The sequence below is a fragment of the Lepidochelys kempii genome, chromosome 1 (genome assembly GCF_965140265.1).
Source record: "Lepidochelys kempii isolate rLepKem1 chromosome 1, rLepKem1.hap2, whole genome shotgun sequence".
Lineage (NCBI taxonomy): Eukaryota > Metazoa > Chordata > Testudines > Cheloniidae > Lepidochelys > Lepidochelys kempii.
The window spans coordinates 237,202,282-237,346,460 of NC_133256.1; the positions used below are offsets into that span (position 1 = coordinate 237,202,282).

Sequence of the window (144,179 nt, forward strand, 5' to 3'; positions counted from 1 at the left end):
GTGAGAACAAGGATTCACATGGCACTGTTGCAGCAGGCATTGCAAGATATTTACATGCCAGATGTGCTAAAGAGTCACATGTCCCTTCATGCTTCAACCACCATTCCAGAGGGCATGCGTCCATGCTGATGACGGGTTCTGCTCGATAATGATCCAAACCAGTGCAGACCAACTCATGTTCATTTTCATCATTTGTGTCAGATTCCACCAGCAGAAGGTTGATTTTCTTTTTTGGTGGTTCAGGTTCTGTAGTTTCCGCATCAGAGTGTTGCTCTTTTAAGACTTCTGAAAACATGCTCCACGCCTCGTCCCTCTCAGATTTTGGAAGGCACTTCTGATTCTTAAACCTTGGGTCGAGTGCTGTAGGTAGCTTTAGAAATCTCACAGTGGTACCTTCTTTGCGTTTTGTCAAATCTACTGTGAAAGTGTTCTTAAAATGAACATGTGCTGAGTCATCATCTGAGACTGCTGTAACATGAAATGAATGGGGGTAAAATAGAGCCAGAGACATGCAGTTCTCCCCCCCAGGGAGTTCAGTCACAAATTTAATTAACACATTAATTTTTAACGAGTTTCATCAGCATGGAAGCATGTTCTGTGGAATAGTGGCTGAAGCATGAAGCGACATACAAATGTTTAGCATATATGGCAAGTAAATACCTTCCAACGCTGGCTACAAAAGTCCCATGTGAATGCCTGTTCTCACTTTCTAGGAACATTATAAATAAGAAGTGGGCAGAATTAGCTCACGTAAATGTAAACAAATTTGTTTGTTTTAGCTATTGGCTGAACAAGAAATAGGATTGAGTGGACTTCTAGGCGCTAAAGTTTTGCATTGTTTTGTTTTTGAGTACAGTTATGTAACCAAAAAAAAGCTACATTTGTAAGTTGCACTTTCATGATAAAGAGATTGCACTACAGTACTTGTATGATGTGAATTGAAAAATACTATATCATTTTTACAGTGCAAATATTTGTAATAAAAATAATATAAAGTGAGCACTGTACACTTTGTATTCTGTGTTGTAGTTGAAATCAATAGATTTGAAAATGTAGAAAAACATCCAAAAATATTTAATAAATTTCAATCAACATTCTATTGTTTAACAGTGCGATGAAAACTGTGATTATTCGCAATTCATTTTTTTATCACAATAATTTTTTGAGCTAATCACATGAGTTACCTGCGATTAATTGAGAGCCCTAATAAATATGCACTAGAGAACTTCAGCATGTGGTAGTTGCCTTTGGGCTAAGATTTCTTGGGGGAAAAACAAAATCCAGAGTGTCAGCATAAAAGTTGTGATACAAGACATCTGTGCCGCTGGACAAACCCTGGAAGTATTGGATGAATTCATCTTTCTGAGCAGTAAATTGTCATTAAATGGGCACAGCCCATGAGACATCCAAAGGAGAATCAGTTTAGCAGTCCCATCCGTGAAAGGCCTGCATAGTATCTGGAGCCAAAAGAAGGTGAAATTATATACAAAAGTACAGATTTATCAAACCTGCATACTTCCAGTCCTCTTATATGGATCTGAAACATGGAAGTTGCTTAAACAAGACAGCAGGTGGCTGGAGGCATTGATATGCATTGCCAGCAGTGACTACTGGGCGTAATATGGTTTGATTTTATCAGTAATAGGGATGTATTATTGAGGACTAGCCTGGAGAAGATTGAAGTCAACTGTCACATCTTGGTTATACAGCCACATTGGAGATAAAGTCCCTGCACATCGAGCTCTGACAATCTGACTTGAGATCAGGAAGAGACATTGCCTGGCCACTGACTGGAGGTGGCTATGTGGTCATTCACAGCTAACCTAGTTGGACCAGATCAGTAATAACCCTGTGGAGCTTTTAGACATCTAGAATAAAGCCATGCATCGTGGCCAACATTTGGAGCTATGGACCTCTGCTGTCTACACATGTTGTTTGTTAACAAATGATGATGATGTTGCCCTTTAGGGGCTGACCCAAAGAGCACATGTCCTATTAACAGTGAACAGAGATTTTTTTTCTTTAGCTCAAGGGAAAGGGGTCTTTATTTGTTGAGCAGGAAGTCTAGAGTTTTTTACTATTGAAAACCATGTAGTTCTGGTGCGAACAGATTAATGGGAAGAATGCAGACAAGCCATACTGGAGATGTTAGCATCACAATGGAAGCTCCATTTGTATTGATGGGAAGTGAGTTCTGCAGGGGGCAGTCCACATCAGTGTTTCTTCCTGGTGTCATGGAGAGACAACCTTCTGATAATTACGGATAGAGGTGAGACTTGATCTCACAGTGACCTTTGACACTTCTGTGCCTAAGATGCTGTTGACTCACCCATGAGACCTTGCATGGATAGATGGAGTTGCATTAAGCTAATTCCGATCATTCTTCTCTGGCAAATACCAAAGGGTCATGCTTCTCCTTCCTGTAGGTCTCAAGCCTGTCACTATTCAATGATATATGTGAGAACACAAGGGGTGACTTTTGTGACAATATGGTCCCAGCTGCCCTCACTCTGCCAATGACACCAACTCTGTTTTCCTTTCACTTCCATCACCATCACTGTTTTCTCCCAGCTATCCCACTGTCTGAAGCAAATTCCATCTTGTGTGGAAAGAAAACGGTCTCGAGATACTCCATCCTCTCCTAAATGTGTTGCTGGAATAAAAAATAAAATGCCCAGAGAAGTTTGCAGAAGTGAGTCCACATCCCCTCTCGTGGGGAGAGGATCTGTACCCACACTGGAGAAGAAAGTATGCAGTACCTGGGTGCTGCTGGATTTATCAGGTCTTCTGAACACGTTACAACACTAGGCAGACAGCTTCTGTCATTTTTACCTAGTCAGGAGATTATGCTCTTTCCTTTAGGATGAAGCCCTAGTCACAGTGATTTGTGCTTTTGTCATCTCTGTGCTGGACCGGTGTAATAAATTGTCCAGGATTGAAAGGGGATATCAGGCAAAAAAAATTGCATCTGTTTCATCCCCTGAAAGTGTGCCATCTAAGTGGGACAGATGTAGAGCACACACTAATGCTCTGGGAATTTCAGTGGTTCCCAGAGTCTCTTTAAGGTGTAGGTCTTTAGCTTTAAATGGCCCCAGTCATCTCACAGACCACAAATCACTGTAAGCCATTACCGATGAAGACTACAGCCATCTGACCGAACCCTAAATGAAGCTCTTGTAGGATGGGACAAGGCGTTCTCAGTGGGACTGCCTGCCTCCAAAGGCCAGTATGAGTTTACTATTTGGAGAACATTTTAAGGCTCTTCTCCATGCAGGCCCCCCCACAGCAGCAAACAGGCCTAGCAATGCCTTTCCTCTCATTAAACAAGAGAACAATCCCATTGATGAAGTCATCATAACAAAAAAAGAGTAGGGAGGGGAGTAGCATGCAGTCCTTTGTTCCTAGATCCTACGGTTACAAGTGTGTCACAGCTCGGTCCTAGATACAGTGTGATCCTACCCCTTTGCAGGATTTTGTTTTAAACGTTAGAGAACTCATCAAAACCTGTAATTCAGAATTAAAGGGTGCAGGGAGAAAACCTCCTGGATATAGTGTACTGTGCTTTAAAGCTTCAATTCCTCAACTGTGGCACTCTCGCAGTGCATCTGTTTAACATCCTGCAGGTCCTGGAATTCACTCTGAGAATTATTCTTAAACAGCATTCCACAGAACTGTCCCCCTTGTGCTCACATTACGCTTCTCTTCAAGTTCAGAGGGAAACAACACAAGTTCTCTTTTTCCTACATAGCTCTCTTATCCGCTGCCTAATAAAGGTGGACTATGAAATGTTGGAGAAAAAGTAGCTATTTTTCCCTACAGTAGAATTTCTTTTTTAGTTATTTTTAATCTGACACCTATTTTAACATGCATGCACACTGCATTTATTTAAATTTCTCCCTTCCTTTTGTTTTATTATTTACCTTCTGTTCCAAAGAGATCACAAAAGATTTTATTTCTATGAGCAATTGGTGGTGGTGGTCTTCTTTACCTTACTGCCCACCTTTCTTTATTCCCTTTCCTATCATCATCCAGCCAGGTGCCTGGTTGAAATTGTGATCAGATGAGGTGATTTCACCAATATTTTTGGAATTGGATTAGGTTTCCGCTAACCAGACAACTAAGTGCTACTTGCTCAGAGGCTGGATTGCTATGCTGTGCTTTGATTGTATTCAATTCCTGAAATAAGTCTGAGCATGAAAGAGTGCTTTGGGTTAGACAGGAAGACCAAGACTCAGCCACAGAAAGTGGTAATGCTGATTTTAGTAGGTGATGCTGTTAGTATGCAGCCAGTGCCCCACTACAGTGCTGCTGGATGAATTTTCTTCTGGAGCTGAAGAGACCTTCCACAGTTACATTACGTATGATTTAAAAATATTATTTAAAAAATGTAAATCCTCATGCTTCTAGTCATAAGTCAACAACTAACTCATGGTGGTAAGGCAGAAACGTCCTCTATCGGCAGGTAACTTCAGCATAAGGTTTTAGCACCTTCCACTGAAGCATCTGGTGATGATTGCTGCCAGAAACAACTTACTGGACTAGAAAGACCACATGTTTGATCCAATCTGGCAAGTCCTACACTGGATCAGGCCAGCTGTATTCTTACCTCACAAGTAGCAGGTCAGTATCCCTATGGAGGGAGAAGGAATGTAGCCAGTTAAAAGTACTGCTCTTGAGAGTATGCAAGGAATCCAAGTCCCAACATCACAGATCTCCAGGTATCCATGTGGAGTGTCAGTCCATCCATGCAGTGCTATAGACTCCCTTTCTTGTGGTAGAACACAACCTACTTTGTGATTATGCTACTGTTGGCTACCTGGTCGTCAGCTGTGGGCTTCTACCACTCCTGAGAAGAAAAACTGGTGGGTCTAATGTTGCTTCTGCCAGAAGCAGCATTAATTTTCAAAGAGAAATCTGTATTTCTTCTAGAAGAACATCCAATGCAAACTAACTACTTTGTGGCTCTTCCACCCCTGCAATCTGGCTACATCCTCCCTGAAATGAGAGTCAACCTCAGACATCATTGGGTGTAGGAGCAGCTGGCACTTCATGAGGGTAGGTCCTGCTCGATTTCATATTTATTATACGTCATTCCTCTCCACACTGACTGGTGAAGGGGAGCTCTTGCCCTCCCTTTTTTTTTTTTTTTAAACCAAGGTACCCTTATCAGCATGTGAGAGCTGTTCAAGCTCAAACACATGACGCAAACCCACTGTGGATTGTAAAACTCTGCAAACAAATTTCACACCACTGGCGAAATGGAAAGGTTGTATTTCTATTGGTCTTGCAGAAAAAACATCATGCCTTGTGCCTCCAATTTTTACAACTACATTAAACATTGCTTACTGTGCCTGCAAACTCCCTTTTCCATGATCCCTAAATAAGGAAAGAGAATTGGGCTTTCGTGCACCTAAATCCTGAAAATAGAGCAGTACAAATTATTTCTTTTGAAGCATCTGGTATAGCTACCAATGCCAAGGGCAGCACAGTGTACACAATGGAGCAATATTCTGATCTGCTGAATAGTCATTTTGCTTTGAATTGAGATAAAGGAAAAACTGAAATGCAGGCCAGAGAATGCAGTAGCTGCGATCTCCAAATAAATAAAATAGATGACTATCAGATGATCCGTCCATAAACAATGTGATGAATGCATGCTGAGTCTGAGTCAATGGAACTGATGGAAGATGATGAGAAATCAGTTTGATTTCATGATAATATCTCTGTAAGGTCAAATGAAAGATGATCTGGGAGATAAGAATGGCCGTACTGTGTCAGACCAAAGGTCCATCTAGCCAGTGTCCTGTCTTCTAACAGTGTCCAATGCCAGGTGCCCCAGAGGGAATGAACAGAACAGATAATCATCAAGTGATCCATCCCGTCGCCCATTCCCAGCTTCTGGCAAACAGAGGCTAGGGACACCATCCCTGCCCATCATGGCTAATAGCAGACATCCCCTTTCTTTAATTTTCCTCTAATACACGTGCTAGTTGCATAAGCTGTTATTAGTCAGCCATTGTTTAGCATGAACATGTGATAAAGCTGGGATACCCTCTGTACTCCATCACTTTTGGCATGATCTATAGAGCAGCTGGGACTTAGGTGCTTGTTTGTCATGGTTGGTAAGGAGGGAATCCAAATTATACTATTTGCCAATATTACTTTTGAAAAATTTAGAACAGAGAAGTTGACTGGCGTGTCAATTCCAAAACCAATTCTAATAAACCCTCATAACTGTGTTTGCATGAGTTTGGTTTTCTAGTATTTCTATTTGGTAGTGAAATGCTTTGCTTTTTAGTCCATCTAAGGCAGTAATTCTACAATGTTCCTTTGAGCAGACAAGTCAACATTCTGAAAAGTGACTAGTGATTTTGGGTGCCATACTTGAGACACCTTGAAGAGGCCTGACTTTCAGAGGATGACTGTTCAGCAATTTCTAAGAATTGGCACCCCTAGGCTATCTCAAGTTAGGCACCCAAAATTGAGGCAATTAAAATCACTAGACACTGGAATAACCTGACGAGGACTGGCTCTCCTTGTTTCAGCTGCTAAATGTCAATAAAAGAAGCTCAAACTGGAATAAATTATTTGAAAATGTTTATTTTCCATATAAGCCATTGCTGAGGTTCCCAATGGGATGTGAGGTGTCTGAACAATCTGTCCATTAAGATGTGGTCTCTACTATGTAAAAGTTCTTGATTACCTGATCTAAGGTATTTCTAGGCTACCCATCACATTCTTGCCACAGCTTGAAAGCTGTGCTCTCTCCAACTCCCTGACAGTGTTTCTTTATCACTCGTAACACAGTTTAGACTAGCTAGGATTTCAATTCAAATGGTCAGTTGGCATTTTATATATGATATCTCTGTACCAAGAATAGTCTCATCCTCATCTGCCCTATTAAGAATTGACCAGCTGGAGCTTCTTCTGTCTTTCCCTCCTGGGTAAATTGTATCTAATTGAAAATTATTCCCTCCCTCCCCCGTCTTGCTACCCTCATAAACATTTGATATATCATCTAGAGGTTACCTGTGGTTATTTCAGCAAAGGATCATCAGGTCTTGGTTAAAACTTGGGGATTTTCTTTGGGGAGGCAAGAAGCCAAAGTTCTAACTGAGCAAAACAAAATTAAAAGTAGACCAGGTTGTCCTGATGTTATGTTTTACAAAGTACAGGGTTGGTTGTTTTGGGGATGGGTGGTGGACTTTTGCTATAAGGGCATTGCAGCTATCAAAATACAATTTACACAATCTGAAATTTACAGCTGGGATATAATCCCTATGGAAATTCCTTCTTTGTTTTCAATGTTATATTTTATAACAATCTCCATTTTTTTTGCCATGCATGTAGGCACATGGAGCATCTTAGAAATGTTCAGAACTTGGTTTGTACAGTCTTTCACTTGATTCTCTATTGCAAGAATTTTTTTCTTAATAAAGAACCTGAAATGCTTTTTTAAAAAGTACACGAAGATCCCAAATCAATAATGGGGCACTGAAAATGTCCTCATTTAAAAATAATGGTTTTACACGTTAGAACTACAGCATGATCTGAAACAAACTTTGCATTATAATATCCCATGAACTCTGTGGAACTTTGTATTTAAGGCTGAACCGCACAGTTGGCTGCTGTGTCTCTAATGGGCAGAACATAACCTTGGACCTGAACTTTCCCAAAGTTTGGAGTTCTTCCGATATGGTGCCAAACTTTCCATTCAGGCCTATCTCCAGTTAGTAACTGACTTCAGGCACTCAGTCTGTCCTTGTTTCTTGGGCAGCAGCTGATACCATCACAATAACCTAGGCAGGGGCTCATCTTCCTCAGGGATTTATTTTACAATATGACCTTAATATCCTTCAAGCAGTGGTCAGAAAATGGGAAATGGTCATAGGCTGGAGGAGGCAGTACAAACCTAGGGCCAGTCACATAACACTGAGCAGACAGTTTATTATTAAAAAACAAAGCACAAAACAGTTTTAATGTAATCACTTTCATTTTTATTATTTTTTCCTCCTTTCTCAGTGTATCCCAAATTCCAAGACAGAAGCATTTAAAATACAAGCAGATGATGCTTTCTAGAAGTTCAGCTTTTTCAAAGCATTGATTGTCCAGGAGTTGGGTCATTTTTAGTTGGGTCATTTTTTTTTTTAACACCTTGAAGAAAAGACATGAGGAGCAGTGTGTGGCTGAGAGGAGTTGCAAAAGGCTGTGTTTAAATCTAGGTTTACCTCACTGGCTGTATAATAGGAGTCTCAAGAAGAAAAGAACAAAACAAAACAAACCTGGAACAGCAGGTGTTGCGTGTCAAGAATTGGGAGTGCACTGGCAGAAATTTGTGCAATTTTGCTTGGCACCTAACTATGCTATGCGGGATATTCTGCCACATTTACTCAGATTAAGTAGTACATAATTATAGGAGTAGCCCCACTGAAATCAATGAGATTATTTGCAAAGCAAGGTACTCATGTTGAGTAGTTAAGGTGGCAGCAACTGGTCCTTTAACCATATCAGTATCTATACAGCACTCTTCATCTATGGATCTCAGAATGCTATTAGTCCCTATGTTGTACATAAATTCTTACAAAAATGTCTGAAATTCAGCAATTAAAAAAATAGCTTTGGGCCAAAATATTGGGATTGGAAGGTTTTAGCTACATTTTCCTCCTCTGAAATGATCCACATCCATTTGGTTTGGTATAAAAATACAAAAATATGCTGCACACATGTTAAGGTTGCTCTTCTATGACGGTGACTTAGGCCTGGTCTACACTAGGGCGGGGATCGATCTAAGTTACGCAGCTACGTGAATAGTGTAGCTGAAGTCGACGTATTTAGATCTACTTACCGCGGTGTCTTCATTGCAGTAAGTTGACGGCGGATGCTCCCCCGTTGACTCCGCCTGCACCTCTCGCGCTGGTGGAGTACCGGAGTCGATGGGAGAGCACTCGGGGGTCGATTTATTGCGTCTAGACTAGACGCGATAAATTCATCCCCGCTGCCCGTCAATCCAGCAGGTAATGTAGACAAGCCCTCAACAATAGCAAGTGATACTGGCCTGCCACCTATTCCATGTGAAGTGGCTGCATTGGGCCATACCTTTGCCTCCCTCCATGGCATGGGCGCTCAGTCACAGGAGCAGAATTTTGCCACAAAGTTATTCTAACCAAGAACTGGAATTTTTCTTCATAGAGACTTGCCACAAAGTCAGAGAGAAGCTCTGTGATAAAAAGCACCACCTTCATTTTGAAAAAGAATATATGCAAACATGGCTACACAGCTCAGTCTAAGAGGCTGATTCTTGTGTGCTGCAGGAGTAAACCAGAAAAGGTCCGAGGCCCTCTGACTCTACTGCATGCTAGGAAATCAGCTGAAAATATATTTTCTAATACCAAGTATTGCATATAGGATTACATTCTCTGCAAATGCTGTACTCCATTTTTTCTACTGTTCAGTTTATCCATTTGTCTAATAGTACACTACGCTACTTTAAAGCACTGGAACTCTGGTAGAACTTCAAGACTAAATAAACCAAATCTTGATTTTTGCATTACAAGAATCTCCTTGAAACTATAATGAATTTACCTGGCAGTTTGATATGTGGCTAAATCCCTCCCACCTTAATCACATGATTAGTCCCATTGAAGTCAATGGGACTAGTTACAGTAATGAGATAATCAAGATTTACCATCTTTCTAGTTACCAGGTAGAATACAGTGATGACATAGTGCATTCAACTCACTGATGGGCAGATGGGTAATGAGTTGGGTACTACTGTTACAGTGCTGTAAGTGTAAACACTACTTTACCCAATGTGTAAAAGACAGGGAGCAGACCTGTGTAGGATATCTCTCAAATAACTTATCTTTTTACATATAGGTTTTTAAAATGTCAAAAGTAAGTTTTTTTAGACAGAGTTGGAAACTCAGCCTGTAAGTTCTTGTACAGCAGCAACATTCAAAAACTGACACGCTGAACCTGCACATTAAAATGAAAAGTTCTGCATTAACATGTTTAAAAATTTGGTTTTTGCCAAGCAAGTTAGGCTGAAATTTTCAAACTTGAGTGTCTGAAGATAGGCACCTGAATGTATATTTAAGCATCAAGATACAGATTCCCTGATTTTCAGTGGTTCTGATCTCATTAACATCAGTAGCAACCGTGGATGCTCAGCTGTTTTGGAAATCAGGGATGTAGATGCCTAACTATAACTACTCAAGTTTGAAAAATTTGGCTTTAGCTTCAAAGACATTTTATTAAAAAAAAAAATAGCCAACTTTCATTGTCTCCGATTACAGTGTCTGAAATGTAATTAAAGTAACAATTAATAGAGCAATGTGTCTATGGCAAAAGCTGCACACTAACTGACATGGAAAAAAACTGCAAAATCTGTAGCTCTTGAAAGTAATTAGAAATCTGTAGCATTCCACAGATACTTCACATTCGGCTCCTGGAAAGTTTTACCAGACAACTTAAAACTTTATTATAGTATTATCATGTTATCGTTGCCACTGATATGCTTTTCAAGCTGGTCTGAGGAAGACTTTATGTTATTAACACTGCAAATCTTGACTATTTCAGATTTACTTTCCACCTCTCCAAATCCCCCCATTTTGGCTCAAGCACCACTGACTAGACTTGAACATATTTTTAAATACAACAAAAATATGAAGCCAGAGAATTGGTTCTTTTATCCTTTTATATGCACTTTTGGACTAGGTTACAAAAAAGACTTTAGGACATTTTTTTCTTAAAATTCTCTTTATAAAAGTCATCCTGAATTACTCATGGGACTAAGCCATTGGCAGGTCATGGTAAGCTGCATATCTGCCAGTCACATGATGGTAAATCTGCAAGGAAAAGGAGAATTTCTAATGGTATCATACACAACTAAAAATTAAAAAGGTATCATTAGCCAACAAATTCATGACATGCTGAGGGGCAGTTGGGTGTAAATATATTTTAAAATGAGAGAGAGAGAGTGTGTGTGTGTGTATATATATATACAGGAAGAGTTCTATTGACTACAGTGGGCTTCAGATCAGACCCATGTTGAATATAAAATGTACTTTTTATTTATATCCCTCTTCCCCACCTATCATATGCTCCTGGTAGCTTTAGAGAGTGTAAACTCTATGGGGCACTAGGAGCAGATGAATACTCTAGAATGGGTGTAACACAGCCCTCTCCCCTATGGCTGTTCAGTAGCAAGAGGCAAAATCTCCTTCTGTATGCTGCTTCTACTGCAGAGGGCTGAATCTTACATCATTGGCATGGCAGGCAAGCAGTTCCTAGGCATAGCAGGCAGGTACCAATATCTGGCCACATCCCTCCTTTGCTAACACATTCTCACTTCCTGCAGGGTGAGAAACAAACATGGCATAGCTGCAGGCTTTGGAGCTCAGCAGCAGTGGAGTGACTCTGAGTGGTGGAAAGCCAGCAGAGCAGATTCCCTCTGCTCAGCACTGTGAGCCTGGCCCAGGTAGCTGCCTAGGGAGGCAATGCAGACTGATTGGATCATGGAAGCCCCCTAATGACTCCCTGTAGCAACAAGCTAGATTTAAAGACATCCAGCAGGGAAGCAAAATTGTAGTTCTTAAGTAATTAGAAATGTGCTCCATTATCCTTGAAATGGTGTAGAATACATATTTCATGAAAGCAATAAGCAAACTTTTTCCAGAAAAATGTTTTCTCTCAACCAAGATTGGAAGGAACCTCCTGGGACCTCAAATCCAGTCCCCTGCTATCACAGAACTAACCTGTCTCTCGATATCGGCCAGCAACGTACTGGCACCTAGGCGAAAGAGGTCTGGTTTCAGCCACTCATCTCCTAACTCCTCCTTCATCAATATGAGCCAGGTAAGAGCATCCTTTGCACTACGAATGCCTCCAGCAGGTTTAAATCCAACCTTAAGAAAAATGTAATACATAAAAAATGCTATTTATTTTCAGTGATTTGTCTTCATTTTAGGAGAAATGAAAATCTGCATATCTACAGCTGGGAAATGTCCCCAGTGTGCAGCCAAAACTCTGTTACGGGTTAGGTTCTAACTTTAGGCAAAGCCTTGAGCAAGCAATAGTGTGTAAGCGGGGCACCAACTCAGGAGTAGTCCTGGAGGGCTTTGTGCCTCAGACACCCCTATGAAAGGTACAATTCCCTCCCTGCTTCCGGACCCCCAATGAGATAGTGGGGTAGAGGCAAGACTGTCCGTTCCCAATCCACCCAGCCCCCACTCACATGCTCTGAGGAAAGAGAGAGACGGTATGTAATGTCTCCGACTCTTACAGGCCCGTTCCCAAGTTCTGGGTAGCTGACGTAGGGGTATAAAGGATGATTCTTATTCCTTTGCATAGGCACATAGTCACCATCTAGTTCTAAATGTCTAATAATAAACACATACACAAACATCTCCTCAAAGATGTGGAAGTGAAGAATTCTGTTTGCAATGGGAGTTAGTTATCTGTCAACAACTGAGAGGCTTCTATATTTTACTGAAAGCGTATGCATGATAATTATACGCTACCAGTCTGTACTCTTAAGCTATATTTAGTACACTAAAATTAATATACAGTTAATTGCCTAGATATAATAAATATTTCTACAGTGATGAACCAAGTTGGGTCCATCCCTACTAGACATATGAAGTTTTGTTTGTTAATTTGGCAAATACTGTCATTCCAGAGAACATCCACAGAATGTGTTTTTTTATCAGAACTGAAATGTGAGGCCTGCAATATATGAAACAATGTAGATCTGAATTTAAACAATGCACACTGTGTTAAGAGAACGCATTCTGGGTCCTATGTCGGCTGCATATCCATACACTTTTAGAATTGCAGAATCCGTCCACATCACAGTCCTTAAGAGCCTAGGAGTTCCTACACCAGAATGGACCATTTATCCATCAAGTCTATTATCTTGCCTTCAGCAGTGGTCTACACATGTGCCTTGAAGCTTGAAAAGCAAAGAGAATCAGAAGCAGGCTTGCTGGTATTTGATGTAATGCAGGAACAATCTGGATAGTCTGCAGTGTAGTATATAGTATATAAGAGTAACAAGAAGGGTTTCTTCAGGTATGTTAGCAACAAGAAGAAAGTCAAGGAAAGTGTGGGCCCCTTACTGAATGAGGGAGGCAACCTAGTGACAGAGGATGTGGAAAAAGCTAATGTACTCAATGCTTTTTTTGCCTCTGTTTTCACGAACAAGGTCAGCTCCCAGACTACTGCACTGGGCAGCACAGCATGGGAAGGAGGTGACCAGCCCTCTGTGGAGAAAGAAGTGGTTCGGGACTATTTAGAAAAGCTGGACGAGCACAAGTCCATGGGGCCGGATGCGTTGCATCCGAAAGTGCTAAAGGAGTTGGCAGATGTGATTGCAGAGCCATTGGCCATTATCTTTGAAAACTCATGGCGATCAGGGGAGGTCCCGGACGACTGGAAAAAGGCTGTAATGTCCATCATTAAAAAAGGGAAGAAGGAGGATCCAGGGAACTACAGGCCAGTCAGCCTCACCTCAGTCCCCAGAAAAATCATGGAGCAGGTCCTCAAGGAATCAATTCTGAAGCACTTAGAGGAAAGAAAAGTGATCAGGAACAGTCACCATGGATTCACCAAGGGCAAGTCATGCCTGACTAATCTAATTGCCTTCTATGATGAGATAACTGGCTCTGGATGAGGGGAAAGCAGTGGACATGTTGTTCCTTGACTTTAGCAAAGCTTTTGACACAGTCTCCCACAGTATTTTTGCCAGCAAGTTAAAGAAGTATGGGCTGGATGAATGGACTATAAGGTGGATAGAAAGCTGGCTAGATTGTCGGGCTCAACGTGTAGTGATCAATGGCTCCATGTCTAGTTGGCAGCCGGTGTCAAGTGGAGTGCCCCAAGGGTCGGTCCTGGGGCCGGTTTTGTTCAATATCTTCATTAATGATCTGGAGGATGGCATGCATTGCACCCTCAGCAAGTTTGCAGATGACACTAAACTGGGAGGAGAGGTAGATACGCTGGAGGGTAGGAATAGGATACAGAGGGACCTAGACAAATTAGAGATTGGGCCAAAAGAAATCTGATAAGGTTCAACAAGGACAAGTGCAGAGTCCTGCACTTAGGATGGAAGAATCCCATGCACTGCTACAGACTAGGGACCGAATGGCTAGGCAGCAGCTCTGCTGAAAAGGACCTAGGGGTTATAGTGGATGAGAAGCTGGATGTGAGTCAACAGTGTGCCCTTGTTGCCAAGAAGGCCAATGGTATTTTGGGATGTATAAGTAGGGCATTGCCAGCAGATCGAGGGATGTGATCGTTCCCCTCTATTCGACATTGGTGAGGCCTCATCTGGAGTACTGTGTCCAGTTTTGGGCCCCACACTACAAGGAGGATGTGAAAAAATTGGAAAACGTCCAGTGGAGGGCAACAAAAATGATCAGGGGACTGGAACACATGACTTATGAGGAGAGGCTGAGGGAACTGGGATTGTTTAGTCTGCGGAAGAGAAGAATGAGGGGGGATTTGATAGCTGCTTTCAACTACCTGAAAGAGGGTTCCAAAGAGGATGGATCTAGACTGTTCTCAGTGGTAGCAGATGACAGAATGAGGAGTAATGGTCTCAAGTTGCAGTGGGGGAGGTTTAGATTGGATATTAGGAAAAACTTTTTTACTAGGAGGGCGGTGAAGCACTGGAATGCGTTACCTAGGGAGGTGGTGGAATCTTCTTCCTTTGAAGTTTTTAAGGTCAGGCTTGACAAAGCCCTGGCTGGGATGATTTAGTTGGGGATTGGTCCTGCTTTGACCAGGGGGTTGGCCTAGATGACCTCCTGAGGTCCCTTCCAACCCTGATATTCTGTGATTCTATAGTGGTGCTTTCACAATTCTCTCCACCCCAGGAAGATTCTCCTCAGAGAGCCCTGAGATCTTCCTGTTCCTTTTTTTCCTCTTAATCTGCTTTCTCCTTACACCCTCACCCCCTGAGAGGATTATCGTTCTGCTAAATATTTGGAGAAGTTATATCCTGGAAAGCATGAATCCCATTTTCTATAGGATACAGTGAGATCAGTAAGAAAATGTACTGGAATTTAAAAAAAAAAAAATCATTGAGCTACATATTTGGTAAAGATTATAGTAATTTAACAAAACAAACTTGTAGAAGAAGTATGTTTCTCTCACACTGAAGCATTCTAATAACACAATTTCTAAAAGATAAAAACAGGAAAAGCTGCTGAATCTGAAATGCAGAGAGAGACAGAAAGAAAGAGTGAGTGTAATAGCTCTAGTTTTCCAAAAATAATTCAAACCACAGCAACTGGAAAAACATCTGCAATGCAAAGAATTAAAGCAAAGTGTATATGGTGTCTGTTTTTCCTTCACAAAGGGAAAAACTAATGAAAATGTCATTAGATTCTTCCTACCAGTGTCAAAGCCCTTTGAGATAATCTGTGGCTAAAACAAGTAAACTTCAGGTTTTAAAATAAAAGGGGGGGGGGGAGTGGGAGAGAATAATTAAAAATAACACTTGCACAGTTTTTCCTGTTCAGCATTAATATTCTAAAAAAGTTTTTATTTTTGCAAAAAGCTGGCAAAGACTGGCCTATTCTCGCCTCCATTTCCCAGCTTTCCAAGGAGCACATCTGACTGCCATAAAAATGCAAAAAGATATTTAATTCAAGAGCTGCATAAAGTCTAGCTGCCTTTTCCCTGCTGTTTCACAGCATTTCATTATTTTGTTTAATAAGTTCATCTCCTTGAGAATTTTCTTTTCACCTTATATTATTAAAAGTAATATGTTTTTATGGATTGGGGGTTTCCCAACAGAAAAACTAATTTGTGTGTGTCCTTCAAATAATGACAGGAAAAGATTATTTCCCATTGTATTGCACACTTTTCATATCACTACCACAGCTTATCATTCAATAAATGTTACTCTGCAACCTGTTCCTTTCCTTGAAAAAGTTTAATTTCTGTATTAACCTGTTTTTGCCAGCTCACGCCTTGCTAGAAAGCTTCTGTACAGCAGCAGAATTAGTTTGTTAAAGAAACCATTTAGAAATCTCTTGTCACTGATAAAATTGTCTTCAGTTAATAGAAGGATGTAAAGTCGGTTTACATCTAATTCTCTCTCTCTCTCTCTCTCTCACACACACACACACACTGTCTCTTAATAGCACATTTTAAACTGAGAATGAATTATGTTAAAATGAAAGGTAAATTAAATGATTATATTAATTAAATGTAAAAATCTTATAGTAATGCAGTGTGAAAGGGCAAATCCTGACTTCTGGCACACAGCTCATGGAACTGGGATCTGTACTGAGGACAGCCACAGGGGCTGAAGGTGGGAGGAATCCCCTCCATCACAGAGAAGGTTACAGAGAAGGTGTTACTCTAGCCACATGGCTGCAGAAGCCCCCATAGCCGTTACATACACACACACACGTGCGGGGAAATAGTCAATGGAGTCACATAGGCTTCATCTAGACTAGGATAAAAGGTGTGTTGTTAGAATATACCATGTTCTAACATCACATCTTTAAAATCCTAGTCTAGCCAAGGCCAGAGCTGTGGATAATTGGACCAGATTCTCTGTTACACTAATGCCCACGTAGGCTATTCTGGCAGCCTAAATGGACCTTAAAGGGAGTGGAAATGGTCTCTTGAGACTACTGCCTGTGCCAGGGGCCTTCCCAGCTGACATAAGGGCAGAGGGAGGGGTGAGCCAGCGATGGAGAGGGGATGTAATGGGAGTACTGTACTATAGCTATTTTCTGCTTTCCGGGGACCATGGAAGGAGACGAAGCACACGTAAGAGCAGTTCTGAGGTTGTTTCAACTTAACTTGGGGTTTGCACAGGCCCCCAACTGCCCCAGAACACAGGAAAAGGAAAGGTGGCTTAGAGCTTCCTTTGGCCACCTTCCTCTTCCATTACTGTTGCAAGTACAGGAACAGATGAATGGAAAATTGGATCTGCCCCAAGTCTCTGCTCCACAGTGATACGGAAGGACAGCAGTAGTAAACATCCTGTGTGAGCTCTCAGCAGCCTGTTCCCCACCCATACCAGTTCTGCTGCAGATCTTACACTCTGCCTTTCACGGCTGGTGGGAAACCCTACATGGCCAAGAAGAAAGCAGTAGAATTTGTACTTGGGGTGAGAATATAAAATAATCAAGTAAGTAAAATGTTGTAGCTTCTGACAAGTATTGTATGTATTGGGTCAATTCTCAACTGATGTAAATCTGTGCTGTTCCATAAACTTCAATGGATCTAGGCCAATTTCCATCAGCTGAGGATCTCTCCCATTGTTTATTAAAATTCACATTTATACAGCCTAACTAGTACACCAAAACACTATACATATGCAATGGGGACTGAATGGATGCTGCACAAATTTTCCCAGGGGGAAAAATTCCTCTTAACTGAGACTTAACATGGGAAGTTTCAGCTAAAGAGGAACATTTTTATAAGCAAGTAGAAAGAGGCAGCTATAAGGAAAGTTGAGTTGCACCTTGTCCTATATGAAAGCTAAGATATATGTTAATCAATCAATCATATGTTCTGTATTTTGAAAATATTCAGGTTTTACCTCAACTTCTCAATGACACAGTTTTTATTTACACAAAAGATTCCGATAGTAAGAATTACCTTGTTGCCAGTTTTCCAGTAGAAATCTCTAACGGCTCGCACCATGACTATGCCTACTGGAAGGGTGGCATTAACTGCTTCTTTTCCTGTAGAGGTCTTAATGAAATCAGCACCTTAAAAAAACCAGAACACTCCATGGTAGTTTTATAAAAACAGTAATTCTTTGAATATATATATATATATATCTTCTCATCCAAGGATCTCATTATGTTTTACAATCATTATTAAGCCGTACATCATCCCTGTAAGGTAGGCATTATCCCTATTGTACAGCTAGGGAACCTCAACCACAGTAAGGTTAAGAGTCCTGGTCAAAGTTTTAGAGCAACTCAGAACAACCACCAGGGGACAGAACCTAGGCATTTCTACTCCTAGTTCCTGTCTCTAGCCATCAGAACAAAATCTGTCTTTGCTCATGTGTCAATCAGCTAATGTTATGATATACAACATTTAAATGCATGGTCAGTAACGTATGTAGGCATTAAGAAAACATTCCAAAGAAGCGGACAGTTAGCCTTGGTCCCTGGCTTATTTCACTCTGCATTTTCATTTGAATACAATGTTATTCTTCACTTTGTTACCTGAGCTCTTGTGAAGTGTTGGTTGTACCCAGCTGCATTTCAGCATTGTCTTAAGTGAATTCTGCAACACAGTACCCAGTTTGCAAAATACTACTTTTTTTTTTTTTTGAGGGGGGAAGAGTGTAGGTACAGCCAGGTGTCTGATGCTGCTCCCATACAGTTCAATGACATCACTCCCACCGACTTCAGTGCAGCAGGCTGGAGCCCTGGGAACTGCAGGCTCTTTAACTAGCAAAAGTAGTCCAGGAGACCAATTCAACCAGAGGGTAAGACTGCAGCTCCCATTTAAATCAAATTACATCTGCTTACACCTCAACATCAAATTTAGCTCAGGGTCTGGTTTATCTCTCATCCAAACGGTGGCATCTCCAACAGCACAATGCCTTCTAGCAGTAATCTGGAGCAGTTTCACTGGGAGAGCAAAGCAAAGGAGGCCATCTCTTGAATCATTAACACCACATCCCACAACACCATGGGTTTCCTTGTAAGTTTCCCATTCAAGTACTGAACAGACCAATTGCTGTGTAAACTGTGTAATCTGATGAAGATCACATTTTGATCAGATGGGGCAACATAGAAACTCTTCTTAACACCATGGGGATGCAATTTAAAGTAAAGGGCAAATAACAATTTACTTTATCCACCTTAATTTTTTGCAAAGTTCAGTCATCTCTTTTATTGGACCAACTTCTGTTTGTTTTTTCCAACAACAGAAGTTGGTCCAATAAAAGATTTTTAGCTAATCCCTCTTGTCTCTCTAGTATCCGGGAAACAACATCACTACAACAACACTGCAAACAAAGAATTAAGGTCACCCACGTTATATACTTTGGGGCCACTCCCACTGAAGTCAGAGTTTTTCCTTCTGATTTAAAAGGGAGCAGGATTGAGCCCACTGTATACACTTGATGGTCACATGTTTTTTTTAAATAGAAATCAAACTTTAACATTATCAAATTTTAGTTTTTTCAGTTTTTCTTTTAAGTGCAGAATTTAAGTCCTTCAGTACAATACCCCCCCCCCCCCGCCCATTACAAGGTAAATCAAAGCTTTTATAAGTCTTATAATTACAAGTCTCTATGGTACAGTTTCATTAAAAACTTTCATTAAACAACAGCTGCCCTTGTATATGGTCTTCTAATCAATTTGGTCAAACAGAATGACTTCTAATCAGCTGTTGATAAAAATAGAAGATGAAATTTTAATTCTAATAGATTAACCACAAACTCAAGACCGTCTTCAAAATCCATCTAGCTCCATTCTCCAGTGGATTTAACGACTATTCAGCAACTCATTACTAAATAGAACAAGATGAACATTTTCCAGTTCATTAAAGAAATGTACTATGTATTTTTGCATTGTCCTCAAGATTCGTTACAGGGAGTCTTAATTACAAGATAATGGATAATGGTTATTAAATGCAGACGCCAGTAATGAAGCTCTATTCATTTGCGAGCCTCAGAGACTGCAAATAGGGGAAAATAAAATTACTAGCTTCAAAAGATTAACGGATCAAATTATTATTCAATTTTGAAAATTTCATTGACTTCATAGAAACAAGAAGAGATTAAAAACTATTATTAGTACAAAAGTAATGCATTTATTTATTTATTTTTAAATAATATCTTAAGGCTATTATCAGAATAATCAGCTTTTGGATGTGATTATTAGACAAACATACAGCCAATTTAGCATCATCTCCTAACAACGAAAACAATACATTGTTATTTCATGAACAAATTCTATTTATGATACAAGAGCTTGCTAACAGGATTCCATAAAGAATCTTGTGAAACCCAGAAGATGTATGCTATCAGAAAGCACTACAGTGTAAGGCATTACTAACATTTTATATTTCACTTATGAAAAAAAGGGATTTAAAAATCGACCACTGCTTTAAGGAGCAAGGCATTAAGTGGAATTCATGCCAACCTTGAAATTGGAGTTTCTGGTGACATTATTCAAACACCAAAACAAAACAAAACAAAAACCAAGCAATTGACAAAAGTTCAGCAAGAGTTTTATCTGGTGATTCAGATAATTTTGAACCTATAACCATCATCCAGCCACCCTTTTATGAATGCACATACACAGAGGCAAGTTTTCAAATACATTTCTAAATAGCTTGTGAATTAGAAAGTGACTCAATGAAATACTAAGGCTAAGATCTTCAAAAAAGGGTGCCTAAAATTAGGCTTCTAGGTCCAGATCCTCAAACATATGTAGGTGCCTAAGTTGTTTGGCACCTAAATATCTTTGAGGATCTGGGCCTTAGGTCCCTCTATAGGCCCTGATTCCAGAACATGCAGAGCACAGGTGGAAGGCTGTGCCAATGCAGAACCATTTTGTTTAGGTATTTCTATGGAGCTTGAAGGGAGTTAGACACCCAATTCCCATTGCATTTTAATGGGATTTGGGTGCCCAAAATCCTTAGCTAGCTTTGAAAATCCCAGCCATTGACTTCTGTGGAGTTTTGTGCATGCTCAGTAGTATGCCTGCATGCTATATTATACATAGGGCCATACCAAATTCATGGTCCATTTTGGTCAATTTCACAGTCATAGGATTTTAAAAATTGTAAATATTATGATTTCAGCTATTTAAATCTGAAATTTCATGGCATTGTAACTGCAGGGGTCCTGATCCAAAAGGGGGCCGTGGGGGGATCGCAAGGTTATTGTAGAGGGGTCACAGTATCGTCACTCTTACTTCTGAGCTGCTGCTGACGGCAGCGCTGCCTTCGGAGCTGGGTGGCCAAGAGCCCAGCTCTGAAGGCAGGGCCACTGCCAGCAGCAGCACAGAAGTAAGGATGGCCTGGTATGGTGTTGCCACCCTTACTTCTGCTTTGCTGCTGGCGGGGCGCTGCCTTCAGAGCTGGGTGTCTGGCCAACAGCCACTGCTCTCTGGCCACCAAGCTCTGAAGGCAGCACAGAAGTAAGGGTGGCAATACCTACATTAACCTTGCAAACCCCCCACCCCACCCCCTGCAACCCTATTTGGGTCAGGACCCCCAATTTGAGAAACGCTGGTCTCTCCCATGAAATCTGTATAGTATAGGGTAAAGTACACAAAAGACCAGATTTCATGGTCTGTGACCCATTTTTCATGACCGGGAATTTGGTAGGGCCCTAATTATACAGAACCAGGGACTTTGGTGCTAACTACGTGTTCTAACTTACAAAACACTGATTACCTGCACTTTTGAAAATCCCATTAGCTACATTGGGAGCTGCTAGATCAGGCCACATATTTAGGTGCCTCAGTGTGGACTTAGGAACCTATATCTTTAAAAAAAAAAAACCTTGACAAAAGGGTTCAAACATCTGTTATTAGAGCAGAATAATTTGCAACACTGTGGTTACAAGAGAGAGAGAGAGCCTTCTAAGTATCTCGTTCTGAAGGATTTAATTATTTATTTTGGTGGTGTAACGGGAGTGTGATGGAATGTCTACCCCACACAAGACTGGAAGGGGTTAAGAAGGCCAGACAGGACAACTAACTCCACAGGCTGCATCTGGAAGGGGAGCCAAGGAGCAGGAAATTGAAAACAGGCACAGCTGGGCAGGAACAGACAGGGTCCATAAAGCCAGGAAGCTGTCAACAGACAAAGAAAGACTGAAGGAAGACTTTGGGACCCCTGAAGGGGGAAATACAGATAGTACTGAGCCAGAGGGCTGAGTCATGAAAAGGAGGCTGCCGTTTCTGGAGCGAGAGGGGCCACAGGAGGAGAGGACGGTGAGAAAGACACCACCGGAGGAAGGCACAATACTTGGCTCAAGCAAATCTCTAAAATGACCAGCAGGAGGTGCCACCAGCAGTGAGTGGAGATACTGCTATTTAGTACAGTTTCAAAAGCAAAAAAGTGTACTTTTCAAAAGAAAAGCTTTGTGAGCCAGAAATAAATGCAATACCTAGTAAGGATGGTTTAGCAGCATCCAGGCATAAGGATGAGCTCTACATCTACACTGTCTATCTTAGGTACTTGTATGGCCCCATTACTGTAGTAACTGAGAGCATCACAAGCTTTAATGTATTTATCCTCACAATACTCCCCTGAGGTCGGGCTGTGCTATTATCCCCATTGTAGAGATGGAAACTGAACAGAGAGTCTAACTCACTTGCCCAAGGCCAATCTATGGCAGAGCAGGGAATTGAACACCAAGACTCCCAGGTACTAGGCCTAACCACTGGACGATCCTTTCGTACTTTCCCAATTCATTTCACATGGCAAAGATCCCTCATATCATGTAAATGTAATTAAGCAGCTGCTTAACACTGTTGAATGTTGTTTAGATTACAGTAGTCAGGAACAATATTATGTTTCTATAATTACGCAATAAGAAATAATAAGCAGTGTAGCAATCACGGCGTAATCACAACCTTTGGGTTGCAAAGCACCTCAGATGCCTTGGGGGCATGATTATCTCCTGATAACTGCATACTGCTTGTAGTTGTCTTAGTCTTAATAAAGAACAAAGATGTGGCAGGCAGTTTAAAATAATAGCAATTTTACTGCAATTCTCTATAACTACTAGTAAAGCACTCGTGAAGATTTCTTTATTATTGTACCCCAGTTACAATACCATGTGGCAATATGGGGTAAATGTATGTCCTTACAAGATCTCTAGGTCACAAGCTGACTTAACACAGGCACACTGATCGTGCCACATGATGAAGTAGTAGGAGTGGATTGATATATATTATCAACAATGGATACATGTTTTATGGCCAAGATTGTTTAAAAATGTGCCTAAAGTTAAGCTCCTAAGTCCATACTTAAGCATCTAAATAAGTGGCTTGACTGTGGGAGCTGCTAGGTGCTCAGCTATTAGAAAATCAGACTAGTTAAGTATTTGTGTGCCTACTTCTAAGCTACTATTTTTGAAAATCTTGCTCTATCAGTTTACAGTACAGTCATTTACATTTTCAAATACTGTATAGTGCATTTCTGCTCTGAAAAGTGGCTGTAAAAAGTACATCAGAGGGCTCCACCCTCCCTGTCTCTCGGTAAGTCCATATCATATTTGCTCTGATAATAAATAAAAGGCTGACCTTTCTAATTGCTAGTCCTGCCATCTCCACTTGGGCTTCAAGAGTTAAAATGGGTTCTTCCCTTCTTGCTTATCATTACCAGTAATTAAGATTCTGCAGGCAAAATGATGCCCTTAGGGACACTTGTGGGCCTTACACAAATCATGAAATCCTTCCTCATGACAAGTCTCTCAAGACAATAACCCCAGGTCAGAGCAGGATGCTGCACCCGTAGATGATGTCTGTGAGAATTATGGCATTAGAATCACTCATGGTTAGCTATTGCACTACTATAGTGTCTACTGCAGTTCTCCATAGGATAGGACCACTTCATTAGTATTGTGTTTCTTGCATGTTCATTTTATACATGTTCTTCTTGGCAATCCAAAAGGAAGAGCTACATCAGCTTTTCTTATTCGCCAGTTTTCCGTGCGTGTTATCATCTCTTGAATATTTTTGGGAGGGGTTCTTCCAATCCAAACTTCACCGGGCATAGTTGCAGGTAAAATACATACTTTATAAATAATGTCATATATAATGAAAATTTCATTTTTTCCTAGCTGAGGTTTTATTTTTCTAATGTAAAACAATGTACATAATGCATTTCATTCAAGGATTTCAGAGCACTTTATCTATAGAAAAATTCAGAACACCCCTGTATGGTATTATCCCCATTTTGCAGATGGAAAAACTGAGAGGAGTAAAGTGACTTGTGTAAGGCCACATAGTAAGACAGAGGTAGAGAGCAGGAAGAGAACCCATGAGTCTAAATACACACACTCACTCCTACTGCAACCACTGGAAAACACTCCCTCAGCTTATCCAACAAGAATGGAAGCTTGCATATACTATGTTTCTTTACCTAATAATTGTGTGATTACTATTCATACTCTGCTCTGTTTTTGAGCAGGGCAGCATAAATAATGGAGACATGGAGGTATGTTCCAATTTTCATCACGTTTGAAAATACCATGGTGTGTCCAATTCTAAGTATTTGAGTACACGCGATTTCCCATTTTAAACATATAATTAGGTGCACTGGTTTGAAAATCTACCTTTACTTGAACTGAATTGCACTGTGTCCCTCACTAGCTCATAGTAGGGTAATCTAAACTAAATATCCTAGACAATAAAACTATTGTACAATATGTATAATAATATCTACTCTAAATATTATTAACTATTTACTGACTGTCCAAGTTTTAGATCAATATTGTTTAGTAGCACAAGATATTGTCCAGCACAACCTCCATTACATCCGTTTTAAGCGCTAAAATTTGTAACTATAGCAACATATGCTCTGCCACAAGTAACACTATGATTTGGGAGAAAGTAATAGCTATGTACAAATAGTTTAGAAGAATAGCAGTATATAGCATAATATGCTACATATGATTTGAGCAACTGGGTTTAATTTTGTGCTTTCTAATGCCGATAATACATATGTTCCAAACTTGCTAACACTAAAAGTCAGGTATGCTTGAGCATTGTCTATTAACTTGTGAGAAAATTACTCAAATTGAAGAAATAGCTGCTTAAAATGGATTTAGAAATACATTGTACTGAACAAAGCAAGCTAGAAAATTAGTCTACTTCAGGATTAGAAAGTGCTATGAATTTTAAACATAACTTTTAAAAGCCATATATAACGTAACTAAAGTCATGATACTTCAATGTCATCTTGAATATTTTTTCAATATTCTATTATAAAAGTACTTTAAGATGCTGTCCCTGCTCTCTAATTCAGAAAGAAAGAGAAAGAATTGATTTGGGGGGGGGGGAGTGAGGGTGAGGGGAAGGGAATTTCCATGTGCGATGGTTAGAGTCTCTCCTGTAGTCAGCTTCTGCTCAGCGAAGGAGAATATGGAGGTAGCATCATGAAGGTTATGGTGCCAATCATAAAGCCCAACTAATTTGGCTGCCTTTCTCCTGGGCCCTAGCTGTCATCCACTGCAGCTGGACTTCCAACACCATGTAACTCTGGCCACAGCCATCCCCAGTTTGAAGCTAAGATATCGTCTCGGCCTTATGACAGGATTCTTAGATGGGGAATTATAAAAGGGATGATGGAGCATAGAAGGGAGCTCCTTTACAAATCTTAAAGGTCTGGCAATGGAGATGAGGAAAACATTTGGGTCAATTTTTTTTAAATGAATGTATGCCCCCTCTTGCTGCATGTTAGCAGACATAAATTTACCCTGGAATGCTGGGGCCCGATCTGCAACTCTTCCTTATGACTGAGTAGGCACTACTCCCGTTAGTAAGGTTTGTGGGATTGGCAACTCAATGAATAAAATTCTCCATAAATTAACTTCCCTACAGGAGTGATTTGGATCTCTATGCATTTTAAAAGTCAGCTACATATGGCCTTAGCTACTGTCAAATTGTCTATTTGTATTTCACATGGATGCTTTATCAGCACCCAGTTTGGTAATATTTGTAGTCTCACTGAATTTAACCACACTGCTAAAAAAAAACAAAACAACAAAAAACCCCATACTCTTGCAGGTATCTGTCAGAAGTGGCTATAATCCAGGGAATGACTAAACACTATGCTGAATGTTTGAGTCTCTGGGTCCACTAGTCAGTAGTGTCCATTCCTGATCTGGTAATAGGCTACAAACCATCTTCTGGCTTCCAAACCAACACCTCCCGTTACAAAATTAGTAGTCTGATTAAACAGCCTTTTTTTTTTTTTTTGTAAAAGACTTTCTAAAAAGAATAAATATTCACACTTGCTTTGCATATTTGCATATTACCCTACTTTATAAACCTACATTTTTATTTTTAAATGTAGATCTTACTTTTTAAAATATATATATATTTATAAAATCATTTTGAGTTTTGGCATTTAATTCCTCCCATTGAAATACAGCAGATAGGAGGAACTGAACATGAAACCTTCTTTGTGTTCGATGTATAAATCCTGCCAGGTATTTGGTGAGGAGTTATTAAATGTCAACCTTCAAAGAGCCTGTATGTGTAATGTCTTATTTAAAAAAAAATGTCAACTAAAGATGGCAGTCTTGGGTGGGAAAAAAAAAAATTAAAGTCCAGCCTTTGACAATATGGACCACTTTCAGGTCACCTCTTCCAAATTTGCATACACAGGAAAAGTGACCAAGTAAAATATTGGTCTCCACTCCAAGCTTCCCCAACATACAGACTTGTCAGTAGGTAGATCTTCTGCAGTTATAACAACACAGGAGACCTTGTGCAGAAGAGCATGATCGGCTTCCTGATGTGGCTATTTTAACTGTAGGATACTCATGAGATTCCAAGGTACACACTGATGCTGCAAAAATTAGCACTAACGTCTGTATCTATACAGTACTATATATGCTCTGTGTAGTGTATATATTAGCAGACACTATATAAAAAACACAGCCAGTCAACACAGTAGCCCGGAGAAATAGAGGCTTGAAAAATCAGGCTCTGATCCTTTCAGCTGAGTGTATTCTTTACCTGTCGCCATCTGCTAATATTTAAGCTGATGTATTGTACCAGACACAAGAACAATTTTTTACTCCTTAGATTTCATATTTATTATTGTCTTTAGTGATCTATGTTATCTAGTGTTGAAATAGGATCAAAAAACCCACTACTATGTTTTATGTCTTCTTCATGTATAACCTAACATATGAATAGTTATACAAAAATGAACAATAAAAGAGGAGTATAAACATGATCTGTACATGTTTGAATAACAGTTGCTTTTAATTAAGTTAACTTTCTTCACTGGTTAGAACTAAAGATCAGGATTCCTGGGTTTCATTCCTAGATCAGCCACTGACTTGCTATGTCATCTTAAACAAACCACTTTGGCTAAAATTTTCAAATGTCAGTACCTGAAGTTAAGCCCTTAAATATACATGTATGTGCCCAAGTAAGCAGTCTGATTTTCAGAGGCGCTGAGCACTTGCAGTGCCTACTGAAGTCAATAGGGGCTATGTGTGCTCAGTATCTCCCATCTAAATTAGGTAGCTAACAGGGGCTTGAATAAGGCTCTAAGTGCAAAATATTAATACGTTTGCATCCATTAGGCTGGCTATATTTTTAATTTACTGCAACTAAAATACCTACATGAAACAGAATGGCAGCTAGTGATGGGAGGCAATATTTAATCAACCTGCTAAGATCATACCATGCAGAGTTAAAACATGCAAGTTGAAATTGCATACTGTCAACTGCACCAGGTGTGTGTTTATAACAGTGTTTAAATATAACTATCTGATTCATTTGCAGTAACTAAAGGGCAAGCAGTCGGCTACCAATGAAATCCAGGGAGGAAATCTCAATGATTTCAATGGGAACTGGATTTGGCCCTAAAAAATAAATAAATGAAACTTATTTAACAACTTTATTAAAATAGTTCATAATCACTAAAATGCAAATGCTGAAAAAAGTGGCACATGAAAGGTAAATATTTATAAGGTGGTTTAAAAAAAGAAATTTCTTGTAAATTTTGGCAGAGGAGTAGACTGAAAAGAATGGTAGTAAAAGGAAGTTTGTTGTTTTTTCCTATAACTTATTTTGATCTAAAATGCCATTAAGAAGGCCCAACATCTGCTCAATAGCATCTGTAAGTAACATTATGAACACTCAGACAATTTATATCTTTCCTTTTTATTAAAAAATAAACAGGTCTTTTTAAATTATTCACTAGAAAGTTAACATAAAATCAGTGTGGTAGCAGCTAGCGCTCTGCAGAAAGGCATCTACAAGCTTTGTAGGATCCCACTGATCTAAGTCTTTCTACATTTCACTGACTACTCTGCTCTTTATATGTTGTCCAACCCAATTTAGCAAATGAAAACACAGAAAACCTATATGCCGTATCAAAATCACATCCATAAACAATAAAGAATGGAAAATACATCACTAACGCCTCTAGTGCCCTGCTAGTTACTTTTTCCAGCTTGAAATGACTCTGTTCTCAGCTCCCCTTGGCATCACACCAGTCCCAGTCAAATAATCTCAATCCCTCCTTGCATCCATGTTCCACAACTCCAGGAATTAGACATTTAGCCTCAGCTCTCCAGTGCTTTCTGAATAACTACGTGTTGTGATAGAATATTGACACAAAGTAGTAATACTTTGTGCCTATCCAGAGCGTTTTCCTATGTAGATCTCAAAGCTTATTGCATCCTATTTGCCTGCTTTGGAAGCAACTCTCAAGACCAGGGCACCTCTTAAAACCATACAGAGCAGGTGCTCGCCTTTAAGTCACCCTCTTTTGTCTCTGTTTCTCTAACGTTTTGGCTGAACGGTTCACACAAAATAACCCCACAAAACAGTTACTAACCTTTTGTACCTGTTGTTCTTTGACATGTGTTGCTCACGTCCATTCCAGACTAGGTGCCCAGTTGCCGGAGATTTTTCCCTTAGTGGTAGCCGAAGAACTGGCTCCAGCGCGCTCTGGAGCTGTTTATGTATGTGCCAGCATAAGGGGTCCTGCTGGCTCAGCACCCTCTCAGTTCCTTCTTGCCGATAACTCTGACAGAGAGGCAGGAGGGTGGGTCCGTGGAATGGTCATGAGCAACACATCTCGAAGAACAACAGTTACAAAGGTTAGTAACCGTTTTTCTTCTTTGAGTGCTTGCTCATGTCCATTCCATGTTAGTGACTCACAAGCAGTACCCCTGGAGGTGGGCTCAGAGTTCACAGACATGCTGATTGCAACACCTCTCTTCCAAAATTGGCATTTTCACAGGCCTGCTGAGTGATGGCATATAGTGGGACATGAAGGTATGAACTGACGACCATATTGTGGCCCTGCAGATGTCCTGGATTGGTATCTGTATGAGGAACTCTGCTGGCAAAGCCTGAGCTCTCGTGGAATGAGCCATCATGATGGCTGGAGGCAGAACCTTCACCTGCTTGTAGCAAGCCTGGACACAGGTGGCTATCCAGGAAGAAAGTCTTTGGGATGACACCAGCAGCCTTCTCATCCTGTCTGTGACTGCTACAAACATTATACAATGTACTACGAAGTCCAAACCAGTGGGAAAGAAACCTTGGAAGAGCAAGAGGGATTGTTCCAAGCAACCGTCACTGGCGGCAAGAAGGAACTGAGAGGGTATGGAGCTGATGGCACCCCTTATACCAGGGCATCTGCGTGCAGCTCTAGGGAGCGCTAGAGCCGGTCCTACAGATACCACTAAGGAAAAAATCTCCAGCAACTGTTTCACGCGACATGCACACACCTAGCATGGAATGAACATGAGCAAGCACTCAAAGAAGAACTTATTACTCTCTTCTTTGGTGTGTCTCACACACATTTTCTTTTTCCATTTCAAAATGTTAGCAGTTTCTTCAATGCTTAACAAGCTCATAAAACTGTTTGCAAAGCATGTCAGTAACCTTCTTTACCTTTTCAATTTTAACAACACTGATCAGGCACTGGCCACACAGAAAAGGACTCTTGCTAGCTAGAGGTCCGTATAAAAGCTCTCCCCCCACACCCCTTAATGGGGACCAGAGGTAGTGTCCTGTGCAATGACCTGTCCCTTTTAATGTTTGAGCACTCTCCCCTTACCAATGCAAAGCCTCACTTTGGTGTTAATTTCAGTTTTGCTGCAGGAACAATAGAAGCTACCACTGAAAATAGCCATGTTTCTATCAACTCCCTCTGTGTCTACATCTATCTCCTTCTCTGCTGGGTCCAAATATAACATCCTGGTGAGAAATCCAGCACCCATCTGTTTACACACATTCTTAAATGTATGCATTTGAATAGTCTCATTGAGTTCACTGGGACTACTCACATGTTTAAAGTGCAGCATGTGCATAGGTGTTTGCTGGATCAGGACCCTGGTTAGTGAGGGCATTCAGCACATATTTCTGGACTTGGCTCACAATCGAGCTGTGCAATTCAAATCTCATGAGGTTTGTCTACACTGCAATTAAACACCCATGTCTGGCCCCTGTCAGTGGGTTGGGCTCACAGGACTTGGGCTCCAGTGTTATTTAAATGCAGCATAGACGTTTGGGCTCAGGCTGGAGTCTGGACTCTGGGAGCCGATGAGGGAGAGGGTGCCCGAGCCCAAATGTCTACCCTGCTATTAAACAGCCCCACAGCCCGAGCCCTGCGAGCCCTAATCAGCTGATGGGCCAGCCCTGGATATTTAATTGCAGTGTGGACATATCCTTAGGGTCTGATGAAAGGGTCCATGAAAGTCAATGGGAGTCATTCAACAGGTTTTAGATCAAACCCTTATTGAATAACAAAATCTCCTTATGACTAACTTGGTTCTTTATACTGGAATATTTTCACTTGCAGTAGCTTTCTATCCCTTTTTTCATCTTATTTTATCATTTGTTTATCCTTTTGTATACTTTCTGTTTTGTATTTGTATGTTTTATAAATCACTGAGGTTTCTTCTGCTATTTATCACAAACCAGTTTTATTTGAATGAATGCAGACCATGTTTCATGCTTTTCTACCGAAGACAGAATTTGTTTTTCTAGACAACAAATTCCTAATCAATTTTCTCATTCAACATGTTTTTCTTTTAAGTCAATTTCATATTCTGCTACCTTAGATACACACCTTCAAGAAAATCTAAAATCAGATAAACATGATCTCTAAGCCGAGCCTATTTAAAGAAAAACAACAAAAAAACCAACCCCAAAGTCATGCCTCTTTTATTTCCAAAACTATATTAAATTTATTTTAATGGTGGTGAGTTTTCCAGCTACTGTTCCTCCCAGCAATCTCTTAAAATTACTTTAATATTTCATAAGTCAATTTTGTATTTCTATAATTTCTAGATACAGTACGTTAAATATTTATTTCCATTTATCGCTTGTTTGTTAAATTTAACAACTGCTGCTCAAGTAATAAAAAACAACCTGAAATAATATAGAAAGATACTGTACCCTGTACCTATATTGATTTTCATAATATCTACATGTTTTAAAATTATCGCAACCCATTACCCTCAAATAGAGAGTCTTCACAGATGCTAAGTTTTATTCTATGAAGCCATATTATTTTGCTGGCATGTCTGACTAGAACTATCCACTCTGCAATAATTTCTGAGTTTGATGCGGTATGAAACTTCAGAAGTTTTAGCACAAACTCTAACAAATTATTTAATAGGGAAGCAAGCTTTCATTCATGAGGACAATTAACACAATAGGGGTGCATTCTCACCTCTATGCATTGGTGGTTATAAATTGAAAATATATCATTTACTTAATGTTTGCTGCAAAGAGCTTTAAGATCATCAAATGAAAAATGCTATGCAAGTATTAGCACTAAAATATAAATAGAATGTTTACCCTTCACAACAGTAGCAATGAACTTTATCATAACGCTACTCCGTGTAACCCACTGTTCAGTGTATCTTATGCATTCTGCTCCAGTGGGTGATTCAGTGAGCCATTTGCTTTTTCCTCAGGTGGCAGCAATCTGGGCTAAAGGTCCTGGGTTCAAACCTTGCTGATAAGCCATATGGGAGGGTCATTACACCGATGGAAATTTACAAAGGCTGTCAACCCTTTGGCTAGTGTAAAACAAAGCACAGTTTTATTGTGTAACTGTGGTGGTTTCATTATCACAAAGACAAGTCTCTAAGCTACATTTAGCAAATTAGAGAATGATAGGCAAGATATAAATAAAGTGATCTCATTGACTGCTCATGCTTTAGGACTCGACTACTGAAGACTTATAAAAGGTCTCCCTCTGGGTCAGATCCAAGCCTAGTGAAATCACTGGAAACGCTACTATTGCCTTCAATGGGTTTTGGCCATTCATCCATATCTATACTAGACAGTATCACTTCAACAGAATGGAGATTGCACCAAACCCTGGGGTGTCCTGTGCTGCCAGGGAAGTGCTGCTACTCCATCCTGCATGCAGGTCTCTCTGCTCTGACTCCATGTTGCTCAAGGCAGAGGGAGCATTGGGGGCATGGCCACAAGGAAGAAACGTGGTACCGCTGCTAGGCATCCTCAGCTAGAATGCTGCATTCCTCCTTACACTGAGCTCCTCATTAGGTGTATGTGCTCACCACATGCACCAGTGCAAGAAGTTTCTCCCTTAGCAGTATCCGAAGGGGACCAGCTCTGGTGCCCTTGGAATGGCGCCCACATGGTGCAGCACAAGGGGTGCCACCGGTTCCCCCCACCCTCAGTTCCTTCTTGCCAGAAACTCCGACAGTAGGGAAGGAGGGTGGGTTGTGGAATGGACATGAGCAACACATCTCGAAGAACACCAGTTACGGAAAAGGTAACTGTCTTTTCTTCTTCATGTCCATTCCAAAGCAGTACCTCTGGAGATGGGTGTGACAGTGCCCCCCATAAGGCTTTATGGAAATATGCTTATGAATGTATATGTGACATAACTAGAATATGTTTTATGCTACGTATGCCATGTAACATATCTCTGTAAAGGTTATGATCTACTGAATCTATTAATCCTATTTGTATGCATGTATCATTTTTGTGTTCGAAGTTATGAATATTGGGTGTGTACTGGCTTGATTTTTAAGTAGCCTTTGTAAGCATTTGGTCAGCTTCTTGAGAAAGGAATGTGCAAGTTAAATGCCCAATCAAGAAGCACTTAACGGACAATGGATCTTGAAGACGCCAATCCACATCTGAGCTTTCTCAGGAATGTGGCTTGGCTTGTAAAAAACTCAGTCATACATGGACATGTGACTTGCCCATGTGACTCCAAAACTCCATTTTGCAGCTGGATTCTACACAGGGGGCTGGGGGGCTGGGTGTCCACCCACAGGAGAAAGTCTATTTAAACCCCTGGGAGACCCCTCCATTTGGTCTTCAGCTGGCTAAGGAAATAGCCTCTCCACCCCCAAGGATACCTGAAAGAAACTGGAACAAAGGACAGTAACTACAGGGGGTGTGCGTGATTGCTGGACCCAGCCTAGAAGGAGTCTAGTCTGTAAAAGGAAGGTTACTGGAATTCCTCTAAGGGTGAGGTTTTTATCTGTATTCAGAGTTCTTACTGTATTAGACACAGACTTGTATGTTCTATTTTATTTGGCTTTGTAATTCACTTTGTTCTGTCTGTTACTACCTGGAACCACTTAAATCCTACTTTCTGTATTTAATAAAATCATTTTTTACTTATTAATTAACCCAGAGTATGTATTAATACCTGGAGGGGCAAACAGCTGTGCATATCTCTCTATCAGTGTTATAGAGGGCGAACAATTTATGAGTTTACCCTGTATAAGCTTCATACAGGGTAAAACGGATTTATTTGGGGTTTGGACCCCATTGGGAGTTGGGTATCTGAGTGTTAAAGGCAGGAATATTTCTTAAGTTGCTTTCAGCTAAGTTTGCAGGTTTGGGGCACGTGGTTCAGACCTTGGGTCTATGTTGGAGCAGACTGGCATGTCTGGCTCAGCAAGACAGGGTGCTGGAGTCCCAAACTGGCAGAGAAAGCAGGGGCAGAAGTAGTCTTGGCACATCAGTTGGCAGTTCCCAAGGGGGTTTCTGTGATCTAACCCATCACAGTGGGTAGGAGTTCACGGACGTGTAGATTGCAAAACCACTCTGCCGAACCCAGCGTTGTCCCTGGCCTGCTGAGTGAAGGCATAATGAGCGGTAAACGTGTGGACAGACTACCACATTGAGGCTCTACAGATATCCTGGATAGGGATGTATGTCAGGAAGGCCATCGAAGACGTCTGCGTTTGGGTTCTGACAATCAGTGGCAGCGGAACACCTGCCAGGTCGTAACAGGTCCTTATGCACAAGGTGATCCAATTGGAAATCCTCTGCAAGGACATCAGGTGACCCTTCATCCTATTGGCTGTAGCAATAAAGAGTTGAGTTGATTTTTGGAAAGACTTGGTTCATTCTAAGTAAAAAGCCAAGGCCCTCTGGACATCCAGGGAGTGAAGATGCCTCTCCTCACTGGTCTTGTGCGGTTTGGGACAGAACACTGGGAGGAAGATGTCCTGGTTCATATGGAAGGGTGGAGACCACCTTTGGCAGGAAGGCAGAGTGGGGCCGCAGCTGAACCTTATCTTTTTAGAAGACCATGTACGGATGTACTGAGGTCAAGTCTTTAATTTCAGAGACTTGTCTCGCTGATGTCACCGCCACCAGGAATGTGACCTTCCATGACAGGTGAGAAAGGGAGCAGGAACCCAGCAACTCAAAGGGCAGGCCGGTGAGCCTAGAGAGGACCAAGTTAAGATTCCACTGCGGGACGGAGTCCATACCTGCGGGAAGAGTCTCTCGAGGCCTCTCAAGAATCTGACCCTCATGTCATGGGAGAACACCGTCTGGTCCTGGTTCGGTGGGTGAAAAGTGGAGATGGCCACGAGATGCACCCTAATGGAAGAGTGTGCCAGGCCCTGGTTCATCAGATGAAGCTGGAAGTCTAAGATAGACTGTACGGAAGAGTGCGAGGGAGAGATGCCATGCTTGGACACCCAGCGGGGAAACCTTGTTCACTTGGCCAGGTAAGTCAGTCTGGTTGAGGGCTTCCTGCTTCTCAGGAGGACCTGTTGGACCTCATCTGAGAAGGTCTGCTCCTCCGAGTTTAGCCATGCAGCATCCACGCCAAGAGGTGGAGGGACATGAGGTTGGAGTGCAGGAGCTGACCATGGTCCTGTAACCGCAGGTCTGGTTGGTTGGGCAGGGGCCAGGGAGGGGCCACTGTCAGGTCCATGAATGTGCTGAACCAGTGCTGGCAAGGCCACGCTGGGGTGATCATGATAACCTATGCCGGGTCTCTCTTGCAAGGACCCTGCTCATGAAAAGAATCAGAGTGAATGTGTACATCAGGTTCCCTGACCATGACAGAAGGAAGGCATTGGAGAGGGAGCCCTTGCTCAGGCATTGCCAAGAAAAAAACTGGTGGCGTTTCCTGTTTAGCCTGGTGGCAAACAGGTCCACTTGGAGAGTTCCCTACCTCTGGAAGATCATACAGGCTACCTCTGACACCTGAGGTACCTCTGGGTGGAGCGACCACTTGTGGTGAGAGGAGAAGGCCCTGCTGAGGTGATCCACTAGCGTGTTCTTGACACCAGGGAGGTGACAAGCCTCCAGATGGATTTTGTAGCTGATGCAGAAGTCCCAAAGATGGAGTCCCTCTTGGCAGAGAGTCAATGAACGTGCTCCTCCCTTGCCTGTTGATGTAGAACATCGAGGATGTGTTGTCTGTCAGAACTCTCATCACCTTGCCCAACAGGTGAGGTAGGAAAACTCCGCATGCCAAGCAGACTGCTCGGAGCTCTTTGACATTTATGTATAATGTCATCTCCTTCTGGACCACATACCCTGGGTCTGGAGGCCACCGAGGGGCATGCCCCAGCCGAAGTCCGAGGCGTTTGACATCAACTCGATGGAGTGATGGGGAGTGTCGAATGGAACTCCCTCTAGGACGGTCATGAGATCGGTCCACTATCGCAGTGAGGCGAGTACCATTGAGGGAATGATAACGACCTTGTCCAGGTGATCTGTGGACAGGGAATAGACCATCACCATCCATTGCTGCAGGGGCCGCATCCGGAGCCTGGCATGGCAGACAATGTATGTGCAAGCTGCCATGTGACCCAGCAAGTGCAGGCAAAGCCTGCCTATAGTCGGGGGAACGCAAAGACCTCCGCGACGAGGTCCATCAACATCTGGAACATTTCTAGTGGCTGGAACACTCTGGTCGAGTCGAGCACCGCTCTGATGAACTCTATCCTTTACACCAGAACTAACGTAGACTTTTTGTCATTCACCAATAGGCTCAGGGAGCAGCATGTGGCTTGCAGCACCCTGGCATCCTCTTGGACCTGAGACCTGGAGTTGCTCTTGACTAGCCAGTCGTCAAGGTATGGGTAGATCTGGATACCCTGACACCTGAGGTAAGTAGCCACCACCAACATGCACTTGGTAAGGACTCTGGGTGCTGTCACCAGGTCGAACGGGAGGACTGCAAACGGGTAGTGGTGGGGCCCCACTGTAAACTGGAGGAAGCTTTTTTATATACTTGTTGAGGTTCCTCAGGTCCAGGATGGGCCACAGACCGCCCTTGGCCTTTGGGATTAAGTAGTACCAGAAACAGAACCCCTTGTTCCTGTACTAAAGAGGAACTTCTTCCACCGCACCCAACTGTAGCAACTCTTTACCTCCTGCGCGAGGACACTCTCGTGAGAAGGGTCCCTGAAGAGGGATGGGAAAGAGGGATTGGAAGGGGGGAAAGTAAACTATAGAGTATTGACCTCTGCCACAGTATTGAGGACCCAGCGGTCTGAAGTTATAGCTGTCCATGGGGGGAGGAAAAAAGAAAGGCAGTTGGAGAACAGCAGGACAGACAGATCTGGGGTAAAGCCTGTTAGATTGCCCTCAAGTGCACCTTCAAAATGCTCGCTTACCCCTCTGCTTATTCTGGGTCGAGCCTGACGGGGCAGAGGGAGGAGCTGGGTGACTCAGGTGGCGCTTTTAGCCCCTATTCTTCTTATGGGGGGGCTCCTGGTGGGTTTGACTCCCTTGGCCTTGAGATTGCTGCAGTTTGAACTGCTTACGGGCTGGACCTGGAATGTACAGCCCCAGAGTTTTCAGGGTAGTGGGAGAGTCCTTAAGGCCATGCAGTTTATGGTCCATCTGTTCTTCAAACAGGGCCTGGCCATTGAAGGGGAGGTCATGCATCGATTTCTGAGCCTCTGTTGACAGACCCGAGAGGAGCAGCCGGGACGCCCTTCACATGGAGATGGCCGAGGCCATGGTGCGAGCCACGGAGTCTGCTGTGTCTGAGGCTGCCTGGAGGGCTGCTCTTGCTGCAGCCGTGCCCTCTTCGAGGATTGCCCAGAATTCCTTCTTGGACCCTTCGGGCAGCGAGACCTCGAACTTGGACATGGCTTGCCACATACTGAGGTCATAGCAGCCAAGGAGGGTTTGGTGGTTGGCACTCTCAACTGAAGGCTGGAAGACTAATAAATCTTTTGCCCAAACAGATCCAGTTTCTTCGAGTCTTTCTTCTTGGGTGTAACCATGGATTGACCCTGCTTCTCCCTCTGGTTAATGGCCTCAACTATGAGGGAGTTTGGGGCTGGGTGAGCATAGAGATACTCATGGCCTTTACCTGTCACAAAATATTTGCACTCAGCCCTTTTTGAGATAGGTGGCAGGGAGGAGGGGGTTTGCCATAGGGCATTAGTTATTTTCGATAACACCCTACATGAGGGGGTAAGTCACTCCAGCGGGTGCTGTGGACCAAAGGACATCGAACCAGGAGTCCGATGGCTCCTCTAGCTCCTGCCTAAAGTCCCATGTTGGAGGCGACCCTCTTCAAAAGCTCCTGATGAACCTTGGCGTCATATTGTGGAACTGGGTGAGGGGGACCTGTAATTGCTTGATCCAGTGATGATGAGGATGAAGCCAGCACTGAGGGATCCACCACATCCCCTGGTAGTCCATCTGGCTGCTCCCCCTAGGTCCTCATGTGCCTGGGCGGGGGGGTCTTTCCCTTTGGGGCCTCCACCTCCAGAGGAGGGCGGGATGCTGCGGCTGATGGCCTATCTGAGGCCGCCCCACTGATCGGGCAGCCTGGGAAGGCTGGGTGAACCCCCATGGATTCCAGGGGTACCACACTGCTGGCCATTGGCTGGAGGCCCTGGGGTCGGTTGCAGTGCCAATGAGGTCAATGATACCTCTGGTTCTGGGGCCTGTCTTGCTACCAGGGACTCCTGATCAGCACCGGAGTCATAAGCGGAACAGATGTTGCAGAGTGACCTGTGCCTCGATGCCGACTTGTCCGATCAGGACGAGTTCCTCCCGTGGGACCCCGGAGATCTTTGATGGATCTGCATTGCTAGACTGGTGAGCTATGCCTCATGCTGTTTGACCTGTACCAGGACCTAGAGCGGGCTGGCCATTGATAGAATCTACCCGATCGAGGGGATTCGCGTCTCAGCAACGGGTGCTGTTGGGCGGGTGACTGGTAACCCCATTCCACCGATCGGTTGCAGGACCGGTGCCGATGGGTCGTAAACCTGATGGGTCAGTCTCGATGCTCAAGCCGGGGAGCGCATGCTTCCGCAGGTCTGTGCCAGGTTACCGGCGAGACGCGCCTCAAATTCTGCTGTCCGTGCCCAGGGTCTGGACCCCAAAGAGGGCTTCTCTGAGCCTGCCTCCCAAAGCCCAACACATGATAGCTCCATGCAGGCGAGGGCTGGCGGGATGTCCTCTGCAATGGGGAGCGGCGCTGCTGAGTCGGGGACACTGAGAACGATCCCACGGTGGGTTTACCCTTGGGCTTGGGTATTGCCAGAACTGGTTTGGGCAGCACCGATAGCGTGAGGATCTCCTGCACTGCCTGCAGGGCCTCGGGCATAGGCGGGACTTGGAGTTGACGGTGGCCTTCGTCACTGTCCTGTGTGGCAGGCATAGTATAGGAGAGGCTTGACTGCTCAACATGAGCTGGGGCCCAGCTCCCTGACGGAGGTGTCAAGCCGCCCAGCACAGGTCTTGGCTTTCCTCCAGCCCTCTCCTTCCCCTTATGAGAAGTGGGAGATCTTCCCCTCACAGACCTCTTCGGCTTCTTGGTCGGGGCAGGCTGGCTCATAGACGGCACCAGCGGGACGCTCCGTGCCGATGCTGCAGCGTTTGGGGCCAAGTCAAACCTCTGCTCCGGTGCTGGGGACAGCGCTGACTCCATCAGGAGTGCCCTGAAACGGATGTCTCTCTGCTTTTTTGTTCTCAGTTTGAATGACTTACAGATGCGACTTAAACAGCTAACATGCAGGTCACTGATGGGCATGGGCCACTTACAAAAATCGCATTGTTTAAAGCCTGGGTATCGGGGCATCGTTTAAAGCCTGAGGATCAGTCCCTAGGCTGAGTCCCATCCAGGACCAACTAACTAGAACTAATACTAAGGGTAAATACTAAACTATATACAACTATTTTACAAAGAAATATTCATGAGACACATTGAACTAAGCAAAAGCTAGCCGAAGCAGCAGAAGTTCCAGCACCGTCATTGGCGGCAAGAAGGAACTGAGGATGCGGGGAGCCAGCAGCGCCCCTTACACCATGCGGGCGCCACTCCAGAGGGTGCCAGAGCCGGTCCCCTACAGACACTGCTAAGGGAAAAACTTCTGCCAACAGTGCATGCGGTGAGCACACACACCTAATATGGAATGGATATGAGGAAGCACTCAAAGAACTGCCTTTTACGACAGAAGACTATGTGGAGAGAAATGCGTCTCTGCTCCACAAACAGATCTTCTCTGAGGAGCATTTGGCCTTCAGTCCTTACTCAGGCAAAATGCCTAGTTGATCGTGTGCCTTTAAGAGGAGTAATATTTTTGTCATTGAGAAAATTCTCTCCCCCTCCCCATTTGGTACTTTTCATGTTCTCCAAACTTTATAAACATTAATTCATTCATTACTTTGACAAAAGGTCTGGTAAAAGGTATTACATCCATATTACAGATGGCTAAGCAGAAGCCCAAGGGGGTTGAGTGATTTGTCTAACGTCCATGGCAGGCTGGCAGTCAGGAGTCCGAATCCCCAGTCTTCTGCACTGTCTCCGAGTATACTACCTCCTTTAGTTGTTCCTCCCTCCCTGACACCCATTTGTCTGTCTGTCCATCTCTCCACTGAGAGCTCCTTGGGGAAAGCACACTCTTGCTTGTAGGGCTGGAAAGAACCTTGCATATCATGGCCTTTACCAAATCAAACTGTAATAATTCATAAATAGTAGGCCAGATTATCTGGTTTAAGTTGGTATGGTTGCTTTGATTTAGGGGAGCGGGGCATTTGAACCAGCGTGTTTGTATATGAACAAAATGTAAATGCACATAGACAGATAAGCCTCACTGCTAATTATGACTGCTTGCAATTTCTTGTCAATTTTGTTTTCTAATTTCCACTTTCTACATATGCAAACATTATGAACCAGCAAGTGTCATCATTTGAGAAGTAGGATGTGCCCCAGTACACACCCTGATCTTCCCTGCAATACTGCTATAGAAGCCAGCTAGTACACTTTTTGGTAAGTAGAAGACCTACAAATATGCAATAGAAGTGTGGTGCTGTAAAGTATTTGGGTTTGCAGCTTATTGAAGTGTAAACTAATGAAATTCTAGTCTTCTCACTTTATTTCTGTAACACTCAGACTCTCCCTTGCAGGTGCTTTCTATTTTTTTCCAATGCCTCTGTTTGTTTCTGGTATGACTTTAGCTCTCTAATTAACCACACTCTCTTCTGTTCCTCTTTTGACAATACTGGAAGAATTTTTATAAGATCCCCTACTGTTTCTTAACTACTTTCCACTCCTTCACTTTTGATTCCCCATACATAAATTATTGAATTCCAGCCAGATTTTTAAAATCTCATTTTGCATTCCTTCAAGGTCTGCTTTACCCACGTCCAATATTTTTTGTGTCACCACCCTTTTTATGGGCTGTCATCAGCAATTCAAATCTGAGGATGATGTGATTGGATCTTTAGAGCTTTTCAACTTCAAACTTATCTATCATGCCCACATTATTTCCAATGATTAGTTGTAGAATAACTCTAAGCTTGTTGGCAATTACACCATTTCAGGGAGCAGTCCTGTACTGCCTTATTGAACATGCATCTTCCTTCATTTTTCTATTACTGCTTTTTCACTCAGAATCAGAATAATTGAAGTCCCTTTTATTGCTATACCAGCCCTTTTCAGAGGGAGAGAGTCAGTCTTATTTCTGCACAAACATTTCCTGCTCTACCTTGTCATCCAAAAACATTTTTATTCCATAATCTAATCTAAACGTTTATTCAAAATCCTCCTCTTTGTCCTGCACTGTGATGCACTCTTCCATAGAGCAGATCTTCAGTGCACAGAATCTGTTCTCATTCTTTACACTGAACTTCTGATGATGTCAGCTGAAGTTCTGAATGTGCAGTACACATGCAGTCTATGCAGGATGCAAGACATCTGCTGTGCAGAATGGAGAGAGTTATACAAAGATAATGTGCTTTCTTTCTGTTGATTATGGGCCTGATTCTCCTCTCATGAAGGACCAGATTGTGACCTGCTGTACACATGCAGGGAAGGAAGGAGGTGTAAAGTGTAAATATGCATAAGGAAATTAAATGATTGCATATCAAAGCATAATGGATTTAGTCAAATACATTTAGAAATACAATCCTAGAATAATTGAGTTTAAAAAGAGGATGAGGCAAATGGCCTATGCAGGGAAGGAAGGAGGTATAAAGTGTTTCCTTGCTCCCTTGCATGGACTATCAGTATCATGTGTCACAGCATGAGTGACGGAGCAGCCTGAGAGACTGCTACGCTCTCTTCAACAACAGTGTGCTGGAAGGAGCAGGGACTGGGTCAAACATTAACTCCATTTGTCCCCTGCCCCAACACTGCCAGCCAGTGCATCAGAACCACTGTGGAGGGGAAGCAATTCATGCCTGCTATGGGACTCACACAGATTACTTCCTTCTGGAAGGATGAAAGGAACTAGGCACCAGATTGTGCCTCAGGCTAACAGTCTGGACCTGTATGCTCTTGGAGCAATTATGCACTGCCCCTTATTCAGGAGTTATGGTAAGGACATAAGCTATCCTTCCCATTGTGTAAAGGAGAAGTAAATTAGTGAACTCAATGATATTGCAACTCTGTAATAAAAAGTGAAGAATAGGGCTCAACATTGTTACACCTTCAACTCTTGCTAAACCTTCTCCTGCTTTGGTTTGCTTCTTGCTTTCAGTTTCATAATGAACTAGATCTCTGCAGTTTTAGTTACAAATCACAGTTCTCCTTAAACACAATATGCTTTGAACTCTGAGTGACATCTCAACTTCTGGACTGAGCACAAGAACTCCTGAGTTCTAATCCTAGTTCCTGACTTGCTGGGCCAGTTGCGTTCTTCTTATGTAAAAAATCAAAAAGAGAATCCTTTTACACCTCAGTGGGGTGTGGTAAAGGTTTCTCTGCTAATGTGTGTAGCGTGCTTTGAAGATGTACATAGTTATCATAAGTGCTACGTCTTATTTATTCAGCAGTCTTGTTTCCTACAGTGCAGACAGTATGCCTAGTTTTTCACTCAGATTTTGCTAGCTTGCTCGCCTCCCTTGTTCATTTCTCATAAAACATTTGCTTGGAAGAATTTTTCTCCTTTGGGGCAGGACAGTCCACATGTCACAGCAGGAATATGTTCCCAGCATCCAGACAGCTACCAGTATGTTTACTGCCCTTCATAGAACAGGACATGGTGCTTAAAATGCCAATAACTGACAGCTCCTTTCTGACCATGTTCCCAATATTCATAGCATAAGCAGAGCTGCACCAGCATTAGGAACAGAGGAAACTTTGTGGCAGAGAAAGTGAGCCAAGACTCTGTTTTCTAGTGCCCATCCCCTAAACACCTTGGATTGTCCTTTCTCTTCTTTTAAGCTATTAGCCTGTCACATCCCCTCTTCATCCAACAGTGGGTGCCTGTGCAAGGTAATGTACTGGCACTTTAAGGATCAGGCCAGTACTACCATGTACTTGCACAGAAAACAGTACCATTTTGGGAGAGGAACTCATCTAGGGTTTGTGAAGAAGCCCAACCTATTGCCTGTGGCTTCAGGGCCCTAGGCTGGGGATCCATGAACAGGGCAGGCTAGAACTCCCCGCTTCCCTCAGTAGTCAAGGACAAGGCTGGCTTATTGTAAGAAAGCCAATCACTTTCTGAGATCCAGAACAGCAAGTTTTCTGGGAAATGTCTTTCCTAACAGTCCTAAATTCTGGCAAGGCCTGCTGGGAAATTGGGAGGGGTATATAAACAGTGCCATTCTGGCCAAGGAGCCAGACTGGGCTAGTTGGCTTTCCTCAAAGTTGTGGGTAAGAGAAACCATTTGCTTCAATTTCGGTTTGGTTGTAAAAGTTTAATTGTTTTTTGTAATGAGCTGTGGCAGATACTTCGGAAGGGTGCCTAGGAAACTGGGAATTTTTTTTCTTTTCCTGTTTTGAGCAGACTGAAATAGAGACTTGGTCAGGGAATGTTTTCAGTTTGCAAATTTCATCTGCCTTTTTTCTTTTGGCTGGCCTGCCAGTGTAGCCCTTTCACACAGTAGTTTTCCTCCCTCCTTTATATTTTTTGCAGTTGTTGCAATACAGAGAGATCACAGGTGTTAGCTTGTTCAGACATTTGCCTCATCCTCTTTTTAAACTCAATTATTCTAGGATTGTATTTCCAAATGTATTTGACTAAATCCATTATGCTTTGATATGCAATCATTTAATTTCCTTATGCATATTCAGTCATTTCAAAGAGCATCTTTGTTAAAGAGTATGGGTTACACCTTCATGACCTTTCTGGGGGTAGTTGCATACTTGTGTAAACACCTCTAATATTCTAATAAACCCAAACATCTATAACATCCTCATAGTCTCTTCCCCCACACATCCCGGGGTGAGACAGAGGAAGGTCTGAGTGATATTAGACCAGCTTTCATGTGGGGGAAAAATGACACACACACACACAAAATTAGTTCCTAAAATGGGTACATTTATCTATCAGTCCCCCCATTTTAATCCCCCACCTGCATCCCTTTCTTGCTCCATACAAGTCTTTGGGTACTAATGGGATATTTTCAAAAATTGGACAATATGGCTAAAACCCATTTTCCGAAACCAAACAAGCTTTCAGCATGGCATGTGCCCTTACTTAATTCATACAGAAAAGGTTTTCCTCGTGTTTTCTAAAGCTACTGCTGCCTTCCCCATTCCTTGTACAGCTGGCTTGCCAATTTTTTGATGTCTTTGTCAAAAACACACAGACCTTCTTGTCATAAGCAAAGCAGTGTATACAGGCTAAGACAGAAGCAACGATACATATAAAAACGATTTCCAAGTGGAGAAAAACTTAGCACAGCATCTACTGGTGTGGAGAAAATGTGCTCGTATTTGGCCCCTCTAGTCTTGGTACTGCCAATAGGTTAAATGGATTGAGTATCTGCTCTAGGAATGGGCACGACTTGCACAGCGAGTGCAGCCGCCAGCGAAGGAACTCCACTGATTGGTTCAATCTCCTCAGTGTTTGGCAACCAGCTGATAGAATTACAGGTGTAATCAGTGTCCCTTAAGCTGATCTTCCTTAGCCCACCTCTAAGGGCCTGTCTTCACTTGCAACGTTAAAGCTTTAATGTGGCTTGTGTAGTCGCTGTAACAAAACCACCCCCATGAGGGGAGTAGCTCCCACCGCTGGTGCACTGTCTACACTGCCACTTTACAGCGCTCAGGGCGGTGTTTTTTCACTCCCCTGAGAGAGAAAGTTGTAGAGCTGTAAAGTGCCAGTGTAGACAAGGCCTAAGAGTATGTCTACACTGCCATTAAAACCCTGTGGCTGGCCTGTGTCAGCTGACTTGGGCTCGCACTTAGGGGCTGTTTAATTATGGTGTAGAAGTTTGAGCTCAGGCTGGAGCCCAGGCGTTAGGATCCTGCAAGGTGGGTAGGTCCCAGAGTTTAGGCTATATATAACCCCAGTCTGAACAGCTACACCACAATGACACAGCCCCTTAGCCTGAGCCTGAACCAACTGGCTTGGGCCAGGCACCATACACATAACCTAAGACTTCAAAGAGCTCAAGATCCAACAGTGCGGCAGATAAACAGCCAGTGATGCAAGATTCCTGATTCATATTGAAATGCAGTCTGCTTCCTTGAAAACAATGTACTTCCTCAGCCACTGATGTGCACTCACTCCCAGGTGCCACTTTCTTTTCCCTAACACTGCAAGAATTGCACCTCTCAGCTAACTGATTATCCTTTAAGGGATATCAAGATCTTTGTAGCTGTTTAGCACAGGGTTAAATAAAGAGAGATGTACAATGTTAAATATTCCAGAAGAATTAATACTGTCAGTCAAATCTCAAAGACTTCATCTGGGTTTTCCAAAAGAGATTAAAGAAGGCAGGTGTCCAACTCCCATTGAATTTCAATGGAATTTAAGCACATATTTTCCACTCCTTTGAAAATCACAGCCTTCATTTAGGCACACATTTTGCCAGATCAGATGAATGGTACATGTAGTCTAGTATCCTGCTTCTGGCTGCTGTCAACACCTTATGTTTCAGAGGACAATGAAATGCTTGAATAATGTGGCTACAATGCACAGTGCAATGCTGAACATTCAGAATGTGGGTGGGTTGAGGATAACGAAATGGTGATGTTAAGAAATTGAATACGAAGGAGCACCTCCTTTAACAAAAAACCTGTGACTAGTGTTGACATGTGCCTCATGTTCTCTAAATACTAATATAATTCAACAACATGACCGCATGCAATCAAGTCACATGGGCTGATCTACTAACTTCTTTTTTGGGTTTGTTGGGCAGATGAGCTCTAAGCACTCGCTCCCCAACCTTCTGTAGACCTAATCCTAAAACCGTTAGGCCAATGGGAGTCTTTCCATTGATTTCAAGGGTACTGGATTAGGTGAAGAGCGCTTGCTAACTAAAGATGACATGTTGCCTAGCAAAGTCTAAAGAACAGGTAGGAATCCTAGGCCGAAGATGGACGTTTGTCCTCTGCCGTAAGGAAACAGAATTGGGATGTGAAATAACATAGGACATGTCTAGCTGGGGACATAGGGTACCTCACCACTGCAATTAAGATCAACTGGGATGTTGACCATCCTTTGTTATAATCTTGAGAGGACAGAAAGGCGATAGGGCCTTCTCTGTCACAGGAACTCTCACCCTCTGAATATTTACCAAAGTACATCCCTGGCCTGCTCCACAGCAAGGCAAAGCTTAAAATTCCTGTTTACGGGGCAAAGAGTTTGTTACTGTGGGGAAGAGGGTTAGTTTGCTGACCTGGATTTAAAATGATGACCCAGAAAAAGTACTTTTGATTCAATTCTGGGATTAATTTGGGATTGCTGTAGTGCCTATAGGCCTTTTGAAATTTGCAAGACTTACTGAATTAATATTAGCACTGCAGGAGCCAGTTGTTTCTCCAGTTATTTTTAGATATCACTGGCAACGTAAAATCTAACGTAACCCATTATTTCCTGGTTTTTGGAGGTGCTGGGCACCCACAGCTCCTACTAAAGTCAAACTGCCATGAGTGTACAACACCTCTGAAAATCGGGCAGTATCTGTACAGAAATGCTTAGACAAAATAAACCCTTGACAAATTATCCAGGGAGTCAGCCAGAAGACTTCTCTTACTTGCCACCAGTGTTCAAGGTGCACACAAGGTTTGGAGCGACAGATGACAGAAGATCAAAGATCCTATACATTAGACATAGCATTTTTCAGGAGTGATATTAAGACACAGACAGGAGTTGCATAGTTAGCACCCCATTGAGCTGGAAGGAGGCAATTTCACCAGTCCCACCCACTCCCCAATGGCTATGGCTGGCCTCCTGTAGCAGAACCAGTTCTAGTAGGCAAATGGCATGTAGCAGCACTTGGAGTGGCTATGCAGAGCAAGTGGTACAGAGGCTTCTCCAGCCATGAGCTGTAAGGGCAACAGAACTTCTCTGCTGCTAGTGATTGCCAAAGGCAGAACGATTCCTCCCCCTCCGGCCCTGGAGGAAGTTGTCAGTGCACAACCTGACGGCTCAGGCTGTTTGCTCATCTCAGATTTGGATCTCAGGGGCCTGTCTGTTTCAGATTAGCTGTCTGCAAATTCAAGATGGCAGCACTGAATCAGCATGTGTTCAGAAGGGTTCCTGCACCAGACAAGAGTGAGAAATTTATTTTAGATTAAAGCTTATTCTACAGAAACTTCTGGCTAAGATCCCACCAACTTGTCCCAGACAACTCCCTACGTGCCTTGGCAACTGGATTACTTAGATTGCAACCACTTTGGGGCAGGGATGGTCTTCTTGTTCTGTGTTTGTAAAGTACCTAGCACAATGCAGTTCTGGTCCATGACTGGGGCTGGTAGGCACTATTCAAATACTACTACTAATACAGTAACTCCCCACTTAACATCCTCCCGCTTAACGTTGTTTCAAAGTTACATCGCTGCTCCATTATCATAGACTCATAGACTATCCGGCTTGGAAGGGACCACAGGAGGTCCAAAGTACCATTAGGGAACATGCTAGTTTAAAGTTGTACAATGCTCCCTTATAACGTCATTTGGCTGCCTGCTCTGTCCACTGCTTGTAAGATTTTGTGGAAGAGCAGCGACTTTACAAGGGAGCATTGTACAAGTTCCTCTTCTCTGCCTCCTCCCCCTCCCTCCCAGCGCTTCCCCCACTGCCAAACAGCTGTTTGGCAGCGCTTAGGACTTTTTGGGAGTGGGGGAGAAGGAGCGAGGATGTGGCATGCTCCGCAGAGGAGTTGGAGTGGGAAGAGGTGAGCCCGGAGTGGAGCGGGGATGGGAAGAGATGGGCCTGGAGCATCCCCCTGCAAAGTCTGCGCCTATTCTTCTCCAGATAAGCTGCCACTGCTGCTGTGAAGGTGCTTCTTAGCATCCTTGCCTGCAACGGGCTGTGCCTGTGTGGGGTAAGCCAGGGCACTTCCCAACCACAGTACAGTACTGTACAGTATATAATGCCTTTTATCTGCCCCAGAAAACTTTCCTTGGAACCTAACCCTCCGCATTTACATTAAATCTTATGGGAAAATTGAATTAGTTTAACATTGTTTCACTTTAAGTTGCATTTTCCAGGAACATAACTACAACGTGAAGTGAGGAGTTACTGTACTAATAGTTAAATCACAGAAAGCCATATCTGTCCCTTTGAATTTCTGGTGTCCTTATTCTTTACACTCTTTGGGCCCTTCCCAATCTAGGAACCAGATTCAGCATCAGTGTAACTTTTTTAAAGTTAACAGCATTGACAACATGCTTCTTGCTAGTATAATTGTAGCTCAATTTCCATGAGTCATTTAATGAGGGTGAAGATTTAAAAAAACAAAAGCAAAGCCCACAGCTGTATTACTTTTTAAATTATCTGATTAGTCTGTGGTGAAAAACTTATTATGGTCACAAGAATTAAGCACACGGAAATCAGTGGGAACGGCTGGATCTGCAGCTGTTTTGCAAATCAGATGACTTCTTAGTGTGCCTAAATCTTGACTTAGGAGCCTAACGAGGCACTCAGTTTTGAAAACCTGAGCCCAAGTTCACAATTTTGGCTTGTTGTGATACTGTCAGCTTCAGGCAGTAACAGATATTTAACCACAAAATAATCAGATCACAACAACAGTACAAATGTTTACTTTAAAAAAAAAAAAAAAGTCCTCATCTCTGTTAGGCATGATAGCAAGAAGTATGCTGGTCAAGCCCAATTTTTACAGGATCATGCAATGGTAACTTTTTTTTTTTTTTTTGGCATTCATGCATGTACAATTATAGTTTCTAGCACGGTCCAAGATGTAGTGTCAAATTCATCCTTCAGGCAACTACCTAGCTCTGTAGGTCTGCTTGATGATCAGCACATATGAAAATCAGACCACGTATTCAGGATCTGAAATAAAGATTTAGGAGCTGAAAATTAGGCACACCTTTTAAAAAAGAAATCATCGTATTGGTTGCAAAGAAGTTAGGTGCCTGAAAATAGAGATTTAGGAACCTAACTTTAGGTGCACAGGCTCAGATTCTCCAAGGTATTTAGATGCTTAATGGCTATTGATTTCCATGGGAGACAGGCGTCTAAACACCTGTGAAGGTCTGGGCAACAGCACCTTATTTTTCAGAGATGCTGAGCACCTGCAGCTCGCACTGACTTCCACCGGAGTTTTGGGTTCTCTGTCTATGTGAAAGTCAGGCTCCCGTGTTTCCAAATTTGACACAGACCACTTGGGTACAGCGCTCAGTTCACATTCCCACACTTGCCCCCAAACAGAAAGCAAGAGATCAAAATAAAGAAGCTACCATACATATTCACAAGGATAAGCACTTACAAAATGAATCACGATGCAAAGAAAATCATTAACAATACAGCCACCTGCTGTACTGCAAGAACACTACACCAGTTAAAAAAAAAAAAAAAGGGGGGGGGAGGAGGGTTAATGTATAGAATAAACCAAAATAATTTGCTAGTTTTCAACTATTATGTATTACAAAAGAGGTCAAAATGATCAGCAGATCAAATTAAACGACAGTGTAATTGTTATAAGGCTCATCACTTGTCACAATGATTTTGATGTATGGATAAAAACTATATTTACAGGCATAGTCCTCATCACTGTACTATCTGAACATCTCAGAAACACTAATGAATTGACCCTCTCAACACTCTTTAGGTAGAAAAGTATCATCTCTATATTACAGAGGGAGAAACTGAGGCACAGAGAGAGAGGTTAACTTGTACAAGGTCACAGAAGAAAGCTGTGGCAGAGCCAGAAAATTATTAGAGTAGTATTCGTTCAATGTCAATAATGTGCTTGGCGATTTCTCCTACACAAAAATAAAGATATTCTCTATCTCAGAGAGCTTACCATAATAAAGATGGGCACAAACAAAACAGGACACTCCAAAGGTGAGGATAACTTAGGTGATTCTAATTTAAACTTCCCTCCATCTAATTCAATTATTAAAGTCTCTTCTTAATGAGCACTGTGAAATAAGCGGGTTTAAAGAAGGGATTTTGAGAATAGAACCCTTGTCAGCTAACTGCTAGTTCTGAGTCTTAATTATGAAACCACCTTATGTCCCTAAAAGCTTGTGTAGACTAAAGAAATTTGCACCTGGTTAATGTAGATACATAGCACTGGTACAAAACAGTGCTTGAACTGTTGTCATGCACCTAAGCAGGTTGCACTGTTGCAGCTATACCAGTGCAAAAAACAAACAGTAGGAGGAAGCCCTAAATCACTAAAAAAAAAAAAAAAAAAATCACTTCCTTTTTATGCTGAGGTGTTTGTCTCCCACTTACTTTGCAGCTTTTAGCTAAGTCCTAAGGATCAGATTAAAAGTAATTTTCTTTGATGTTTTCAACAAGGAGGAAAGATTTTGCAATTTTGGAGTGTCTCTTAGCTGCAGATAGAGAACACTGCTGCTTCTCTGTCCCAATTATAACCTGACTAACCATTTTACCACTAAAATACCTAATTAATGTGTGCTAATCTTACAAGTTTGAGATTTTTGCATGTAGAGTATCAACATATGTTATTTCGGAAGTTAACCATTTCATGGAGCTATTATTCTCTACACCACAATGGAGGAAGATGGCAATGGGGGTTGCCCAAAGCAATCTTTCTAGGCAGTTTTCACTGAATTTAAAATATTAAGGTGACAGAATCCACGTTGGATATTTATCTTTGTGCGTTTTGGAATTGCTTGGACAAGGATCCGCCCTCCCTCCCCACAAAATTGTATGCATCCCTGTTCAGATGCACTGAGGATGGGATGCTTTAGTTGACACCATTTGCTCCCTGAAAATGCAGAGGGCCTTGTCATTTTGAGGCTATCTGCACAGAAGTACTAATGAATGTTATCTGTAATTCCTATAATAGCCACAGTAGAATAGTCTTATTTATAAAACAAATCAAAGCAATTCTTTACTATCAGTGTATATCTCTAAAAGAATGATCAAATGAATAAAATCCATTAAGCACTTACTGGATAGATTTTCAGTTTTCATTGATCTGACTGTATTCTAGTACTAAGCAGTACTTTTTCACTGCAAATTTCTATTATACATTCTTACAAGGACTTGGTCCAGTCAAGATGTTAGCGCACAACAAGCCAGGGTGTGAATATACAGCGTGCCAGCTTGCCACATAGTAACATCCCATATGCACACTGCTACATTACGCTAAAAGTTCCATTGTCAGAGTGCACTATGGAACTTTTAGTTCACCGTAGCAGTACCCACACAGGACATTACTGCACGGCAAGCTGGTGCACTATAGATTCGCACAATGGCTTGCCACGCACTAACATCCTGAGTAGACAAGCCCTAATATTGGGTGATATTCATACCTGTGCAGAGGCCCAGCCCAAGGCATATGCACCACTTAAACCCTGAGAACACCAGAATTCAGGAGCTCAAGGGTTAATTTCAGCCTCAATACTCATTTCTAAATTTGCACATATATAGGGATAGACAGGGCTCATCAACATGAGCTTACAGGAGCAGTCCCAATGATATCGGAGCAATGTGGTCTATTGGATAGAACACAGGACTGGGATTCAAGAGTCTCTGGTTCTATTTCCATCTCTTTCACTGACCTACTGGGTAAACTTATGAGAGGGAAACTTACCTCTTTGCCTCAGTTTCCCCATCTGGAAACTGGAGACACTAATCCGGACCACCTTTGCAAAGTACTTTGAGATCTAATGATAAGTGCTATTTAAGAATATATAAGGTGGTAGAATTATTATATTGGACTTACTCGTGTAAGTGGTCATTGGAATGAGTAAGGGTTGCACAATATAGCCCGAGGTAAACGTAAACAGTTCTCCCATATATACTATTTAGCAAATTAATAATGTTTACAAATCAGATTTTTCGTCCATTTCAACTGGTCCAAATGTTTTGAATTCTGAAATTTTGATGGAAAGCTTTGTTGACATTCTGAATTTAGATGAAACTTACTACTTTATTGTAAGTTCTTCAGAGGAAGAAGTGTCTCTTACTATGGGTTTGTACTGTTAGTAGTAGAATGAGGCCCAATCTCAGTGAGGGCCTCTAGGAGCTGCTATACATACAAATAAATAAAAATATAGGAAAAAAATTACTAAACTTTTGAAAATTATTCTTCCCATTTTATGACCAGCTCCAGTAAATATCATAGTTTTATACAAAACAAGTGACATATCTTATTACCTGCAATATTAATAGTTACTGGCAGGGTTGTTGCATCACAGTTTTGCCTATTCTGAGTATTTAACATCCAATTGTCAAGCCCCTAATTTAAAACTAAAGATTTCTGTGGCTGCATTACCTACAAAATGGTTAAAAATGCATATATTTACCTGCCATCATCGCTACCATGCTGGCTTTGTAGACATTGGTAAGTGATCCCAGCTCTCCTGTTCCCAAGATTGTTTTCATATGAGCATCTCCACAGGCCTGACGAAACTGATGGATCTCTTCATAGAGGCCTACAGGAAAGTCATTTTAAAATTATAAAAGCTGGTCAAGAAACATTCTCAAGTATGGTGTTAATTTCCACTTCGGGGTGAATGCAGACAGGTCTAAGAACTAGTTATAAAGCAAAGTGTTAAAGGTTCATTGAATCACATGGCTGTGTAGATCGTTAGCACTGCTATACAGTTTCAAATTCATTTTAATAGCTGTTAACTTCATTTCATCCAAAACCAAGAATATATTCAAATATGTTTGGCATATGAGAACAAGTCAGCAGTATAAACAGGACAAAGACTTAAAAATTTCACTGATTAGCCCTAAATATACCAATAAAACACTATCAATACTTTCTAAAGTCTTTCCTGTATGCTTGTTAATAGCTTTCCTGTATATTCATCATGTCATTTTTCTCCTTCTCACTCCAGCCTTCTGATGCTCTTGGCCTTGCCATCAACTTTCTGGAATGTCTTCTACTTTCTGGAATGTTGTTTTGTTTTTTTTTCAGCCTGTCCCACTCTGTCTCGTCTTCCACTTCTCTTCTACCCCCACATTTCTAATTCTGCCCTTAGATGAGATACAGTTCTCACTGGAGTTGCATATGTGCATCCAAGGGCAGAATTTGGCCCTTACCCTTATCCATAGTTGATAAGATGAACTGGTTAGAATTCAGGAAGGAGCTCTTGTGTGAACCTGTAGCTATTAAACAAACAAACCAAAAACTCTCCTTTTGAATGTGAAAAGATTGTCATAGCCACAGGAATGCCACACACCCCAGTGCACACTCCTCGTAACTTGACAGATTCCTATTTCAGTAAGAATAAATTTGAAAACATTAAGGGATTTCTAATTGATATTTTTTTTAAAAAATGATTAAACCCCTTTGACCTGATCAGATAATGAGGGTTGAGTGTGGGAGCACTGAGAAATCCACCATATTTTGGTGGAGACTGAAGTATTCTAAAACAACAAAGAATGGGAAATAGCCGCTAGATAAATCTAAACATGAATATTAATACACAGTCATGCTTTTCTAGTAAAATATAACTGCAGACGTTTTGAAAAAGGGCAGATACCCCAACATTAGCGACCTGGTGAAATCAAGTATGGAAAGCCCCTACAGAGGAAACAATGACAGACAGCTTTATATCAGAATCAAGTAGATTCTATAATATAGTGTTCCCATTTTTGGAATTTTAACAAAATAAAGATACAGACAAAAGGATGACCGACCCAACTGGGTCCTTTAAAGGTAACAAATTCAGATTATGAGTAAGATTTGTTAATACATATATGGAAATCAATGTATATTAATAATGATAAAATAAAGTTAAAATATATTTAAATACATCTTTGCTGTGCAATGACCATGATAATTGTGGACACTGCAGAGCAAAGGCATGTTTAGTGATAAACTATAAATGCTCTCTCCACCCCCAAGAGAGTCTCCAAACCATTCGGTGGACTTATCAAACTGCTTCACTGCTGGTCCTCCACTCCACCTGCTGTGCTGATGCATTCCATTGATGTCAGGATGTAGCCGCTATGTTTGATAGTACTGCAGTGTTCCGCTGCGACATATTATGCATATTCGCAGACAACTGGCTAATGCACTTAGTGAGTCCCTTTATAGACACCTGGCTTATCTCACATCTCACTAGGTACCCAAAGTGTGAATTAATCAGTGCTACCATACAGTCGAACATGTATTATTGATCATTGACGATACTCCAGAAGCCTCCTAGATCAAATCAACACTCAGAAAGGAAACACAAAGAACCTGTGTTATTTGCTTGAGTAGAGGATTTGAGAGGTGATAATATGACTGGCTGATGCTCATGTTAGATCATAATACAGTCTCTTTTTGTGGTGTGACTATTTCATGAAGCCTTTAGAAAACCAAGGAAAGCAGCTTTCTTGTTCTACTAGTTTCAGTAGCAATAAGAAAAGATTCAAGTTTTCTCTAGTTCTAAGACATGCTGCCAAAAATTTCAAAACAAATTAACAGAATGTAAATTTAGGGTGGATGCCATAAAAGAGAATTATCTTGTTCTCTGAAGGTAGTGCTGTAGTTATAGTATTATCCCCACACTTTTGATATGTGTTTCTCTATGAAATTAGTGCTGGAATGAGTTAACAGCCCCAATGGCATGTGTGGCACCCAATGAAGAGGAATAACTGAAGCTCCTCAGCTATGAATATCTTTTCTGCCACGTTCTTCAAGGTAATGGAGAAAGTGCATATGTACTTTTTTTTCCTAACTCTAGCAGTGGGGATACAAGAACTTGTCTGTAATAATTACCATATATTCAGAGAACAATTGTTACAGATAGTATCTCGTTTTTATGTGGTGCCTTTGATCCTAAAATATCCCAACACACTTTGCAGCTTTACAGCACGGGGGGGGGGGCAGGGGGGCGCGGAGAGGAGAGGAGAGGAAGGTACCCAACCGGCACAAGTCATATTGCTATATAGTAAAGAGAAAGGAAGTTTTGATCACAGATGTTGGGACAAACCCCAAACCCTATAAAAAAGGCTTCAGTATTTACACAGAGCAGACAGGAGATCATTTTACAGTTGCATCCAAATGACTTGCACAAGCTTCATGATACTCAAGTTACATGCTTCTTAAAGAAAAAGGGTTGTGTAGCTCATACCCAGACCTAAACCCATGGTTTCCTGGAGTCTGGGCTTTGTATGTGGTAGGGTTTGCTACCAAAAATGTCTGTCTATAGTTCAGCTCCACCAGTCCCATCACTGGGAAAGTGCACACAGGATGCTAGCAGCCACTGGTATTTTAACCACTATATTGTTCGGATTTCCTGAAGGGGGATAAGTGACAAAGTGGTTAAAATGCCAGTTACTGCCTCATGCCGTGTCTACACTAGTGCTCCTTTTGCTACAACTGGTGGCACTGAACCAGTTAGTAGTAATGGTGGAAAAGTTCTTTTTTGTCAAAAATGTCTAGTGTAGAAACAGCCTTCTTGTTTCAGACGTGAAACTTAGACCATTACACTACTCCACAGTCATTGGAAAGGCTATGAGAGAGCCAACTTCTGGCTGCTGTTTAAACAAAAACAAAAAAACAAAACAAAAAAAACAGCCAACCAGCCCTCGTCACTCCAGGGAAGATTGTTAATAGTAACATCTTGATACACAGAGCAATATCTCTATTAAAAGTTGTCACTTTCAACGCAGCAAAGACTCAAAGTATAAACAATCAAAGGGGAGAAAGAGAATCATAGCCTGTCTTTTAGCCTTTAGATCTGGGCCAGATCCTCAGCTGATGTGTAAAGCAGCAAAGCCCCATTCACTGTTAATTGGTAGCACTAAAGTCAACAGAACTGTGTCAGTTTACACCAGCTGAGGAGCTGACTGAGGTACAGTCTGTGCTGATCTGGATGCAGAGTGGCATGAGGCAACAACAGCTTTGTTAAAAGACTGAACCCCTCAGTGACCCAACTCAATCTTAAAATTCTCTATGGCCTGCCAAAGAATTTTAGTGGATTTGTGGCCCTCTATTATCTTAAAGTTGCCCAACCCTGTTTTAAGGAATCTCTCCTTTTCTGGTTTGACCTTCACTTGCTCTTTCGTTGGTTGGTTAGTTTTTTAATCTTCCTTTTCTTTCTCTCCTCATAGTTCTCTCCCCTCTGTTTCCATCCCTCATCCAACCTCTTAAAATGAGAATCGGAAACAGGGTGCTCCACCAAATCCAAGCAAGTTTTGGAAACTGAGCACATAGTGAAGTCATTTTGTGGATGTCACTCTCCAAATACAGGTCTGTCAATAGCCCCGTTAACAATGCAGCTTCCAGTTACCAAAGTCCAGTGGGCCAATGGAGATGGAGGCAAATTTGAAGTGGCCTTCTGAAAAGGTGACAGATCCTTCAATTCCTTAGTGGCATCCAAGGGGGAAGCCTTGCTGGAACCGATACTGGGGAGGGATTTGGTATACAGTACCTCTATAGGGTTCGGTCTACAGAAAGACATTGATGCTTCAATTATAATAGAGCAAATGATGCTCATAACTACCTAGAAGGGATTGGTGGAGATTGAGCAGCATGATCGTGGCATCTCAGCAGGTTTGGGACCATAGTGCCCAATCCCACACACCTTCTGATGTCAATAGAGAAATTCCCATTAACTTCAATGGGCCATGGATCAAGCCCATAATTTTTGATGCATGGAAATGGAACACTATACAACAGTATAGGCCATTTCTGCAGCCTATTGCTCTCCCAAACAAAAATGTCACTTGCCTTTCATTCATGATATGCCAGTGGAAAAATCAGATAGTTAAGAACACAATACTTTCTGAAAAGTACTACTGTACTAAATCTGCTCTTTAACAATGTTTTAACGTGCACCATTAGAAAGCATGTTAAAAAATTGTTAAAAAGCAGATTTAGACAATTATATTTCAAGTGCAATAAATATATTCAACAATATGTAAGAATAGCTTTAAAATAACTCTCAGTACAATTGTATGTTCACTAAAATACTTAATATAACATTGTCCAGCAACTTTTTAAACAAAGTCACAAAAAAATCTTAAAAAATGCAGTTTTCATCTATCAAGGTGACTCCAGTTATCCCAGTGTCTAGGGGGGGAAAGCTGAAAAAATACATAAAAACAGAAAGATCTAGTTTGCAAAATAAAATACAGTATAAACCACACATATTTTTGTCAATAACATCTGAAGTTTTGAAGAATCATAGCATGAGAAAACAACCATAAAAATACACTGGGGCTACAAGTATATGCAAAGGTTCTGTCATTATTATAAAGCATATGAGCAAAGCAGTTGTGGTTTATGAAGTCACTGGAACAAAGATGTATTTACTGCCCTCACCACCACTTTTCAATTTTATATAACACATGGGTCCTGCTTGGAAAGACTTCCTTAGCCCTTTCTCTGCCTTCCTCAAATAAACTGTAGAATGCAAAAAGATTTATCGTTTCTAGACATTAGATATAGCCAGAGTTTAGGCTATATTATAAATCATATATATGTCTGTAGAATGTTAATCCTATATACTGAACATCAGCCTTGCAACAAAATTTCCCCTCATCCACTGGAGTTGCTTTCCTTGATGGGCGACTTAAATATCAGGGGTCCCCCCACCCCCCATTAACGTCATCCTCAATGTTGTAAAGGTTGGTGAGTAAATTTTGTTCCTTGGATAGTTCTCTTTTCATGACAAATATGAGAGGCTACAGTACACAAGGATGTACATTCCTACATAAATTCTCAGAAATCTATCAGTGATAAACTCAGTGACCCCCTTGTGGAAATAAATCAAAACTATTTATTAAAAAAAAAAAAACTGCTTTCTTCAAGCTTGCCACAACACTTGCTGTGGATAAAAGAAGTGAATGAAATGAAGAAAAGTCAAAATCTGATTTATTTTTAATCTACTCCACCCACCCTGTCACATCTGAGTGCTCCTTCCCAGTTACTTCCGTTTATATGTAACTGTCTGTAACCCCATGCAGAAAAAGCTGATACAGTTCAAGTTAAAACATCCACACCACAGTTGCAGTGGTGCCAGTTCATCCTGTTTTATATGGCAAATCCTGAGACCTGCAACTTCCATTTAACTTCAATAGGAGTTAATTCATTTTAAGGCCAGGAGGGACCATAGCGATCACCTAGTCTGACCTCCTGCATAACACAGGTCACAATTTCAGGCAGTAATTTCTGCGCCATGCCCAGTAACTTGTGACTGAGTGTCAGGTGTTCAGGATCTGTCCCTCTATTATTTCTTCTATGACATCCCTTTTCATAATCATGTACAATATACTTTAAGTTCTATTTTCTGTTGATTGCATGGGGTAACTCAGTGACCCTTGTTCTAAGTAGTCTGTGTCTAGAGCCTGCCCATGCTTTGACCTCTGAAGCATGGTAACTGCAGGCATGTTCAGAAACAGCTATCAAGCACTGTTCTGCACATTAAGCAGAACAATTCTTGACAACTTTTTCAGGCACCAACTGTCGCTACTCTAGGCCAGATTGGTGCTCTCTTGTGGATAGGGCTCTCTTGAGTCAGCTGGGTTAGCTGGATCTGTGCTCAAGACTAGTCCTCGCTCCCATTCCTGGCTATGCAGTGATCATATGCTTTATAACTCTGACTGTGCACAAAAGTACAGGCATGAGAAAGTGATCGGGATGGATGGAATATCTGAACTGTATGGGAACAGTGTAATTGTCAGATGTCTGTCTGAACACTAAAGAAGAAACAAATACAAATATTGCATTTGTTTATAACATGGCCACCACTGAGCAGCAGTGGCCACTTCAAGTCTGCTGTAGGGGTGCAAACTCTGCTCAAGCAATAATGTGGAGATAGTCACATAGAGGCACCCATTTCATATGTGGTTCTCTCCTTGCCCATACAAATAAAGGGGGTGGGGGAATATTGCAATTTCTCTCAATTTTATCTCAAGTCTTGCAATATTTGATTTTTCCTTAAAGCCCCAGCTCCCAGAGACAAACGATTATACAAGAACTTTAGTTTTCACTTACAAAGTTTATAGCTTTCACGGTTGTGGAAAAACGTTTGTGATCCAAGTGAATCCTAAAAACTCTAAAGCAAGAAGGCAAATCAAAAGAACCTAAATTTTTTATTTGTGGGGGAGGAGGTTGTTTTGTTTTAAATCTCATGATTTTCCATAGTCGGGGTTGGCAATGCTCTCTGTCCAGCTTTTCATAGGCTTAGAGATCCCTGTGTGGGAGAGGTGGAAGGCACTGTGCCTTTTTTTTTCTCTTTGGCATCCGGATGATCTTAATACAGTCTGAGTTTGTATAGCTCCATCTGCAATGTGGAACTCCCTTAGGAGGATTGTTGGTGGGTCAGGGAGCCTCTGGCTGTGGCTGAATGGAGTTGAGGAAAGCAAATAAACTCAGAGCAAGTGTGGAGACAAAGGGGCCTGTTGTACAGATGGCTCTGGCCTCCAGTAGCATTTAGAGGATGGGGAAATCTGAGCTGAACCCTTTCTTTGCTCCTTAGGTGGACAGGACAAACCCTGCCTTGATAACAGAACTTTCTATCGGAAACACCGTGAGCAAACTTTTTGAATATCCCCCCCACTGATCCCATTCAGTGGGTTTCTCCACAGAAGGACACAATCTGCATTTTTAAAAATTAATTTGGTCATAGCTGATAACTAATTAGCTGCTTTTTTTAAATTTAAACATTTTGATTTTTGCAGCTCTCAAGAATGTTTAATAGTAGAACTATATTAGTTGCCTTATCTAATTATTTGGATCCATATTAGGATCCTACACAAAAAAACCTATTATTCAGAATTTAGTTAGATAGTAAAAAAAAAAAAAAAGAGTGAATTAATGCTATTGATATTCTGCATAATGTGACCCGTTAAATATGTTTATGAGAAGATTATTTATGAATAGTTCCATTTGTATACACCCTATAAAAAGTGCTAGAAGACTGTGTGCCTCCACTGCTGTCTATATTACTACTTCATATAGCTTAGTTTGTGTCTAAACTAAGCAGTTTCTGAACCATGCAGTGAGCACACTGTTCCAACTAGAAGTCTAGCACATCTAATCTTTGTAGTGTGGTCACTCAAAGGATATGTCTACGCTCATAAAATACTTTGTTTTAGAAAATGTGTTAACACACATTTTAACTAGCATGATGCTAAACACAATTTGGAGCCTACTGTAAACGTGCGCTTTTGTGTTTGAAAAAATGTGTTAGCTGATCTTGGGAGGGGGACATATGATTAACCACAAACAACTAATATATTTTTAAAAACCCACACAATGGTACTAGTCTATTCTAGAAGATAAGTCATGTTTAACTAAGTTAAAATGGTGCTAGTGCATTTTCTAATGTGATACATTTCTACAGTGCAGAAAAGGCCTAAACTGGCTTCTAAAATGGTTTCACTTACCACTGTTCAAATTGTAACAAACTCTTTTCAAGACCAGCATGGACATGGCATAAGTATCTCCCATGTCACTGAATTAGACTAATTTTTGCAACACAAAAATCAACACAACAAATTAGCTTTAAGATGGCATTTGAATGATAATGATTATTTATATCTCCACTTAGGTCCTTAGAACAAATATATTGTGGACAGCAGCTGTTTGAGCTTTCTGATTACTTCCCAGTTAATATCCTTTAATCTTTTACTGGAGGTATGACCTCTAGTGGAGGAAAAGAGGATCATCTAGTTACTATGGCAATTTCAGTCCTGTTGTGTTTATCATTTGTATTGTGGTAGCATCTGAAAGCCCCAATCATGGACCAGGAATCCATTGTCCTAGGCAGTCTACAAACACAGAACAAAAGGACTGTCTGTGCCCCAAAGAGCTAACAATCTAAGTAAGATTTGCCAACAAAAGTTGAACTATGATGGCTTTTGTGATATAGATGTCAGTCCACACTGATCTGGACTGAGATCACCAACATATTTATTGCATCTGAAATCAAAATAGCCATTTTGAAAGATAGACAAGCTGATGCCAGCGACCTGGGTTACTGCATATATTTGACTACAAACTGGTGTAAGTGAAGAATATTGTGAAGAAGATCAAGATACATGAATAAGTTAGCACTAGGATAACACTGAAAGATACAAATATTGGCATGTTGCAATTGATGACATTTTAGTCCAATTCTACTTGTTAATTGAAGGAAGACAGATCAGAAAATATGGTATGTCACCATGATGATTACATTTCCTTAACTAAACTCCGTTATCATATGTTCCTTTCTGAAGTGTTCTCAGTGAAGGCTACTAGTGCTTGTTTACCTTTACATGGAGATTAGTTATAGGACCATTGTCAGCACTTAAGGTAAACCATTCATGGTACATTAAGGGAGAACCAATTAGAGTAAAACCATCTCCAGTATTATTACACGTACTAATGAGAGAGAGAGAGAACGAACACCAGTAATAATATGAACTGTAAATTTGTACCTTGAACTTTGGAGAAAAGCAATTAGAAGACACATCCATTTTTGTCAAGAACCAAAACACACATTTTAACGACATATCATCTACACTGACAACCCGTTTGGGTATTTTTTAACCATTCTGTTTGTGGGTAATTAGCCCAGAGTAATTAGACCAGAAGCATTCACTTTTCTGCTGTTTCATTTGAACTATGCAGAAGTTGGGAAATTATTTTTCAAATATCTCTTTATATAAACCCTTTCAAAGACTAAATCTAAAAGTCAGGATTTTCCAAAGTGAACAAGTGATTCTTGCTGTCTAACATGACACCTCTTAAAGTAGTCTGAATTTTCAGAAAGTGGTAAGCACGCCCACCATCTGAAAATCAGGCTCTTTCAGGGTATTTGAAGTTCAGCACCCAAAAAACAGACACCCAAATCACTAGTCATTTCTGAAAATCTTGGCCCAAAGTGGGCAACCAAAAGTCAAATTCTGCTATCACCGACATGAGCAGAGGATAAAACTTGGCTCCTTAGCTTTAGTAAGTACTTACCTTCCCACTGGCCAGTCAGCACAAGGGTTCTGTTAATTACAATGTCGATCTCTCTGGCACCATCTTCCACTGCTATCCTAATCTCTTCTAATTTGGTTTTCAGTGGAGTTTGTGCAGCTGGAAACCCAGTTGCCACTATGAAGAATGGGAAAAATAAAGTTGTGAAGTAAGCAAAGACTTTTATATAAATATAATTATTAAGGCAGATTGAGGGTATAAAAAGTCAAGGGTTTTTTTTCTTTTTTCCCTGAAAGGAAGTTACTCTACAGCTCCAGTAAAGACTCAAAGACTTGGAAAGCACCTAATTCATCCCCCACCTCATTTACAAGAACATTTGTTCTTCCCTTGAGATCCTTAATCAGTGCTTTGCTCAGTTTTAAATGTCTCCTGCAAATGGATTTCTCCCACTTTCCTTACAACTATTTCCAGTTCCGCCTGGCTAATACATATAAGTCCATTGCCTTCAACAAAGTTCTGCCTGTATACACAAGCTCTGAATTTTGCCTAATGTGTGAAATGATCTTTGATGTATACGTGCTTCAGTTCTCCAAAATTCTTATAAAAGGTATTTGAAAATACATGCAACTAATATGGGTAAGTAATAGTCACAATATAGGTAAAGTTGAATGCAATCATACCCTATTCAGCAGTCATTTGAATTTTTGTACTTAAACAATATAAAGGTAACTTAGAAAGGAAAAAAATTAGCCTTGTTTCACTCCCACCCCTCCACCGCACCCTTCTGATGTATAAAGAGAATCTGGAAAAGTTCTCTTTCCCCCTTGCAAACACAAACATGTTTCTGTGGTGTTTTTTTCAATCCAAAATTCCACATTGTCTCCCTTCTGTGGTGCCCAAAGAACTAGTGAATTGATGACATCACAAAGAATCGAGACAAAGGTATTTTTACAGGGATGGACCCTTGCACCTGCACAGAGCCTTGCTGACTTCAATGGGTGGAGGGATCCACCTGCATGCAACCTAAAAGTTGAGCTATTAAGCAAGGAATGGTTTTCATTTGTTGATGTTAACATCTATTCAGCTTTAATGACTAATTCCACTTGGGAGAAAAAATGTCTGTGTAAAGATTCATTATTCCTATCCCTTCAGCTCAGGTATGAGATCAACATACACGCCTCCAAGACCCCCACAGGAGATCCTCCTCCAGCAAAACTTAGACTTGACAACTAAAAACTTGATATTCCAGATACATTTTAGTGAAAAAGGAGGAGGATCCTCCCCACCCCACCCTCCAGCAAAAAAACCAACCAACAAAAAACAACCACCCTTTCAAGTATTCTTTACCCATCTTATAAAAGCAAAAAGGGCACAAGCCCACTGGGAAAAGAATCTTTTAAATAATACTTGTAAAGAAGAGAAACTTACCTGAAGCTACTGGTATGTTACAACCAGCAGCCTTGAGTGCTTTAACAGCATCAGCTACCCTAGCTGGATACACACAGACAGCTGCTGTAGTAATACCTGCAAAAAGTTACAATCCACTGTTTCACCTGTATATTTCCATGTAATGTGCATTGTCTTCTAGTCCACACTATGGCCTTGTGTGCACTAGATTTTTTTTTTTTTTTAAATCCCGTACTCTTGCACAACCACCAGCTGCTCTCCAATAGCTGTAGCAACCATGAGAGCTTTACTGACAGCGGGGCTCAGGTGGCCACTGGCAGAGCTACCACCTTGTCCATTAGCCCTGCCCCGAGTACACTGAAGCTGCATCAATAGTAGCTCAATTGCAGACACAGTTTAAGGCTGGAGTTCTTTAAACGTCAGTTTCAGACCAGTTTGCTCAGGGATTTATGATGTCAGAAACAATGTTATCAGAGTATTGTACCTAGAGGCCTATAGCACAGTTTGATTAGCATGGAATACCCTTTGTGTTAGCACAGTTTTGCTGTGTTTCTATTTCAAATTTTATTCTCACGTTCTAAGCAACTTGGCCTGATATTTAATAGTTTTTTAAAATGTATCAAGGATTAGAAAGAATTCATAAATCAGAGTTTAAAAAAGGATTGGGTCTTTCCTATTTCATGAGTATGGCTAAGAATCCAAGGCCTGATTCATCACTATGTTCTAGTTTTACACCACACACCTCTGTTGAAAACAATGGGGTTATGCCTGTGTAAAACTTACCATTGTGATTCGTCAATCAGGCTCCAAATGTTTATACAGTATTGATGGATTTGATTTTTGTTTGAATGTGGCTCAAACAAAGCACCAAAATCATGTGGCATTTTAAAACAGCCTCCTGTATCTGACACATCAGTGATATTAATACTTCTGAGAAGTTACGTTGTGCAATGCTGACTATTGTATGAAAAGATGCCATTTTATGGCTATCATTTAATACTAACTCTGTGTGGCCACATTAACGCCTTGACAATTCCATTCCTGTCGGTATTGGGTGTAACATTTAGACTTGTATTGAGGGCCCAGTTCTGCAAAATACTTTGGGAATGCCTATGCCACAGCAGGGAGGTGTGATTCCCAGTGTGGGTAGATAGACTTGTGCTAGCTCTGCTCTAGCTACCGTGCTAAAAATAGTAGCATGGAAATTGCTGCAAGGGTGGTGGCTCAGCTAGCTGCCTAAGCTTGGACCCAAGGGGTCAGGTGGACTTGGACTTGGGCAGCTTGCCTGAGCTGCTGCCCATGCAGTAATGTCCACACTACTATTTTTAGTGCACTAGCTCTACTCGAGCTAGAGCAAATCTGTCTGCCCACACTGGGAATCATGTCTTCTAGCTGCAGTGGACACACCCTTATGGTCAACTCCTGACCCCTAGTGAAGTCCCCAGTAGTAGATAGAACTAACTGCTATTTTGATCCCTTGCTTAGTTACTGACATAACTGGGTGGCAGAGACAATTCTGAGGCGAGATAAAAAAGCCAAATATTTCAACACACAGCACGTGTCTGTATCTAATTGTCTGCACAAAGGCAAAGAGCCAGATCCTGGAGCTACACAAAATAACCTCAACCAGGGTTACGACCCAAAGTATTTACAGACACTAAAAAAAAAGCCCAAACGTTTATTGGGGATATCATGTGCATTTTAATGCAAATAAATTTAGTGCCATCTTATCATCCAGTTATTTAAAAGAGAGATGTGGGTTTTTTGTATTTCTTTATGGTTTCCATGTCAAATACTGTAGTATATTCTATAACTGCCCATATTACAATCTCAATCTGGGATCTGTAAATCAAGGTGAGATTTCCCCCACACACACACACACATCTTACATCATAACTAGGGATAAAGATTTTGCCATCAGACCTTATATTACCATTTCTTTGAATGAGACTGTCTAGGCAGTTCAGTTTGCCAGGGCTGTTTGGCTGTGCAATACTAGCTCTAACATCAGTAATGTTCAGGCAGTAGAAATCGAAAAAGAAGATGTTGAGTTAATGTTCTGTCCGTAACCAGTTTTATAAAGCCAAAGCGTGCAAGTAATGTAACCAAAACCATCATACCTTTATCATGCATGTTCATGGCTCTCAAAAGATCCTCTCTGATTGGATGCTTGGCTTTGTAACAAAGCCTGTGAATGTTTGAAGGGGTGTCATCGCCTGAAAGGGTGGTGAGATCTATGCAGGTGACAGCTCTCAGTAGCCAAGCAGCCTTTATTAGGGAAAAAAGTAATATACAAAAAAAATGGATTAAATTTTTTAAGGTGGCCCAGGTGATTTAGGAGACTAAGCCCATCTCAAAAGTGAGTCACTTAGGTACCTAAGTTTCATTGACAATCAATGGTGCTTTTGAAAATTTTACCCAATGTCTAAAAATCAGCTACTGTACAATCAAAGGACCAAGTTCCAATTTATGGCACTGGATCAAAGACTGAATAATGAGCAGGAATCCTAGCAGATTATTATACACCAGGATCCTAAACCAATGACGCTTTATCTGGGCAACCCCCTGGAGTAAGGATGCAACAACCTCTATCCAACAGAGTTGTCTATGTGCCCGTAACATGCTAAGTCTGCCTCATGCAGAGCTAGTCTGCATAGAAAGCATACACATTCTTCAGCGGGCACATGAATTATAAGTGCAAGTCACCTGAATGCACACAAGTCAGGAATATGCATGCCACCATTACATATTACAACCCTAATCTGTGCATATGCATCAGGGTGAAATCCTGGTCCCACTGAAGTTAATGGACATTTTGCCAGTTACTTCAATGGAACAAGGATTTCACCCTAGGTGTCTTGCACATGTTTTAATATTTGGGTCCTAAACTCTAGGTGTCTCGGTTTTCCTGTCTCTAAAATGGGAGCAATAATATTTACATATCTTCCTGCAAAAAAGTTGAGAAATTGACTAACATTGCTAAAGCATTTCAGTATCCTTGGACAAAAGATGCTACATAACTTTAAAAACTGTTATTTTTAACTGTAATTGGGGTTGTATTTTTACTTCAGAAAGTTAGCTTTTTACATCAATGAGTTTTTTTTATAACTGGTTTAAATTAAAACAAAAACTGTTGTCCAAAAAGAAGAGAATAACTAACCAGCTGCTATGAAAGGGATTCTAGTCTCATCCCTTAGGAAATGAGTTGTGAAGTTGTGAAGACAGATGTAGTAAACTGCTTCCAAGAAATGGTGTGAACCTTATTTGTTTTAAAATAGGATTTTGGCTTTTATATATATATATATATATATACACACACACACACACTTGGATATGGACTTGAGCAACAAAGTTTGGATGTGGAATATTATGCACATCCAAACTTTCCCGAAGTTCACGGTGTTAAGAGCTAAGGATCACATTCAGGCCTATCTCTGTTAAACAGCACATGGATTTTCTGCTACATCTGTACTTGGGTAGATGAAAACAACCCCTTGGTGTTCTTTAAAGAAAAACTGATTTAGTTCAACAGTAGTGTCACTACACAAGTAAAGAGCTGAAGGGTACTGGGGGGCAACAATGCATCTGCCCTGCAGCCACATTAATGGGGACATCAATACCAGAGTAAATCACCACCCCAAGTGATTATATCTATGCAATCCAAGGGGTGGATTCTTCACTCTGTTGCACCTTATGTGAATATGTGGTAATTTACAGCAAATCAGAATGGTCCTCATAGACTTTAAGGCCAGAAGGGACCATCATGATCATCTAGTCTGAGCACCTGCACATTGCAGGCCACAGAATCTCACTCCCGTAATAGATCCGTAACCTCTGGCTGAGTTACTGAAGTCCTCAAATCATGATTTAAAGAGTTCATGTTACAGAGAATTCACCATTTACACTAGTTCAAACATGCAAGTGACCCATGCCTCATGCTGCAGAAGACAACAAAAAATCCCATGGTCTCTGCCAATCTGACCTGGGGGAAAATTCCTTTCTGACCCCAAATATGGCGAACAGTTAGATCCTGAGCATGTGGTCAAGACGCACCAGCCAGACACCTAGGAAAGAATTCTCTGTAGTAACTCAAAATCCTCCCCATCTAGTGTCCCATCACCAGCCGTTGGAGATAGTTGCAGATCAGCTACATGCTATTGTAGGCAGTCTCCTCATACCATCCCCTCCATAAATTTATCAAGCTCAGTCTTGAACCCAGCTGGGTATTTTTTTGTCTCCACTGCTCCCCTTGGAAGGCTGTTCCAGAACTTCACTCCTCTGATAGATAGAAACCTTACTCTAATTTCAAGCCTAAACTTGCTGATGGCCAGCTTATATCCATTTATTCTTCCGACAACTTTGGTGCTTAATTAAATAACTCCTCTCCCTCCCTGGTATTTATCCCTCTCATGTGTTTATAGAGAGCAATCATATTTCCCCTCAGCCTTCTTTTGGTTAGGCTAAATAAGCCACGCTCTTTAAGCCTCCTCTCATAAGGTAGGTTTTCCATTCTCGGATCATCCTAGTAACCCTTCTCTGCACCTGTTCCAGTCTGAATTCATCTTTCTGAAAGACAGGAGACTGGAATTGCAAAGAGTAGGTCTCACTAATGCTTTGTATAATGGTACTAACAGTTCTCTATCTCTACTGGAAATATTTCTCCTGATGCATCCTAAGTCTGCATTAGCTTTTTTTTTCACAGCTGCATCACATTGGCGGCTCATAGTCATCCTGTGGTCAACCAATACACCCAGATCTTTCTCCTCCTCGGTCTCTTCCAACTGACGTGACCCCATTTCATAGTAAAAATTCTTGTTACTCAATCCTTAAGTGCATGACCTGGCAAGTTGTTCTATTAAAATTTCATCTCATTTCTATTGTGACATTGTACCCCATATTCTTCACAGTTGTATAATTATGATGCATCTTGGACAAGATGGGTCATGTAAGGTGTGACTGGAAAAGTTATGATTTTCTGAATGATTATCTTATTTGTATGTATGTATGTATCATTTTTGTATCTGAAGTTATGAATATTAAACTATTGTGACGGGGCAAGGCCAGATGGCTATAGAAAAGTAGTGGGAGATAGATATATTAGCTCCAGGCTAAACAAATCCCTGGTACCAGGATAAGTGAAATGGCAGCTGCTCCAGGTCAATTAAGACACCTGGGGCCAATTAAGAACTTTCCGGAAGGCAGGGAGAATACTAGGTTGATTCGGACACCTGAAGCCAATCAGGGGCTGGCTGAAACTAGTTAAAAGCCTCCCAGTCACTCAGGTGAGTGTGCATGTCAGGAGCTGTGGGAGGAAGTTGTGCTGTTGGAGAGACTGAGTAGTACACACCATATCAGGCACAAGGAAGGAGGCCCTGAGGTAAGGGTGAAGTGGAGCTTGAGGAAGTGAGGGCTGCTGTGGGGGAAGTAGCCCAGGGAATTGTACATGTCATGTTTCTAAAAGGTCAGCTACCATAGTTGATACTATTAGGGTCCCGGGACTGGACTGGAGCCTGGAGTAGAGGGTGGGCCTGGGCTCCCCCCCCCCCCCCACCTTTGCCCCTGATTAATCACTGAGACTGGGAGACAACAGAGACTGTGCAAGGAAGGATAACTTCTCCTCACCTCCCCCGCTGGCTTATGATGAAAATGGCTCAGTAGACTGTGACCCTTGTCTCTAGAGAGAGAAGGGTTATGTGGAGGGTCACAGTGAGCCTTTGAGGCTAGCAAAATCTGCCAAGAAACGTGGGACCCACGGAGGCAAGGACAGAGCTTTGTCACACTATGTATCTGAATTTCACATGTAGTCACATCTAGGTGACCCCCACTAGGCAAAATGCTTCCAAGTCTAGATAGCCGACTGTGAAGGGCCTAGTCAAGGTAATGGGCATTAGGAAAAACAACAGGCCTTAGGGGATGCTTATCCCCCACTTGGTGAGCCTTCCTGAGAATGCTCCAGACAGCTTGTAAGTAATGGCTGCTATGACTCAGCAAGGTATGCAAGGGCATGTGACTAGGCCACATGACACAGAACTCCATCTTGGATACCAGTGTTTTTCCACAAACTGAGTTTGGTACAAAGGGTTCCCGTCATATGCTAAAGCTATATAAGTCAGTGAGTGACATCATTTGTTGTTCTTCACTCCCACACAACTGAACATCTAAGAGAAGCTCCTAAGGAAAAGGACTTGGAACGGAGGTAGGGATCCCAAGCTGCAAAAAAAATGCAGCTTGTCCCTTAAGAATCTGCAAGCTTGCTTGTATCATCAGCCAGGGTTAGAAACTGCTAATTCACATCCAATTGGTCTAGTATGTTAAGCTTAGTTTGCGGTTTTGTTTATTTGCTAGGTAATCTGCTTTGATCTGTTTGCCATCCCTTATAATTAATTAAAATCTATCTTTTTGTAGTTAATAAACTTATTTTATGTTTTAATCTAAACCAGTAAGTTTGGTGTGAAGTGCTTGGGAATCTTAGCTCAAGGGGCAGGAGCTGTTGCATTTCCTCTCTACATTGAGGGAGAGGCAAACTCTATGACCTTACACTGTACAGTTCCCTGTGCACTGCAAGATGGCATAATTTTGGGTTTATACTCCAGTGCGGGGATGTGTGCCTGCGGAGCTGGAGGTTATCTTGGCTGTAGCATCTCTATTGTTGATTCATGCAGTGGCTGGACAGAGAGCCTGCATGTAACTGCAGCTGGGTGTGTCCCTGCCTGTGTGAATGCTGGTGGAAGTGTAGGACCAGGAGCGGTCTGCAGCTTGTCACAGCAGCACAGTGTAAGAGGGAGCCCAGGCTGGTGAGTCAGAGGGCGAAGTGGTATCCCACTTCCAGGTGGCACCCTGGAGGGAACCCATCACATCTGTTACTCCAGTTTTCAAAGTCATCCAGATCTTCTTATATGATATTCCAGTCCTCCTCCAGATTGGCAGTACCTCCCAACTTTGTGTCCTCCGCAAATTTTATTAGCGTACTCCCCCTTTTTGTGCCAAGATCATTAGTAAAAATGTTAAATAAGATTGGTCCCAATACTGATATCTGAGGAACTCCACTAATAACCTCCCTCCAGCCTGACTGATCACAGTTCAATATGACCTGTTGCAGTCTCCTCTTTAACAAGTTCCTTATCCATCTTTCGATTTTCATATTCATCCCCATCTTCTCCAATTTCCATAATTTCCCATATGGAACTGTATCAAATGCCTTACTGAAATCCAGGTAAACTGGATCTACTGCATTTCCTTTGTCTGAAAAAATCAGTTATCTTCTCAAAGGAGATCAGGTTGGTCTGGCATGATCTAACTTGTGTAAAACCATGTTGTATTTTATCCCAATTACCATTTAACTCTAAATCCTTAACTACTTCCTCTTTCAAAATGTGTTCCAAGACCTGGCATACAATTGAGGTCAAACTAACAGGCCTGTAGTTTCCCAGATCATTTTTTCCCCATTAAAAATAGCAATTCTCCAGTTAACTGAGTCAACCCCCGAGTTTACAGATTCATTAAAAATCCTTGCTATTGGGTTTGCAATTTCATGTGCCAGTTCCTTTAATATTCTTGGATGAAGATTATCTGGGGCCCCCAATTTAGTTCTATTAAACTGTTTGAGTTTGACTTCCACCTCAGTTGTGGTAATTTCTACTTCCAGATCCTCACTCCCATTAGCCAACCTACCACTATCCCTAAGATATTTATTAGCCTTACTAAAATCAGTGACAAAGTAGTTGTTTAGATGTTGGGCCATACCTAGTGTGATGCTGTATAAAAAGAAAGATGACCATGTTTACGCTAAAGTATCACCACTGATCTATCGCCAGTGTTGCACAGTTGTAATAAATCTTATACGAAGTATGCCGTGTAAGATATCATTGGAAAAGTTGTGATCTGTTGAACAACGCTGTTTTGGTGTAATCCGTGTATCATCATTGTATAGGAAGTTATGAATATATTTGTAGCTCAAACATGTTGTGTTTCTGGGTAACACCCACAAGACAGATTTATATTAAGACCAGCCAGCCATATGTTGATGGGCCATTAAGGAGAACCAACTCTTCCAGTGGGCTCCTCCCAAAGATGCTTCAAAGAGCCTATGGACAATGGAGGCCCAGTGACTCAGCAGGGCTCTTAAAACATGTGATCCCTGAGTCCATGTTTCAGACAGTAACTTTCCATGCACATAGGCTGAGAATATAAATGGAGACTGTCAGATCATCCACTGGCCATTTTTCTGCTCCCCATTTCTGGACTGTGATTTCTAACAAAGGGAACTTTTAACAAGGGACTGAGGACTCCAATAAGACAGTTAATTTTTCTGTAATTGGTGTTCTTTGAGATGTATTGCTCATGTCCATTCCATATTAGGTGTGTGTGCTTGGCATGTACACTGGTGCCAGATGTTTTTCCCTTATCATGGTCCCCTAGGGATACTGCTAATCTGTGCCTGGTTTCTCTTGATCTTTGCCAGGGCCCAGCTGATGAGTGGAATCAGATGGGACGTGTACATCAGGCTCCCTGACCATGACAGGAGGAAGGCATCGGAGAGGGATTCCTTGCTTAGACCCTGTTGAGAACAAAACTGGTGGCATTTCCTGTTCTGTCTGGTAGTGAACAGGTCCACTTGGGGAATTCACCACCTTTGGAAGATCATACAGGCTACCTCTTTATGGAGCGACCACTCAAGATGAGAGGAGAAGTCCCTGGTGAGCTGGTCTGCCAGTGTATTTCTGACTCTGGGAAGGTGACAAGCTTCCAGGTGGATTTCGTGGCTGATGCAGAAGTCCCACAGACAGAGCGCTTCCTGACAGAGAGTTGAGGAGCGCGCTGCCCCTTGCCTGTTGATGTAGAACATCGAGGCTGTGTTGTCAGTCAGGACTCGTACCACCTTGCCCGACAGGTGGGGCAGGAAGACTCCGCACGCCAGCGGAACTGCTCGTAGCTCTTTGACATTTATATGTAATCGCGCCTCCTCCAGGGACCACATCCCCTGTGTCTGGGGGTTGCCGAGATGTTCCCCCTAGTGAGGTCCAAGGCGTCCAACACCAATTCGATGGAGTGAGGAGGGTTGTTTCGGAACCCCTTCTAGGACTGTCCCGCAGTCGGTCCACCATTTCAGCGAGGTGACTATCGCCTGGAGAATGGTAACCATCTTCTCTAGGGGGTTTTGGGTCTGTGAATAGACTGTCACCAGCCATTGTTGCAGGGGCCGCATCTGGAGCCTGGCACGGCGGACCACATAAGTGCAAGCTGCCATCTGGCCCAGCAGGCACAGACAACTCCTGGCTGTAGTCAGAGGGAACGCGGAGACTTCCATGATGAGGTTCGCCATCATTTGGAACCTTGCCTGTGGCAGAAACGCTCTGGTGCAGGTGAAGTCGAGGACCGCGCCGATGAACTCTATCCTCCGCACTGGCACTAACGTCGACTTTTTGTCATTCACCAGTAGGCCCAGAGAGCAGCAAGTGGCTTGAAGCACCACGATGTCCCTTCAGACTTGACGACTGGCTTGCCAAAGGTGGCTCCAGGTCTCGAGGTATGGGTAACTTTGGATACCCCAGCACCTGAGGTAAGTCACTACCACCAACATGCAGTTGGTAAACACCCTCGGCGCTGTCGCCAGGCCAAATGGGAGAATCGAAAACTGGTAGTGGTGGGGCCCCACCGTAAACCGGAGGAAGCATCTGTGTCCTTGAAAGATCACTATGTGGAAGTATGCATCCTTCGAGTCGAGGGCGGCATACCAGTCTCCCGGATCAAGGGAGGGGATGATAGAGGCCATAGACACCATTTGGAACTTTAGCTTCTGTAGGTACTTGTTGAGGTCTCTCAGGTCCAGGATGGGCTGTAGACCGCTCTTGGCCTTTGGGATTAAAAAGTACCGGGAATAAACCCCCATGTTCCTGTACTGTAGAGGAACTTTTTCCACCACACTTAGCTGTAGTAACCTCTTTACCTTCTGCACAAAGAGACCCTCATGAGAGGGGTCCCTGAAAAGGGATGGGGAAGGCGGGTGGGAAGGGGTAGTAGAAAGGAACTGGAGGGTATAACCACATTCCACTGTGCTGAGGACCCAGTGGTCCGAAGTTATAGTGGTCCAAGCCTGGAGGAAAGGGGAAAGGTAGTCAGATAACACAGGGAAAGATGGATCCGGGAAAGAGTCTGGTAGGTCGCCCTTGGGCACACCCTCAAAACAACTGTTTGGCCCCCTGCTTATTACGGGTTGAGCCCCACTGGGCAGAGGGTGGAGGCGGGTGGCTCAGGCGGTGCTTGTAACCCTTGGCTCGTTTATAGGGCTGGTCCTGCCGAAGCTGGCTCCCCTGGCCCTGAGGCTGCTGTAGTTTGAACCGCTTATATGCCGGGGCTGGGACGTAGAGACCCAGGGTTTTCAGGGTGGTGCGGGGGACCTTGAGGCCATGCAACTTGCTGTCTGTTTGCTCTGCAAATAGGGCCCTGCCGTTGAAGGGCAGGTCCTGCAATGACTGCTGGGCCCTGGTGGACAACCCAGAGAGGAACACCTGGTTATGTGACTCACCACATGGAAATAGCTGAAGCCAGGTGTGGGCAGCAGCATCTGATGCCTCCTGGAGGACTGCCTTGGCCGCAGTCGTGCCCTCATCAAGGATGGTTCGGAAATCCTCCTTGAAAGCATCGGGGAGCCACCCTTCAAACTTGGCTTGCCACATACTGAAGTCATATCGGCCAAGGAGGGTGGTTGGCTACCCTCAGCTGAAGGCTGGAAGACTAATAAACTTTACATCTGAAAAGATCCAGCCTCCTCAAGTCTTTATTTTTGGCGGTGGCCCTGGGTTGTCCCTGCCTCTCCTTATGGTTAACTGCCTCAATCACAAGGGCACTGGGGGCTGGGTGGGAGTATAAGTACTCACGCCCTTTGGTTGGCACAAAGTACCTCTCGGCTCTTTTAGAGATAGGCACCAGGGAAGACAAGGTCTGCCACAGGGTATTAGTGATCTTGGAGACCCCTTCATGAAGGGGTAAGGCCAAGGACCAGAGGACGTCAAACAGAGTCCAAAGGCTCTTCCAATTCCTCTGCCTGATGCCCCAGTTTAGAAGCGACCCTCTTCAAAAGTTCCTGGTGCACCTTGGTGTCATCCTGAGGAACTGGATGAGGGGGCCCCATGATAGCCTTGTTTGGCAATGACGATACCAGTGCCACCTCCACATCCATTGGTGGTCCAGCAGCTTGCTCCACTGGGTCCTCCTGCACCTGCAGGGTCTTACCGCCTGAAGCCTCGAGCAACGGAGTGGGACAGGATACTGAGGCTCCAGCACCAATCAGGCAGCCTGAGAAGGTTGGGTGAACTTCCAGGGGTTCCATGGGTACCATGGTGCCAGCCACTGCCTTGGGGCCATGGGACAGGTTTTGGTGCTGATAATGTAGTCGGCACCACTGGTACCCGGGCTTGTCCTGCAGTCAGGGAACCTTGCTCTGAGCCGGAGCTACCAGCAGAACGGTTGGTACTGGGCAATGAGGATCGGGCTGAGCGGTGGCTCTTGTCCAACCAGTGCCAGTCACTACATGCAAAGCTGACCAGTCCGAGCAAGATTGTCTTGGTTGGGCTCTCAGGGACCAATGGCGTTCAGTGGATCTGCGCCAGATACCGGCGATCCACGCCTCACGCTACTCGACCAGTACCGGGACGTCAAACGGGACTGGAAGCTACTACGGGCTGGTTGCTGGGAGGATCGCCCTGAGTAGTGCAATCTCCTTCTTGGAGATGGGCAATGATGGCCTGGCGATTGGCGGTCTCTGGTGTCTGATCGGTACCGGACCCTTGGAAACTGTCGGGTCTGGTCCCAGAGTTTCTGCCAGGTGGCACATGCCACAGAAGGTCTGCACCAATCCACCGGCAAGGTATGCCTTGAGTCCCTTGATCGCTAACCCTGGTGCAGGGACCGAGGAGGGCTCAGCTGAGCCTGTCTCTCTAGTCCTAAGGCATGACAGCTTCAGGCGGGCGAGCGATGGCAGGACATCCCTCTTGATGGGAAATGGTGCTGCTGGGGCAGGGACAGACGTATAGGTCCCAACGCGGGCTTTCCTTGAGACCAGGATACCACTGGAGCCAGTGTGGGTGGCACCAAGAGGGTCAGGATCTCCTGAGCCGCTTGAAGGGCTTCAGCCGTCGACAGCACCTGAAGCTGGCCTGGGCCCGCAATGCTATCTGGGGTCCCAGGCAAAGTATGGGATGGGCTGCACTGCTCGACCTAGGCTGGGGCCCAAGTTCCCAATGGGGGCATTGAGCAGCCTGGCATGGGTCATGGCTCACCCCCCGCCCTCTCCTTTCCCTTCCGGGAGGTAGGAGATCTTCCCCTCAGTCTTTTTTGGCTTCTTGACCGGAGCTGTGGAGGGGGACTGGTGCTGGCTCATGGATGGCGCCAGTGGAGCACTGCACACGGAGGCCGCGATGCTTGGTGCGGAGTTGGACCGCTACTCCGGTGCCAGAGTGAGGGCCAACTCCATCAGGACTGCTTTCAGATGGATATCGCGCTCCTTCTTCATCCTAGGTTTGAAGAACTTGCAGATACTGCACTTGTCACTTATGTGCCCTTCGCCCAAGCATCTTAGGCTGCTGGTATGTGGATCACTGACGGGCATAGGCCGTTTGCATCGATCACAGGGCTTAAAGCCTGGAGACTGGGGCACGGGGACTGGGGTAACTAAGAACTACTAACTATATACAACTATATTACAGGTTTTCAAAGGTCTCAAGAACTGAGAACAAAACAATGCTAGAAGTTCCAGCACCATCACTGGTGGCACGTAGGAACTAAGGGTTGGGGGGAGTCACAATCCTATGAGGTTATGAACTTAAAAAGGTATGTAAAGATAGAAAAATAGGTCTTACAGGGGACATCTCTGGTCAGGAGAGGAAAGATTTGCTCATGGAATGTGACCAAAAAGTAGCAGCAGAGGCAATCCAGATGCAGATCCGGGCAAACAAGCAACAGTTTGAGCATGAAGGAAAAAATGGCAGCACTTCAAATGAAGGAGAAGGAGGCTGAGAATGCAGAGGAAAGGGTATACCAGAGACACCTAGCAGAGGTTGAAACTGAAAAGGAGGCTCATAAAATGCACATGGAAGAGATACAAGCCGAGAGAGAAGCACATCAAAAAAAGGTAGAGGCTCACACGCTGCAATGCCAAGTCCTGAACAGGCAAAGAGAACAGCCTGTGGATACTTCTCCTCTCAACAGAGACTGGGATAAAACCTGCCAAATTTATAAAGAATCTAAGTATCTTGGATTTTTATCTACATTCTGTGGTGTTCATAAAATTCCAGAAGAAAACTGGATGCCAATTCTCTTGACCAAATTGACTGGCAAAGCGAGGCAAGTGTCTAATGAAATGGGCTGGAGGAAGCTTTGAATTATAAAAAGATTAAAGCAACTATATTGCAAAGGTTAAAATTACTCCTGAGTCCTATAGGTTGAAATTTAGTAATCTTAAGATGTCTGATAATGTTACTTATGTGGAATGCAAGGTAATCCCTCTGCACCCCAATTTAAAAGGGCTGAAAGGTTTGAGAATAAACCTAACCCCAATTTTGTTAAATAACCTCATAAAAGTCCAAAACATAAAACCTCTCACTCTAACCGGAAACAGGTGATCTGTAATCACTGTGGGACCCATGCCATATAAAACCCAATTGCCCAAACCTTAAAAACACCCAACAGTCTGCACCCACGAAACCCGCCTTGAGTGCTAATGATGTTAAATACAGTGCTAATGATGTTAAATACAGAGGCTAACCATGTAAGCACTAACACTGCCACCTGGCGTGCAAATGCTGTCTCTTAGTCTGAAAGGAGATGGAAAAGGAAGGGAATGACCCCACAAATTATATTAATGCAGAGTCTTTGGATGGTGGCAAAGAATTTATTAACAGCGCAAAAGTTAATAATGTTAGATGTGTAGGACGGCACGGTTAAGCATCTGACATTGCTTTACTTAAGAGAAGTCTTGTCAGAGCAGGACATTTGTTGCCAAATAAAAGTGTAAATATTTTGGCTCTCTGAGTTCTCTGTGAAAGTACTTTTGGCCAAAATCCACCTGGAGGGGGAAATTTTTAAAGGTGATATTGTGGTTGGTATTCGCGATTTGCTACCCGCTGATATCTTGATTGTTAACAACATCGTAACTATATTTAATCAAGCTAATATCATAACCAGGTCACAGGGAAGGTATGGCTTTGATGCAGCTGGTGTCAGTGAGGAAAACTGTGAGCAGGCAAAGAGTGTCTCCCAGTTTATGACAGTTGAGAACTTGTCTGATATGATTCTGAGGTGATTCTGGACTTAAATTAAACACAGGAAGAATTTGTTGCTGCTCAGAGTAGTGCCCCAGCTGAAGAAGGAAGGAGAAGATTTTTTATGAAAAATGGATTTTTGTTTAGGAAGGCTCCTTCAGGGAAAGAGGCTTCCTAGTGAACTTGTGAATGAATGGATAGCTGTGCCTGAAGAGTGCAGGAGAGAATTGCTCCAATTAGCTCAAGAATCATTGTCTGTTGAGAGTAGCAGTGTACGCACTGAAAAGACTGTCTCCATTACTAACTGCTAGAGTTTTTCAGCTGAGCATAGCTCCACTGACTTAACTCTACAGAGCACCAGGAAAGGTGGCTTAGCGAAGGTTTCAGAAGGGGAAAATGGAAAAAGAATTTTTGGGGCCTATAAAAACGCCCTGTAACCAGTTGGCTTTGCCCAACCAGCATTCTGGAGTAGTACAGTTGTTGGCACATGGGTATTCCTATGCTGATTCTTTAATGGAAAATGCCCAGGACAGGGAGGCTGATGCAGCACCTGTCCATCTGGCTTGTGCCTCAGATCCAGAGGGTAGGGTGGGTAACTGACTTTTCAGAGCAGAGCAGCCAGGCAGACGAACCGTCGTCGGGAACACAAAGGGTGGTGGTAGACAGACTCTCACCTCTAGACCCTTTGAATATGTCCTAGTGAGCTCAGGCACATCTGATTCCATGTGGAAGCACAATTTAATAGCTGAAAGTCATCAGGACACTGATTCAGACATGCAGGTGGAAATTCTCTTTGAGAGAGAGGCCAGTCTCTGAAGATTCAAAGTAGATTCAAAACGAAGCAGCCAGCAGTATCTGTGAACATGCAAATTAACAGGCTGGGAGGGGGAAGGGAGCTTTGCCACTTACCCAAAGAAAGCTGCTGAGAGGATGCTGCTGGAAATGGCCCACCTGATAATCACTTTAGATAAGCTATTACCAGCAGGACAGTGGGGTGGGAGGAGGTATTTTTTCATATTCTCTGTGTATATAAAGTCTGCTGCAGTTTCCACGGCATGCATCCGATGAAGTGAGCTGTAGCTCACGAAAGCTCATGCTCAAATAAATTGGTTAGTCTCTAAGGTGCCACAAGTACTCCTTTTCTTTTTGCTAGAAACAGACATTCCTGGTCAGCAGCAGAGTTGTTTACACAAGAAGGCTCAGATTACAACCCTACAGGAAGTGGAGAAGGGCTGGGTCCTGAAGGTGAGGGCCACAAATTAATCCCAAGAAGGTAAATAGGCTTTTTACATGTGCACAACCATGATGTTGGGAGACAGCTCCACAGACGGTCTGCTAGTATACAAGATTCCCCTACATCCTTACCTCACCGAACACTCAAATACCACAGCCCTCAAGATATGATTGAATTAAAGGCATATGCCAAGGGAAATACTAAAATAAAGGAAAACCTAGTGACTAGTTATGGTGCTAATGATAAACCTTGTTTTTGATCACACGGTTTATCATAAGCACCATAATTTTCATTACAAATGAACATTTACAAGTATTTTTATACTATGCTTTCTGCTTAGACAAAAGAAAAGGAGTACTTGTGGCACCTTAGCGACTAACCAATTTATTTGAGCATAAGCTTTCGTGAGCTACAGCTCACTTCATCGGATGCATCCTTTTCTTTTTGCGAATACAGACTAACACGGCTGCTACTCTGAAATCTGCTTAGACAGTTTGTCTCTGAGGTTAGTTTGTTCAGTACCCTTCTTGAACCTCTGCACAGTGATACCTTAGTATAAACATAATTTTTTTTTTTTTAAATACAGCATCACACTCCGAACGCAAAATTGATGTAGGAATGGGTATCCCGGACACTGTTGACTACATCCTAAGAATTTCCCATTCTTTGTAAGGACTGTTATGGGGGCCACAATGTTACTGAACCCCTTTACAAATCTATTGTAACAATTAGCCAGACCAATAATGGATTGGACCGGCTTCTTTGTTCTAGGGGCAGGCCAGCTTTTGATGGCCTCTACTTCTAAGAGATCAGGGCATACCAACCTCTTGCTCATACTGTGTCCTATATAGGATACTTTTGCAAACCCTAGTCCGCATTTGGAGACCTTGGCAGTGAGGTTGAGTTCCTTCAGCTTTTGTAACACAATTCTTATGATTTATGTGATCTTGCCAGGAGTTACTGAAAACAGCTAAACTGTTTATACAAGCTCTGGCAAATGTTTGTAATCCATTCAATACTTTGTGAACCAGTATAGTGATTTTATGGGCTGACAACTATGCCACCTTATGATAGAATACACCACCAGTCTGAGGTATATGCCCTGTATTCTAGCAGTTTGACCTGAGATTGGTGCTTTTACCGGTGTCCTATTCCAGATGGAGTGACACCTAGATTATCTTTAATCTCCACCCCATCCTCAGCATTTAGTAGTCCCACTTCTTCTTTCCTTGTTTTGTTCTTATTTATATGGCTATAGAAACTTTTACTATTGGTTTTAATTCTCTTTGCAAGGTCCAACTCTGCTTGGCTTTTGGTAGGTCTCACTTTATCCCTACTCTTTCTGACCTCTAAGAGGTAGCTTTCCTTGCTGATCCACCCCATCTTCCATTCCTTGTAGACTTTCTGCTTTCTCTTAATCACCTGTTTGAGATGCTTGCTCATCCAGCTTGGTCTCAAACACTTCCCTACAAGGTTTTTCCCCTTGCTTGGGATTCAGGCTTCAGATCATTTCTGCAACTTTGACCTAAAGTAATTCCAAGCCTCCTCTGCATTTAGATCCTTGAGTTCTTCAGTCCAGACCACTTCCCTAACTAATTCCCTTAATGTTTTTAAGTTTGTCCTTTTGAAATCAAGGACCCTAATTGCAGATCTATTTATTTTTTGTTTATCCTTCCATTTAGTTTAAACTGAATTAGCTCATACTCCCTAACACCAGCTCTTCTAGGAGGTCCTCACTACTCACCAGAACCAAAATCTAAAATGGCATCACCTCTTGGTGATCAGCAACTATTTGGTAAAGAAATCTGCCAGCTATCACATCCAGGAAAATCTGGACTCTACTATTATTAGTAGCACTTGTCCTCCAATCTATATCTGGGAACTTAAAGTCTCCCATAATCACTCAATTCCCAGTAATACTTATTTCATTAAAAACATTAGAGGTCTCTCTCCATATCCAAATCGGATCCTGGTGGTCTGTAGCACACCCCATCTGTTGATCAAGCACTATCCCAGGAGACCCACTACTAGCTTTCTTCCCCAAAGTGATTTTAGCCCAAACAGACTCTGTCTTATCCATTCCGTTACTTCTAACTTCTTTCCAGTCTACCTCATCATTACATACAATGCTACTCTACCACCTTTACCTTTATTTCTGTCTTTTCTGAACACCACATACCCTTCAATACCTGTACTACAATCATGACCACTATTCCACCATGTTTCTGTTATTCCTATAATATCTGGTTTCACTTTCTGCACCAGTAGCTCTAGTTCCTTCGTTGTGTTACCCAGGCTCCTTGCATTGCTGTACAAACATCTTAGTTGTTTCTGTTTCCTCACCTGACTGAGTAGTCATTCTGCTGCCAGTATTGCCTACCTGACTGTTAGCTTCTTTGGTATCAGCACTCTCTCTCCTCTTAATGTTCATTTTCCTACCCACTGCCGTTACTTTCTCATTGCTGTATCTTTTCTTACCTGATTTTCCTCCTGCTCAATATTAGAATCAGGTGTGGAGATTACATGAGCATCTCCCCAAAGTTCCCAGTTTAATGCTCTTTCTATCAATGGTTCCAGCCTCCATCCCAGATGTCTATTTCCCTCCCTACTCAAGTGGAGTCCATTCCATGAGAACCGTCCTCTGTCCATGAATGCCTCCCAGTGGTCAGACATCCCGAAGCATTCCTAATAGCACCACTGAGCCATCTGTTGAGCATCATAATCTTGTCTTGCTTTCATTTTCCTCCTCTAGGGACAGGCAGAATTCCACTGAAGATCACCTGAGCCTCCGTTTCCTTAAGCGTCTTCTCCAGCCTGGCATAGTTTTCCTTGATGAGTTCCAGCGAGAATCTAGCTGTCTCATTTGTTCCCACATAAAGTCAATCAGTAGATTCTTTCCTGCTCCCATTAGGATCCTCTTCAGGATCAGGCTCACATCCCATATCTTAGCTCCTGGCAGACAGCACACACCCTTCTGTTCTCCGGATCAGCTCTGGTGACAGACCTGTCTGTTCGTCTTAGCAAGGAGTCACCAATCACATAGACTTGCTTTTTCTTGGTGATGGTGTGATTCTCCAGACTTCCTCCTGTTCTTTCTGGTTTCAAGTCCTCTTGTCTTTTATTCTCCCTTGCAATCTTCTGTGAGTCTTCCTGTATCCTCCTGGGGCTCTGAACTCTGGGTATCTCCACTGGCTCTTCCCCTCTTCTTATGACTAGCCGCTGTTCTCTTCTTCCTTGTCCTCCCTCCTTCAGTTACAGCCCCTTCTTCCTTTTTCAACTCAGCAAACCGGTCCTGAGCTCTATTTCCCCTTAACTAGCCAGTCCTTTCCTCTGCCTGATTCTCATAGTCACACGCTTCCACTGGCCACTTTCCTCACCCAGCAGTCTCCACTCCAAGTTCTTCAATCCAGCTTGCATCTGTGAGTCTTGGCTTTTCCCTTCAACCTGCTCTTGCCTTCTGTCCATCACCTGCTTGGAACCCTTCAAAACTCAACCATAGTTTTCACCTGCATTTCCAAGCCTCATATCTTCTCTTCCACCAGCTCTGTCAGGCGGCACTTCATAAAAAGCAAGCTCTTTTCAGGTACCTGCTCAGGAAAATGTACATGCCACAGTTTCCATATCTGGTCATCCTCATTTGTCTCTTCCATTCCTTGGATCACTACCACTGCTGCCTCTGTAGCTGTCATACCCTACCCTCCTAAGCACCTTTCAGGGAAAAAGAAAAAACAAAAACAAAACCCCAAAACAAAAACCCAACAAACCCAGTTTGCTGGCTCCTGTGCTGCTGGCTGACTGCTTGCCTGCCTTTATAGGACTCCTAATCAGGAAAGCCCCGCCCCCTAATCAGGGTTCTGCTTCCCACACAGCACACTGCCTCCTACCAGCCTCTGCAAACTGAACAGAACAAAACAAAAACCAACCCCACCCCCCAAAACAGAAAAAAACACACAACACACACAAAACTCACTCACTGCCTTTAAGGTACAGGGGCTTGCCCAATCCTCCCTTCTCCTGCAACAGACCTCCCACTCAAACTCCCCCTGTTTACAGCTCTGTTTGCTGGCTCTTGTTTTATACCCACTTCACACAGGTACAAATGAAAGGGAGTAGAGAATCAGGCTCCAAGCATCTAAATGTTCTCTAGGTTAAGAAGCACTCCAAGATTTTTTTTTATCATTACTGGTGTTTCTCAGCCTAACGCTGGGGGGACGCTTCCAACCTGCCTTAAACTTGCTGTAACAGACTGGAGAAAACATGATGGTTTAAAAGTGTGTTTTTGAACTATTAACGTTATGATTGTTAAACAGTTCTTATACCAGGGTAGAAAGCGGTCTTACAGATTCTTTCACTGGGTTTTCACACTGATAGCACCAAATGCATCCTGATGTAAACAGAGAACTTTCACTGTGATCTATGGGAACTGTGCTCACTTACACCAGGGCTGAATTTGGCCTCTAGCATCACAAGTTTTGTCAAGAGGGCTGCCACCAGCCATAAGCTCAGAAATGCCAATTATAATGTAACAATTTCCTAATTCAGTGTTTAAAGTTTTCAGTTTATTCCTGGAGATAAGCCATTTTTACCTATCTATGAATTTTTAGACAGCTGCCCTGAGCAGAATAGGTGCAGTTTTTCTTTAAGACACTACCACAACTTTCTATGGGTCAAGTTCTGCCCCCCAACAGGGCTCCCACTGGAATCTCTGAAAGTTGTGCGCGTCTTTGAAGGCAAAATTTGGTCAAGTCTTAGGACACTCTTGCACCTTGCCAGGTTTTCTATCACGGGGTCCAGTTCAATACATTTTATGCATGTTAAACATTTATTAATGCAAGTAGCCCCTCTGAAGCCAGTGGGACTCCTGGCAAAATACTGCTCAACATGCATAAGGGTTGCAGAATCAGCCCCCTTAACATGCATGATGTACTAATTTCTTTACCATGAGTCCCACAGTAAATTGAGTATTTTGAATTGTACGTAACTAGTTAAGCAAAAATCACCCATTCGGGATAGTTAAGGAAAAAAACCAGTTAGGTAGGTCAAACTTGACAGGGACCACAATTATATCATACAGCTTTAAAATTAAAAAATAAGACTTTGTAGAGAGATCTGTCTGGGAAACAGAATAAATATGCTAGGATGGTAATATACAATTTAATCCACTCATGAATAAAGATGCCTGCAATTCATTTGTAGTTTGGCCACTCATGAGTTATCAGGTTTTTAACTTTTTTGGATAAATGCATTATCTTATTCCAACTCATCATCAAATACAAATTATTAAAATAAGACATGGACAACCACAATCTTTTAGGTTTACATGCATCTTGAATGAAATTCAATACTACAGTCTAGAGAGCGAAAATGACTGCTTTAAATATACAGGAACAGAATGCTTAAAAAGAGCACTTACTTGCCAATCCTTTTTCACAGTTCTTCGTGACTGAATTTGTTCTGCATGCCTTATAACTGCAGGTTGATTCACTTGCACTCTTGAGATCGAGCCAAGGTCTACGAAGAAGACTCCCATTAGTTTTAGTGTATTTTTAATATATTTTAGTGGTATTTAAAAATGAGAGGTCCTCCTTATAATTCAAGTCCTTTGAAGGCAGCTTTGGACTCATGTGTCCCTTTAAGGGCTTAAAGGCCTTTCACCAATCCAAAATATTAAAAACCCCTTTAACGTGACACCTTGTCAACACTTATTCAAGGGAAGGGTCTGTGAATCAGATGTATATACTGACTTTTTGTTTCCCTTTAAAACTTCTGAGTTAATTTAATGGTGTTGAAGGATGGCAGATTACTAGTCCTAGACTCTGAAATCTTCTATGCCTATAAGAAGTACAGCACAGAAATGGCGGTTCAGCTTCCTCACACTGCCCACCAGTGTGCTTCACTAACCCCTCACTTGTCCCTTGAGGGGCAAGAGCATGCTCGCTCAATCTTTGGCTGCTCTCTGCTCAGGCTGCCAGTTATAACCAATTGTGATGTGGACACTTGTCTCCTGGGTTCTATACTCATGCCATCACCTTTCACCAAAGCTACCACACAACGCCTGTGATGGTAAGGAGTTTGGGTCACTGTTGTCCTAGGAGAATTTAAACTAGGAGCCTACAGATCAGGCCCTGTATTTATCAGTTTCTAAATCATCCATTTTTTAAACACACACACACACACACACAGACTCTCTCAAAACCTGTAAGATGCTACATACTCCCTAAGAGGTGCTAAGCACTCTCAGCCCTTAAGGAAATTGAAGGCAGAACATTCAAAAGTGGGTACTGAGTTGGATGTTGTGCATCCACAAACTGCAAGTGAAGTCAACAGGAGCTGTGGCTTCTCCCCACCTCTGATAGTCAGGTCTAAACTGTTCCAAGCTGAGCACCAAAAATTGGAGGCACCCACAATGAACATCCACTTTTGAAAACAGGCTAACTAGCAAATGAGAGCTGAGGGCACTCAGCACATTCCAGGATTGAGCCTTCTACATCTTCAACTTTTAAACTTCCAAGGACATGACAATGCAAATGTTTGAATTAATGTTCACTTGTGTACATATCCTCTTGATCAAGTAATGAGTCAATGATGAAACTAAAGGCGGACAGATATAAGCAAAGAAAAATAATCTATAAATCTATGGTCAGCTAAACTGCAACTAGTTCTTCCTAAATATCTCTTGACCAGGGAATTAAACCCTGTGCCTGAAGATAACTTACCTATGGACAGTGCAACGATTCAAGGGTAACATTTCCAAAAGTGACTAGTGATTCCGACTGCCTCCATTTTTTAAAGCCCAAATAGAGGTACCTTGAAGGGGCTTAATTTTTCAGGAGGTGGGTGCTCTGCACTTTCTGAAAAATCAGGTCCCTTTGAAGAGTCTTAGGTTGGACACCTAACAGCTGATGCAACCAAAAATCACAAAGCACCTTTAGAAACCTTGGCCCAAGTCTTTTTCCTCATGGGACTCTAGGGTTGACTATGACTAGCTAACCCATTTTTAAAGTTGTTAAACCTTATCGATGTTTGTGTTTAAAATCATGTTAGTTCAAATATATGAGACAATGCATTTTTAAGCACAACCTGTTTTCCTAATTTAGATATGACCTGGGACTTGCTGGAAGCTCAAGGAGGAAACAAGTGTGACTGGAAAGTTAAGGACAGATGTGGTGGGAACGCAGAACAAACGCAAAAACTAAGGCCTGGTCTATGCTAAAAAGTTAGGTTGACTCAGTTATGTTGCTCAGGGTGTGAAAAATCCATACTCCTGAGTGATGTAGCTAAGGAAACCTAATCCCCAGTATAGACCGCACTAGGTCAGTAAAAGAATTCTTCCATCAATCTAGAAACTGCCCATGTAGTGTTTTAACTGCGTTTATCAGCAGAGTAACTAGAGACATCTGTACAGAGCTAACACCATGCAAAATTTTAACATCCCACCATGCCAACATTTTCTTACTACCATGTATTTATTTACAGATAATTAAACAAGCAACAAAGACAGAGAGAAAATACTGGCTGCAAGCAGAGAAATCAAAATGAACCAAGTGTGTTAGATGTAATTCTAGAGAACAAATGATCATTTACAAATTTGTAAAGTTTCCATCAAGATTATAGCAGCATTCACCATACACATCCACTTATGCTTTAAAATCAGAGTGGAAGGAATTTATGTAATTGCAGAATCATTGAGGTTCTTCTGTTATAAAATGTGTTTGCATGGGCTAAGTCAAAAACCTGCACATTCTGTTTCAAAGGAACAGCACTCTGGTCTCGCCCCACATCTCTAAAAATATTGGAAAGGGCTATAGCTATATGTTCCTATAACCTGGGGTTGGTGGTGGAATTTTCATCCCTTTAAGAATTTTTGACAAATGAAATGCAACCAGAAGACCTTTGAACATGCACATATAAACAGTTTAACTATAAGGTAGCTGATCCCTTAGGGCTTGTACACATTAGCACTTACTTCGGTATAACTTTAAGTCTCTCAGGAGTGTGGAAAAGCCACAATATATGTTACACTTACCTAAGTGCCGGTGTGGACAGCGCTATGTCAACAGGAGAAGCTCTCCCGCCGACTGGAGCACCCATGGGGGAAAAAAAAAATAGTGGGTATGCTGCACTCACCAGGCACAGCTGTTTGGCTGCACCCCCAATCAGCTGCTTGGCAGCGCCCCCAATTAGCTGATTGGCAGCTGGAGGAGGGCAGAGAGCACATAGGAGCCACAGGGAGGGGGCAGGAAGAGGCAGAGTGAGAGCAAGGCCTTGGGGAAGGCAATGGAAGGGGCGGGGGGCCCTTGGGGCAAAGTAGGGGTGGAGCACCCACCAGGGAAAAGAAAAACTCAGTGCCTATGGACAGGAGCTCTCTGCACTAGCAGCGCTTCAAGGGCGCAGCTACATCGGTGCAGCTGTAGCAATTCTAGCGTAGACTATCCCTTACAAAGACCTCTGCATCCTCTGGAGCTAATCTGATGTTGAGACCCTGAAGTGATCAGTGTTCCTGGCTTCCCAGAAACCATTATATACAACGATTGACTTAGTCTACTGATAGGAATTAAAACATGGATCTGTGTCAGAGTTGTGATTCTCCTCCTACGTGCCTAGTGTACAGGCAGAATCATTAGACCTTGCTGCAATTTATCAAGACTCCTGATAACTTTACTACGTACTGGGGGCAGCATGACCTTTCAATCCCTTTGGAAGACTTGATCAAGTCTTTTAGAAGCTCAGTACTTTGTCTGAAATGTTTCACCTCTTCTCTAATAAGACCTACTGTCCACAGTTACTCTGGCGCTGGACGGCAAACAGTGAAGAGTCCCCTTTGTTCATGATATCTTGATTCTTTCCAGACTCACTCACTGTGTTCAAGGCTACGAAAGACAACTGAGTTGATCTGTCAGAAAATTAACTTTGTATCACTTCTTCATGGAGCTAAAACGTCTGTCGTAACACAACTGCTTGTATAGAATATGCAAAGCATGCAGAAGAGGAAGAATTTGAATGTTAAATCCAATTTGTTACAAATCAATAATTCTTTCCTTTTGTGCTATCTTATGCCATAAACCTAAATCTGACTGAGCATGAGTCTACACAGCCAAAGCTGTCCACAGGTTAGCCTACCTAAGTGACACAATAGCAGTGAAGACAGCGCTGCAATGACCTCAGAGTGGGCTAATGAGCCGAGTACATACCCAGGGACCATGCAAGGCTTGTGTTACCCGCACTGCATGGTCTTCACTACTATTGTTATCTACACTAACTGGATTCAAGCATGTGTGTCAGCTGGCCTGCACACAGCTTTTTGCTGTGTAGACAAACCCTCAGGGGGTAAGAAGAAACTTCCCCCACGGGCAAGTTATTCCATTATTATCCACTTTGGAGTCTTTAGCAACTTCCTCCGATGCATCTGATACTGGGCATTCTTAGGGACATGATACTGTACTAGATGATCTAATCTGGTTATGGCAGTTCATATGGTCATAGTTAACCCATGGGTCAAAGCTACTGAGGAACTCTGGGTAACTTTCTCTGGGAGGGAGAATCACAGACATATATTTGAGGAAGTAACGAGCATGTTAACAGATATATTTGGTTTAAACAAAAGACACAACTGAGTCTGTGCCATTCGAGAGATGGCTGGACAACTGGGGAAAACCAACAATCCCATTAAGGGAGTCTTCTGTTAACTCATGTTTTCAGCTTTCCCATTCAATACCCCTTTAAAAAGTCATCTGCTCATTATCATTATTACTACAGCACCAAAAAAGCATGCTGGGTGCTTACCAGAACAAATAAAACAAGAGCCTAGATTTTTACAGATTACAATCCTGAGCGAAGCGATGCCTAAATACTTTTAAAAATCTGGACCAAAATCCCTGCCAAGAAGAATTTACAATCTAATATTAGACATGAGAGGGTAACAAAAAATTGTAAGGGATGTGGTGTGGAAGGACAAAGGTTATGGTAATAAGCAGGAGCAGATGGAGACTCCAATGCAGCACAGATCCTTTCTTCAAGCACACATCTCTATTAATTAAGAAGGGGGTGGAGAAGAAAAAACAAATAAATATGTATCAGCATAATCATCTCTAAATAGATTTTCAAAGTTTGCCATGTGGGATCTTACCAGACCTTTAAACATAAATGTCTTTAGTCAGAAAAAAAATCAGTCTCAATCCTAACTTTTGTCTATTAAAATTCAGAACATAACCATTATTTTAAAACAGAACTGTTTGCCTTGGATTTTTCCCCCCACTTTATGATTGAGCGAGTCTGGCTAGGGAAAACTATATTTAATTAGGCTCATTAACCTTGCAGTGTGAACACTCTTTTTTTTTTTCAAATAAGTCATCTGCTAGTCATCTGCATAGTCATGTGGCTTCAGGGATAAAAGCAATTAAAGCAGCTACATTACAGCTAATTAGCCAATATTCTGTAATCACTCTCTTAAAGTTTACTTTTTCCTCTGAAGACATCTGAAAACCTTCAAAACCGTAGTTAAAACTTTAACAGGAAAACCATTCCCTTTTGAATTGGCAACACAAATCCAATAATACTAAGCTATTCCTTCAGTAACAAATAAATTAAAAATCTGCTTCAATACATAACTTTATAAATACCCAAGCTACATAACCCACTCTTTTTTTAAATACAGATTTGCTCCTGACCAGAAGTTGGACTTTTATTTAATCCCTTTGAACAGCTAAATTGAATGCTTAAAAATTAAAATATTTTTTTAAAAGATAGTGTTTGCATATTTTAGTGGTAAAGTGAGAAATTCAACTAAGCATAGTCCAAATCCAGCCTCCCACACTCATTTACATAGGCCTAATGAGTTCAATAGAACTACAAATGTAAGTAAGAGCTCAAGGATCAAATCTCATAACGGAATGTGTTAAATTGGCTACCATTTGAGGTTTGATTTTTTGAGTTAGAAACTATGATCATATGTGATATTTTGGGTATCACCTAAACCGTAAGGGGTTCTGTCACTACATGCATTGTAACTCTGGGGGCCTATGTGCTGTGCAGTGGTTGTTCAAATTTCTGACACCAGCGTTACTTTGAACAGCAACAGAACCTAGTGAAAATGTCCCTGCAATGGTGACTGTCAGAGAGCATTTTCTAGAATTTATTGACATTGACGATACTACAAGAGCTGGTATGACAAATGTGCTTCTTAAAAAGCTGGAAGATACAGGAATTGCAATAGCTGACATGAGAGGTCAGGGCTATGATAATGGTGCCAACATGAGAGGAAAGAACAGAGGAGTACAGACACGGATCCGAGAGTTAAACTCTCAAACTTTTTTTGTCCCTTGCAGTTCTCATTCATTGAACTTGGTGATTCTGTTGCTGTTAAAAATGCACCATTAAAGTCATTTGTTCCGTATGGCTGTCAGGTGTGCAGTCCAGAATAAGAGAGTAATATCTTGCTGACTTCAGATCTGCCACAATCTTCTGTTTGACTTTTGTTGCCAGTAACTGTATGATCTCATTTTGAATTGTTTTTCTAAGGTACTGGTGGGTGTACATTTCTTGGGTGGTGACTATTCTTAGATGCTCCTGCAGTACAGCATCAAACTTAGCCATCAGCTCCACAATTTTAAGGAAGTTTCCATTGTTTGGCACATACAGCTGATCTGAAGTGCCACACAGTGCTATGTTTTGGGTAGCAAGCATTCTCACAATGGCAATGAGCCTTTTCAGAACTTTTTGCCAGTAAAGAGACTCTGATGTAATCTTCTCTTGATGCTGATCCTCTATGGTGGCCTTTAAACTTACTCTCATCTCAAGCTCTTTCAACCTATGGAATGCTCTCTGGTGATTTGCTGCCTTCTCATGGCATGACAGATTTCTAACCAGATTTTTCCAGTCCTTTGTTCCTGGAGAACCCAATGTAGCTGGAGCATTAGACTGGAAGAGTTTGCAACAAAAACAGTATGCAGCATTCTGGGGTTCTGAGTACATAAGCCATGGCCTAGCCACTTTGTCACCATTGGGGATTTCATGCCAGTAATGTGTTGGATGGAAACTTCTATTTTCATTGTCTTTAGGGAACATGAAGTTTTTCACTTGCTGTGGCCCATGCAGTACAAGGAAGTCCCTTAGGCTCCTGCTCAAATGGGTCCACAGTCCTGGATCATCTAGACTTAAGGAACTAAACTCAGCAGCAGCTGTTTCTTGCGCCTCCACCACACTCTTCTCTGATCTACACTTTTCTTCAGGAATGTGCATAGTTACATCCATTTGAGATGGAGATATGGACGCTGCAGTAGCTGCCAGGTCACGGGCACTCTGACTAACTGGAAGATCAGGCATCTCCTCACTACTCACATCCTCACTGGGAAGGCTCACCGTAAACATTTGTATCTCAGGAGAGCTCCTTCCTGCTTAGATAGAAAGAAAAGGAAGCTTTTCTTTCTTTTTCTGAATGCTGCCCCAGAAGGGTGTTTTCTTCTTTCTCTCATGACTGCTGTTCTGTACCAGCTATAGTGGCTCTCAACACTCCATTGAAGGGGACAAATAAGCCGGCTTGTAGCAGGGCCTGAGTGAGGGAAGATATCAGCCTCTTAAGGGCCTAACTGGCTCCTACTGCTTCAGTTGACTTCCCGTTCGCCTCAAGTGGGTTCAGGGAAGCAGCAGGAAACAGGAAGCTCCCTGAGAAGCTGGTGTGAATCAGTCCAGGCTCCTGGGGGTGCTAGAGAGGTACATAGAATCATAGAATATCAGGGTTGGAAGGGACCCCAGAAGGTCATCTAGTCCAACCCCCTGCTCAAAGCAGGACCAATTCCCAGTTAAATCATCCCAGCCAGGGCTTTGTCAAGCCTGACCTTAAAAACCTCTAAGGAAGGAGATTCTACCACCTCCCTAGGTAACGCATTCCAGTGTTTCACCACCCTTTTAGTGAAAAAGTTTTTCCTAATATCCAATCTAAACCTCCCCCACTGCAACTTGAGACCATTACTCCTCGTTCTGTCATCTACTACAATTGAGAACAGTCTAGAGCCATCCTCTTTGGAACCCCCTTTCAGGTAGTTGAAAGCAGCTATCAAATCCCCCCTCATTCTTCTCTTCTGCAGGCTAAACAATCCCAGCTCCCTCAGCCTCTCCTCATAACTCATGTGTTCCAGTCCCCTAATCATTTTTGTTGCCCTTCGCTGGACTCTCTCCAATTTATCCACATCCTTCTTGTAGTGTGGGGCCCAAAACTGGACACAGTACTCCAGATGAGGCCTCACCAATGTCGAATAGAGGGGAACGATCACGTCCCTCGATCTGCTCGCTATGCCCCTACTTATACATCCCAAAATGCCATTGGCCTTCTTGGCAACAAGGGCACACTGCTGACTCATATCCAGCTTCTCGTCCACTGTCACCCCTAGGTCCTTTTCCGCAGAACTGCTGCCTAGCCATTCGGTCCCTAGTCTGTAGCTGTGCATTGGGTTCTTCCGTCCTAAGTGCAGGACCCTGCACTTATCCTTATTGAACCTCATCAGATTTCTTTTGGCCCAATCCTCCAATTTGTCTAGGTCCTTCTGTATCCTATCCCTCCCCTCCAGCGTATCTACCACTCCTCCCAGTTTAGTATCATCCGCAAATTTGCTGAGAGTGCAATCCACACCATCCTCCAGATCATTTATGAAGATATTGAACAAAACCGGTCCCAGGACCGACCCTTGGGGCACTCCACTTGATACCGGCTGCCAACTAGATATAGAGCCATTGATCACTACCCGTTGAGCCCGACAATCTAGCCAGCTTTCTACCCACCTTGTAGTGCATTCATCCAGTCCATACTTCCTTAACTTGCTGACAAGAATACTGTGGGAGACCGTGTCAAAAGCTTTGCTAAAGTCAAGAAACAATACATCCACTGCTTTCCCTTCATCCACAGAACCAGTAATCTCATCATAAAAGGCGATTAGATTAGTCAGGCATGACCTTCCCTTGGTGAATCCATGCTGGCTGTTCCTGATCACTTTCCTCTCATGCAAGTGCTTCAGGATTGATTCTTTGAGGACCTGCTCCATGATTTTTCCAGGGACTGAAGTGAGGCTGACTGGCCTGTAGTTCCCAGGATCCTCCTTCTTCCCTTTTTTAAAGATTGGCACTACATTAGCCTTTTTCCAGTCATCCGGGACTTCCCCGGTTCGCCACGAGTTTTCATAAGAGGCTCCTCCTCCTCCTCTCTTTCCCTGCAGCTCCTGCTGCTTTCTGTTACTCCCTCTCACCTTTTCTCCTGCCTGTTATGTCTCTTGTGCCCTCCTTCCTCCAGCACTGCATTCCATCATCTCTGTGCATCTAGAGCAGGGAGAATCCATATGCACCAGCAGCAGACAGAATTTTATACACTCTGGGTCCTAGTGGCGCCCCCGCACAGTCTGGCACCTGAGGCGGCCGCCTCAGTTCGCCTCATGGTAAGGCCAGTCCTGCTTCCTTTCAGTTCAGCCTCCCTACTCCATCGGACCTCAACACCCTCAGTTCAGCCCCGCTCCCGGCAACCTCCCCCATCAGTTCAGCAGCTCCCACCTCACTCAGTTCAGCCCCCTCAGGCAACCTTCATAGGCAGTGCTCCCAGCCCATCTTAAAGTATAACATCCAGTCTTTAGGAATGGTTAATGTTTAATGCTTCAAAGAAAGACAAACAAATAAGTCCTGAATGAGAAACCGTAAGCCAGTTTCTACTCTGCTGTAACATTAGTTTAATAATCACAAGAAAACATTAATATTTAATATTTAAATCAAATGGCCAATCACAAAAAAATTTCAGTTTAATAATTAAGCCAATATAATGATATTTACATCCTTTGTAAAGCACTTTCACATCCACTAATGAAAATCACTATATCAAAGCTAGGTATTAATAATAATATTAAAACCAGGTTTATGCTCTCTTGAACAAGGATGCCACACTGCATTATATAAATGCCACTTTCCAACAGGCTAGATTTCACATGTAAATGGCTCAGAAATGCCAACTATAAAAATACATACCTTTCAAATAAACTAGATTATATTCCCGGTGGAAAAATCCATCCATCCATCCATCCTTCTACTCTCAGATTTCTGGGCTGAGGAAAATGGGCAGGGTTTTGTTTGTTTGTTTAACATTCAAGAATGCACTTTAATCATTGTAATTCTGAGGACACTGTTTTGCAAAGGCAGATAATGATGTAATAATGATGAGAGTACAGGATTGGTAGCCAGGTTTCCTGGGTTCTAGTCATAACTTTCCCACTGATTTGCTGCAGGATCTCTCACCCCCACATCCACCTGGGGCTAATCATTAGGCACCTAAGTTTGAAAACGTGGCCTAAAAGTACGGCACCTAAATAAGTCGCATATTTTTAAAAGGTGTTGAGCCCTAGCTGCCACATACTAATGCTCACGAGGGAAAGTTTATTTCTAGACGCAAGTCAGGCTCTACACAGACTAGCTGCATCTCTGGTTTTAAGCGTCTTTTTTATCTTCTGTCTGTAACGTGTGTTACAGGGTGTCCCTTCTTTCTCTGATGTGGCTACCTCGTATGAAAATCTCTCTGAGATGATTATGATAAACTTCCTGGTAGAAAGTCTGTATATCAGTTTGCTAAACCCACAGTGAAACCAAATGAGGCAAGAGGGGAATGCTAAAGGCATGCATTACAAAAGTAACTCCTCTAGGGAGAATGCTTTCCAGAAAAAGTCTATTTTATTCATCTGATACAGTCGTAGCCCGTGCCGCACCAAATCAGACCAATGGTCTATCAAATCCACTATCCTGTTTCCAGGAGTAGTCTATACCTGGTGCTTCAGAGGAAAGTGGTAAAACATGCAGACTAAGCACCTGGTCAGGGCATCTTTGGAAGCAGTGTGGGAGAGGACAGATTCCTTCTTCCCTGATGCCTGTGACAACCAGTTTATATATAAATACAGGAGATTTATTCCCCAATCTCAGCATGTATAGCTACAAATGGTGTAGACTGTAAAATTTTCTAGCCCTTTTCAAAATCTGCCTTCAGTACGTGACTCTCTTGTGGCAAGCAAATTTCACAGGCTGACTGTATTCTGTATGAAGTGGCATTTCCTTTTATCTGTTCCAACTGCACCTGCCCTTTGTTTTAATCAAGTAACTACCTTCTTCTAATATTATGGGACAGTGGGGGAGGGAGCGAGAAGATGGAATTAATGATTTTTTTTATACTTTACAGAAAATAGGAATGGAAAATTGCAATAAACAAAGGGTGATTATATAATATGGCATGAGTTGAGGACAACAGTGTCACTTTCATTTATGGAAAAGATAGGAGTGCTATACTCTTGGTATTTTATAAGACATTTTAGATGTACAAGTGGCACGTTTTAGCACAGAAGAGAAGAGAAAAGAAGAAATCAGATGGAATAATCTTTTAAAATTATTTGTAAATATATTTGACCACTAGGGGTCTACTAGTTTCAGAGTAACAGCCGTGTTAGTCTGTATTTGCAAAAAGAAAAGGAGTACTTGTGGCACCTTAGACCAATTTGAGCATAAGCTTTCGTGAGCTACAGCTCACTTCATCGGATGCATACTGTGGAAAATACAGAAGACGTCTTTATACACACAAACCATGAAAAAATGGGTGATTATCACAACAAAAGGTTTTTTCTCCCCCCACCCCACTCTCCTGCTGGTAATAGCTTATGTAAAGTGATCACTCTCCTTACAATGTGTATGATAATCAAGGTGGGCCATTTCCAGCACAAATCCAGGATTTAAAAAGAACGTGGGGGTGGGGGGTAGGAAAAAACAAGGGGAAATAGGTTACCTTGCATAATGACTTAGCCACTCCCAGTCTCTATTCAAGCCTAAGTTAAGTGTATCCAATTTGCAAATGAATTCCAATTCAGCAGTCTCTTGCTGGAGTCTGGATTTGAAGTTTTTCTGTTGTAATATCGCAACTTTCATGTCTGTAATCGCATGACCAGAGAGATTGAAGTGTTCTCCAACTGGTTTATGAATGTTATAATTCTTGACATCTGATTTGTGTCTAGTAGAAAACTTGAATCACCATCCAAATTGTGTGCAGTAAGCATTGCCGGGTAGGCATTAGGAAACTGCTTTGCACTGCCATTGAAAGGACATTAGCACAAACTAGCTAAGCCCTTAGAATACCTGCTGAGCCCTCCCATTTTGCATGGGTCTAGGAGAAAAGGTTTGTAACACGGGCAGCTGCCATCAGAGCAAAGCCATGAAACTGGCAGAAATGTGGACGTTCAAAGTGTCTTTTTTTTATGCTTTGACTTTGATATGAAAAACTTTCAGGTCATCCGACCAAAATCTCTCTCTGCATTCCCCAGCATAAATATGCCATTGACAGTTAAATCACTGCCTCTTGAGAATCCACTGGTGTCCTCAGATGCTTGTTTGCATGCTCTGTCCAAACAATGCCCTTTATTTTAAATAAAAAGAAAAGGAGGACTTGTGGCACCTTAGAGACTAACCAATTTATTTGAGCATAAGCTTTCGTGAGCTACAGCTCACTTCATCGGATGCATATGAAGTGAGCTGTAGCTCACGAAAGCTTATGCTCAAATAAATTGGTTAGTCTCTAAGGTGCCACAAGTACTCCTTTTCTTTTTGCGAATACAGACTAACACGGCTGTTACTCTGAAACCTGTCTTTATTTTAAATGACTCTTTCTGCTTGAAGTTTATTGTACATCTAAAGAATTAATACATATAGGACCTAAGCAATCCAAAAATATTTAAAACAGCAGCACTCCAAAGTTTTCAAAAAGAGCATTTGATTTTTAAAAAAATATATTTTATTTGTGCCCAATTTGGAAAACCTTGGGCATGTTTTTTTTAGAAATGCTGAGCACCCATAAGTCCAACAGAAGTTAATGGGAGCTGCAGGTGCTCAGAAAATCTGACCCTGGGTGTCTCAGATTTGGTTCCCAAACACCTTAACATTTGGGACACAGTATCTGTCGCTGCACAAGGAAGGTTTTACCTACCTAAAAAAAACAGTCCAGAAATATTACTATTCTTTAAGAAATGGATTTAAAACATTCTTCCAATATGCAGGCAGGAATACCTCTAACATTATTTTACATTTTAAATGGACCTTTAGCCTGATGGATCCCACAGTGCTTTCCATACTATAATCTTGCACTCAAAATAAGTCCAGGAGAAGAGCTGTTTGGGAGAGGGAAAACAATTAATTTCAGAAGGGAATACTTGCTATAGAAATGTTTTGAACACACTTGAATGTGAATTATAGAGAATGAGTGGTAATAATAAATGTATATAGTACTTTTCTGCTGTAGATTTCAAAGTACTTTACAAATCATTATTTTTGAGTTTTGTTGTAGAAGCTAGAGACCAATGTATAGAATGACTTGACCAAGGTTATGCAGCAAGTCATGAACTCAGCCAGAAATAAAAACCTGGTGCCCCTGAGTTAGTCCCATAACCTATCCACCAGACAATACTACCTCCCTTATATTCACTTAGACATGTGGATCTATTTGAGGACAATTTACTGAGAGGGATACAACCTGCTTTGCCTGATAATATTATAGGATTCTACATAAACACTTCACAGTGAACCACATAGGTGATCACTATATAAGATGTGTACATTAAAGTAAGTGTTTAAAAAAAACACATGCAATCTGCATGAATAAGGTTTGCACATACCCTCCAGTACGATGGTATGAGTCAAACACTGAACATTATCATACATATTCCAGCAAAAAGATGTCTTTCAGATAGGGATACTTAAGAGTAATTCTCCTGTAACTTCAAGTTACCACAGATCATACACTAGATCAGTGGTTCTCAACTAGGGGTACACGTGTGTACCCCTCTGAGTACACAGAGATCTTCCCGGGGGTACATCCACTCATCTAGATATTTGCCTAGTTTTGCAACAGGCTACATAAAATGCACTAGCAAATTCAGTACAAACTAAAATTTCATACAGACAATGACTTGTTTATACTGCTCTATATACTATACACTGAAACGTAAGTACAATATTTATATTCCAACTGATTTATAATTATGTGGTAAAAAGGAGACAGTAAGCAATTTTTCAGTAATAGTATGCTGTGACACTTTTGTATTTTTATGTCTGATTTTAAGCAAGTAGTTTTTAAGTGAGGTGCAACTTGGGGGTATACAAGCCAAATCAGACTCCTGAAAGGGGTATAGTAGTCTGGAAAGGTTGAGAGCCGCTGCACTATATCACAGTCACTCAGCAGCTTACTTGTAGGACATGCAACATTTCAAAGAGATGGAAATAAAAGATGTCCTGTTGGTTAAAGATAATGTAATGGAGGGCAAAAAAAACCCCGCAAAAACCCAGTAATCTTGTGGGGAAACTCAAAATCAGTCCCTCCGGCGGGGGGGGATGGAGGGAAATAATTGCTTTTACTCCAGGAAAGAAAAAGGAATGTACAGAGCAAGGTGAATCCCTTGATTCAATGAGAATGCAATGAGTAGAAAAACATCCCATTCTCTCACTACCCAGTAAGGATGGTGCAAGGAACAGAGAAAACATTGATTCGGTCAGAACCCTAGAGTCACAAAACAATCAGGGCAGGGAGTCCTGCCATGTTTTTGTGGCACTCGTGGCGTGTACCTAAAGCTGTTTGGAATAGCAGTGGTGACAACTCCTGAAATGTTTTTATAAATCTTGCCCTATTGAGGTATTACTTAGAGCCTCGGGTTCTGGAGACAGGTGATTACAAGTGAATCTCAGCATTCCTTTAACAACAACAAAATATATTTCTAGCCCTCATGGTTATGCAGAAAAGCTTGACAATGTGACCCTTGATTAGCATAAAGGCTAAAGAACAAGGAAAATAAGAATAACCGAAATTTTTATGGCTTATGATTTTTTAAGCCAATCTCATGATGTTGGGGGCCTTGACTCAGGATATTTGAAATTTTGTGGTTGTCACTACTGAAACAGTGTGAAAATCTGATTTATAAACACATCCCTGGATTATAAACCAGGTTTGGAATCAGCCCCTTCATACTGCTTTACTAGTCTCTAGTTGTGAGCAGTTACACCCTTGCACTGTTGTTCTCACAAATGTTTATGGACAGCGAATTTTGGGCCCAGACCCCATATTTGTTTAATCAAGAAAATAATCTGTTTCAGAAGAAAGCAGTTCATAAAAGTAAGGTCAACCCTTGCGAAAAAAGAAAAATACTACGTGGCACAGACTAATCACTAAGTCCAAAGAGCAAACTCCAAATATTTAATCATCAAAACCTTGAATGATCCCATAGGTTGAAATATGCTCATAAAAGCTACTCAACAATTTTCATAATACAAAAATTCCTTTAAAACTGTGATCTCTTCTCAGAATTCACCAGCAGGAGAATTCATCATATAAACTGTTAGCAAGTCATAGTTCAAACAGATAGAGCCGACCCCAAGATGACAATTCCATAGCTCGACAACTTTGGAGCTTTGGAGCAAAAAGAAAAACTTTCAAACGGTTTCAGGGAATTGAAACTGGGAGTGTGTAAGATATACCCCAGGCCAGTACCCTAACCACCCAGCTAGAGAGAGCCTCTCTTTCTCTGCCCTTCCTGATGAAAGTTTTGTGGAAATTGGCATGTTCCCACCTTGATACTAATTATTCTGGAGGGATCCACATGTCATGTTGTTGGGTCACAGCTGGCCCACTAACCTCTCTGTAGCTGCAGCCCATGAGGCATAGGTCTACCAGCAACAACAAAACTTGGAGTCCCTTTATTACTTCTGCACACACATCCCTTCCCTGAAGGTTCAGGCAGGGATGAAAGTAACTTAAAGGACTTGCCAGTACTCTGGAGTCCTGAGGATCGGACCGGGCCTCAACTGGAAGAAGCGTGGCCTCTACCAAAAGAGGCAGGGCCTTTAAATTCTGGGGCCCTTTAAATTGGGATTTAAAGACCTGGTGCTAGGGCTGTGGTAGCAGCAGCTGGGAGCGCCGGACCCTTTAAATCACCCCCTGAGCTCCTAGTTGCAGAGGTGGCTGGGAGCCCTGGGGCTCGGGGGCAATTTAAAGGGGGCGATTTAAAGGGCCCGGGGCTCTAGCTGCCGCAGTGGAGCCCCAGGCCCTTTAAATAGCCGCCAGAGCCCCAGGGGCCAAGCAGCAGGGCCCGGGGCTCCGGCTGCTGCTACCCTCCAGGGCCCTTTAAATTGTCCCCGGAGCCCTGCTGCCAGAGCCCTGGGGTAGCGGTGGTGGGGCTCCAGCGGCTATTTAAAAGGCCCAAGTGGTAGAGGCAGCAGGAGCCCCGGACCCTTTAAATAGCCGCCAGAGTCCCACTGCCACTACCCCAGGACTCCGGCAGGCTCTGGTGGCTATTTAAAGGGCCTGGAGCTCCCACTGCCTCTACCGCCCCAGGCCCTTTAAATCATCCCCGGAGCCCTGGGGTAGCAGCAGCCGGGCTACAGCAGCGATTTACAGGGCCTGGGGCGGTAGCGGCAGCAGGAGCCTTGGGTCCTTTAAATCACCACCCGAGCCCCACTGCCACTACCCCAGGGCTCCAGCAGCGATTTAAAGGGCCCGGGGCTCCAGCCACTGCTGGGAGTCCCAAGCCCTTTAAATTGCCACCTGAGGAAACTGGTCCGCCCCAGTATGGCACACCGGCTCTTGTCGGCGGGGGTGGCAGGTTTGTAGAAATTTTGGTGGTGCCCAGAATCTGCCCCTGCCCAAACTCTGCCTCCCCCCCCAAACTCAACCCCCCACCTGCCCAAGGCTTTGGGAGGGAGTTTGGGTGGGGGAAGAGGTCTGGGGTGCAGGCCCTGGGCTGGGGCAGGGGATTGGGGTGCAGGCTCTGGGAGGGAGTTTGGGGATGGGATGGGAGGAGGTGCAGGGGGGGTGCAGGTTCTGGGAGGGAGTTTAGGGATGGGATGGGGTGCAGAGGTGAGAGCTGTGGGTGAGGCTGGGGATGGGTGTGGCTAGGGATGAGGGGTTTGGGGTGTGGAAGGGGGCTCAGGCAGAGGCTTAGGGTGTGGGGAAGATGAGGGCTCTGGCTGGGGCTGGAGATGGGGGGTTTGAGGTGTTGGAGAGGCTCAGGGCTAGAGCAGAGGGTTGGGGTGTGGGGGGATGAGGGCTCTGGCTGGGGGAATGGGCTCTGGGGTGGGGTGGGGCAGGGCTGGGGATGAGTTTTGGGTGCAGGCAGGCTGCCCCAGGACTGGAGCCAGAGAGGAGGACTCCTCCCAGCCCTCTCCCCACCAGCAACAGCGAGCTCTGGGATAGGGGCCCCCCTCTCCCCCCTGGCAGCACACTCACCCCCACCACTGTCACTGCATGTGCTCCTAAGGCCCCTCTCAGGTCCAGGAATCTCCCTTGCCTCCCCTGTGGTGGGTGCCTTGCGGGGGGGGGGGGGGGTGTTTTGCCATCACATGTGCACCTTGTCCCCTGCTGCTGCCTCTCACTGTAGCCTCTCTGAGGGTGGGTGGGGGATGGGGCTGCCCCTTGCCCAGCATAGGGCAGGAGCAGTGACTGCAGGCAGGGGGGGCAGCTGTTCTGGTGGAGGGTCCCGCCGGAAAATGAAAGGGTCTGAGGGGGAAGGGCAAGGTAAGGGCAGCCTGCCCTGGCTCTAGTGACTGAGGGGCGCTAGGACCCTGCAGCAGCAGTTGATGCAGGGAGGCAGCATGGAGCTGCAGGGGAGACACAGGGAGGCTCTGCCCCAGGACCCCCGGGGAGGCGCGTGCAAGGGGCAGCAAGGGGGGGGGGGCAGGAGACACTCGGGGAGGGGGGGGGGGAGCAGGTGGGACCAGCGCGGGAGACCTGGCCCTGAACATTGGTGGAGCCGGGCCCACGAGCCCTCAATATTGCTGGAGCCAGGAGCCCACATAGCTCGCCTCTGCTGCTTGCTCTGGGCTCAGGCAGGGTTTGAGGTGGGTACGATCCCTAGCGCCCCAGTAAGCGCTGCTGACAGTTTCACCTCCACTGGGGGGGGGGGGGGCCGGGCGGGCTGTCCCCTTGGCACCTGAACGCCGGGCAATGTCTCCACTCTCTCCGTGTGCCTGCTGCAGGCCCCCACCCCGCCCTCCACTGCACGTGCCGGCTACTCAGTGGGGCAGATCAGCTGCTGTCCCTTACCCAGCTCTGTGCCCGGGTTTCTAGCCGACATCAGCAGCAGCAGCGGCGGGCCCCGCTCCGACCCCTCGCTGCCCGCGGGCCAAAGCAGCAGGCTTGAGCGCGGGACTTCCTGGGTACGCCCCTGCTGCGCCCTGCGCTTCCTCCCCTCACACGGCGGGCAGGAAACAGGGCTCCGGGGCCAGGCTGGGAGGGGCCAGCTGCGCCTTCCCACCAAGCTCAGATCAGACCCTTTCTGCTCGGAAGGAGAGTCTGGGGAACTCGCGCCCCCCAGTAATAATCCATCCTTCCATTGCTGTCTGCAGGCAGGGACAGCCCCCGTTAGCTCCTTCCCCATGTCCATTACGCACTCGTGCGTTGCTGTCGCCACTAGAGACACCCACGGCATCTTCCCCACATGCACAAGCATCCATTGCTGTACATGCCTCCGGGGACACAAGCCACTGCCCCGGCATGATTATGCACTCATACCTTGCACTCTCCAGCCGGGGGATGCTGACCGGCTCCCTCAGCGGGTGAAACCGTGAATTGCTGTCTGCTGGTAGGGAATGCTGGCGCCTGTTTAAAGAGCATAAGTGCTCTGGTAAAGGCAACACCATCTTATGCTTCTTTTGGGGAAAGGCATTGTATAGGGCGTGGGTAGTTTTAGTTAAACCACTAGAGCAGTGGTTCCCAAACTTTAACAACCTGTGAACCCCTTTCACTAAAATGTCAAGGCACGCGAACCCCCTCCTAAAAATGACTATTTCCAGGGATTTTCTCCTTTACCTGAGTATAAATTACAAAAGCAGTGAGTGATCTTGGAAATATAAAATATGTTTTTATGACATGCTTATTACACACTATTTATTATTATTTATCATTATAGTATTTTTATTACATGATGAAAATGGCAGCACTCTTCCAAGATCTCACTTTTGTAGCTTGTATCACTTTGAATAAGCCTGTTAGAAGACAAGGCTCCTATGTTTCATCAAGGAGTATCAGATATGAAACAGCATGAAGGTATTTAAGAAGCCAACTCAGAGTTCCTCCTGCACAAGCCTTCAGGTCTTGAGCAGTCCAGGCAAACAATGCACGTTACAACAAAGCTTAAACTTGTTCTTCATAATAATTTTAAAAACAATACTAGCTGCCTATTTAATTTTAAAAACTGCAGAATATATCCACCTCCCTTGCCATTTCTTAAAATGAGTCGAAGTTTAAATCTCAGTGCGACAGCTATGCTTGCTTTGATCTGCTTAGCTCTCGGAAGTCCAGGGGCTCCAGGCTGCTGGCCCTGTGCTGCACGGGGACCCTAGGGACAACTCTGTCCACCATCAGGGATTTTTTTCCCCGAGAACCCCCTGTAACATTTTGTGAACCCTCAAGGGTTCACAAACCCCAGTTTGGAAACCACTGCACTAGAGCTATAACATGAAATTTTTTCACATAAAAATAGTAGTGTGGCCAGGGCCGGCTCCAGCTTTTTTGCCCCCCCCCCCCCCCCATAGCAAAGACTAAAAAAAAAAAAAGCAGGACCTGCCACCGAAGAGGGAGAGAGGGGCCCGCCGCCGAATTGCCGCCAAAGATGTGGATGTGCCGTCCCAATCATAGACAGAATGGCACCCCTTTCTGTTGGCCGCACCTGCTTCCTTCGCTGATGCCTGAAGCTGGCCCTGTGTGTGGCCTTTCTTTTCACAGCTGATGAAAGGTGTTTTTTATTTACAGCCTGAAATAAGCCATCACTCACAGCTATCCCAGCTCCTGGAATTCTCCAGACTCTAGTCTTCAGTATAAAGAGCCTGCAAAAAAAAATCTAGCTTCAGCAACATGATACTTTCTCTTCCTCATAATAAATCATAGCTAATTGTGTTTCCCTTCCTGATATAATCTATTTTCAGTTTGTGTATGTGATGTTCTGTACCTCAGGGGAACACCTTGCACCCCCATATTCAGCCTTGTAAAATGACTGTGTATCATCATGGCTTAAAATAAGCCAAAGCAAAAACTCTCCAAGAGCAGAGAGGTAGTTCACTCATCAGAGCAGATATGGGACAAACCCAGCCCCGCCTCACAGGAACAAAGGACGCTGGCCTAAGCAGCAACACAAGGATGTGTTAGACTCTAGTGAGTCACCCCCCCCCTTCCTTTGGCCAGTTTGGGACTGCGCTGAGGTAATGCTCACCTGACCTGGGGGGGGGGGGGGAAGGACGCAATGCCAAGAGGGAAGAAAGAACATGATAAAAGGAAGGTAAGTTTGCCAGGCTCTCTCTCTCTTCCACTTACATCTACAGCCGCCACACTAAGTGACTGAAGCACTGATGAAAGGGGAGCCAGCTAGCCTACCCGTGGTGAGAAGCATCGAAGTTTGTACGGGCATTGAAAATGTTAAGAGCAGCTTAGAATGCATTTTGCTTTTATTTCATTTGACTTACAATCACTTATTAACTATGAAAGATAGCTTTTAAGTCTGTTTATTCTACCTAAAGCAGTGTGTTTGGTTTAAAGTGCGTCACAGACCTCCCTTGGGATAACAAGCTTGGTACATATCAATTTCTTTGTTAAATTGATGAACTCACATAAGCTTGCAGCATCCAGCAGGCATAACTGGATACTGCAAGATGAAGGTTCCTAGGGTTGTGTCTAGGACTGGAGATATTGGCTAGTGTCATTCGGTTGCATAATCCAAGGAGCAGCTTACATGCCAGAGGCTGTGCATGAACAGCCCAGGAGTGGGGGTTCTCACAGCAGAGCAGGCTGGCTCCCAGAGTCAAGGATTGGAGTGACCTAGCAAATCACTGGTCCAGGTATCACCAGAGGGGAATGTCACAGTTAAAATTTGTTAAATCTTATTTAACTGCCCTATGCACACATTTTTCAAAGTTTGTAAGAATGGGGTCCTACATCCACAACCTTTTTATTTAAGTCAGCTGTTTTGGCCCCTCTCCTTCATTCCAGCACCAGACACTGCAAAATCTCACTTCAGTAGGCCACTGCAAGAGAGCAGGGGTCAGGGCTACAAGATTTTGATACAGCATATAGACTTCAGATAGCTTAAAATACTATTAGGAAAAGACCAATTTAAAAACTGGATTAAAAAGCAACTCTGTACTTTTCAACACCAACTTCAAGATGTGATAGTTAGTTGGAATTTAGCTTTTCAAAGACATGTATCTGATTTTTTCAGAAATGTTGAGAACACAATAGCTCCAACTAAAGCTAGAGGAAGCCACCAGGCCGTTGCCTGATTTTTGAAAAAAGGTGAACACTTAAGTAGCTTCCAATGAACTACCGGATGCTCAACTGTTCTGAAAATTAGGCAGATGCTTAAATATGCATTTAGGAGTCTAATTTTGGACTACTCATTTAAGATCTTGGCATTGTCTATTTCCAGCCCTCCACTGGAATGAAGTATTACTTACTTTTGTAACACCTATGTTAAAGTAGGGTCAGATAGTTTTACTATAAATTATATTTGACAGTTACTACTACTTTAAAATATGGAAAGACAAAACAAGGAGTCATACTATGTTTGACTTATTTTAACTTTTATAAATCCACTTGAACTCTTAACTGCACTCACAGAGTTCGCTTTTTAAATTTCCTTTAAATTTTAACAAGTATGATAAAGCTACAATATCAATATTTCTTTGGAAAGAGCCATTCTGGTATTTTAAGGACTGCAAGGTCTGAATACCAGAAGTACAGAAAACATTTTAAAATCCTCATTCCCATGCCATGAAATTCACATTTTGGTTCACTTAGAATTTATTTGGCAGACTATAACAGCAAGAAGATAGTATTTTGTCAAAAGCTATTTCTCCTGAAGCCACATTATTTGATAAATGATGCCTTTATTACCTCTCAGAAAGGAAGAAAGTTATGGCTATCAGGCTGCTGCAACATGCACTACACAAATGAAAAGTTATACAATATTAAGTGACATTACAAATTTAAGTATGGCAATAATATGGCTTTAATGAAGAAAAATACGGTTTATACTGAAGGAAAAGAGAAACCCATTTTGTAAGCCAGCTTGGATGACTAAAAGCATGTTCTGTACAAATCCACTGTAGAGGAATATGGTCAGCTTCTGAAACAATTCTGATGTACAACCAAAATATTTTTGCTGTATATACTTCAGGTGTTTCAAAAATTGATCTTTTAGAGATTTTAACGAAATTTAAAGAATAAAAGATACAAGACTTGTGAAGCAGGGTACCTGTCACCCACTATTCCAGAGACTTTAATATGAAAAAATGCTCTTGTTCCTTTTCCTCTTTGCAGAATACTAAAAAATGAATACTAGTAAGAACTGAGCAATAACAATTGCTTTTCTATTCCATGAACCCAATGTTAACAATAAAATATGAGTCTATTGTCAAGGCATTTTATTTACACAACTGAAAATGGTTAGATGTTCAGAAGCGGTGTACAATGAAACAGAAAAAACGAACCAAATACTTGAGCACATAATCCCGTCTTTACAACTAAAGCCACATCTTCCAACTTTCAGAAAAAACACTGGTAAAAGCCATTACATTTTTTCTCCACAATAAAGAAAACACACTACAATAAGTTTAATTGAAATTGGAGAGACTGGATCTTGGCTTGCACACTTCATTTAAAAAGACAGTAGGCAGGTGCACTAAAATATAGCAAAACTCTACTACTTGTCTTTTTCGATACTCAGTTCTCTTATGGATACCACCTAGCCAGTTCCAACGCATTCTCATCAATTACTGCCCATCTTTGCCTTATGTAGAGAGCGTACTCTGGAAGGCTGCTGTTGATCACCGTTTGCTTGATTTAGTCTCTATGTCCATTTGTTGCATAAGAGCTGTGATGGTCAAGCCTTAACTTCAGGAGTTGAGCTGTAGATGGAATCTGAATTTTCAGAAGTAAGGTCTTCTGTGGTTAAAATAGCAAAATTATTTTCAAACTTCACCTTAGATACAGAAAATAAAACACCACCACCATAGCAGGACCTGAATCCATCTTTAAATTAAACTTTTCACAAATGTTTCACCATATCCCTTTAAAACAGTTTGCAAGATTACACACAGTTCTACTCGCTGGTCTATATTTTTCTCATTAGTTTATTTGCACATATTTTCAGGAAACTAGTTGTGAACTTTGAAAAGTATCAGTAGAGCGCTGACACAGTACCCACAAATTCTAAAGGAAATTTTATGCAGATTAAACCCTTTGGATTAGTTCTGACACTGTTAGGTGTATCTGAAGTATATAGTTATCAATACATTACCTAGCTCCTCTTCTGCAGTTCCTGGAAGGCTGACCCTTGCTTTTGCCAGCTCTCCACCTTCCTCTTCTGTGAAAAACAAAAACATTTCTTCTAATTCTAAACCCTATTCACCTCAGACCCCGACAGAAAATCCTCATTGTTATTTTTAAGTGACAAAAAATAGTTTCTTTTAAAACTTTGTCTAGTGGTGACGGGGGCGGGAGGGTTGGCAAACAGTTCCCATTACTGGAGAGGTGTTCTGCATGTGGCTAGGCATTTTATTGTTGGTTTTAATCAAATTTTTTTTTAAAATGCCCTCAATTTTATAATACCTCTCTTTGCTTCTCTACTTGCAAACTTGTTTCTACTGTCTTGCCCTTGCTTAAATTACTGAAAAAAATACAGTGTTTCACATGTGTTGTTTGAGTCTTATTTTACGTTTCTATAACACAAAAGAAAAAACTCTACATGAGACTATTTTGCTTAGAATATTCCCTGAGAAAGTGTTAAAAGGTTAATTTTGTAGCTGCAAAAAGAAACAGCGAGTATTTATGTAATTAAACTGAACGGATCTGATACAGAGATTGTTAAAGGAAAGAAGTTACTCTGGCAGGTCTGAGTTTTAACCGGCAACTAGTTGTATAAGATTTTGACAAGTTACGATGCAACTGAGTTTTACCAAACACACACACAAAATTCTTACCCGGAACTACACATTTCCAAAGACCATATGTTTTCCCTACTGTCGTCTGCCACAGTCTTAACGTTCCATCCTCAGAGCCACTACCATACAACTCTCCATCAGGGCTAAATCTCACACAGTGAATGGGACCAAAGTGTCCTTTGTAAGATTCTATAAGAAATAGTTTCAACACAGTGTTAAATTTCACGTTAGCCAACAAATAAATAGAACTAATAAATTACTGGTGAAGAGGGGAGGGGAAGGAAGAGGGAAGTTTTTGTTTTGTTTTTTTAAATACAGCAGTTTCTCAAAAGGTTGCACGTGTATCTTCTCAGACCAAGGAGTACAAGCTACCCGGTGAACTTGAATTTTGGTGCCTATTAAAAACTGACAAGTTAATAACCAATTGCTAGCCTGTTCCAGGGAAATAACCATTTCCCCTTCTTGTATAAAGCAAGCATGCCAACAAAGATGACATTGGTATCACAAGTGCACATCAGGCTCTTACATCCATCCTCCTGACTATATCCATTATTCTAAACTAGTATGGGACTTGAATTGGTAAGATTCTCTTGTGTGCTTCTAAAACAAGAATTTTGCTAAATTCATTTGGCTGGAAAAACAACAGACAAAGAAAAGGGAGAAACAAACATGTGCATTGTCCATACAAACAAATGAAATGTTTAAGTTACTTATTTTTTGTGCAACCAGTGAATGCCACACTACTTTACACCCCATATGCAATTTACACTACCATTTACAATACATCAACACTGAATGTGTCTCAGGGATTTCTATTGGAGTGGATGCCTGCTTAATCCAAGCTGCTCTGAAAGTGTTGTGTTAGGTTTGTTGGTGCAGGAGGCTGCAAGCTATATTTTTTAGACAAGTTAAAGTTAACAGCATGCCTTTAAATACGTAACAAATGTGTTCTGAAATCATAAGCATGATAAATAAACTTTCAAATTTAAACTGAGTACAAGTTATCACAAGATACTGTGAAATATAATTATAATCTTTACCACCTGAAAACTGGAAAACTTACCTAGCTCTTCTCCTGTATTATAGTCATATTTATACAGTTTAAAGTCTTCACCACCTGCAACAAGAAATTCTTTCTCAGGGTGAAGGGATGCAGAGTTGACTGTAGCAGGAGCGTCAAACGATTTAATCTGCTCCAGACTAGGGAAAAAGTTTTGTTAATACTATATATGTTTTTAAAAAAAACACACTTTAAAAACAGCACTTTAAGCCTGTCATTCTAGGAAAATGTGATGCTGTTCCTACAGATCACAGCTTTCTTAAAAATGCTGTTTCCAGTATAAATCTTAAAATGGTAAATTTACATTTCACTAAGCTAAAGACAAGCTATTACACCTTAATATTTTGTGACCAATGCCTCACTTATTTTATGCATTGTCACAATTCTCTTGCATGTGCTTCTTGTGTTGTACTTAAAAGTAAAAATCTGAGGCTGTAGTGGACATATTAAACCAAAATTAGATTTATTGTATAAATTATACGTGGAAAAATATTTGCTGCCTGATGATACAGGCATAGCCAAATAGTCGTCATATTCTTGTCTGCCCTTGTTCTTTCCTTAATCTCTTCTTTTTCCTTGTCTTCAAATTGTTGTGTCTAATTTTATACTGTAAACTCTTGGACTCTGGTACCTTGTTACCTATTCACTAGTACAAGAGAGTCTTAACAGTGAGCTAATGAGTAATTTGTTGGAAAGTTGTCCTTTAACAAAAAGGCTTTTTAAACTGTAAGCTCTGCAGGGAGTTTGTCCACAACTGGGCCCTGATCCTGATTGAAGTATTATATAGAGACGCCAATACAAATACTAATTCTCAACAAGAGCATATAATATAAGTACTATATCCATGTATAGCTATGGCAAATTTATATGTCCATTAGTTTAGATGTGTGTGCTAGTAAGTATGATTCTAGGGCTGATTGAGTAGTTCAGTCCCCAACCTCAGTCAGACCTTTGCCTCTCCACCATTCCGAACAAAGATGTGAATCACTACAAACTGAGGTGGTTTAGTGATACGTCCTTTGTGCAATAAGAACTGGATAGAGACCTGCAAACAACTGTTAGCTGCTAATGATTTTCAAGTACTATTTCAGCTAGATTTTTTGAAGTTAAACTAAAGATGAGGGTCTATGCTCCTTTATTTTGGGGAAAACAAGGGCAGAAGAAAGGAATAGAAGGGAAAATGTTGGTTTCATTAGCGTGGCAGATCAAGATCCTTTTCCCACAACCATACTGGCTCAGTGTCACCTGTCACCTCTCCCATATGCCCTCTAGTCCTCTTTATACTTCTGAAGATTTCAAGTTTGAAACTTACGTCTCTGCACTATGAAAAGCAATAGTCCTCCCATAGGTTATCACCAGTATCTCCCCCTCAGGAATATACTCCATGCTGCTTACAGACATTGCAACATTTATTGCTTTTACTTCAGTCATGGTATTCCGGTCCCAGAGGCTGTTGAAAAAAGAGACACTTAAAATTACTTGAGTAAACCAAATTACTTTCATTCACATCAATGCTAGGCTTTGGTTTACAAATGCTACCTAAACAAAAACTCCAAAGTTGGTTCTAGTCATTCTAGATTGTTAATGGTATGCTTATCTTAATCACTGGCCACAACATGCTCTTAAAGTACAGCTACCTCTGGAGCAGAATGCAGCAATGGTTCTGCCACAGCAACACTAAGTGATACTTACACTGTTAAACTGGTCTGGTGTTTCAGTCAGTCACCCAGGGATGATGAGCTCTGTACACAACCACCAGTGCCCTGAGCAATCCAGCTTCCTAGTGACAACACTTATGATCAAGACGTCAAAACCCCACTGGTAAGCAGGAAGCTTTTTCTGGTGAGGGTGCAGGGGGGACCAATGCTAATACATATACAGTATCTCAGGTTCCACTTACAGCAAGATGTAGCTGTACTAACAGTCTAAATATAAAACACCATATGCAATTCTGTCTTCCTATGACTGCAAACGGTCAGCTCTAGGGCCTCAGCTAAGCTTTGGCAGAGTGAAAACTAATCAGGATATTTCCAGTTTTAATTACTATTATTTCAAGCCCTGTGAACAACTGTGAACCCATCAGTTGCTGATGGAGCTAAAATGGAGACTGAGGAGAAGGGACTGAATGGCAGAGTTGACCCCACCCCATGCCACAGACCTCTCTACTAATCTGCACTCAACATGACATCAGACAGAAGTCTAGGGAATGGGGGAGAGGAGATAACACCCTGGTCACACCAGCAGACATAGTATAGATTCCTCCACGCTTGGTCAGGAGGTTCTAGGCTATGGGGAAAAAAACCAAAAAGAATGCTCTTCCTTCCAGTCAGAGGGGCTGTGGGGACTTCAAGTTTATCAGACACCTACCAGTCAGACTTGAGCCAAAGATGCAGTGATTGGAGTAGAATCCCAGCACCCTCCCCTTTCTCAGTAGTGTGGCAGAGTGGGGAAGAGGACTGAGCTTGTCACCAGAGCACTGCCTCCAGACAGCAGAACTCTTCCCCATCTTTTATATCAGCCTCTGACTAGTGAATGCCTCGTACATTTTTCAAGCTTGACTATGATGGACATGTTACATTTGTTTGCCACTATCTCTTCACAGGCAATAAGAGTTCCCTCCCAATGCCTCAGTGACAGGACTCATCCCAGTTATGAATTCATCCTCTCTGGGGTTTTTGTCATGAAAAAAAACAGATGGCAGTGACTTAGCAATATGAAATCAATCAACTGGTATATTGGGGTTTAGTGACAGAAAGTATATTTGATAAGATCACATGATTAACAATTCTTATCTCAGATATATACCCTTAGAGATTACGACATTAAGAAAGATGGGGTGGTCTTATATTGACCTGGTATATAATAATTAGGAATCTCACATACCACAAATCAGACACTGACTATTGAAGTGTATATACTTAAATTACAGAAATAAATGAATCCGAGTTCTAAATATAACTATGTTTTTGATATTATAAACCCAAAAGCCAACTGTACCCAAATACAATTATATGGAGAGAGTCCATTTTAAAAAAAAAAAAAAAAAAGTTAAGTTAGTGTTTCTTACCGGACAGTTTTATCATCAGCTGAAAGGATCTGTTTGTCATCACTGCTCCATAAAGCCTTTTTAATACCTGAAGTATGTCCACTGACCACCTGAGGTTCTTAAGATTAAAGCAAACAACTTAGAAGATGAAATAACAGGGAGATTAAAAAAATCTTACCACTTAAATCAAACAACAAACCATTTCACCTGGTTTATAAGTCACTATAATCACCAGTTGCCATAAATCAGTAATGGCATCAGGATGACAATGCTGTCAAGTTGCTTGAGTTGTATTTTAATTTTTTACCTGAAGTAATTCCAGAAGTGAATGACACAGGCCAAATTGATACCTGCTTCTTAGTGCTTGTCTACACGAAAAAGTTGCACCAATTTAACTTCATGTATGAATTTAAACCTACTTTGTTAAATTAATGCAAACTCTCTTACTTCAGTTGAGTCTCAGTTGAGACCAAGTAAATAAGGAATAGGTATAAGCTAAACTGAAATGAGCCACTCAAACCAAAATGAGAGTCCACACAGGATTTTGTACAGGTTCAAACTAATCCTGTTTAAAAATCCATTTAAATTAAACCAGTGCAACTTTATTGTTTAGACAAGCCCCCAATCTAGAAATACTGTGAACATTACATAAGTAGCTGGTGTTAAACAAGTTTACATGTCCCTGCAGGTAAATGCAAGATGCAAGCACACAGAGCCCAGCAAACACACAGAGGCAAGTACCTTGTGTGCATGAACCCATGCTTCATACTGATGAGATATATCAAACAGTTTAAATTATTGCACATTTTTAAATGCTTTAACTCACTTTAAAAACAGAAAACTTCAAATCAAGCTAGTGTTGACAGTAAAATAAATAAGATGTAATGCAACCTGAAAGATGCTTTTTGTGATTTTCAGCACATCGTACAACACTAATTTATATCTCAAATCCTATCAACACCAACCATTAAGAACTCTAAGTATAATTCATGAAACAGAACAGATTTGAATATTTTCAAAGGAACAGTCAACTGAATTGTGTGCAACCCTACAAAATGAATGAGTAAGTAGGATAAGAAAAGCAAACTAACCTGCTTCTGGCTTGCTCAAGTCATAAATACGCAACAATTTATCTTGTCCACCTGTCAACAGGTAATTGCTGTCCTGAAATAGTTAGAAATCATGGCAAGTCACTCTTTTATTAAAACTAAAATATTACTTTTATAATGAATATTACAATAGCACTTTTCTAGTAACCCGCTAAAACACCTATTACATTTACATTCATCCCTTAGAAATGAAAAGTTGACCTGAACATCTCCCTGACAAAGCATAAAGCACATGAAAACAAGGGCAGCAGTTACATCCAATTGTTTGACTCCCTGACAAATAAGACAAAGATTTTTCATACCTCAGTAAAATCCACACTTTTGACAATATGCTTATGAGCCAGTGTGATCAGTTCATCCCCTGAAACAGCATCCCATACTTTGCTGAAAGACAAGAAAGTACAAGTGTGGTTTCATTAGCCACTACTGACTTTATTACAAGCTAATTTGGCTGTTCCGGTTACAGGGACATTTCCCTGATAACTAGCATTATTTCTAACACAACAGATCCTTTTAATTACTATGTTCTGATAATTACTGCACAATAGGGATCACCATTCTGGATAAAGGTGAGTCTCTCAAACAGTTAAAACCCAAAACTGGAAATGATTAGTTTGTGAGAATACTTTTTTTTCCCCCTAAAAGCCATTTCCTTAATTCTTTTTTGTACTACCAGCCCATTGCTCCTACCTCTCTTCTCTCTCGAACAGTTCAGGATTAACAGCACTTGTAGCTTTAGAGGCACCTTGGTACAGTATTCCTACTTAGATCTACATAGACTAAGAGCTCATGTGTGGAATTCAGATTTTCACAAAGACTTGCGTACATACTTAACTTTCCACACTGCGAGTATCCCCAGTGACATCAAGGTGATCGCTCACAGTGCTTGTGCTTAAGCCTTTGTAAGTCTGAGGCTCAATAGTATCTAATATTCATCAATTTCACTTAACAGGAGGTACTTTGAGTTACGTGCTTCTATACAGAATCTTGGTGGGAAAGTTGTATGGATTACTACCTGACCCATGAGCAATGGAAAAACGGAGTGTTAAAAAGTAGGGAATTAGCAGTGGTGGAACAAAATCATTAACTCTGGTATCCCACATAATTGCAACATAACTAAGGATTATGAAGGATATCTGAATGGTCTGTGTAGGCCACTATGCTATTTATCAGTCTGTTCATCCATAAAATAGGAGTTATCCAACTTGACAGTATTAACTGCCATTCCGCTCCTTGGATCGTTACCCTGTTGTGGTGGAGAGGCTTGTGTGTCCCAATGACCCTCAGAACTATGTCATCCGAAGTTGGGTGGCCACCCTTGGCGAACAGTTCTGAGGGGAGGTTCCAGACAAAGCATGCAGAACAGCTGTATTTCAAGGACCTGTCAGTTCTCTGCAGCTGTGAAGGTGGGTGAGGGCTGCAGCAGGACCGAGACCTTTGGTTGTCCTGAACTTCCCTGCCCCTGGCTCCAGGGCTCTTTCCTGTAAAGTTTTGTGAGGTTGCCACCTGTGCACTGGCTCACCCACGTTAAAAGATTTCACACACCTCTGCCCTGCCCAGGTTGTTAACATCTCCCACTAACGAAGTCCTACAACGCTAAATGGATGAGTCGTGGTGGAGACGAGCAGTGATCTCTGGGAGTTCCTAGTCAAAAATCTGCATGCAAGCGGCAGCCGTGTGTTGGTCGTCTTGCGCTTGGACTTGTGAGACAGAAGCACAATTAGACAGCTGCGGCCACTACTGAGCAGTCCTTTTCAGGATTCCTTCTGCTCACCACAAATGGGGAATGGACTAGGAAAGGTGCCCTAAACATAGGCTCTCCCAACCCCTTCCCCCGGCTGGATCACTCTACCTACAGTCAGAACATATGATGCAAAGTAACGAAGTTCGCCCTTGGAATGTTCGCACCCTCTCATGGATTCCCCGAACAGTGACTGTCCTGAAAGAAGTGCCATAACAGCTAGAGAATTTGCAAAATATGACATTGAAATTGCTGCCCTAAATGAGAGCTGTCTGGCCAATGAAGGCCAACTGAAAGAAGATGGAGTTGGCTATACCTTTTTTTGGAAAGGAAACTCAGCTGAAGAGGTGCGTATTCATGGGGTTAGTTTTACCACCAAAAACAAGATTGCTAGTGATTTTTTTTTTAAAACTCTCTATGAGTATTAACGAATGTCTGAAGACTCTTCATTTTAAGCTTAGTAACAACCAGTATGCCATGGTCATCAGTGCATATGCTCCCACACTTGATGAAGTCAACAAGTAGAAGTTTTACTGTGCTCTTGATGCAGTCCTGACTGACACAGCCAAGGAAGACAAGCTCATCCTCAGGGATGACTTCAATGCAAGAGTTGGTTGACATTCCGAACTCTGGAGAATCACCACTGGGAAAGAAGGGGGTGGGGAAAATCTACTCTAATGGCATTCTCCTCCTCAGCAAATATGTGAAGCATGATTTGCTTATCACAAATACCATCTTTAGACAGAGGCACAAATATAAGACCACTTGTAAACACCCACATTTCAGGCACTGGCATCTTTTTTACTACGTCATCATCAGGTCCTGTGATCATACTGATGTCTATATTACACGAGCCGTGCGGTATGGATGACTGCTGGACAGATCAATTATGAACATGCGGCTTACACCACAATGCTGAAAACAACCAAAAGGAATGCAGAAGAGATTTAGCATCAAAATCACACTAGTTGTAAGACTCGTCAGCAATGCCTCATGAGAAACTCTCTAACCTACCTGCCCAGCAATGATACCCAAACACACTGGGAGGAGTTCAAGACCATTATTCACAACGTGCTGAACAGATTGCATATGCCACTCACCGCCATCAGAATTAGTTTAATAAGAACAAGGAAATCTTAGCACTTATTTATCAGAAGAAAAGTGTAGAGACCACCATTTTGCACTTGGCAAAAAGAACCTGCAAAAATGAAAAACTTAATATAGGCTTAAAACTGCAGTTCAAAGGAGGCTGCGACACATCAAGAATCAGTGACAACAGGCAAATGCCAGGGAGATCCAGAGTTTTGCTGATCAACATGATATGAGCAACTTTTTTCAAGCAAATCTCAGAACAGCTCCACCCTCCTTAAGGACAATGTTGGAAGGAGCATTTCGAAACTCTATTGAACTGTAAATCTGAAGTCTCAGCTGCCACCATCAAGTCCATTTCTCAGTATTCAGTAACAGAAATGCTTGCAGACACCCCCTCCCCATCTTCTGAGGAAGTCTGGCATGCCGTTACTCGGACTAGACACAACAAGGCGCCAGGCCCAGACAGCGTCCCTGTGAAGGTCTTCAAAATTGATGGAATAGCACTCAAGTGAAAACTTCATCAACTTTGTGTTAGAATTTGAGTTAATGAGGAAAATTCCACCCGACCTAAAGAATGCTACTATTGTGACCATTTTTAAGAAAGGGGACAAGTCAATGTGAAGGAATTACCGAGGCACTGACCTCTTCTCCATTGCCGGGAAGACCCTTGCTTGCATCCTTTTGAATCATTTCCTCCCTCTTACCAAAGACGTCCTTTTGGAATCCCAATGTAGTTTCAGACTCTCTCAGGGCACCACCAATATGATTTTTGTAGCACAACAGTTCCAAACAAAGCGTAGAGAAAGCCACCAGCAATCGTTTATGGCATTTACTGACCTAACTAAGGCCTCTGATTCCATCAATCTTGGAGCATTATGGAAGGTGCTATCTAGGTTCAGTTGTCCATTGAAGTTCATTCACATTCTCAGGCTACTTCATAATGGTATGACCGCCACCGTCCTCTCTATTGGGCTGGAGACAGACCCATTCATAATCTATACTGGTGTTAAGAAGGGCTTTGTTACTGCCCCAAACCCTTTTTCCATCTATCTTGCCATGATCTTTATTCTTCTTTATGACTGCCTTTTTCTGGAACTGGAATTATTGCATTGCATAGACGGCCAGCTCTTCAACTTGCGGCATCTTCATTCTAAAACTAAGGTCAGCAGGACCATTACTACTGATCTTCAGTATGCTGATGACAATGCTATCCTCATGCACACCAAGGCTAACTTGTAATCCACTCTAAACTTTTTCTTGGGCACCTGTGACTTTTCCTCCACATTGAGAAAACTAAGGTAGCTCCACCAACCTGCCCCAGCACAAGTTGCCCCCTTCTCCCACAAATTGTCATTGGTGGTGAACTCCTGGAACATGGTGACTATTTCCCTTACCTTGGTAGCCACCTCTCCCAGACAGCTAATCTCAATGTGGAGTTTGAACAGAGGATCTGTTGTGCCATGGCATCCTTTGGAAAGTTGCTTCATCGTGTCTTTATTGGCAGAGATCTGCAGATGAAAACTAAGATCCTGGTCTACAAGGCAGTAGTCATCCCCACTCTTGTTTGTGTGTGTGAGACATGGATGACATACCAAAGCCACTTGGAATGATACCACCAGCACTGAGTTAGGAAGATTCTCCATATCAGATGGGAAGATCATTGTACCAAATGCCAGCGTTCTCTCTGCAGCTAACACCACCAGTGCTGAGTCGAAGATTATGAAAAATCAACTTCACTGGGCTGGCCATTGTGTGCGGATGGCTGATACTTGTCTTCTGAAGCAAGTCTTCTTTTCTCAACTTAGTCATGGTAACAGAACTTGCAGCGAGACAGAGGAAATGCCACAATGACACCCTGAAAGCATATCTTGAGTCATTGAGCCCATGAATTGGGTAGAGATGGCTGGCAATAGACCGCAATGGTGTTGCATTATACATCAAGCCTCAGCCTGTTTTGAGCAAGGCAATTCTCTTCAAGAGGCTGAGGAACAGCAGAGGAGGAAGGAAAGCGTGTACAGCACCCCAGCCAGCAGCTGTGCTCTCTCCAAGCAACCACCTGTCATATATGTGGAAAAACCTGTTGAGCATGGATTGGACTCCTCAGCCATCTTAAGTCTCATCAATGACTCCTCCTCCTTCCCCTCCAGCAGACATCATCCTCATATCGAGGGACAGCTGATGACGACGATTAACTGCCATTACTGTACTTCCATAAAATACCAAAAACCTAAGTTTCTAAACTTTTAAGGTAGCCAGCTGTAACTAATGGTTTATTAAAGGGCAAACACATAAAACAGTAATTCCTTTAACACCACAATTAAGAAAAATATAGTATCACAAGATGAAAGCACAACACAGTGAAATTTCAGTATTAACCAGTACTTACGCTGTAAAATCTGCAGCTGCTGTCGCTGCTTTAGTGGCATCCCTATTCAGAGTGGCACCCCAGACGGCACCTTTATGACCTAGAAATGTTCCAATCCAGTCCCCCGTGTCACCTTGGCGTAGCATAGGTTTACCATCTAGGCAAAAAACAAAGATTAATTTTCAAGCAAAACAGTTTTATTTTACTTAACAGTAATCATAGTTCTAATGAAACAGTTCAATTTACACTACTGTGGAACAAAAAAGAAAACACCAGAGCTCTTTGGCAATGGAATGTGACATACCTTTGAAACGATATATTTTGTTATCAATTTAATTAGAATTGGATCTTTAATTTTGTATCTGTACATATAGGGACTGACTCTTGCTATGTGTATCTAACAAAATGGTGCCACAATTTTGGCTGCGGCCTTTAGACACTACTGCAATACAAATAATATGTTTGTTCTATGTTCTGGTTCTTTTACTAATTAGTATTTTTTGTCACCGTGTTAACAGTTCTGTATTTGTTTTAGTTTCAACATATTAGCACCTGCTTTTGATGCCAATACTGCTTACAAAAAGTTTCATTTTAAAATTGTCTGATATATAAATTACTTTTCAGATACATAGAGCAGTTGTAAAAATAAAACAGAATTAAGAAGTGGCATTGTAGACAGACAAATACAACCCAGACTCAGTAAAAGGTCCAAGAGGGCCTTTCAAAGAAGGGGATATGTAGAGGAATAAAATGTGTGTGTATGTATTTGGTGGGAGGGTGGCATCTTCTTGAGGTTTGGAAGAAAGCCCTGCTGGAAAGGCATATGAGCATGAAGAAAAGTCAATCCAGTGCTGCTAATGTACTATAATACTAGTGCAATTATGAGCCAGTTAATTTATTTGAAAAACATCTCACTGTATGATGAGCTATCACCTAGAACAGGGGTGGGCAAATGTTTTCGCCCGAGGGCCACATCGGGGTTGCGAAACGGTATGGAGGGCTGGGTAGAGAAGGCCATGCCTCCGGAAACAGCCTGGTCCCCACCCCCTACCCACCCCCCTCAGAACCCCTGACCCATCCAACCCCCCCTGCTCATTGTCCCCTGACCGCCCCCTCCTGGGACCCCCCCACTCCTAACAGTCCCCCCAGGACCCCACCCCCGCTCCCTGTCCCGACTGCCCCGACCCCTCTCCACACCCTGCCCCTGACAAGCTCCCCCAACCCATCCACCCCACCACCACCACTTCTTGTCCCGACGGCCCCCTCCCGAGACCCCCATCCCTAACTGCCCCCCCGGACCCCACCCCCTATCCAACCCCACCTGCTCCCTGTTGTCCCCCCCACCCCAGGACCCGACCTCCTATCCAACCCCCCCCGCTCCCTGTCATCCCCCCCACCCCAGGACCCCACCCCCTATCTAACCCCCCCCGCTCCCTGTCGTCCCCCCCACCCCAGGGCCCCACCTCCTATCCAACCCCCCCTGCTCCCTGTCTCCTGCCTGCCCTCCTCCACCCCATTCAACCACATCCTGTCCACCCCCTGGGATCTCCTGCCCCTTATCCAACCCCCTTCTCCCTTACCTTGCCACTCAGAGCAGCAGGACAGGCTTAATGGAAAGCCTGGGAGGTGGGCAGGTGCAAGCCACTGCCTGTGGCGGTGCAAGTAGGTGGGACAGCAGGGGAGGGGCCGGGGCTAGCCTCCCCAGCCAAGAGCTCGGGGCCAAGCAGGACAGTCCCACAGGTCATAGTTTGCCCACCTCTGACCTAGAAAGTGCAGAGGTTAAAGGGGGCTAGGCTCACAGCAACTTGTAGAACTGCCATTTTCACCTGGTGGTGATGCCTAATTTCAGAATTTAAAAAAATCCACTAGCAAAATTTTTAATTCTCTACCCCTTTAAGAGTATGACGAGAACTGTTCAGATGCGAGCTGAACATAACTCAGCTAGGTAATGGAGTAACGAGCATGCAGACAGTCTGAAATAAGTGCAAACTTACTATTCTTTTCAGTTTGTTAACACCCTAAGGGTGTTTCCACAAATATCAGCGCTGTCAGGTATTTCACTGGTGACCAAAGCATGCAAGCAATAAGGGTTACAGCTACATAAGGAACAGCGGTGCAAACTGAGATGTCAGACTGAGATCATGCTTATTGAGGGCGGAATGTGACACAATCCCACCCATTACCTTCCCCCCAGACCGACCCCTGGGGCTGCCTCTATCCCCCAGGTGGGGAACTCAGCCTGGGTACAGGGCAAGGCATCAGCAGGCTTGTGTCTCCCACGCTAAGGTTAGGACGTAAGGTGTGTTTGGGTAACCGCCTGCCCGTGTCCACAGCGCAACTAGAACCAGGAGGGGGAGACGAGTCTCATCCTCCAGCTTCGGGGCTCGGGCACCGCGAGGGCGGCCGCGCACAGACCTGGGAGTAGAGCAGAGAAAACCGGCCTCTCCTCCTCGCGACTCTCCCAGCGCTGGTAGGTTTGGGAGCGGAGCGCGGCCGAGCCACGCCAGGACAGGGATCCCCCCGCCCCCACCTCATCCACGGCAGGAGAGCGCTAGGACCCCCCCCCCCCTCGCCCCGAGCTCACCCTTGCAGGCGCTGATGAGAAAGTAGCCGTAGGGGGTGATGTCGCTGAAGGCCAAGTCCACCACGGGCCGCGTGTGCCCGGAGCACGTCAGCGGGGTCTGTCTCATCGCCATGGCGATGGGGGAGGCGGAGGGCGGGAGAAAAACGCGGCGCGCGTGGCGGCAGGCGGGGAAGGGGAGAGGGAGGCGCGCGCGCGCGACGAGCGCACACACACGGGACAGCACAGGACGGGAACACGAGCTAGGCCGCGCTGCGCTGGGCAGGAACCGGAAGCGGCAGCCCAGGAAGTGACGACGAGCCGGCGCCGTGGGTGCCGCCGGAAGTTACGTTGAGAGAGGGAGGCGGCGGGAGAGAATGGAGCTCAGTGTTTGTTTGCCTCCGTGCGGAAGTTACGCGCGCCCTCGCTCTTGCGAAGCGGCGGTTCCGTCAGTTCCTCCCTGCCAACCGCGGGGCGGGGTCCGAGGAGCCGTAGGCGTCAGGGGCCATTGTCTCGCGGGGGCGGGGCTGTGAGGTCACGCGGCTGGGGGCGGGGACGACGAGCGGGGATCTCGGCCTCTGTCCCGCTCCCACAGGGGGTCCCTGGCCGCAGCTGCAGATTCATCCTCTGCGCGCGCCGCCGGCTCCCTGGCGGTTCTGAACCGTCGTTGCCCCTTCCCGGCGCAGGCGCCCGGGGGCGCTGGGACGTTTCGCTGAGTTCAGGGGTGGAGGCTTCTCGGGGTTACCGTAATACACGGCGTAGAGGACAGACGGGTTTGTCCAGAGCGGGTTGCCCCGCGGCATTGAGCTGGGCCTGCTGCCCTGGGCACCCCCCACCCCGCGGGCTGGGGGCGTTCAGCGCTCGCTGAGCTGTGTCGGGGCGCGGGGTTGTAAATCCAGCGCTGGGGCGGGGGGTCCGCGCTCAGCTGGCTGGAGGCGCGGCAAGGGCGCCCCTGCTATAGCGCGCTCGCTCTCGCGCCCCCTGAGCGCGGGTCCGGCTACCCCGGTAGGGGGAGGCTCGCTCCCAACTGCAGTGTAGACACAGCCTCTTCTGTCTCCTCGCTCTTTGAGCCAGGCCTCTAGTTTAATATAGGTTTCGGAGTAGCAGCCGTGTTAGTCTGTGTTGGCAGAAAGAAAAGGAGGACTTGTGGCACCTTACACCCGGGACTGCTTTCATTGAGATTGCAAATGTCTCAATAAAAGCTGAGGCAGGACGGAAATGAATCCCCCACCTAAGCTGGTCTTGAGTCTGACTGTGACTCTCTGAGGAAGTTTGCAGTGTCCTCCTATCCCATTGTTAGGCTCCTGAGCAGTGATTCTCAATCCAGGGGCTGGTTGTGTCCTAGTCAGCACATGGCGGCAGTCCATGTGATGTCCTCAGAGCCATACATGTAACAGAGTGAGTGGCTGTGTCCCCCGTTGCACATAGAGAGCTGGATCTGGAGTCCACTAAGGTAAATAGATTGAGAACCACTGATCTAGAGAGACAACTGCAGTGAGAGGGAAGTGAGATATTTCACTGGCATAACACTCCGTTTATACAATTTTATTAAATAAAGTGACAAGATTTTTAAAATCCAATATCCCAAACACTTTCTGTAATCCTGTCACAGGGAGTACAGGAAAGGTGTTGAAAGGAAGGGCTATATGTTTGGTGCTTTTCTTGGGAAGAGTTTTGGGAATTGGGGAATATTTATTGCTTGCTTTCTGTCTTAATGGGACTCTAAACCTTCTCCTATCCAGCACTATCATTTGCCCCCTCCTTTTCTCTCTCCCACACACCCCTTAAAAATTAAGGTAGGCTAATATACTGTGTTGGATCTCAGAACAGCACTTCCCCCCTGAAATGTACATTCATGGGAATCAGATTTCAGAGTAACAGCCCTGTTAGTCTGTATTCACAAAAAGAAAAGGAGGACTTGTGGCACCTTAGAGACTAACCAGTTTATTAGAGCATAAGCTTTCGTGAGCTACAGCTCACTTCCTCAGATGCATATCGTGGAAACTGCAGCAGGCTTTATATATACACAGAGAATATGAAACAATACCTATTCCCACCCCACTGTCCTGCTGGTAATAGCTTATCTAAAGTGATCATCAGGTGGGCCATTTCCAGCACAAATCCAGGTTTTCTCACCCTCCACCCCCCCACACAAATTCACTCTCCTGCTGGTGATAGCCCATCCAAAGTGACAACTCTTTACACAATGTGCATGACAATCAAGCTGGGCTATTTCCTGCACAAAACCTGGATTTGTGCAGGAAATAGCCCAGCTTGATTGTCATGCACATTGTGTAAAGAGTTGTCACTTTGGATGGGCTATCACCAGCAGGAGAGTGAATTTGTGTGGGGGGGTGGAGGGTGAGAAAACCTGGATTTGTGCTGGAAATGGCCCACCTGATGATCACTTTAGATAAGCTATTACCAGCAGGACAGTGGGGTGGGAATAGGTATTGTTTCATATTCTCTGTGTATATATAAAGCCTGCTGCAGTTTCCACGATATGCATCTGAGGAAGTGAGCTGTAGCTCACGAAAGCTTATGCTCTAATAAATTGGTTAGTCTCTAAGGTGCCACAAGTCCTCTTATTCATGGGAATGTGAGAGGGACTTAAGATGGAAACTAATTAGAAAGAGGAAGTCATATCTAACTGATTATATTTAAAACAGGACAAAACATCTTTTGCTCTGATGAGTGAAATGTGCTGGCACCTGTGCTCTTCATGGGCTTAAATTCAGTATTAAAAATTAAGGCTTCCATGTTCTACGTGTTGTGGGCTGCCTAAGGTCTGTGGGCTACACTTTGACTATCCCAATTTAATTTAAATATATTCAGTTATTTTGTTTAGGTATAAAAATGCTTACACATCACTCAGGCCTCTTTAGCAGCTTAATCATTACTTGTTAAGATAGACAGTTCCCAGACTTGACAAAATAAGTTAAATTAACAGCCAGGTTTTAATTTAGTTTTAAAAGCACTTTTGTAACTGTCACAAAAGATTGATATGAACTGAGGGGGAAAATCCAAGGTCAGCAAAGCTGAAACTTTAAAGAAACTTGGAACACTTAAAGCTCAAGCACCAATGACATTACAGACAAGCTGTGCTCAGGAACGTACGGCTTTAATGGTCCTACAGCTTTGATTAATTTTCTTTAATCTTGGACTGCATTTTACCCTCTGCACAAAGCAGCAATATGATCTTTAGTTGCGGAGATATAAAACTGTTAAGACAGAGAAAGGCATAAATATCTCAAACATGATTAAATGCAAATGAAAACTATTGAGATGTCAAGCCTATTACATTCAGACTATATTAAAATCTCACCAGGCCAGACAAAATCCTGTAGCTGCTTGTCTCAAAAAAAGAAAATAGGGTCATAAAAAAAAAAAAACCACAGCTGATGGTGCATAATTTTATATAGATCCTATCATTAATTCTGTAAGTCAGGGGTTTCCATATGCTGCAGAAACATGAAAATATTAAAGAACATGATGGCTGTTGCTAAGAGCCTGCTCTCCAAGCACTTATACCAAGGGCTTCAGATAAACCAAATAGTTACAAACAACTGCATAAATGGATTCAAGCTATATGGTTCCTAAATTACTGCGAGGATTACTTTAATGAGGCCTAGATAGAATAGTTAAGATATGGAAAACTAGCTTCCAAAAACTGGCTGACTTTTGTCTATCCCACGAAGTTGTTTATATTTATGGCCACTGAAACTTCTACAATGGTAGTACAGCTTATGTTGATATAATACTGTTCACCCAAGCAGATTTCGAAGTGTTTCATATGACTGAGAAATAGATAGTAATATACAAACCATACATGGAAAGAACTTTATACACCCCTGAAACCAGCTACATCAGGGTGAAATGCAGCAGCTGTTTAACAGCGTAGCTACACTGCTGGCTGCTTAGAACAGCAAGTGAGCAATACTGTATTAAAATACAGGGGGATTTTAGGCAGACATAAAATTATCCTAGGTTGGGACACCACATTTAACACTGAAAGAATTCTTACAGAAATCACCACAAGATCTTTAATGCCCACGCAGCTAGCCAGGCCCTCAGTTTGAGGGTATGTCTACTACAAGTACTACAGCAATGAAAGGTATTTTTCCATTGCTATAGTAAATCAACCCTCTCAACAGGCAATAGCTAGGTTGATGGATGAATTTTTCCTTTGACCTGACAGTATCTACTCTGGGCCTTAGGTTGGCTTAACTGCATTTCAGGGGTGCTTGAATTTTTCACATCCCTGAGCAACATAGCTAGCTTGACCTAAATTTTAGGTGTAGATCAGACCTTATATCTCACCTGATCTATGGCAGCCCCAGCAGTACAGTGCCTTTTCATGTAGCATTGATTTAGTACTGATGTAAAGAGAAGTGTCCTATCTGTTTAGGCTCTGATTCAGGAAAGCACCTCTAACATCTTCAGGAAAACATTCAAAACATGTACTTTGAGCACATGTCTAAATAATACTGAGACAAATGGGATTTAACCATGTGATAACTGATTTCCTGAATTGGCACCTTAATGACTAAAACCACTTCCTGGGTTTCCCTGGGACTTGAAGGACTCCCATCAAAATACTGCCTGGCCTAACTTAAGCTAGTCACAGAAAAAATGGAGGCAGCATGGGGAAGATTAGAAAAAGTAGGGTAAGTAAGGTTACTTATGCAGACTGTGAATCTAAGCATAGCATATCAGATAAAACTGGATAATTAAAAAAATTAGGGGCTCTCATCTCAAATGCTGATGATTGAATAAATCAGAAACTCAATGGTAGCATAGCCTTATAATTCATAGTTAACTGTTCATTATTCTTCCAGTTATTATCAAAGTAATTTCTTGTTTTGACTGATACAGGCAGCCCTTCACCAACCACTCATGTCAGGAAACTTTCATCATCTTGTAGTATCTGGACCCATATGACCACCAGGATGCATATCACAGTTTACAAAGTACATGGTAGGGCTCTTGTGGGAGACTGAAAATTCAGATCTGCCTCCTTTATTAAATGGTATCTTTATACAGTCAGTGATTAAATTTTCTTAAAAATAGCTGAAAAGTGATCAGTGTTATCAAAATGAAGGGTGGAAGTTATGTTATTTTATATTTAAAAAAATTGGAATCCTGAAGTTTTGATATAAATTAAACAATGACTCAATTTAGGCATAGGGCAGTGTAATATATAAGTGTTCAGTCCCTGAAGGTCCCTTTCATATGTTGTCTCAGGTACAATTTTCAATAAAAGAAAAGGAGTACTTGTGGCACCTTAGAGACTAACCAATTTATTTGAGCATAAGCTTTCGTGAGCTACAGCTCACTTCATCAGATGCATACTGTGGAAAGTGTAGAAGATCTTTTTATACACACAAAGCATGAAAAAATACCTCCCCTCACCCCACTCTCCTGCTGGTAATAGCTTATCTATGGCCCAACTTGATTATCATACACATTGTAAGGAGAGTGATCACTTTAGATAAGCTATTACAAGCAGGAGAGTGGAGTGGGAGGAGGTATTTTTTCATGCTTTGTGTGTATAAAAAGATCTTCTACACTTTCCACAGTATGCATCCGATGAAGTGAGCTGTAGCTCACGAAAGCTTATGCTCAAATAAATTGGTTAGTCTCTAAGGTGCCACAAGTACTCCTTTTTTTTTTTGCAAATACAGACTAACACGGCTGTTACTCTGAAATTTTCAATACTTACCATGCACTTTACTCCTTTTGTCACTAGGTGGAGCCCTTTCCATATCCACTGCTATTAGATTATATTATGGGTAAGGCCCTTCATTTCTGAGTTTTGGTTTAATTTCCTGGGAATTTATCAATGTTTATTTCAATAAATAAAAACGGGTGAAAGTTGGTGCAAAAAAATAACTTCAGTTTTTCTTATGAATATCATAGTTTATGAGGGATAGGACAGAAAAAAACAACAAATAGAGAAAAGTAAAAGTTTGTTTATGAAAACCCATTACAAAAATAAATTTCTTTTAAAAACAAAAGCTGTTTACTGTCGGTGACTTACACAGTTATGGTTGTTATAAGGGGCTTCTGTATGAATTCCACAGCTCACTGTCTTCTGGTTGTTTTTTAAGTGTCAAAATCCTCCTTATGTTCTGAAATATAGTCAGATGCAGTTTTTTGTTTTCAACCCATTTAGCATGAAATGATGTCTTTGCTGCACAAAACTGAAGTATTCCAGTATTTCTGTGACAAAGGAAAGGCTTCCTCCTCTAGCAACCAAAGTGGGTTACTATCACCTGAAGGACACCAGAGAGAATAGACAAAAAACAGTACTTGAACAGAGCCCCCATCCCAATATCATCATCTTCCGTGTCACAGAGGTTAGGACTAGGGATGTAAAATACTAACCAGTTAACTGGTAAGGTATTGGTCATACCAGTTAACCGACCCTAACCATTAACCCCTAGCCCCAGGGCCAGCCAGAGCAGCCCCAGCCCTGTGCTGACCTCAGGCTGCTGACCACTGCCCCCTGCCAGCCATGCTGGCCGGCCGAACCCAGGCCTGTGCTGGCCAACCAACCACAGCCACAGCGGCTCCAGCCCCTCTCCCTTTATTTGGTTAACTGTTTAAACGACAATCATTTAAACTTTAATGGGTTTGACTTGTTTAAATGGTTAACTTTTTAAATGGATATTTACATCCCTAGTTAGGACACAGGGGCTGGGAGCCGGGAGCCAGGAGCCAGTCACTGAGACACAGACCTGCCAGCAGCTGGCAGGCTGCCAGTAGTCTCCTCCCCACGCCATTTGCTCCTCAACTCCATGTCCCTGGGGCGTGCAGGAGGATTGAAGTGACTTATTGTTCCTGGCCTGGCAGCAAGAGGTGGTGCTGTCTTGGGGGGTAAAGGAGACAGTGCTCTTTCCTCTGTGGCTCGTGTCTGAGCAGTGACACATCCCTGGGCCCAGCTACTCACAGGAGAGCCGGGGCAAGCGGGGTGCTTAGCACTTGTGGTGTCAATTGGGAGGAGAAGTGGTGCCTGATAGGCAGGTGTCCGGTACTCATGGGGGGAGCGAGCATTGGGAGAAGGGTTTGCCCAGTGGTGGAGAGGGGGACAGAGGAAGTGAATGAGGCTCTATGGCCCAGGGCCATGCTGAAGGCCAGGAGCCAGCAGGGGGCCAATGCTCATGAGGCTTCCCTTTCCCTGTGGCCTGTCACTGCAATAGTCTGCCACCTTGGCAGGCCTCCCCCCACCAACCAACAGTTTCCCTGTGCACAGCCATACTGAAGAGACCAGTGGGGAGTCTGCAAGCGAGAGATGGGGTCCAAAAAATTCAAGCAAGTGCAAAAATCCAGGTAATTTCTTAATTGGGTGGACCCCATGCCTTCCCTGTCCTCCTTCATGGAACACACAGCATCCCATGGTCAAGGAAGCCAAAGCCGACCCATTGACACCATCATGAGGATGCTGAATAGTGTTACAGGTCCAGATCTGGGGTCATTTGAGAAAGGGGTTCCTAGGCTATAGACCTCTCCCAACCCCCCCCCCCCCAGCATTTTACAAAATCTATAGGTTCTTATAACAGGATTTGCACACACCTGTGGCTCATACTTAGAGCCCTGCGCGGATACGAAAATGTGTATCTGCATCTGATCTGCGATCCGCAAAAATTCCACAGATTTTCAGGGCTCTACACCGCTGCCGGGGTGGGGCTGCGAGGCACCTTCTTCCCTGCCGGAGCCGGGTAGGGAAGAGCCGCACGGGCAGCTCTGGGGAGCCCGCGTGGAGTCATGGACCCTCCACCTGCCCTCAGCCAGATAGGGAGCCTGGGGGTGGGGACACGGCCACAGCTGCTCTGCCCCCCCCCACACACACACACACACTGCAGGCAGGTGGAGAGTCCACCACAGCTCCCTATGGCTCCCCGGCTGGGCTCCACACTAGCCAGGGAGAGGGGGCAACCTGTGGAGCTGCCTGGGGGCTGTTCTTCCACCTGCCCGGGGCAGGGGGCCTGAACCCAGACTCCCCACAGTTGCCAGCGTGGCTCTCCCCCACCCAGCTCCAGCTGGGCGGGGCGGCTCTCGGAGCCACAGCCCAGCCACGGTAAGAGCAAGGTGGGCAGCTGCAGGAAGCCGTGGCAGACCCTTCACCTGCCCTGGGAGGGGCGCCTGAGCAGTTCCCGACCCAGTATCCTTGCCCCCCAGGTGCCCCACCCAGTGTCCCTGCCCCCAGGGCAGATGGAGGGGTGGTGCCACGGTTCCTCACAGCTGCTTGCCTGGCTCTTATCAGAGCCCTGCACAGATACAAAATTTTTATCCACATCCATGCTATCCACAAAAATGGTCCACAGATATTCGCATCCATGGATCCGGATATCCACAGATATAAAGCAGATACCTGCAGATTTGCTATCATACTATCAATACTATCATTCTGAATGTCCCCCAACTGATTTCAGATGCTTGACATTTATTTCAACTGGTGCCTGGCACCCACTGCCCTTTGAGGAAGTAGTATTGAAAAACAGATAACAGAACATATAATAGAAAGGTCAAAACGTAAGAGTTTACTTCTGTATAATGGTATGTGCTAAACACGCGTGCAAAAAAGATTGAAATATTCATATGCAGCAAGACTAGGTAAGAGGGTTTGCAGGCAGTGCGTTGCTATAGCAATTTGGTGTCCCAAGAGAACATGCTGTGGTCATTGAACTAAGTTACACATTCATGCACTGTAAATTCAAACCCTACCCTTGGTAGCAATCTGAGAATGATCTGTAGGCATGTTGCTTCTAACTGCTTCTGTTTTTTGTTTTGCTTTTTTACTATTGGGGAAATATGTGCTGCTAATTTGTACAGCTAATTTACAAGGGATTCTAACTTTTCTGAAGGATAATAAATTACATACTTTACACAGACAAGTGAGAGCGATTGCTGGCCATGTTGCTACTTTTTCCAGCTGGGGGATTATTATAGCAGAGCACCACCACTGATTAACTAGTGGGAGGCTGAAAAACAGAATAATGTAGTAATCTTTCCTGAACAATGGAATTGAGTGTGCTTAAAGACAAGGGGTCCCTGACTCCCAGTCCCCTAACATGAGCGGCTCATAACGTTTTTAGATTTTTATAACATTTTTGGTGCACTGCTGGGAATATTGGGGTTAGAGCAGTGAGGGAGAATGTAGGTGTGTATGGGAGCAGTGGTAGGGATGTATGGGCTGTGAGAGAGCAGGAATGGGGGATTAGGATGTTGAGGAGTAGGGAGAGAGGGATTCAGGTTGGGGGGATAAGTGGTTAATGGGTGGTAGGAGAAGGGTTGGGGGATTCAGGGGATGTGGGCACAGATGGAGGACCGGGGGGCACATGGCCTGGGGAGTAGGTGTGCCTGTCAGTCTCACATTCTCCCATCCCATCTTGTGTATGTGCTAGGATCTGGAATTTTGTCTTTTTCTCATATAGGCTCCTATTACCCCCCACCCCCTGTCCCGATTTTTCACATTTGCTGTCTGGTCACCCTAGGTGAACTTGAGACCTCTATAAAAATAGAGTGTATACAGAAAACATGTAATACAGGCTTAGAATACTTGTGATATTCAAAGAAATACTAGTGATATAATCTCTATTGTACATACAACTAATTCATACTATTATTTCAACCCTTAGGACATAAACGGCCTTCTAAATGAACATTTATTATTTCTGTTCTGTAATTTTTCAATTTTACTTCTGTTCTGTAATTGAAAATGTGTTCAATTTAAAAGCAAAATAGGCAATAGTCATCTCTGGTGTGAATCCACGAATGTCAACAGAGTTAGACTAGGGCTGAGTTTGGCTCATTGTGTACAAATTTTGAGGGGTTTGGTTTGGTTTGGGTTTTTGCCAGTCTCAAACCTGATAGAATGCATTGATGAAGTTCAACTGATTGTATGTGTATGAGCCCATAGTGGTGGGTATGATATTAGGCACCCCTGTATTCACACCCTACACACTATTCTAATAATTACAAAATATGCCTTTTCAAGTATCATTTGAGAACTAATAATCCACTGATCATTAATATTTTTGCATGATGTACTGGTATGTACATGGTGGGTATTAAGAGTTACGGATATATGCTAGAATTATGAGTGAAATGTGTGTAAACCAACTATGTCAGGGGTAGCTGTGAAATAGGTCTGTCCTAAACAAAGGAATGTGTGTTTACTTCAATTTTCATAGGAGCAGTAAACAGCACCATGAAGACAACAGGGGGGAGGAGATGGCAGGAAACAGAACAATTTGCATTACAGCAAATACATGTGGATGAAGAAAGAGCATGGAGCTTCCTTCACCACCAGACTCCATGTTGCCTTCTTCACAGCTTGAATAAACTTTACTTTGAGGGGTGTCAAAGTCAGATTCAGGACTCACATAATTTGTCAGACCACTCTGATTATTAGCAAAGCGCCTTGCTAATGCACCCAGATGTGAGCCCCTCTCTGAGGCCCAAGATGTGAGGCCCCTCTCTGAGGCTCTCTGTATAGCCCATTATACAGCTAAGCCAAAGCTAATTTAACATAAGAGACAAAAGAAAGCAGAAACTGACAAATATACATACATATCTTATTTGCATACTAATGTTTACCAATCTCCTAGCTCAGTAGGAGCTCTAAGTTAATTAGTTTGAGGACCCATTGTCTCACACTCCTTAATATTTCTCTTCCTGACAACTATATTTCAACAAACCCTTCAAGTAGCATTTCTTTAATGAATTATAATTTCAATATAATTCATTCTACTTTCACAGGGGTAACCCTTAGAAGAATCCATTTCAAAGGTTTACTAATTTATAAAGACTAACTGGATGGGGCTTGACCTCAAGCAATAAGGAATTGAATAAAGTGATTGTATACAATATTACTGTGTTATAAAAGTGCACAGAATCAGGACTATTCTGAAAGCTAACAATACCCTGGTGATTAATGTCATTGTGAAATATATGTATTAACACTTTATGAGGAAATATGGATATTTAATGATACTATGTTTTAAAGTCTGTGGCCAAACAGGGAGAAACAGGTTCCCTCCCAGACAGGAGAGAAGGCAGCTGTTTACCTGTCTCCTATGTAAATTAAGCATGGTAGAATCAAAACAACGGAAGCCCCATTTACATACAGGGAGATGAGAAGCCATAGGAATAGAAGAACAGCATGAGGTCACACTATTTCTTGAAACAAAGTCATTGAACTTTGGACGACATAAGCAAAGACAAAAACCATCTTTGGCTCCATAACTAGACAGACACAAGGGAATAGAACTCTTGCAAGCTGAGAACAATGGTTCCTTCAAACAAGGGGGACTGAAGTCACTGGAAACGGAATACAGGTGAGAAGCCTGCTTGGGCAAAGATTGTATTGCGCTACATTAAGTTTTAGACTTAGGATGCATGTTTTCACTGTATTTACTTCTAACCATTTCTAACTGTATCTCTTATACTTGAACTCACTTTAAATTCTATTTTCTTCTGGTAATAATCTTGTTTTACTAGTAATCTAAACCAACAGTTTAGAATTGATGTTTGAATTAAAGTGAATGTTAACTCCAGTTACTATGGCAAGCTGGTAGGTTTTGTGTCTTTAGAGGAACAAACAAACCTTATTATTTCTCTGAACTGTCGAGGAGAGGCATAGACTTTACAGATCACAACATTTGGGGAATATCTGGGACTGGGAATGTATTGGGGTTACCCTGCAAGTAGTAACCAAGGCTGATGGAAGCCAAATTGTAGCTGTAGACAGGCTGCTGGGGTCAGAACTTCTGAACCTGGGCTGTCTAAGCACACAGACACTCATGGTGTGAGCTGCATGCTTGTAGGGTGGTTGAGAGCATCCCAGTTTGGAAGCTACAACAGCAAAACCTTGTGAGGCACCCAGGGTTACAGGGCAGGCAGTGACAAAACCCCTCACTGGTCTGGACCCCATCACAGTGGTTGGGCTGCTCAGGTTTCTATTCTATTCCCATAAAAGTGAAGCTTGCCCATGAAGAGAAGAGCTGCATGCCCTGAGACCAGGCACTTGCAAAACAGTTCCAGGTAAGGGAAAGTACATAACCGCTAGGGTAGGTTAAAAGATAGTGAATTGAATGGAATGATGACGCTTGACTTGAACTTTATTCATGAGACTGATCCATAGACTTTGAACTTTACTTGTGCAGTGGGAACTCTTACCAGTTGCATTTCTATGTAATCTCTAGGAATGATATTGTATGTGATTTGATTGTATCACAAAAATTTAAGGCTTGAATTCAAGCAGTGTGATCATACAATCTTTCTTGTTTTCTTTGCTTTTTCCTTGTAATTGTCTATGAATGACTACAGATATAAAACCAAATCACTCAAGTAGGTCTATTTGCCTCTTTGAGCCTCTTTGTGTGAGTAATAATAAAATAATAACTGATACTTAGTGCATATCTATCACTTCAGATTTTAAAAGTGTTGTACACAATTAATCATCAGCACATCTGTGAAGTGAGTAAGTAAGGTGAGCTAAAGTTGGAATCTGGTAACAGGTCACCTACAGGAGTGCCATTGTTATGCTAATTTACCTTGTTCCATAGTGGTGGTCATTCCAAACATCTGTTTCCATGTCTAATAGAGGCATAGAGTCAGAGAAAATGTCATGTGGAATTGGTAATAGCTACATAGCCTCTTATTTGTAGACCATGAATCAAATCTGTGCCAACTCAAAAAACCAAGAATTGTAACCATATTGATAATTTCTATTAGTCAGTTCAGTCATATATTTTTTTAAAAACCAACATGATCACAATTGACTCCCTTCTTGGTAGTATCAGTAAAGAGGCTGAGGACTGAATGAGTCTGTACACTGAACTAGTTCTCATTTCCAGGTCAGAGTTGAAATACATTGGTAAGGAAGTGATACCGTGATGCATTTGTCCATTTGTCTCCAATTATTGCTGATCTTGGCTGGATATGAATTGCTGACAGGCTCTGTTTCCCAGAATCACCTGAATCAGCCAGTCCCCTTCACAAGTTTTCTTCATCCACCTGCCTTCTTTCATCCACATGCACTGTAGCTTCTAAGCAGGGCCTGCCACCTTCCTTTTACTTTTCTGTTTGTCCTTTCCTCACCTCCCCTATTAAAAGCTGCAATTAATTCGCTTGGCATCATATCGCTCTATTGGTTCATAAAGGGGCTTGCAAACTTCACTTACCCTCTCACTCTCTTCCTCATCCACTCTTTACCACAGCAGTTAAGAGCAATGCAAAAGATTCCAGGTAACGATTTTTGCTTTTGTGATTTCACATGAGAGCCCTCCGTTCACTGCATGTTAGACTTTCTCTGTTCTCTTGAATGCCCACTTCTGACCCTATTCTGCTTTGAGAAAGGCACCTTGAAGTGGAACATTTATAGCATTAAGGTATGCAAACATGAGAGGAGATTCAGCTGAATTCAAAGCTGCCATATGAACAAAAGAAAAAAACCTTTTATATATAGTCTATTGGTTGCCTTCAAATAGCATATTTATATATAGTCTATTGGTTGCCTTCAAAAATTGATGGTGAGTAGCATTCAAGCATCAGAAAGAAACAATATCAACTAAATCCTTTTTGAGAGACTTTGGATTAATGTTTGTTTGTGCTGAAACAATTATATACTTGCATGCCTACATCGTTTCAACTTGAGTTGGGGCCAAATCCCATCTCCAAACACCCCCTAAATTTGAGGCCATTCAGTTCTGGATCTGAACTTTGTGACTGGCTCATGGCTAAATAATTACCTCAACCAAAAGCCTGGATCCAAACTACCATCCATAAGCTTGATTTATATTTAATAGTTAGGTCAACATAGCTATGTCAGTCCAGGGTGTGACAAAATGATCCTGACCACCATAGCTATGCATCCTCTATGTAGATGCAGCTGTGTTGATGGAAGAATGTTTCCATCAATGTAGCTAACTTCATTTGGGAAGGCAGTTTTACTACACCAATGGAAAAACCCCTTCTGTCAGTGTAAGCTGTCCACACTGTTATGCTGGCATAGCTAGCCAATTGAGGGGCTCATCGTCAACAGGAAACTAGGCGAAACTATACTTCCAAATGAATTTTGCTTCGAGATTTTGGGTTTGTTCAAACCTCCACCCTGCCCAAACTCTTAACAAATGTGTATGTGTGCCATAAAAATCCATAAAAAAAACGTTCAAACAAACTCCTGTGAACCAAAGCAGCTGATTTTGGCAGAGCTCAACATGTTTTCTAGACTCACTTCAGCTTCTATTATGAAGATAACCCAAGCACTATCAACTTGATGTTCTTTCCACAAGGGTCTTTTATGCTTCTCCCAGGACAAAATGATAACACAGGCGTCAAAGATTTGCAGCATCAGAGAGCTATGGACCAAGATGATTTCTTTGTAGCAACAGAGCTGCAGGACAACAGAGGCTTGTTTTCCAGTATGAGGAACAGTGGTGGGGAGTGATAGAAATCCTAGTATTTCTCAGTTAGATTCAATAATTTTGAGAAGGCTTGGGTGCCCTTTCACTAATATAAATTTACAGTACTGTATTTAACACACACACATTTTGTTTCCATAGCAATCAGCTGCTGACTTTAGGGGGATAATAAAACAAATTTCCATTCACACCAACACATTATGATGTATTGTGACTGATTTACTTATTTCAGGAAAGCTAAGAAGGAAACATACATAATAGCAGCCTTGTCAGTTAGAATAAATACTGGGATGTCTGTATGGAATACCAATCATCCACTGAAGCTCGAGCAGATGTATGGGGTGTGAAGTACAGAAAAGGGAATTGGGGAATTATAATCAGCAAAACTGATCTGAGTAATTAATAAGCAGCAGGATACATGTGTTTATGTGTGTGTGTATGAAATGAGGACGTCTTTATTAACCATGTGATGGAGTAAATCAAGGAAAGTCAGTTTCAAAAACCAGTGTTTTGCAGATGTTCAGCCTTATGGCTACAGAAAGTTTAATGGATTAGTGGAAGAATGGCCTTGTGCTTAAGGCACAAGACTGGAGGCATAGGATATAAGTTTCATTCCTGGCTTTGCCATAGGTTCACCATGTGACAAGTGTCTTAGGCCCAGATCCTCAAAGTATATAGGCTCCTCATTTCCAGTAATTTTTCAATGATGCTGAGCACCCAAAACTCTTACTGAAGTCAATGATAGTTGTTGGTGCGCAACTCCTCTGAAAATTGGGTCCTTAATTTCTCCCTGTGGCTCAGTTTGCCCACTTGAGAAAGTCACATTCAGTAACAACACCCCGTATGTGTGGTGATGTGTGGCTCAATTCAATCATATTTATAAAGTCGTTGAACTCTTCATATGGAAAGTGCTCCAGAAGTGCCAAGTGTTTAATATTAATGGCCTGTGTGTCTGCCTTTCTGTGCCTTTTCTACATTGCCCATTCAATGTCTTCCCAAGAAGTGTCGATTAATTATCACCTACTATTTTTGTTATTTTAATTAATTTTGTGAATGTTTTATTATTTAAAAAAAGAGATACCAAGTACTTTTAATTGAGCCATCAAGACATGCACATGCCTAAATTGAGTAGCCACAAAATCTTATTGTTAAGGCTGCGAATTTGTCACAGAGGTCACGGAAGTCACGTGACTTCTGTAGCAGCCGGTGCAGCTGGTCCAGGGTCCACCTGAGCCGCTCGGGCAGCCTCTCGGCCAGGCACACCAGCCGCTGCTGGGACAGTCTTGGGCCCCCCCCCCCCCCCCCAGCAGCAGGAGGAATTTGGGTGTGGGAGGGGGCTCAGAGCTGCGGGGTGGGGTACAGAAGTGGGTGAGGGCTCTGGGCCACACTTACCTTGGGAGGCTCTCCAGAAGTGGCTACATGTCCCTTCCTCAGCTCCTAGCTCTGCATGCTGCCTCTGCCTGCAGGCACCATCCCTACAGCTCTGATTGGCAGCGGTTCCCGGCCAATGGGAGCTGCGGAGCTGGCACTTTGGGGCCGGAGCAGTGCACAGAGCTAGGAGCTGAGGGAAGGGACATGTCACCGCTTCCAGGGAGCCACAAGGAGCCGGGCAGGGAGCCTGCCAGCCCCACCAACCCCCCACCCAGCACCAGTGGGAGGCCCCGGGCCGTGTGCTACTGCCTACCCCACCTCCCCAGCACCAAGAGGGGCCTGGCATGGCTCCCCCGAAGCATCCGCAGGGTCCCCCAGACTGCCCCCTCATGAGCACCTGTGGCACCCCTTCCCCCTCCCCCCCGATATTTAGTCAGGGGTATATAGTACAAGTCATGGACAGGTCACGGGCTGTGAATTTTTGTTTACTTCCCGTGACCTGACCATGACTTTTACAAAAAATACCCATGACTAAAACATAGTCTTACAAATTGTTGGAAACATTGTCCTTTATCTAATTTTAGACATAACACAAGTGAAAGCAACAAATGTCAGGGAAGAGAGGTTGATAGTCAGCTTTTTTTGTGGGAGGGATCTTGGATGGGACCCACAAAGGAACTTAAGCATTGCAACACCAAGCATCACTGCGCCTAACATTTAGGCACCTAGGAAATCACAAGAAGAACACTGCAATCCAAAAAGCTGAGTGAGGTGCCTAGGCTTCCGGTACAAAGAATGGAAAGAGACAGGCACCAAAGAATGTGATCCCCAAAAGCCAGAATGCTAGCCATGATGTCCCCTAAGCTAGCCAATAGGAAATGCTGATGACAAGAATGATGACAAAAACCCCACCCTCCTCACAGAGATTGGTGCATAAACCTGGAGTGCAGGGAAGCACCCAGATATCTTTTTGGATTTGGGCCCTTATCTTTTTAGTTGTCTGCTAAAGAACCTTGCATCCTGGGGTAAAAATAATGAAAGTACCCAGATATCTATAAACCCAGGCTTTTAAAGCATTCTCCAGAGACTAGTTAGAAGTGTGTACAGTCCATGCCCAATCTGTGTCAATTACAACAACCATTTTTGTTAAGTTAATCATTTATCATGAGCCTAAGTTACATGGTGACAGAGGGGAATTGGGAATGAAGGGATACAAATCCATCTCCAGTTGCTAGTCACCAAACATTGTTAATACTTGATGTTTCATTGGGTGACTGTTATTAAATGAATTGGAATTAATTTGCAAACTGGATACAATTAACTTAGGCTTGAATAGAGACTGGGAGTGGATGGGTCATTACACAAAGTAAAACTATTTCCCCATGTTTATCCCCCGCCACCCCCCACTGTTCCTCAGACGTTCTTGTCAACTGCTGGAAATGGCCCACCTTGATTATCACTACAAAAGGTGTCCCTCCCCCCCGCCCGCGCTGATAATAGCTCACCTTAAGTGATCACTCTGGTTACAGTGTGTATGGTAACACCCATTGTTTCATGTTCTCTATGTATATAAATATCCCCACTGTATTTTCCACTGAATGCATCCGATGAAGTGAGCTGTAGCTCACGAAAACTTATGCTCAAATAAATTGGTTAGTCTCTAAGGTGCCACAAGTCCTCCTTTTCTTTTTGCGAATACAGACTAACACGGCTGCTACTCTGAAACCTGTTATTAAATGAGTTGATGGTTTCAGTCTAGTTCTTAAAGAAGACGTGTCCACTTAATAAAAAACAGAATCCTAATTAGCTGCCTTGTTGGCAGTCTCAACAGAGAGGCCAAGGAAGGAACTACTGCCTTGCCTCTAAAATCAATTGAACAGGGCTGAAGCCATTGACAGGCTAGTGCAGAGAAAGACTGAACTTCCACTGAATGTGCAGTACTGGTACCTGTTGTGTATAAACAGAGGTCTTTACTCTTCATGGCTGTCAAGCAAACAGGCTCACCAGATCTATAATTCATTTACAAAAATAAAAGGCAGATGAGAAGCCCGTCCTCCTAATATCTAACTCAAAATTGAATGAGGATTCTCTGTCTTATCTTTTCCAAGGAAACTCCAATGTGTTGGCTACTTCCCAGACAGCCTGCAGCTGTTCCCAGTACTTGGGAGTGGTTGCTGGACCCATGAGTTAAAAATAATCTGAACAGTGGAAAATTGATGACATACTGAATTTCTCAACAACTACCTAATGTGAAAAGAAAGAAAACAACTCAAAATATAGTCCCATGAGCATTGATTTATGCACAAAACATTTATCTTGAATTTAAGCCCTATGACACAAAAATGTTCTGATTATTATCAGTAATCACTAAAAAATAAGGGCCCAAATTTGTTCCCACTTAAGTAATTGACTTCAGTAGAAGCAGGATTAGACCTTTAATTCTTATTCCACGATTTCCATTAGAGTTCTCCTGTGATTTAACACTTAGAAATATGGAAAAAATGGTGTATTGAAAAGTGGAAGATCAATATATTAATTTATCAGCTCAGCTCATGTATATAAGTGATGACTAGCTGCCTGAATACATCTGGAATTCTGTGTGATTAAAAAATCCACCACTACATATACAATATATGGCATAAAACACACTTTTTGCAGGAATTAGTAGGGAATAGAGAGGACTGTGTTTTCTGGTACTCGAGCTGAGAGACTCATCTTGTGAAAATATACATACACACCAGAACTGGACATAAATTGGATGTTCTCTGAGGTCACAGAAATCCACACTGCTGTTTTCATTTGTGTGATTCCATTATAGATTTAGCTATCGTTGTAATTAAAAAGCAAAACTGTGTAGCAGCATGCTCGGGAAAGGATATATGATAGTTAAATCTATAATGAAAGCAATGAGTATAACACAAATGAAAACAGTATTGTGGATTTCCGTGGTCTCAGAGTACATCCAATTTATGTCCAATTCGGGTTCTCTCTGGTGGAAGGGATAGAAGAGGTGAAACTATCTAGTTTATTACATTTTCTAGGAAATTAGGTCAGCTACACACTCTGGAAATTACCCAGTTTCACCTTCCATTCTAAATGGATTAATGGGTTTTTCTCTTAAAGTTCTACATGTGAGCTGCTCACTCCAAGCATCTACCCCAGGCACTGATTGCTGGGAAGAACTTTCATCCTGCTTTGCATAAAATATCACCCCAATACAAGAGAAACTCATGATGGCGGGGACACTCTAATGAACAAGTTGGTGTTAACCACCCCATAGCCCCTGACAAAATTTGGCCTATTGCATACAATGAAGTAGAAGCTCCTGGAAATATTTTGAGCCACCACCTGCAAAATGGACCTGTGAGCTGCTGGCTAGTGAAAGTCAACCAAAAAACCTATGTTTGTTTCTAATGGAAATGATCAACACCTCCTGCATAGTAGTAAACTCTCCTGCTTCCCTGAAGAATGCAACAGTCACCCCAGTTCTCAGGATAACAACAACTGATGCAGAAAGCCTCTCCAACTATCAGACTGTGTCCATCCTCCCATTCCTAAGCAAAATCATTGAAAAAGTACAACAACATGTGACATCTGCAAGCATCCTGGGTGCCAGTCTGGGGAAACATCTACACTGTAATTGGGAGTGTGCTTCCCAGCGTGGGTTGACAGACACCCACTAGCTCTGCTCAAGCTAGTGCACTAAAAATAGCATTGTAGGTAGGGATAGCGTGCGTGGCATCTTAGGCTCGCTGAGTGCAACCTGCCTGCCCCCTATGTATGAACCCCAGGCTACACTACTATTTTTAGTGCACTAGCTTGAGCATAGCTAGTGCAGGTCTGTTTACACACACTGAGAAGCATGCTTCCAGCTGGATGTACCCAGAGATAATTCTAGTGACAGTAGAGTTGACTTTCTCATGGTAATGTATGAAAGCCACACCTGAATGCTCATACAAAGGCCTGGTCTGCCGTATGCGGTTATTTCAGAATTAGTCAAGTTACTTCGAAATAAAACTGATTCTGCCCACACGACCAAACCAGTTTTTTTATTTAAAGGGCTCTTTAATCCGATTTCTGTACTCCACCTTGGCAAGTAGAGTAGTGCTAAAAATTGAGATTGCAGTTCTGGGTTACAGGTACTGTGGACGCAATTTGACGATATTGGCCTCCAGGAGCTATCCCAGAATGCTCCCTTGTGACCGCTCTGGACAACACTCTGAACTCTGATGCACTAGTCAGGTAGGACGTAAAAGCCCCGGGAACTTTTGAATTTCCTGTTTGGTCACCATCAGCACAGGTGACCATCAGCACAGTCCACCATCACAGGTGCCCACACAGTCCCGGATTCGCAGGTGAGCTCCAGCATGGTCCGAACAGGAGGTACTGGATCTCATCGCATGTTGGGGAGACAAATCTGTTATGGCAGAACTACATTCCAAAAAAAAGAAATGCAAATACGTACGCTAAAGTCTCCAGGGCCATGACAGAAAGAGGCTACTCCAGGGACACAGAATGCTGTCGTACAAAAATCAAGGAGCTCAGGCAAGCGTACCAAAAAGCCAGGGAGGCGAACGGGCGTTCTGGGTCACAGCCCCATACATGCCGCTTCTACCGTGAGCTGTATGCAATTATGGGGGGTGACACCATTTTGGTGTCTTTGCACTACCCCACCACTGTCTGTGGACACCTGCAAGGGGGGAGTAGCACGGAGCGAGGAGGATGAGTTTTTGGAGGACAAAGAGGAGAAGGAGGAGGAGGAGGACAGTGCACAGACAGCAAGTGGGGAATCTGTTTTCCCCCCTAGCCAGGAACTATTCTTAACGCTGGAGCCAATAGCCTGCCCCTACACCCAAAGCATGCTCCCGGACCATGACCCTGGAGAAGTCACTTCTGGTGAGTGAGAGCTTGATCGGAGCCGCGCGGTGGGGAGAAACCCAGCTGCGCTGGGCTGTTCGTATTTAGTTTAAAGGGCTCATCCCTGTTCAGAGCCTCACTGGAGCCACGCGGTGTGGGGAGCAGAAGGGTGTTGTGTGAAGCGATCATCCCAGAGAGCCCGCAGGCCGTCCTTTTATATGGCAAACCCATCAGGCACTACTTGCTATGGGAAAGGGGGCCTGGCAGTTTGAAAGCATTGAAATGAATGCGGAAGAAGCAGAACCCCACGTGCCCCTAGGGCTTACCATGGCTGCCTGCAAGCTGAATTCTGTTGCCCGGCAGCGTGTCATGGCTTACTCACACCAAAGTGGCAGTCACTTCAGTGTAAGAGGCAAAATGTGACCTTGTACAGAAAGAACATGTGCTGTGTACTATGAATCGCCTGTTTCACTGAGAAAGAGTGTCTCCTTTGTTCTCTAAAATGTATCTTTTAAAATACTACCCTCCCTTTTTCTCCTCCCACAGCAGGTGCAATGTTTCAATGCGGCCCCTATCTACTCCATCCCAGAGGCTGGTCCAGATTAGAAGGTGGAAAAAATGAACTCGGGACGACATGTTTGCCGAGCTCATGCAGTCCTCCCACGCTGATAGGGCCCAGCTGAATGCGTGGAGGCAAACAATTGTGGAGTCGCGTAAAGCATTATATGAATACGAAGAGAGGAGGGACATGCACGATAAGAGCAGGCAGGTGCTATGGTCACGCTCATGGGGGAGCAAACTGACATGCTCCGCTGTATGGTGGATCTAATGCGGGAAAGGCAACAAGACCACAGACTGCCGCTGCAGCCCCTGTATAACTGCCCTCCCTCCTCCCCAAGTTCCATAGCCTCCTCACCCAGACGCCCAAGAACACGGGGGGGGGGGGTAGGCTACGGGGACCCACGCAGTCAACCCCAGAGGATTGCACAAGCAGCAGAAAGGAGGAGGGCGGTCTGGTTTGATTTGGTTTCTGGACTTGTCCTTCCCTCCTCCTCCTCCTCCACCCCCCTAACCCAATACCCCTCCTCCCCCATCTAGCTTCTGATTTCTCTCAATGTTTTGTGCAACAAATAACAAAGAACTGTTTTTAAACAATTGTGACTTTATTTCCTTTCATATATATAGGGGGCGGGTAACTTTAAGAGAAACAAACACAACTGTCACACCGTATCATGGCCAATCATGAAACTGGCTTTCAAAGCTTCTCTGATGTGCAGTGCACCCTGCTGCACTCTTCTAATCGCCCTGGTGTCTGGCTGTGCGAAACTGGCCGCCAGGCGAGTTGCCTCAGCCTCCCACCCCGCCATAAACATCTCCCCCTTACTCTCACAGATATTATGAAGCACACAACAAGCAGCAATTACAATTGGAATACTGGTTGTGCTGAGATCTAACCGAGTTTTCAAACGTCCAAATGCACATTCTACCACAATTCTGCACTTGCTCAGCCTATAGTTGAACTGCTCCTTACTACTGTCCAGGGTGCCTGTGTACGGCTTCATGAGCCATGGCATTATGGGGTAGGCTGGGTCCCTAAGGATAACTCTAGGCATTTCAACATCCCCAACAATAATTTTCTGGTCTGGGAAGTAAGTTCCTTCCTGCAGCTGTTCAAACAGACCAGAATTCCTGAAGATGTGAGTGTCATGCACCTTTTCCTAGCCATCCCACTTGTGATCCACCAGTGCTTGCAGCACCATGGAAAAGTACCCCTTGCAGTTTATGTACTGGCTGGCCTGGTGTTCCTGGGCCAAGATAGGGATATGCGTTCTGTCTATCGCCTCGCCACAGTTAGGGAACCCCAGCACGTTAAAGCCATCCACAATGGTCTGCACATTTCCCACAGTCACTACCCTTGATAGCAGCTGTCAATGATTTTGTTGGCTACTTGCAGCACAGCAGCCCCCACAGTAGATTTTCCCACTCCAAACTGATTCCCGACTGACTGGTAGCTGTCGGGCGTTGCAAGCTTCCACAGGGCTATGGCCGCTCGCGTCTCAACTGTGAGGGCTGCTCTCATTTTGGTGTCTTTGCACTTCAGGGCAGGGGACAGCAAGTCACAAAGTTCCATGAAAGTGGCCCTACGCATACGAAAGTTTCTCAGCCACTGGGAATCATCCCATACCTGCAACACTATGCAGTCCCACCAGTCTGTGCTTGTTTGCCAGGCCCAGAATTGGTGTTCCACAGCATGAACCTGGCCCAACACCACCATGATTTCCCAATCACCACATGCCGTGCTTCTAGGAACGTCTGTGTCCTTGTCCTCATCACAATCGTAATCGCGCTGTCGTCGCTTCCTTGCCCGGTTTTGCAGGTACTGCACATACTGCTGGATAATGCGCGAGGTATTTACAATGGTCAAAACTGCAGTGGAGATCTGATCAGGCTCCATGGCTATGGAGCCTGCATGGGTAATCCTGAAAAAAGGGTTCGAAACATAGGAGAGCAGAGTGGCAGCGGAAGAGGTGCTGTTTGGTTCACAGTAGCCGAAAAAAGGTGGTAAATGGTTGTTTTCTATAGCTTTCACGGTGGTGGGAGCCCAGGACAGACAACATGGAGAAGCTCGGAAGCGCAGCAATAGCGGGGGAGCAGAGTTCGCGGCGGAAGCTGTTCTGCTTGGTTCACAATGGCAGAGCAGAGTTGGCAGCAGAAGTGTTCGATGAGGAAGAGAAAGAGTAGATAGTAGAGATTACATAAGAAGATGAGAGGAAATGAGAGGTGGATTCATAGTAGCAGGAGAGCAGCGGTGTACCGTCTGCTGAAAGCAGTATGGCGTCGGCACTCCAAAAAGGCATGAAACGATTGTCTGCCGTAGCTTTCACGAAGGGAGGAGCGACTGACAACACACACCCAGAAACACCCACGAGAATGTTTTTGCCCCATCATGAACTGGGAGCTAAACCCAGAATTCCAATGGGTGGCGGGGACTGCGGGAACTGTGGGATAGTTACCAACAGTGCACTGCTCCGACATTCAATGCTA

General features: G+C 43.1%; 2 protein-coding genes and 1 long non-coding RNA gene across 7 annotated transcripts; all 3 read right to left on the reverse strand.

The window, feature by feature from the left end:
* Positions 1 to 10,678: 10,678 nt before the first annotated feature.
* Positions 10,679 to 102,032, reverse strand: DERA (deoxyribose-phosphate aldolase). Of its 5 annotated transcripts, XM_073319088.1 has the most exons (10): positions 101,617 to 101,706; positions 93,534 to 93,610; positions 83,950 to 84,047; positions 65,165 to 65,312; positions 63,066 to 63,161; positions 61,680 to 61,814; positions 52,084 to 52,212; positions 17,626 to 17,738; positions 11,757 to 11,906; positions 10,679 to 10,847 (listed from the first exon to the last, which is right to left on the reverse strand). In XM_073319088.1, exons 2-10 carry the CDS (start codon positions 93,577 to 93,579, stop codon positions 10,791 to 10,793), a joined length of 972 nt encoding a protein of 323 aa, XP_073175189.1. In that variant the 5' UTR covers positions 93,580 to 93,610; positions 101,617 to 101,706; the 3' UTR covers positions 10,679 to 10,790. The 5 variants fall into 5 exon arrangements, with proteins under 5 accessions (XP_073175189.1, XP_073175169.1, XP_073175179.1 ...); XM_073319068.1 differs by lacking the exon at positions 93,534 to 93,610 and having other exon boundaries at positions 101,617 to 102,022; XM_073319078.1 differs by lacking the exons at positions 11,757 to 11,906; positions 93,534 to 93,610 and having other exon boundaries at positions 101,617 to 102,032.
* Positions 43,685 to 49,155, reverse strand: LOC140900994 (uncharacterized). Its single transcript, XR_012155758.1, has 2 exons — positions 48,568 to 49,155; positions 43,685 to 46,876 (listed from the first exon to the last, which is right to left on the reverse strand). It is a non-coding gene; the product is annotated as an uncharacterized lncRNA (long non-coding RNA).
* A 3,397-nt stretch (positions 102,033 to 105,429) lies between the features above and the next one.
* STRAP (serine/threonine kinase receptor associated protein) lies at positions 105,430 to 120,930 on the reverse strand. The gene is made up of 10 exons (XM_073319127.1): positions 120,502 to 120,930; positions 117,939 to 118,074; positions 113,022 to 113,103; positions 112,702 to 112,774; positions 111,632 to 111,728; positions 109,877 to 110,014; positions 108,568 to 108,704; positions 107,544 to 107,693; positions 106,862 to 106,927; positions 105,430 to 106,506 (listed from the first exon to the last, which is right to left on the reverse strand). Exons 1-10 carry the CDS (start codon positions 120,611 to 120,613, stop codon positions 106,445 to 106,447), a joined length of 1,053 nt encoding a protein of 350 aa, XP_073175228.1. The 5' UTR covers positions 120,614 to 120,930; the 3' UTR covers positions 105,430 to 106,444.
* Between the last annotated feature and the right edge of the window lie 23,249 nt (positions 120,931 to 144,179).

Coding starts and splice junctions, on each gene's coding strand:
- DERA (XM_073319068.1), bottom strand. CDS start 102,022: ATGCTTGTGCATGTGGGGAAGATGCCGTGGGTGTCTCTAGTGGCGACA. Junction 84,048..101,616: donor AAACCCGGGCACAGAGCTGG/GTAAGGGACAGC, acceptor TCTTCTTCGTAG/ACCTTGGCTCGATCTCAAGA. Junction 63,162..65,164: donor CATGAACATGCATGATAAAG/GTATGATGGTTT, acceptor AACTTTTTGCAG/GTATTACTACAGCAGCTGTC.
- STRAP (XM_073319127.1), bottom strand. CDS start 120,613: ATGGCGATGAGACAGACCCCGCTGACGTGCTCCGGGCACACGCGGCCC. Junction 107,694..108,567: donor TAATACAGGAGAAGAGCTAG/GTAAGTTTTCCA, acceptor TATTTCTTATAG/AATCTTACAAAGGACACTTT. Junction 106,928..107,543: donor TTGGAAATGTGTAGTTCCGG/GTAAGAATTTTG, acceptor TGTTTTTCACAG/AAGAGGAAGGTGGAGAGCTG.